At 57.8% G+C, this 134422-nt stretch overlaps 10 protein-coding genes across 18 annotated transcripts; 5 read left to right on the top strand and 5 right to left on the bottom strand.

The window, feature by feature from the left end:
- Positions 1-3551: 3551 nt before the first annotated feature.
- On the top strand, positions 3552-8872 carry THY1 (Thy-1 cell surface antigen). 2 transcript variants are annotated; one of them, XR_010030898.1, is made up of 5 exons: positions 3552-3657; positions 5857-5938; positions 6043-6378; positions 6904-7407; positions 7797-8872. XR_010030898.1 is itself a non-coding variant. In XM_063178547.1 (4 exons), the coding sequence occupies exons 2-4, from the start codon at positions 5902-5904 to the stop codon at positions 7014-7016; spliced, it is 486 nt and encodes a 161-aa protein (XP_063034617.1). In that variant the 5' UTR covers positions 3552-3657; positions 5857-5901; the 3' UTR covers positions 7017-8872. The 2 variants fall into 2 exon arrangements, 1 of the variants encoding a protein (XP_063034617.1); XM_063178547.1 differs by having other exon boundaries at positions 6904-8872.
- A 4022-nt stretch (positions 8873-12894) lies between these two features.
- On the top strand, positions 12895-23901 carry USP2 (ubiquitin specific peptidase 2). 2 transcript variants are annotated; one of them, XM_063178543.1, is made up of 13 exons: positions 12895-12997; positions 13843-14588; positions 21252-21302; positions 21499-21622; positions 21850-21961; positions 22042-22152; positions 22303-22367; positions 22457-22560; positions 22648-22728; positions 22842-22920; positions 23025-23132; positions 23454-23574; positions 23667-23901. In XM_063178543.1, exons 2-13 carry the CDS (start codon positions 13884-13886, stop codon positions 23752-23754), a joined length of 1749 nt encoding a protein of 582 aa, XP_063034613.1. In that variant the 5' UTR covers positions 12895-12997; positions 13843-13883; the 3' UTR covers positions 23755-23901. The 2 variants fall into 2 exon arrangements, with proteins under 2 accessions (XP_063034613.1, XP_063034616.1); XM_063178546.1 differs by lacking the exons at positions 12895-12997; positions 13843-14588 and adding an exon at positions 18662-18817.
- Positions 23902-25988: 2087 nt separating this feature from the next.
- Positions 25989-29902, top strand: MFRP (membrane frizzled-related protein). The gene is made up of 13 exons (XM_063178471.1): positions 25989-26042; positions 26183-26294; positions 26531-26659; positions 26958-27119; positions 27197-27440; positions 27516-27646; positions 27755-27880; positions 28013-28089; positions 28233-28381; positions 28533-28663; positions 29068-29202; positions 29313-29440; positions 29546-29902. Exons 1-13 carry the CDS (start codon positions 25989-25991, stop codon positions 29768-29770), a joined length of 1803 nt encoding a protein of 600 aa, XP_063034541.1. The 3' UTR covers positions 29771-29902.
- Positions 29903-31500: 1598 nt separating this feature from the next.
- Positions 31501-34812, top strand: C1QTNF5 (C1q and TNF related 5). Its single transcript, XM_063178359.1, has 3 exons — positions 31501-31582; positions 32955-33180; positions 34102-34812. The coding sequence occupies exons 2-3, from the start codon at positions 32961-32963 to the stop codon at positions 34617-34619; spliced, it is 738 nt and encodes a 245-aa protein (XP_063034429.1). The 5' UTR covers positions 31501-31582; positions 32955-32960; the 3' UTR covers positions 34620-34812.
- A 3794-nt stretch (positions 34813-38606) lies between these two features.
- On the bottom strand, positions 38607-42123 carry RNF26 (ring finger protein 26). Its single transcript, XM_063178405.1, has one exon. It carries the CDS (start codon positions 42065-42067, stop codon positions 40712-40714), a length of 1356 nt encoding a protein of 451 aa, XP_063034475.1. The 5' UTR covers positions 42068-42123; the 3' UTR covers positions 38607-40711.
- Positions 42124-51652: 9529 nt separating this feature from the next.
- On the top strand, positions 51653-63187 carry MCAM (melanoma cell adhesion molecule). 2 transcript variants are annotated; one of them, XM_063178361.1, is made up of 15 exons: positions 51654-51749; positions 55254-55381; positions 55491-55704; positions 56023-56093; positions 56170-56257; positions 57351-57530; positions 57611-57738; positions 58244-58403; positions 58494-58615; positions 58872-59010; positions 59568-59689; positions 59769-59907; positions 60535-60679; positions 61309-61426; positions 62017-63187. In XM_063178361.1, exons 1-15 carry the CDS (start codon positions 51683-51685, stop codon positions 62044-62046), a joined length of 1851 nt encoding a protein of 616 aa, XP_063034431.1. In that variant the 5' UTR covers positions 51654-51682; the 3' UTR covers positions 62047-63187. The 2 variants fall into 2 exon arrangements, with proteins under 2 accessions (XP_063034432.1, XP_063034431.1); XM_063178362.1 differs by lacking the exon at positions 61309-61426 and having other exon boundaries at positions 51653-51749.
- Positions 63188-65175: 1988 nt separating this feature from the next.
- CBL (Cbl proto-oncogene) lies at positions 65176-101872 on the bottom strand. Of its 2 annotated transcripts, XM_063178587.1 has the most exons (17): positions 101688-101811; positions 96930-97002; positions 95529-95776; positions 85106-85252; positions 83734-83890; positions 82171-82292; positions 81583-81720; positions 81068-81155; positions 80539-80670; positions 79907-80110; positions 78070-78201; positions 76498-76836; positions 74551-74645; positions 73972-74127; positions 73342-73445; positions 72302-72484; positions 65176-69774 (listed from the first exon to the last, which is right to left on the bottom strand). In XM_063178587.1, the coding sequence occupies exons 3-17, from the start codon at positions 95654-95656 to the stop codon at positions 69494-69496; spliced, it is 2406 nt and encodes an 801-aa protein (XP_063034657.1). In that variant the 5' UTR covers positions 95657-95776; positions 96930-97002; positions 101688-101811; the 3' UTR covers positions 65176-69493. The 2 variants fall into 2 exon arrangements, with proteins under 2 accessions (XP_063034657.1, XP_063034656.1); XM_063178586.1 differs by lacking the exon at positions 96930-97002 and having other exon boundaries at positions 101688-101872.
- Positions 101873-104411: 2539 nt separating this feature from the next.
- NHERF4 (NHERF family PDZ scaffold protein 4) lies at positions 104412-110203 on the bottom strand. The gene is made up of 10 exons (XM_063178333.1): positions 109963-110203; positions 109371-109398; positions 109090-109154; positions 107889-108100; positions 106577-106763; positions 106358-106494; positions 106076-106280; positions 105418-105614; positions 105128-105298; positions 104412-104957 (listed from the first exon to the last, which is right to left on the bottom strand). Exons 1-10 carry the CDS (start codon positions 109976-109978, stop codon positions 104913-104915), a joined length of 1263 nt encoding a protein of 420 aa, XP_063034403.1. The 5' UTR covers positions 109979-110203; the 3' UTR covers positions 104412-104912.
- Positions 108018-116944, bottom strand: NLRX1 (NLR family member X1). Of its 4 annotated transcripts, XM_063178331.1 has the most exons (13): positions 116847-116944; positions 116178-116309; positions 115952-116079; positions 115769-115832; positions 115332-115429; positions 114524-115140; positions 112293-113707; positions 111417-111503; positions 111081-111332; positions 110695-110971; positions 109371-109398; positions 109090-109154; positions 108024-108100 (listed from the first exon to the last, which is right to left on the bottom strand). In XM_063178331.1, coding segments are annotated over exons 3-12 (2949 nt in total). In that variant the 5' UTR covers positions 116061-116079; positions 116178-116309; positions 116847-116944; the 3' UTR covers positions 108024-108100; positions 109090-109152. The 4 variants fall into 4 exon arrangements, with proteins under 4 accessions (XP_063034402.1, XP_063034401.1, XP_063034398.1 ...); XM_063178332.1 differs by lacking the exon at positions 109371-109398 and having other exon boundaries at positions 108018-108100; XM_063178328.1 differs by lacking the exons at positions 108024-108100; positions 109090-109154; positions 109371-109398 and having other exon boundaries at positions 110334-110971.
- A 1106-nt stretch (positions 116945-118050) lies between these two features.
- ABCG4 (ATP binding cassette subfamily G member 4) lies at positions 118051-131466 on the bottom strand. Of its 2 annotated transcripts, none has more exons than XM_063178249.1 (15): positions 131265-131466; positions 129634-129871; positions 126960-127077; positions 126755-126887; positions 126432-126482; positions 126169-126314; positions 125796-125919; positions 125516-125630; positions 125260-125396; positions 125088-125186; positions 124806-124974; positions 124221-124321; positions 123410-123568; positions 123175-123293; positions 118051-123093 (listed from the first exon to the last, which is right to left on the bottom strand). In XM_063178249.1, exons 2-15 carry the CDS (start codon positions 129860-129862, stop codon positions 122868-122870), a joined length of 1926 nt encoding a protein of 641 aa, XP_063034319.1. In that variant the 5' UTR covers positions 129863-129871; positions 131265-131466; the 3' UTR covers positions 118051-122867. The 2 variants fall into 2 exon arrangements, with proteins under 2 accessions (XP_063034319.1, XP_063034320.1); XM_063178250.1 differs by lacking the exon at positions 131265-131466 and adding an exon at positions 131064-131160.
- Positions 131467-134422: the final 2956 nt, after the last annotated feature.

The following is a 134422-nucleotide window of genomic DNA, read 5'->3' as shown; positions in this document are numbered from 1 at the left end:
CTGTACCTCAGTCAACCTCCTCTTCCAGGCTGAGCTGGCTCCTCGTGCGCTGGCTGGCTCCCACAAGGATTCCTAAGGCTTGCAAAGAGATTTCAGTGGCCTTGGGCTGGAGGCAGACTGCAATAGTCACACCCTGCTCCAGATGGATATCAGGCTGCAGGGACAGCGCTCTGCTCTGGTGGATCGCAGTGGGCTGGGAAGGCAGCAGTGCAGGTGATGCAGGATTTGCTGGGGAGGATCCTACACTGCAGCGAGTGCTCAGTGCTGGCAGCCTCCCAGAGAAGCCCCTTGACAACATTCCCACTTTGGGGCACTCGTGTGACCGGTTGTGAGCGCAGAGGCAGCTCCAGGATACAGTGTGCAGCAAACAGGGAGGGAAGGGGAGGGATGTTCCTGCTGGCAAGTGTGTCAGTGCAGGGCTGGAGCTGATCGCTCACAGGCACTCCCTAGCCCTGATCACTGCTAGAGATCTTCACTCTCTGGGGCTTCTCTTTATGCAGGACACAGGCACGAAGCAGGCACAGGCCACCAAGGCTGGGGCTCTGTGCCAGCCATCGCCTTGGCCAGGCTGGTGTGACCCCAAGCAGTGCTGCGGCAGGAGTGCTGCTTGCCCCTGTTTTCCCTGGCTCTGGGCTGCCTGCAGCAAGCAGGGGAGCACAGTCTCCTCCACCCCTGCTCTGTGCAGCACTGCCACAAAGCCCAGGGGCTTCATATCTGGGCCGTGCTACATTTAGCATCTGTGGGGCCTCGCTGGGCTCCCGAGGGCCATTCTGTCCCTCCGATCAAGGGCACAGCTCTTCTGCAGCCTCCCTTCCTTGTCCCACACAGATGGGGTGGAATGGGGCTGGGTTTGGCTTGGTGCAGTGAGGAGCAAACCTTTTGCAGCCCTCCTGTCTCTGGGGCAGGGGCTGAGCTGTGAGGCAGGTGAGCATCAGTCACTCCTTGGGCTGTGATCTCTGCAGCTCCACCACTGATTCCCAGATGCCCTCCCTTACTCCTCCATGTTGCAGCTCCCCAGCTCTAACAGCCTTGGGGAGGGTGTCGGGGGTATCTCCACAGCACAGCTGCCCCCAGCTCCTGTTGTCCACGTCCTTACATCACCTCTCCCCAGCAAGTGGCAGTGTGGGAGCAAATGGTTGCTGCGTGGGCACTGTTTTGAGCAGGACCCGGGGTGTGCTGCTGTGCTGTGATTCATGAGCAGGAGGAAAAGGGAGAGACTCTCCAATTCCTGTGTTTGGGATAGGCTGAGGGCAGGGCAGAGATGCTCCTCTTGGGAAGGATGTGCATCCACCTTTCTCCTAGAAGGGTGTCTGCTGCAGCAGGATGTCCTTGGGCAAGGCCAGGTTTTAATTGCTGCAGCATCACCAGACACCCGAGTCATGGTGCCCCTCACAGCCTCTGCTCCCAGCCTGCCTCCTGCAGCTACTGAGCTGTTGGGAGCAGTGAATTTTCCCCCAGGGACCCCCACATGCCCTGCCTTTCTCTCCAGAGAGGATCCAGGGGCAGTTTGGCTGCTCTGAGCTCCCAGGGGAGCTGTGTGTGCCCTGCTTCTGCCTGCTGCTCTGTCTGTCCTGCCGCATCCCCTCGCTCCTGCCGGTGTCTGCACTGCTGTGCTGCACTGTGCCTGTTTGGCTGCCTCCTTGTCCCTCTCGCTGTCTGTCTCCCTGACTGACACCTGCCACTGCAAACACTGCCTGCCCCCCTCTCCGTTCGGTTTTCTCCTCCCCACCCCTTTCCTCTGGCTGCTATCCAGAGGCCTCTGCATTAGGTGTGATTTAGATGCTTTTCTCTGGTTTAGGGACAGCAGCCAGGCTGAAATCTGCAGCAAAAGGGACAACCTCTGCAAGGAGCCTCCTGCAAATACCTAGGCAGGGCAGTGGCTGCCAGCACTGCCCAGATACTGCACACTCACGCCTGCCTCCATAGCCAGAGACTGAAAGGAAGCCCAAATCTCTCACAGGGAGATTTAGGCCCCTGCATGCCTCTAGAAGCCAGTCCTTGGAGCTTGAATTCCCTGGTTCGCTGTGCAATAGCTGCAGTTGAGGGTGGGGATGTGGAGGGGACACAGCTTGTGGAGATGTGAGGATAAACGTGAAAAGGACCCACGTGTGTGTGTGTGGTTGCGTGTGCTGCCCCACATCACAGCTGTGTTTGCGTGTAGACCTTGTGCTTGCGATTATTCCCTCCGACAACATTGCAGCATGCCTTGTGTCTGTCTCTTTGCCTTGCATCCATCTGCTCCCAGTCTCGGTATCCCTCCCTGTTGTTTTGCCATGCCTCTCCTCCCATCCATAGCCAGCCCTGCCAGCCTGCGTGTGGCGTGTCATGCTGCCACAGCGCCTTCAATACCCCACTGCCACCAGGGTCAGCCCTCTGCCCTCCTCATGGCAGCACACTGGGACCCTGCTGAACACTCCCAGGGCACCACAGGCCCCCTGGCAGCTTGGGGGGCTGTCCCTGTTTGGGCCAGCACACCTGCAGCCCATGTGGTGAGTGAGCAGCCAGGGCCAAGCTTCTGTAGAATTAGCAAAACCCCCTGCACAGACAGCTTGCAAAACCTCAGCATTCGAGTGTCACCTGGGATCAGGTTCTGCTGGAGGAGAAAATGACTCTTATATCAACTTTCCCAGTGTCAGCCCTTTCAGCAGGGCCCAGCCAGGGCTGTGGGAGGGGGTGAGACCATCCTGTGTGTCTGTGCCTTCCTGGGATAGCTCTGGACCCAAACTCCCAGGGAAAACAGCTCCCTGCTGCTGCCTTCCTCTGCTGTCATGACCTTGCCAAAGAGCAGGGAGGAGGGCTTGTCCCAGGCTGCTTTCTGGTTCCAAAGCCATTTTGCCTGGGCAGAAGCAGCTCTGCTTATCCCCTTCCCAAACATGCTGATGGGAGCCTGTGGGGAGCAAAACCTTGTTGTGTCCTCATTGTCACCAGACCCGGGCCAAGAACTGAAGGTCTGTGTCCAGGGCCATCACAGAGAGAGGCTGTAGATGTGACACTTGGGGCCACGGCTTAGCAGTGGATTTGGCAGTATTGGGTTAGCAGTCAGACTCGATGGTGTTAAAGATCCTTCCCAAATTAAATGATTGTGTGATTCTTTGATTCAGCATTGTGAATCATTGATTCACAGTGATTTCCCACATGGAGGAGACCTGTGGTGACCTGGTGCAGAGAGGCCTCTTGGAGCACCTGAGCTGCACTCATTTGGTGGCAGAAGATGGTACGTGCCCCCTCCTCAGCAAAGCCCACACCAAGCTCCTTTTCCCCTTCCCAACCATCCTCCTTTCCCAGCAAAACATCTCCCACGCCGCCGGGGAAGATGAGGGCTGGCAGCTCTTCCGCAAAATGATGTTCCCATGGCGATGGGGATGCGTCGCCCTTCCCGGGGAACATAAAGGGGGCGAGCCGCACCTTCCGCATCAGTGCGCGCCCCTTGTCCGGGGCGGGGGCGTCCGAGTCCCGCAGAGGCAGGGCCCCCCCGCACCGCCCCCCGCCGCAGGGCCGGGGGCCGAGCCTCAGTGACGCCTCCCGGTCCCCATTCGCTGGGTCCGCCCGCCCAGCCCTGCCCAGACTGCGGGAGCGCCGCGCCCACAGCCCGCCGGGCAGCCCCGGACAGCGCCGGCAGCCCCGCAGGCAGCGGGCAGCACCGGACAGCGCCCGCAGGTAGGCACCGAGCGCCCCGCACGCTGCGGGGCCGGGAGCGGCCGCCGGGCTCGGGGCACGGCGCGGGGCTGCGGGCGGGGGAGGCTCCGCGGGGCGCGGGGCGCGGCGGTGGCACCGGGGGCAGCTCGCCCCTCGCCCGGGGGATGCTCGGCCGGACGGGCGGCGCTGGAGGAGGGCACGGGCTCAGCTTCTCGCCCCCCACCGGTGCCGGTGCCCCCCACCCTCGGCTCGGGACTGCGGCATTCCCGGTGGGCGCGCCCCCGCGCACGCCCGCACCGCAGCCGCGCTCCCGCTCCGCGCTGCTGCAGGGGGGGGGGCTCGCCCAGCCCGAGCCCTCCTGCCCCTCTCGAGGGTCGCCCCATCGCTTTTCCCTGCGCGCCGCGTCCCCGTGCGCCCCCTTTGCTGGCAGCCACCCCCCGGCACGGCCAGGCTCCTGCGGCTCTGCGTTCCCGCAGCCCACCAGCCCGGCTCTGCACGTCCCCATCCCCATCCCCATCCCCGCAGCTCGTTTGTCACCCTGAGCCTGTGACGCTGGTGGGCACAGGGGGTAGGTACCTCCATGGTGTGACCCTGAGCAGGTTGGGACTTTGCCCTCTCAGAGTGAAGCCCCTCGAATGCCGCTGTCCCTACGCCAAACCCCTGGGATCACGCAGGAGCGAGCGTTACCTGGCTTGCTCTGCTCCCAGCGCTGCTGGCAGGAGAACAGGGGTCCAAGGGCTATCCACCCAGAGCCTGGAAAATCTGAGTGTTTGGGCACATAGATGGGAGGAAAACCTGCTCTCTGGGAGCTTCTTTGCATGGATTTCCTGGAGGAAAGCCAGGCTATGACCTAGATAGTGTCCCAGGACATTTAAAAGGGAGCAGATTGGTGCTGGGAAATGACAAAGCAAGGGACAGAGGGACAGTTCCTAGGAATGCAGAGGTTCAAGCATTTACCCCATTGGCAACCTCTCGATTGTCAAGATCAGAGAGAAGGGAATTTTTCTTCCTGGCCCAGCGTTAGGGTTCTGGATAAAGAGATTTTTTAGAGCTTCAGGGTGAGCAAATGGGTTTGGTATTTCCTTTCAGAACGTTATATGAAACACACAAAAATTGCGAAATAGAAAAATGCAGCTGGCTGTGGTACAGGCAATTCCCAGCTCTTCCCTGGATGCTTTGCCAGGCGCAGAGGGAGCAAACTGAGGGTCTGTTGTCCCCTCTGCCAGCCTGGAGTCACGAAGGGCTGGTTAGTCAGCTCCCCCTCTTGGACCTGGCCCTACATGGCCAGCCTGAGGGCTGACTGCAGGATGCTCGGTGTGTCCTTCAGCCCGGCTGCTGCCTCGCTGCTGCCCCACGCTGTCCCTCCATTCCGCATGTCTGCGGCTGGATTCCCCACGCGGCCGCTTGGCCAGGCTGCAAAGCTTTAATAGATTCCTTGTGGCTGCGTTGGGCCGACTGGAATCAGCAGCCCTGCTGTTTGGATGGCACATCACGGGCCCCTTACCCACACACACAGCCTGGAGAAAGGCAGGCACTGGGCAGGGACCCAGACAGCGCATGGTGCCACCCAAACCCTTTCCATCCCGTGGCCAGGCAGGCTGAGTTCAGCTCCTGGAGGCTTCATGCCATCCTTCAGCGGGCTTGGCTCGCTGTCCAGCTGCTGTGTCCCTCTTCCTCGCTGCTCTTGGCCCCTTTCCCTCACTGCATCGCAATGACTCATCCTTGCTGAGCTCACCCGCTGGAGCTGCTGGAGGACTGGCAGGGCAGGCGCCCGCTGGCCCCCAGAGAGGGTCCCTCAGCTGGCAGCCCCCTCACAGTGAGCCACAGACCTCTGGTCAAGGTGTGCAGGCGCTGGGGTGCAGCCTGGTTTCACCTGTCCAAACCTTGGCTGGCCATGGGGCAGAAGGGGGAGGAGGCTGGACATGCAGGCCTTGCTGCAGGTCTGGCCATGCTCGTTTAATGTCTGCTGGGGGGATCTGGGCAGGGAAAACAACGTGTGGATGGGGCATTGCCTGGGGATGTGCAAGGTGATGCTGGGCAGACACACAGTGCCTGATTCCCCAGCGGGCTGCAGCGCCAGCTCTGTGCAGTGAATCAGACACTGGTGAGGAGGAGAAGACGCTGGAGCATCGTCTGTGCAGGAAGGGCAGCCTGCACCACCGAGTGCCCACACCCATGGGGCAGTGGCCTGGCTGACTGCCTCTCTCTCCCCCTGCCCAGGTTCCCCTCTCAGAGACAGCCCCCACCGGGCACCTCAGCAGCAAGATGAACCCCACCGTGGGCATCGCTGTCATCCTGACAGGTACATCCCTCCCTGCTCCCTGCTCGGCCCGGAGCAGCCTGGAGGCTGCGTGGGCCTCCCCGGAGCACACTGTTCCCTGCCCAACCCCCTCGTGCCTCTCCCAGTCCTCCAGGCTGCCCACTGCCAGATGATCAAGGACCTGAGTGCCTGCCTGCTGGGCCAGAACCTGCGCGTGGACTGTCGCTACGAGAACAAAACCGACAACCCCCTGACCTACGAGTTCAGCATCACCAAGGACAACAGGAAGCACGTCATCCACAGCACCATCAGCGTCTCCGAGAACATCTACCGGAGCCGAGCCAACGTCACCATGCACAAGAACCTGGTGTGCCTCCACCTGCAGAGCTTCACCACCAGCGATGAGGGCATCTACATGTGCGAGCTGAGGGCCACCAACGACTACACTGGCAATCAGATAAAGAACATCACTGTTATCAAAGGTGAGACAGGCAGGGGCACCTGGCCTCAGCCCTTCCCACCCGCTCATTGGCTTGGCAGGGCCAGCAGAGAGCACCACAACTCCCTGAGCTCCATAAATATGTCCTGACCCTTACATGCCCTTCAGGTGGGACTCACTCTAGCCCATCTCACAGCACTTTTCCTGCCTCTCTTGGGTCCCACCTCAGGCACATTGCCTAGGTATCCTCCCATAGAGAGGACAGTGGGGATCCTTCACACTACAGCACACAGGAGCAGTCCTCTATATGCAGAACTTTGTCTCACCTGGTGCCCATCCACTTGTCACCTCAGTCAGGCACAGGCAGGGTTATGCTTCTCAGGGTCCCAAAAAATATTTGCTACTACACATTGGGAGGGAAACAGGCCAGGATGGGGCGTGCTGCATTTCTGGGACAGAGCAAAGGCAAGAAGCTGTGTTGCAGTACCATTCGAACTCCCAGCCTGAGCCCCATTCCTGAGGGATTTCATTGCCTCTCTTCTCTCCCTCCCATTCCTCCTCCTCACAGACAAACTGGAGAAATGCGCCGGCTTCAGCCTCCTGATCCAGAACACCTCGTGGCTCCTGCTGCTGCTCCTTTCCCTGCCTCTCCTGCAAGCCGTGGACTTCGTGTCCCTGTGAAAGGCGAAGCACACACACACTCCCAGCGCTCGCACACACACGCACGCACACACCGATCACCCCAGCCACCCCGCCTTCCTCGCAGCCCCTGGAAAAGAGAAGCTGAAGCGTCTGGAAGCCGTGAAACCTCTCAGTGTTATCTCTATTTAGCCGTATATTAACGCTAACCACCGTCCCGTGCCGAGGCTCACCATCCCACGCACACGCGCCCCGCTCCGAAGCATGGTGGCTCTGCTAGGCAGCGTTGCTTCTCCCATGGCGCCTCCCCGCTCCGCAGGCTGGCTGGTTTGCTTGTGCTGGGAGCACTGGAGGCCTCAGCCTCGCTTGTCCCATCCCTTTAACTCTTGGGGTTTGCCTGTTCCCAAGTGGGGAAAGACAGCTGGATTGGCAGGTAAGAGAGAGGGGTGATGTGAGAGCATGCGGAGGGTGCCCGTGGTGGGTGCTGTGCCCGTGGTGGGTGCTGTGCCCATGGCCCCTGGAGGTGACAGGGCTCCTGGTGTCCCCACCCTGCCTGCCTGCCACCCAGGTGACTGATTCCTCACCCTGCTCCTCTCAACCTGAGCTGCCACAGCTGGGAGAGGGCAATAAATTACTCCTGTCTCAGTGAGCAGGGGAGCCATGGGATACTGCTGGGCCTGGCAGGATGGGGGGAGAGAGGGGAACAGATCTAGGAGACACCATGAACCCCCTCTGCCTCCTTAGGGCTCCTCTGGGGCCCTGGGGACGGGCTCAGTGCAAATGTGCTTTGGCAACAAGTTTTTCCTGATCTGTTTCTTACAGCTGAGCTGGAAGTGAGGCCTCCTCCAGACAGCACCTGGTACCTTTGGGCTGCCCGAGCCAGACAGCACTCGCTCTCCCTGGGGACCAGCCCTTAGCTGTGACGAGAGAATTGCTGCCAGCACCAGTGGAGGCAAGCAGAGCCTCTCTGAGCTAGCCACAGCCCCACTGCCCTCCCCAGGACCCTCAGAGCTGCACCCAGGATGGCTGGTGGGGAGGGGGTTCCCCTCTGGGAGTGTGACCCCATAGGGGCTTCCCTGCACCGGCACCTTGTCTTCCCTAAGGGAACATCTGGGGACCCCAGTCCTTCCTCATGGAGAGGCAGAGCAGTCTTCCTCCAATCCCACCGTGCTCCTGGGAGGAGCCCGTGTTCCCCCTCCCTTCTCCCTCCTCCCTTCCAGCATTTCCCTGTCTCCCTTTAAGAGCAGCAAAGGACAGAAGGGCAGCCCACAACCTCGGTAAGGCCGGGATGGTGCCAGGGGTTGGCGAGAGCGGGGACAGGGATGGCCAGCACAGCTCAGATCTGCCAGCCCAGGGCTGCCCAGATGCCCACGGGACCCCGAGGAGCCTCACCCAGGGGAGGGCACAGGGAAAGGAAGAGGCAGGCAGGAGCATCCAGGTGCATGGGGTGAACCCCAGCTGTGCCACCCGTGCAGCCACGGCTGAGAGCAATACACAGCAGCTGCTCCCCACTCCTTGCTCCTCTCCAGAGCTGCTTCCGACCCCCGTGCCCATCCCCTGCCCATCCCTGCCTGCTTGCTTGCTGTCTAGTGCTGCTGAGGCCGTGCCCAGCTGAGGCCTGGCTGTGCCCAGCGCCCTGGGCGTGCTGGTGAGCGCCGGGGCAGGCGCGGAGCCCAGCGGCAGAGCGCGGACGCGGCTCGAGTCTCATTTTTTTGTGAACATTTGTAGTTGTTTCCACAGCTTGTCGTCAAAGAAATTCTGTTAAGGGAAAAGGAAAAAAAGTGGGAAAAAAGAACCTTATGAAAAGCAACAACAACAACAAAAAAAAAAAACACCTTACCATCCAGGAGTGTTCCTCTGTCTGTACAATAAAAACCCTACCTAGGTTGTGTGTTGGAGCCACGGGCGCCCGTGTGTGCGGCGGTGGGGAGGGGGGGCTGTGTGGGGCTGGGCACCAGGACCTGCTGAGGGGTGCAGCCCTCCAGGCATCCCCCCTGTGCCTCCAGCACCCCACTACCTGCGGGAGAGAAGCAGGCAGAGGGGCAAGACTCGACTTTCCTGGGCAGGGCAACTCCCTGGAGTGTGGCACCCTGCACCCAGACCCTTTGTCCCCATCCCTGTCCCTAAACCCCCAGTCCATCCTAGAGGCCACCTACTGCCCACGGTGGTGGCAGGAGACCAGGTCTGGTCCTGGCCCATCCATCCTCTGGGGAGAGAATTGCCAGGGATGGAAGTGGCCATGGGAGGGGGCCACTTGTCCCAAAGCTCCTGTGCCCGTCACACCAGGGTCCTGCTGGAGCCCCCGTGCCCACACTCTGCCTGGGGGGCTGCCAAGGGCTCCCGTGTCCTCTGGAGCGGCCACACACTGCCCTGCCCAGGGTCAGGATGCTGCCCTGGCACCAGGAGTCACGAGCAGCAGCCTGTCACCACCCCCTAACACCATTGGTGACCCTGCGCCACCTCCCAGAGCAACGCCCCGACGCGTCCCTCCCTGTTTAAGGGCTGGAGCCAGACGGGAGGGAGGGAGGAAGATGCCACCCTAATTACATCCCTCCCATTATCCCCGGCAGGTGCTCGCTGAGTCACGGCCACGCAGGTGCCGTAGCCTGGGCGGGTCAGGCGTCCCCATGGATCCACGAGGGGTGGTCACGCCGTGCCAGCTGCCCCATGCCCAGCTTTGCTGAAGGTTTAGGGGGCTCTTCTCCCTACATTTCACTCCAAGGGGGGGCAAAACCCAATCCGGCTCCTCCTCTCACCCTGATTCTCTACTCCAGACCTTGCTGGCAGCCACGACCACCCCTTTTTGTGCCTCCCTTACCCTCCGCACACCAAGTCGTGTCCCCCCCGCCGGCTCCCTCCCTTAACCCTCCCTCCATCCTTTCCCTCCTGGACCTCGATCTCCCTCCCCAAATCTCTCCCTTCCTCACGCTTACCCTCAGTCCTCCTCCTCCATCGCCAGAGCCCCCGCTGCCCCCGCAGCCTCCCCTCGGGCCACCCCTTTGCCATGGGCCACCAGCCCCCCCAGGTTCGCGTCCCCTTTAAGCCTCCCCAAGCTGGAATGCGAGAGGAGCATTTCAGCGCCCTGTGAGGTCAGATAAAGACACTATATTTATCTGGCTGGTAACCTGAGCCCTGAATTTCTGCCGTGGTGTTTTTACGCGGCCCCACAGCCCTCGGGCTCGGCCCCCTCCGGCCACTGCGCTCCCTCCCCGGGTGGAGGGGCTGAGCCGGGGGTCTCCTGTCCCCTGCGAAGGGCTCGGCTGCTGCCCATCTCCGCATCGCCCGTCTCTGAAGCTCCCCAAGGAGGCAGGATCAGCCCAAGGGCATCACCAAATGCCTGGCTGGTCGCCCCTCGCCGTGCCCTGAGCAGCCATCGGCCCCCCGCGCCACATGCAGGTGAGTGCAGGTGGGGACAGCGCCCCGGGGAGGGGGACACGGAGACAGACAAAGGTGTCCCCCTCTTCCTTCGGGGGAGAGGTTTCTCTCCAGGGAGAAGGTTCCGAGTTCACACACCAAATCCTGGCTTTGCACCCTCCTCGGCACCCTCCTCGTCCCCCGGCGTGGGCAGGGCACCTGCCCGAGGGTCCCTTCTTTTTTTTGCCACCCACAGACCTCAAAGCAGTAACTCATGCCCCGGGTCTTACGTCAGGGTCCCCGGTGGGTTCGGGTTTTGCTGCCCGGGAACAGCAGGTTCTGCAGCAGGGTGGGGATGTGTCAGCAGCACAGAGCGGGGCCGGGGCGGTGACTCTTGGCCATGTGGGGTGAGCTGGGGGGTTCTCAGGCCCAGGGAAGGGCCCTGGCCAGGCTGGTCCCTGCTGGGTGAGTCACCTTGGGCAGGGCCTGTCACTTTGGGGGGTGGGAATGGTGGGGGGCAACGCAGGAGCTGGGCTGTGACAGAGGCACTGCAGTCCCCATCTGTCAACAAGGGTCACTCCAGTCCCTTCCAGGGAGCAAATATTTTGTGGCACATTCCCCCCAGGGCTGCTTGGGGTCACCCTTCTTAGAAGGAATTGGACACCGGGAGGATTCTGTGCCTCGTTTCCCTTGGGGAATGGGCAGGAGGCTGTCCCACCCCACTCAGCTGGACACAGAGCCCCTCAACCCCAAAGCACTCGTACCCTGAAGCGTGCAAAGTGCCTCACACAGGGTCTCCTCTGTGCCTCCACCACGGCAGAGTCCTGGGAGCTCCCACGTAACCTCCAGGCTGGGACATTGTGTCTCAGGGGACAGGGGACACAGCTCCGAGCCTGCGTAAGCGAGAAGCAGCTGTGCTGTGACACCTCGGATGGTGCCAGCGCTGTGTAAGCTGAGCTGAGCCCGCTCTGGGGCTCCGTGGCCACCGAGGGGGACAGCTGGCACCAGGCACGGGCAGGACAGAGGGGACACCTGCCACTGGGTACGGGCAGGACAGCAGCTGGGGACAGAGCAGGGCTCTGCTTCTCTGCCTTCAGAGTGAAGGGTTTGCCGCCTCACTTTGAGCAGAGATTCCCAGGGAAGTGCCAGGGCAGGACTCCCCAGTGCCCCGAGGAGCCCCTAGGTGTCCCTCTCCCATGCGGTGGCGCCTCTCCTGCCCGGCCCCGTGAGCGCAGACCGGACATTCCTGTGCCTCAGCTTCCCCTGACAGCCCGGGAGGATGATGAGGGTGCAGGAGGCCTGACTCAGCCGTGCCGGCCCCAGGGCTTTGCCAGGCAGCAGGAAAGCTCAGCACAATGACGGGCAGGGAGGGGCCAGGCAGCCCAGGAAGCGCTGGGAGGAACCGGGGTTTTCTCACACCCCCTCAGCTCCTCTGGCTCCTGGCACGCTCCGCTCTCCCGCCGCCCTGGGGTCCGCTCGGATGTGACACGGGGACCTGGAAGCACAGGCAAGCCTGGCAGATGTGACATTCCTCCATGGTAAGGCCTCTCTTCCCAAGGAATGGGACAGCTCCCGTGTCTGGGGCCGGTGCTGGCTCCTGACCCTGCATCCCTCCATCGGCTGCTCCGCATCCCCAGGGCAGGTGCTGCCCTTGGAGACCTGTCCTGCTGCCAGGAGCTCCTGCTGCCCTCCTCTCCCCAACCTGGCGCTCTCCTGATGCTGCTGGTGCCAGGAGAGAGCGTGGGCACCTGGCAGGGGACGATGGCGTGGGGCTGTCCTGGCACTGTCCCAAACCAAGATCATCTCTGCTGGCGAGGAGGATGGAGAGCAGGGGCAGTCGCTGTGCCAGGCTGCTCCGTGCCCCAGCAGGGCAGGCAGCCAGGCATGTGCTGCTCCCTGGGAGCCCAGGGGCTCCGTCATTCCCATCCTGGCACTCGAGTGCCAGTCTCTTGGCTGGGGTCCCACTCCCTGTGAGCGAAATTCCCCACTGTCCATGTCAAATCCTGACTGGCAGAGCCCCGCTCCTGGTGAGGGCGTCCTTGGCCAGGCTGGGGAGAGCCGAGCCGGGTGTTTCGTAGCTCCCTTGCCCAGGAGCAGATTATTCACCCTTCAGCCTCCGTCCCCAAACAGGTCTGTGTGCTCCACCTTGCTGCTGCTTGTAAATATTTCCTTCTGCAGGGTGGGATGGCTGTTCCCTGGGCAGTAACCTGGCTGTAAAGCCAGGCTGCCCGCCAGGAGCCCACGGGGGCTGGCTGCTGTCTCTCAACACCCCCTCCTAAAATCATTCCCGGGGCGTTTCCACGCTGAGCCTGCGGGGTTTTGAGCAGGAGGCTGTGCCCCCCAGGGCCAGGCTGGCAGTGACCCTCGTGCCACGATCAGTGCCCGTCCCCAAGCCTGGGTACACCCTCGGTGCTGCGAGGGATGGGCCAGGCACAGACTCTGGCACCTCCTGGCTTGGAGCTGGGCCAGAGCCCGCCCCGGCTGGGCTGGGAAAAGCCTCTGAATCAGGGTCATCTCCCGGGTGACTGGAGACTCTCGGAGCCACATGAGCCACTGTCCTGCCAGGGAAGGGACAGCAGTCAGCCCGGGAGCTGAGCAGCAGCAGCGCCAGGGCAGAGGAGCTCGGCTGGGTCCTGCCTGCCCCAGTGGCACCCACAGCCCCAGCACAGGTAGGGATCCAGCCATCGGCCTGCCAGCCGGGGTGCTGAGGGCACACTCTCCTCCAGCTCCCGGCAGCCCGTGTTTGGGGGCTGCTGGCTGCCACAGTGCCCTGTCCCTGCTCTGGCTTGGCTCTGGGGGCCTCTGTCCCTATCTCTGTGTGCTCCTCTCCTGCCCTGTGCGGGAGCCACCAGCTCTCTGTGGGCACCGAGTGCTGGCTGTGCCCGGCTGGCAGGGGCACGGCTGCCACCTCACCAGGAGGACTCTCAGTTTGAATTACTGATGGGGGCACAGGGGGCACGGCCATGGTGGGGAGACAGGAAAGCCGCTCAGATGCTGACCTTGCCTCAGTTTCCCTCTCACTGAAGTGCCAGCCCCTTGCCAAGCCCCAGCACTCCCTGTGAGTAACCAAGGGAAGGTGCTGACTGGATCAGCCCATCCCAGCTGCCTGTCTCAGCCAGAGCTGGGCCTGAGCATCATCCTGTGACCAGGCCACTGGGGATATCTCTCCAGGCCCAAGAGTGGGACAGTCACAGGATGGTGTGGCAGGGATGCCAGGGCTGGGGCAGAGGTGGCTGCTGACGGGGATGTTGGGTGATTCTGGCTGTGCCCTGGGTTCCCTCCTGTGGTTTGAGGTGCCCGGGGGCATGGGGGTGGCAGTGCCAGCCAGGTCCTGCTGTCTCAGGCTCTCCAGGAAGGCTGGCAGGTGGCAGGAGCCATGGCCACACTGTCACCAACAGCCCCTGGATGCCCTCAGTCTGCCAGAATCTCCAGGGGAGGCGGGAGCTGCTGGGTGGGAGCTGGTGTTGTGCTGACCAGGGCCTGTGGAATTGACCCCTGAGCTCTTCCCTTGCAGCCGATGCCTCCAGGACAGCGTGCCGAGCCCCAGCCTGCAGCATGTCCCAGCTCTCCTCCACCCTGAAGCGCTACGTGGACTCCTCGCGCTACGCCGAGAGCACCTACAGCAAAGCGCCCGGCGGCTACAGCTCCTACAGCTCCTATGGATCCACCCTGTCCACCGCCTACGCCGACAGCGACAAAATCGGCTTCAAAGCCAGCTACCTGCCCTCCCCCCGCTACCACCACGCTGGGGGGCTGTCCCCCACCTCTGGCTACGACAGCGGCCGGCTGTACCCCGACCCCAGCATCCGCCTGAGCCCCTCGTACCTGCGCACGCAGCCGCAGCGCGGGCTCAGCGGGGGCGCCTGCTACACCTTCAGCGGCGCCCCCGGCAGCCCCACGGGCTACCTGCCCTCCGCGGCGCCCCTCAGCCGCCACAAATCCGTCAGCCACTCGGACCTGGCACGGGAGTTCTCGGGGCTGCACACCTCAGACAGCGCCTACCTGCCCGCGGCCGGCGCGCTCAGCACCCGCGCCCGGCCGGAGCACGGCAACCTGCAGGGTCTCTACCAGGCTGCCATCCACTCTGACTACGTCTGTGGCTACCTGGAGAGCTACGGGAGGAAAAGCCACCATGGCAGCCTCTCCACCGGCCACCTCAGCCCCTCTCAGGCCACCCTGCCGCCGTCGGGCACCCGCTGTGCCAGCCAGCCCTGTGAGAGGAGCGATGAGCGCTGCGATGTGTCCGCGCAGGACCCCACGGTACGCGGGGCTGCCTGGGGTGGGGGACACAGCCGTGATGGGGAGGGATGTGGGATGTGCTTGTGGCGAGCTGAGGAGCCCCAGGCACTCAAACTCTGCCTGGGAACCTGGGTGTGCTGCTCCGTGCCTCGGTTTCCGTGTGTGACCCTCTGAGATGCCCTTGCTGGCACAGCAGTCCCTGCTGGAGCTGCTGAGGCAGCCGTGTGAGGGTGGGCGGGTGTCCTCTGAGGGGCACCTCCCCAAGGAGGCAGGATCAGCCTGTGCCCAGGATTGTGCCCGCTGCACTTTCTGCATGCATGTGACAGCAGGTGATGGCTCCCATGAGGGGCTGACGAGGATTTCCTGCTGCCTCATCCCAGATAGGGAAGGTGACATGAGCAGCCTGGGCACTCATCCTGCTGGGACAGCTGGTTTGGCTGGTGCTGGCTCTGCCACAGTGACTCGGTGCCCAGCGATGCCAGCTCCCTGGCACCATCCACTGCTGCCAGTTTGGGGCTCTGTGCCCCAGCCTGTGTGGCACCAGGGGTTCCCCATGGCAGTACCACCCACACGTGCTGGCAGGTACTCGGTGCCCCGTGTCCCCATCAGTGCTGCAGTGTCCCCAGAGCTCCAGCCTGGGCCGGGAGCAGGCACCGCACACTCAGCCCGTGCAGGGGAGCAGCCTGGTAATTTTCCACTCAGGTTTCCTTCCAAGATCTGGCCAGGCTCTGCCTGCATTGTCTCCCGCTGTCTTTCCAGTCACCCTCCATTCCCCCATGGTCTGACCTGCCCTTTGCTTCCCTGCCTCTCTGTCCCACCGCCCTCCGCCGAACCACGAGAAATCCTGTCCTGCTCGCAGGGAGGCAGAAAAGAATCCCCCAGCATTTTTTCCATTTGAAGCCAGTGTTCCCACATCCCTCTCTGTGCCCCTTCCCCAGTGCCTTCCCCCACAGAACCACCTTCAGCAGTGCCCTGCCGTGGTGTGGGACCCCCTGTGCCCACCTGCCTCATGCCTGGCCCCCAGTTCTGGGGTGAGGGAGCGGGTTGGGGAGTCAGGGCAGTGGAGGATCAGTGCTGTGGAAGGGAATTCCTGCCTCCCCCTCCCACACCAGGCCCTGCTGGGGGGCTCCAAGGGGGGATCCAGCAGCTGCTGCAGCCACTGGCGGCTCTCGCTAAAGCCAACACTGCCACTGCAGTGTTCCCACCCCATGTGCCCACACATTGCTGTGTGGGGTGCCAGCCTGCTCCTGTGGGGCAGCAGGGACTGTGCAAGTCCCAGCCCACAGTCTGCACATGAACCCAGCCTAGGCTGATGGGTGGCAAAGGTGGCAGAGGGCGCTGGGACAGACACCCATGCCAGGGCAGGCCAGGTCAGTGACACTGGCTTAGGTTTCCTCGGTGCTTTGATGGGCACACCTGCTATTTTCCATTGCTGTGGTTTATTCCCTCTCTTTCCCAAGCCGGGACACAAATGTCCCGGTCGTAAACCAGAGCTGGCTGCCTGTGGCCGTGCCAGGTGCCGGAAACAAGCGCAGGCTGCAGCCCCGGAGCTGCCATCCGTTCTGCCCCACTGCCCAGCCCCGAGGGCAGTGTCAGCAGCACCCGCTCCTGACGCAGCCAGGCCACAGCGGGGCTGGCCCCACGCCTCCTCCCGTCCCTTTTTCCATCGCTGCCTCCCGCCTCTGCACCAGGGAAACCGCCATGCAGAGGGGCTTGCAGCCAGCAGTGAGGGTGTCTCTGTGTGTCCCTACCCTCACCATCACTTTGTGCCTCAGTTTACCCTGTGGGCAAAGGGAAGTGTGTGAAGGTGTGATTTCAGCAGGGGGCTGTGCCTGCAGAGCTGCAGGGCCGTGCTGGCTCCTGGGAAGGGCAGTGTGGTGAGGGGCAGGACTGGAGCTGTGCCGGCCCATTAACCACCCTGGGTGTACATAGGGTCAGAAGGCCAGGGCCACCCACAAAACGCCGGCAGCTCTCCGCAGTCCCATCCTGAGCAGCTGACGTCCCTGGCCCGCAGCCAGTGCTGGCTGGCCCTGCCTGCTGCCGCGGTGCCAACCGGGCCTGTGGCAACCTCTGCCCGCGGCAGAAGGTCACCGCTGCAGAGGGGCCAGCTGAGGGCAGGGACCTGCTCTGGGTGATGCCATCCCACCGGGTGTCCCCTTCTCTCTCCCGCTCCAGCCTCGCCCTCAGAGCCTGCGCGCTGCTCTCTGGCTGGAGGGGAATTTGGTCCTTAGCCCAGGGCACTCGATGTCACTGGGACACGAGGTTGAACACGGGATGTGGCTGAACCGCCCTCTTGCCATGGAACCGGCTCAGCCAGCACGGTGCATCCTCATGGGGAGAGCTGCCCCAGCTCCCTGCACAGTGCTCAGGGCTGGCTGTGCCCATCCTGCCCGCGTGGTACCACCTGCACTGCCAGGCAGGATGGCAAGAGACCTGGATTTTGGGGAGCTGTGCCACAGCCTGGAGGCCCAGGGTTGGAGGATTTTGGGGAGCTGTGCCACAGCCTAGAAGCCCAGGCTGTGCCCCTGGGCACGGCAGGGCACCCAGGCAGGGCAGGAGGGCGTGTGCCCCGCCGTGCACACCGTGTCCCCATGTGTGTACGCCGTACACAGCGCGGGGTGTGTACATGTACACACGTGTGAGCACGCGCAGGCCGCGGTTACGACAGCCCTCCCGTTGTGATGCAAAAGAGCCCTGCAGATGAATAACGCTGCAAGATGCCTCCTCAGATATTTTTGCTGGTGCCAAAAATAGTCTCCCTGCCTTCCTCCCTCCCCTCCCTCCGTCCCCAGCCAGCCCCTCCGCTGCTTGACAGAGAGGCTGCATCTGCAGCCAGCAGGACCCAGCAGCCCCTGCCTCTGGATGAGGGTGTTTTGGGGGCTCCAGAGGAGGAAAGAAGGCTCTGTTAGAGCCCTCTCGGTGAGGTTGGAGGCTGTGGCTCTGTCAGAGCAGCCCAGCCCCACTCCCTGCCCTGGTTGCCCGTGGAAATTTCCCTGAGCAGGCAGAGAAACACCTGGGCACGCACAGCAGGCGCAGGGCTCCGGCGCTCGTCCTGCCGCGGTCAGAGGGGTGAAGCAGCGGGAGACGCAGGACGAGGACGCAGGACAGCCGGGCTCCCTGCCAGTCCCCGCATCTGCCCTTGCTGCAGGAGAAGAGCTGGAGCCCTGCCCGTGCCGTGCCTCAGTTTACCGAGGGGAGACGCCAGGTGGGGTCTTTGCTCCACGCAGGAATTGCGGGGAGTTTTTCCCCAGCTCAAGGCACTGAAATATCCCCTGAGCTCAGCGCTAATGCAGCCTCTAAAGAGGGGGGAAGCCCAAAATGTCACTGCCTGGGAACCTGGCATTGGCACTGCAGGAAAGGCACATGCCCAGAGCCCCACAGCCCGGCGTGACAGCCCGCAGCCCCTCTCTGACTACAGGCATCGCCTGCACCCACATGCTGTGGGGCTGTCCCACTTTTACCCCGGCAATTTTGGCGACTAACCCCCAGTTAGGGATCCCTGCTCCCTGCCCAGTGCCTGTCCGGAGCACGGCGTGCCCAGGGCCGGACAGCCGGTGCCACCAGCGCTGGGCACGCCGAGCTGCGAGCAGGGGGGAGCACTGGGGGGGCAGGCGCTGCTCCGGCTGCCGCCTCTCCCCATTGCCCATTGCCCCCGCGGTGCGCGCACGGTGCCGGTGTCGGGGTGCGGCAGCCCCGCAGACAGAGATGCCGAGAGGGCACCGCTGTCCCCCCGCAGCCCCCCGGCGCCGGGGCGGTGTCGCCGCCCCGTTCCGGAGCGTGTCCCCGGGGCAGAGCCGCCCCTCGCGGGCCCCCCTGGCTCCGGGCGCGCTGTACCACGCGGTGCGCGGGGGCTGGCCGTCACCGAGCCGTCACCGAGCCGTCACCGAGCCCGGCTGCCGCCTCTCCACCCATTTGATGTCAGAGGCGCTCAGGTGCCGTCAGCCCCGCAGCCGGCACCGGCTCCGGCCCCGCACGCCCAGCACGGGGGGCTCCGCGCCTGACCCCGCGCCCCCGCCTGCAGCCCGCCCCGGGCAGCCCGGCCGGTGCCCCCTGGCTCCCCGCTGCCCCCGGCTGCTCCCCGCCGTCCTGCGGTGCCCGCCGGGGCCACCATGAGGGACTCGTACACGGTGACGCTGCCCGAGGAGCCCCCCGCGCTCCCCGACCTTCACAAGGACCTGCGGCCCCGCGCCTCCATGCCAGGGTCCCTGCTGGTCTCCACCTTCGTCGGGCTCGTCCTCAACAAGACCAAGGTACGAGATGCCCGCAGCCCCCATGCCCCGGCTTGGGGGCAGAGAAGGGGCACGCCCTGGGGAGCGTGGAGTGCCCTGTGCCATGCCCCGTGCCCGAGGATGGGGTGGCAGGGGGTGGGTGCCCTCCCGGCTGCCCGTGGGGACGGCGTGTCCCCGTGTCCCACAGGGTGGCACGGAGCAGGTGGACTGCACGTGTCAGGACACCTGGGTTCCTCTCCCAGCCCTGTCCTTGCGGTGACCTTGGCCAGGTCCCCGTGTCCCACCACAAGGAAGGGTCTGCTGGCCACGCTGAGCCCCTTGGCAGTGCCATGGGAGTGAGCTTGGCTGTCCCCAGGGCCACAGCGCCGGGACAGATCTCTCCTGCAGGGATGGCAGAGCAAGGGGCAAGGAGGGCAAGGTCTGAGCACTTATGTAAGTCTGGCTGCTCTGGTTCTCCTGCTGCCCCAACAGGCTCCTGGCATGTGGACCAGGATGGGGCAGGACGGTGAGGATCTTGTCCCTTGTCCCCACCGCCTGTCCCTTGTCCCCGTCCTGCGGTGCAGCCTCGGGGAGTCCCCAGCCGAGCCGCGTGAGCCAGCTCTCCTTCAGCGCCTCTGAGCATGTCGTGTCCTAGATAAAGCCCTGTACGGGAGAGGGGGATTAGCTGGAGTTGAGTCACCCAGGGGAGGGAAATCCAGAGGGGGAAATAACACCTCGGTGCACACAGGGCTTGTGCCAGGCTAGGGGAGCACCTGACACCCCCTGCCCAGCCCCAGCCCTCCCCTGGGGTTGTTCCAGGCTCTGGGAGGACAGCCTGGGACCTGGCTGTGGGGGAATGCAGGATCTGTGGGGAGGTTTGCACCCACATGGGCAGGACTGGCCGGTCCCTCCTGGCACAGGGCAGGAGCTGCCCAACCAGGGCAACTGGACAAGCCCGTCCTGGTGGGGATGGCTGGGGCACACTGGGGCAGCTCCTGGGGGTTGCTGCTCACCCCTGGCACCGTGACCTTCCCTGGGGTAGTGGTGGGGACACGAGCAGGGCCCTGGGGCTCACATCCTCCAAGGGATGGATGTAGGCTGCTGGGACACCGGCCTGCCTCTCCTGCCGCCATCTGCGCAGGGACCAGAGCCAGCCCAGCTCCTCCAGCCGTGGCGTGGCACTGACCTGTCACATCCTGCTGGCACCCTGTGCCCAGCTGAGCCTGCCCCCGGCCCAAGAAGGCGCCTGGCACTTTTGGACAGCCCCCTGTCACTTGGGCAGCCACATCTGGGGACATCCCTGCGCTCTGGGCACTGCGGGGACACCCGATGGCACAGGGGGCAGCCGGTCAGAGCCACGCGTGCCCACGCAGGGCGGCCGGGTCCCCGCTGGTGCCGGTCCCTGCCGCGGTGGGTGATGCCTGCGCCGTCGCTAAGGAGCACATGTAACTGGATCTGGGTTATTTTGGGCTGCTGTCAGGGCTGGGTGCTCAGCACCTCCCACACACACACCAGCTGCTGCTATTTCGGAGCTGCTGGGCCCCCTCCCCTCCTCTCGCCTCCTCTCCTCCTCCTCAAGCCTCAGGTGGGCAGCTGGGGCGTTTGCCTAAGGATCCTTAAACCCTGGGCATCTGGAGAGCACCATCAGCAGCCTGGCCCTGTCAGACCCCCACCCTGCTCTGGGGAGGCTCATCCTGCTGCCCCCCAGTGCAGGGCTCGGAGCAGGACCCCTGGGCTCCCACCAGTGCCCCCCACCAGCATCCTGACACCCCTAAACCCCTCCGTGCTCTTGGTCTCTCCAGCAAAGAGTGATGGTGGTTCCCAGCCCCAGCATCCAGCTGCCCATGCCCATCTTTGCTTTTCCCGGCTCAGGGAGCACCTGGAGCACCTGGAATTGTCACCCCATGGCACAGGTGCAGCACAGCCAGGGCTGGGAAGGCACCACTGGGCACACAGCCCTGTTCCCTGGGCTGGGCTTGCACTTTCCCAGGTGGACTTTATCCTGCAAGACAGCTATGCCAAAGTCTGGGCTGCGCTCGTGCAGGGTGTCCTGGAGGGGATGGACACCTGGCACGAGGCAGGCACGCAGTGACAGGGCACTGTGCTCCTCCTGCAGCGTGGGACAGGCACAGGGCACTGCCATGCCCCGGTGTCCCCAGGGGAGGCAGCCTGGGTGCCAGCCTGACCTGCAATCCAGGGCATGGGGCAAAGGCATTGCCAGGCAGGGAGAACTTTGAGCCCTGAGCATAGTCCTGGGCCAGCAGGACGGGGCAGGCCAGCCGTGGTTTGTCACCAGGCTCTTGGCCCAGAGAGCTGCTCGGTGCCGGCTCTGCCCATGATGTCACAGCGGGATGGGGCCTCTCCTTGCGCCTGAGGGCCTGCTGCACAGGCAGCTCTGTGGCACCATGGCCTCGCTGGGCTGCCCACAGGCATGGCCAGCCCGCCACCCTCCCAGCACTGTTCCCTCTCTCTGCAGAGCTCCAAGGCCGTGCAGGGGCTGACCGGCCTGCGGAACCTCGGCAACACGGTGAGTGTGTCCCCGGGCCTGTGGCTCACACCTGTGGGGCAGGGGGAGCCCTGTGCCTTCACCTCACCCTGGCAGCTCCCTGCACCCCTCTCCCCACGGCGCTTCCCCTGTCCTGTGCCCAGCCCAGGTGTCCCCCTGCCATGGCCTGCCTCCCTCTGCTTCCCGTTGCCATGGTTTTCTCTTCTGCCTCCCCCAGTGCTTCATGAACTCCATCCTGCAGTGCCTGAGCAACACCAAGGAGCTGCGGGATTACTGCCTGCAGAACCAGTACCTGCGGGACCTCAACAACAACAGCCGCATGCGCACGGCGCTCATGTCAGGTAACTGCCCGGCCCCGGGGACTGCGGGGGCTTCCCTGCAGCAATCCCTGCAGCAATCCCTGCGGCACATCCCTGCCACACCCCACGTCCTGCGGGACCCCCACCCAGAGCTCCACGCTCCTCCTTGGGCTGCCCCAAGTGGAGGATCAGGCTGTGAGACCCCTGAGCTGTCCCCGTGGGGACGTGGCCGTGCCACCTCCTCTGCTGAGCCGCCTCTCTGCCTGCAGAGTTTGCAAAGCTGATTCAGCTGCTCTGGACCTCGTCCCCCAACGAGAGCGTGAGCCCCTCCGAGTTCAAGACACAGATCCAGAGATACGCCCCGCGCTTCGTCGGCTACAAGTAAGGGGGGGTGGCTGCAGGGTGGTGGGGGGAGCCGAGCCCCCTGCAGCCTCTCACTGGCCGTGCCCCGTGTCTTGCAGCCAGCAGGATGCACAGGAGTTCCTGCGGTTCCTGCTGGACGGGCTGCACAGCGAGGTGAACCGCGTGCTGGTGCGGCCCCGGGCCAGCACCGACACCCTGGATCACCTCCCGTAAGTGCTGGCACCGCACAAACCCCAGACGAGTTCACTGCCCGCAAGGCCAGCCCGGGGACAGTGACCCCACAGGTCCCTCTGGGCTGGGTGGCAGGGGTGGTGTCCCCCAGGCCATGCTCAGTGCCTGCTGTGTCCCCGTGCTTGCAGTGACGACGAGAAGAGCCGGCAGATGTGGAGGAGGTACCAGGAGAGGGAGGACAGCCGCATCAGCGGTGAGCAGGGCTGGGGACGGGAGGACAGGGCTGGGCTGGCAGCGAGGGGGGAACCAGGGCTCTCACCCTGCTCTGTCCCACCCCACCAGACCTCTTCGTTGGGCAGCTGAAGAGCTCCCTGACCTGCAGCGAGTGCGGCTACTGCTCCACAGCCTTCGACCCCTTCTGGGACCTGTCCCTGCCCATCCCCAAGGTGAGGGAGCCCCAGCGATCCCACACCCCCTGTCCTACACCCCCTGTCCCACTCTGCCTGTCCCTAACCAGCACTGCACTCCCACAGAAAGGCTACGGGGAGGTGACGCTCATGGATTGCCTCCGGCTCTTCACCAAAGAGGACGTGCTGGATGGAGACGAGAAACCGGTACTGGGCAGGGGGGCTCCCATGGCAGGCTGGGCCCCTTCCCCTCTGTGCCAGTGTTGGCAGCACTGTGGGCAGTGCCCTCACCCTCCTGCTTGTGCTGTTCTCTCCCACAGACGTGTTGTCGCTGCAAAGCCAGGACAAGGTGCACAAAAAAATTCAGCATCCAGAAGTTCCCCAAAATCCTGGTGCTTCGTATCCTTCGGGCAGAGGGATGGGCACAGGGGCTGTTGTGGGGGGCAGAGATGGGTTATTGCAGGCTCCCCTTTGTCCTTTGGCTCCTTGACGTGACCCTCCAGACCTGAAGCGCTTCTCCGAGTCCAGGATACGAAGCAGCAAACTCACCACGTTCGTCAACTTCCCGCTGAAGGACCTGGACCTGCGGGAATTCGCCTCGCAGAGCTGCAGTGAGTCCCCTGCATGCCTCTAACCCCAGCCCTGAGCTCCCGGGGACTCCTGGTGCCCCTCGTGTCCCCAGCTGGTGGGGGACAGAGGTGTGAGGGGTGGGGGGCACAGAATCCAGGATGCTGGAGCTGCTGGCATGATGGGGGGCACAGGGGTGAGTGGCACAGAATCCAGGATGCTGGTGCTGCTGGCATGGTGTGGGGCAGAGAGGTGAGGGGTGGGAGGCACAGAATCCGGGATGCTGGAGCTGCTGGCACGGTGGGGGGCTCTGTGCTGGCACTTTGAGGGGCAGCAGAGCTGAGCAGCCCCCCTGCTGCCCACAGACCACGCCGTTTACAACCTCTACGCCGTCTCCAACCACTCGGGCACCACCATGGGGGGACACTACACAGCCTACTGCAAGAGCCCTGTGTCCAGCGAGTGGCACACCTTCAACGACTCCCGGTGAGCCTGGGGCGGCACAAGCGGGCAGGGACCCCCCTGCTCGGGGCATCCCATCCCTGCTGCTCACGGCTGTCCCCTTGCCCTCTCTGCAGCGTCACCCCGATGTCCTCGAGCCACGTGCGCAGCAGCGATGCCTACCTGCTCTTCTACGAGCTGGCCAGCCCGTCCTCCCGCATGTAGCCAGCCCTGCCTCCCTGGGGGAGCCCTGGGCCACCCCTCAGAGCCGGCTCCACCGGGGTTCGGGCGTTTGGCACCCCCAGAGCGAGGGGGAGGCGAAGAGGAGACACCCCCGAGGTGGCTGCAGAGGGAGGCTGGGGACAGCCAGGAGCAGAGCCCGGGCAAGGACATCCCAGCTCCGAACAGAGGAGGGACTCGTGGCAGGGCAGGGCTCAGGCAGCTCCAGCTCAGGCACCTTCTGATTGCTGATTTGTTTTTTACCTCGGGGTTTTAGTTTCTTTTTTTTTTTTTCTTTTTTTTTTTTTCTCTTTTTTTCTTTTTTATCTTTTTTTGTTTCTTTATTTTTTTCTTTTTTTTTCTTTTTTTCTTTTTTATCTTTTTTTGTTTCTTTATTTTTTTTCTTTTTTTTTTTTTCTTTTTTTTTTTTTTTTTGTTGGTGTGTAATAAAAATCCTGAGCAAGGGACTCTACAGGAATAATGGGGCTACCTGTCCCATTGACTCAACCAGGACCTCCTCTCCCCTGGGAGAGCACCCAGGAGAGCCTCACACGTCCCTCCTGACCTCTTGCCACTCCTGTATCTGCTTGGCCGTCCCAGAGGATTCGTGAACTTCTCCCGATCTCCTCCCGGCACTTCCAAACCTCCTGGCAAAGGACTCCAGCAGCCCTCTGCTGGCCTCCGTCCCATCCCGGGCAGCACATCCCTGCAGCTGCCCCACTCACACTCCTCAAAGCAGCCAGACCCACGGACAGGAGGGAGGAAAACATTTTGTGGAATTTCTATGTATTTATAATGGACTTTGCTTCAACCTGGAGCCCCCCGCTGCTTCCTGCCTCTCCAGGGACTTGTGCCGGGGCTGCTCCGGGTGGGTTTTTACCTGCCTGCTCAAACGACGGTGCCTTAAACCATTTAGGGGAGCGGGGGGGCCGCGGGGGTCGCACGGAGAGAGGGGAGGACGGTGGCTTTGCGGGACCATCTGCAATCGGGGCTTTGTTCTCCCTGTGTCAGGAGCCCTCCTGGGTGCCCGGGCACCCGCCCTGCTGCTCTGCCCTCCAGCTAGCAAATGCCAGTGGCCTTTTTAGCCTTTAATTTATTCTCCTCCCCGTCCCGCCTTGCCTGAGGTGCAGCGGGAGGAGACACGGGCACCATCCCAGCCCTCGGGGCAGCTCCATCCAAGCCACCCCCGGCCCTGCGGGCACGGGCTGAGCGCTGGCACCAGCACCCTGCCCAGCCTGGGGCATCCCAGCGGGGCTCAGGGGGGCAGGATGGGAACGGGGGGCTGCCCGGGGCAGGAGCTGGGCTGGGGCAGCGATGCTGCTTGGCAGGTGGCTTGTTTACTGTGTAAGCAAGGCGGGTGGGAAGCGTCTCATACAAGGGAGACTCGTGCAGGAATAAATTTGAGCTTGAACAGGGCGTTGGGTGCGTGTGGTTTGTCTCCGGGTGGGCTGGCAGAGGGTGGGGAGCTGCCACCGGTGGAGCCCCACGGAGCAGAGCACTCTGGGCTCGCTGCAGCAAGGGAGATGTGGCTGCAGGTGGCAGAGGGAGCCTTTCCAACCCCACGGAGCTTCCCCCAAAACCCCTGAACAATGGCCCCTTTCTCCCCTGCTTAGGGATGGAGACGGGCATTAAGGGGCAGCAGGAATGCAGGTGGCAGTGCCCAGGCACCCAGCGAGGGCAGGGGGGACACGCTCAGCCCGGGGTCCCCAACACGGCCCCTTCAGGGCTGCCCTGAGCGGAGAGGAGCTGCTGGAAAGCCAAGGTGCCGTGTGGGGACCCCAGCAGCAGGGTCCCCGTGGGGAGCGCTCCCAGCAGGATGGGGGCGAGCACTCGTTCCCCTTTAAGACGCTGTTCCTCCGTGCCAGAGCCTGACCTCGGCATCCTCAGCTGAGCTGGATTAACGGGGCGAGGGGGAAGGGGCCTGCGGAGGGGACTGGGGCTGCCGCCGCCTCCCGGGGCTCCCCGCACTCCCGGCACGGCGGGCATGGCCCTCGGGTGGGCTCCGGAGCTGGGCTGCCACGGCTAGAGCTGGCACTGCCATCCCCTCGGGTGGGCACCGGCGCTGGGCTGCCACGGGTAGAGCTGGCACTGCCACCTCCTCACCCCACAGCGTGCAGCAGGGGTCCCCACGCCGCCTCGGGGCCCATGGGGACAGCTGGGGAGCAGCGGGCGGTGGGGCTGGGGGGCACAGGGCACTGGGCAGGATTTTAGCCCGGCCGCGCCGGGAACCGCCCGCTGCCATGAAAGACTTCACCGAAATCACGCTCTGCCCCGAGGCTCTGGACGGCAGCAAGGTAGGGCTGGGGGTGTGGGTGCTGCTGCTGATGGTCCCCAGGGTGCCACTGATGGTCCCCAGGGTGCCGCTGATGGTCCCCGAGTGTCCCCCCGTGGGTCCCCAGGGTGCCAGGGTGCCACCCGCTCTCGTGTCCCACAGACCGAGTTCTGCAACCCCGTTTTTGAGGGCGAGGAGCCCCGGGCGGCACCGAGCGCGGAGCACCCGCCGGACAAGGATGGGAGCGGCCCCGCAGCGCGCCGGGATGGCCTCGGTACCAGCCTGGGGGTTTGTACCTGGGGCTCTGGGGCTGCTTGGGGACACATCGGCACCGCGGGGATGTGCCCAGCGAGGGCTGGTACCGGCCTGGGGGTTTGTACACACCCCTGCCCGTGTAGGATCGGGGTGCTGGGGCTGTTTGGGGACACATCGGGGACGTGCCAGTGAGCCAGCCCTGCAGGGAGGTGGGCAATGGTTTAGCAGCGCTCTGCCCGCTGTCCTCGCCCCCAGGGCAGCAGCTCTGGGCACAGGTGGGCTGGAGGTACCGCGCCGACTGCAAGTTCACCTGGCTCTGCGTGGCTCTGATGAGCGCCATCCTGCTCTTCCTCGTCGCCCTCCTGCTCGGCATCCTCATCCACCGTGAGTCGGGAGGCGGCTGTGAGCGGGGTGGGGGGCACAGAACCGGCTCAGAGGGGGAGAGGGGCACCCAGAGCCCACCCCGGCTCTGCCCGCTGTGGGGGGAGGGTGACCCCATCATAGGAACAAGGGGGATCTCCGTGTCCCTGGGATGTGTCCCATCAGTGTGGGACCCCCGGGAGCCGCGCACCTGTGGGTGAGATGTGAGCACAGGGCTGGGAGGGCTCCCCGAGCCCCTTCCCTGCCCCGCAGCCATCCCTCCCCGCCGGGGCTGAGCAATCCCTGCTCCTCCCTGGCACAGAGCTGACATCCCCACCTCCACCCGGAGCCCCAGCCACGGCCCTGCCCGCCCGCGGCGCTGCCACCACGGCCACAGCGCCCATCCGCAGGGACCCCCCGGCCCCCAAAACCGCTGCCACCCCAACCGAGAGCTGGCTGCCCACGGCCCGCACGGCAGCGCCGGGTAAGCGCCGAGCGGGGCGGTGTTTTGGGATGGGGGTGCCCTGCTCCGGCTCATGCCCACGCTGTCGCCTCGCTCAGCCTGCGGAGGGACCCTGCGCGGCCCCGAGGGCTCCTTCAGCTCCCCCAACTACCCCAGCCCGTACCCCCCCAACGCCGTCTGCATCTGGCACATCGAGGTGGGCGCCGGCCTCGCCATCCAGCTGAGGATGGAGACGTTCAGCGTGGAGGGCACGGCCTCCTGCCTCTTCGACCGCCTGGAGCTCTACGAAGAGCTGGGCACCGCTGGCACTGCCCCCGCCCCAGCCCGGGGCAGCCCGACCAGGTGGGACTCCTCACACCTAGAGCGTGGCACTGTGGAGGGGGCAGAGAGCGGTGCCAGCCCTTGCTGTGCCCCCAGGTTTTGTGGCAACGTGTCCCCCCCGACCTTCAACACCAACTCGAACCGCCTGCGGGTCACCTTCGTGTCCGACAGCAGCGTGGGCGCCCAGGGCTTCAGCGCCCGCTACCGAGCCGTGGCCCCCGCCGAGAGTGAGTGCTCCCTCCCAGGGCACTGCCAGGGTCCCTCCAGGCTGGCAGGGAATGGGGAGGGTGCCCGGCAGAACCCCCCTCCATCCTGGGCGTCTGTGCTGCGTGCAGAGAGCTGCGCCTGGGACGAGCACCTGTGTGACCGGGGGCTGTGCCTCCAGCTGGGCTTCGTGTGCGACGGCTTCCACGACTGCTCGGACGGGAGCGACGAGGCCAACTGCAGCCTGAAACACAAAGGTGAGAGGGACGGACCCCTGCCCGCAGCCCCCAGACCCCCAACTGCAGCCCCCAGACCCTGGGGCACCGGGAATGGGTGGCAGAGGGAGATGGAGAGGGGGTAAATCTCTTTGTGCATGTGTGTCTCTCCAGAATGTGGGGGGCCGCTGACCGCCTTGGAGGGGCAGCTGTCCACCCCGAACCACCCGCAGCCATACCCGCACCAGCAGGTGAGAGAAGGAAGGGGTGCTGTGGGAGCGCGGTGAGGATGAGGCTGGGCAGGGAGGAAGGCAGCCCCGGCCCCGGGGAGAGCTGGGGGTGCCCCTGCCCAGCTTCACGGGTGTCGGGGGCTGCCCCCCACCCTGCCCCGCAGCTGTGCCTGTGGCAGATCTCGGTGCCCCTGGGCCACGTCATCGAGCTGCGCTTCCACAACTTCAGCCTGGAGTCGCACGAGGACTGCAGCTTCGACTTCGTGGAGGTGCACGACAGCGCGGGCACGGGCACTGCCAGCCTCATGGGCAGGTACCCGACAGCCCCAGGCCTGCTGTGCCACCCTGCTGACACAGGAGCCGTGCCTCACCTGGGGAAACTGAGGCACGGAGCAGCCAGAAGGCAGGGTTTGGAGGTGCTGGTCAGCCCCCCGAGCCCATCGCTTGTCCCGTGACCTCGGCAGATTCTGTGGCCACCAGGTGCCACCCGCCCTGACCTCCTCGCGGCACGTCATGACCGTGCTCTTCGTGGCAGACGAGGGAGTTGCAGATGAGGGGTTCTTTGCCACCTACCAAGCCCGCAATGCCACAGAGAGTAGGTAGCCAAGCAGGGGCACAGGGTGCCCAAGGTGGGTGGTGCCACCTCCATCTTTGAGGGGCTGCAAGGCCAGGCTGGATAAAAACCTGGGAAAAACAATTCTTGTTCCACGGCTGGCCCTGCTTGGAGCAAAAGGCCCCCAGGGCCCCTTCTCAGCTGGTTTCTCAGCTGGTTTCTCACCCGGTTTATCCTGTAACCTTTCAGCCCTGGGGATGGGACCTGGAAGGGCTCCCCTGCACAGAGGTGTGATCTGTGACCCCAGGGCTGCCCCCAAACACCCCAGGGAATTCGGGATCTCCCTAAACTGGATCTGCCGGGTCCCCTGGCCAGTGAGCGTGACAGGGGTGGTCAGCACGGGGCCACGCTGGCTCCCAGCCGTGCCCTGCCCTCTCCCCTTGCAGAGACCTGCAGCCCCGCGGAGTTCTCCTGTGGGAACGGCGAGTGCCGGGCGCTGGAGGCCGTGTGTGACGGCTGGCACGACTGCCCCGATGGCACTGACGAGCTGAACTGCACCGGGGTGTCCTACCCGGCCTTCGGTGAGTGCCACCACCCCCGGGTGCCCCTCGCAGCACCCAGCGCCCCCTGGGCCCAGCTGGCACGGCTGATGGGCAGCCCTGCCGCCGGCACAACCCCTCTCCCTGCGCAGGGTCTGTCTGCGAGCCCGTGGAGGTGGAGATGTGCCTGGGGCTGGGCTACAACGCCACCTCCTTCCCCAACATCTGGCTGGCCATCCCGGACCAGGCGGGAGCCGCCGAGGTGCTGCAGGACTACCAGGTGAGCTGGGCAGGGGCTGTGCCCGCACTGCCACACCCCACAGGTGCGAGGGGCTGCTCTTACCTGCCACAGCGGGCTCACGGCGCTGTCCCCTCTGTCCCGCAGACGCTGATGGAGCTGGCGTGCTACCAGCACCTCCGCCCGCTCATCTGCAGCCTCTTCGTGCCCAAGTGCACCCCGGACGGGGGCGTGCTGCAGCCCTGCCGCGCCGTGTGCCTGGCGGCCGAGCTGCGCTGCCGGCAGTCCCTCGGCCTCCTCGGCATCCTCTGGCCCATCAACTGCAACATCCTGCCCGACTCCAGCGACCCCGTGGAGTGCTTCCAGCCCTGAGCCGGCCAGAGCAGAGCAGCAGGGGCTGGAGCCACCCTCCCCACCCCAAATGTCCCTCCTGTGCTCTTCCTGAGTAAATACCCAGCTGTTGGGTGGCGCCTCAGCTGCCCTGGGGCCAGCCCCTGTGCCCAGTGCGTGGTTTGGTGCCTGGATGCCACGGGCTTGCCCACAGCTCCATTTCCCTAGGGAGCAGGTGATACATCCCGCAGGGAAAGGCTTGTGCTGGAGGGGCAGGAGGGAAAGGGTTAATGCTCCCCAAACGGGGCGAGGCTGGGCAGAGGGGAGCCAGGCTGCAGGGACAGGAGCCCAGGGCTGCCCGTGTCCCCAGAGCCAGCAGAATAAACAGCGTGAGCAGGTGACAAAGCCAAGGGAGCAGGTGACTCATTTGGGGTCTGTGTGTGAGAAACTGAGGAATGGCTGGAGGGAGGGAGGGAAGCCAGGGATGGGCAGGGGATCTGAGCAGGGACAGAGTGGCACTGGGGACACTGCAGGGGAGAGTGGGCGGCTGGCTGTGCCCTCACTGGCCTGGGGGCTTGCAGGGTCCCAAGGAGATGGATGGATCTCAGAGGGGTCCAGTTGGTGGCCCCAGGGTGCAGGGAAGGGATCCTGTGCCACCAAGAGTGGTGGCCCTGCTGGCTGTGCTGGCTGAGCCGGCTGAAGGCCACACTGGTGGCCACGAGCCTGGCAACACCCATGGCCACAAACCAGCGTCCAGCTGGCCAAAAACAACACTCCCTTCACACCTTGGGAGAGAGGAGAGAGGCGGCTCCCTGCCACCACCCAGCCTGGCCACGGGTATCCAGCTCTGGAAGGAACATTTGGCAACGTCCCCAGCTCCACCACGGGCTCAGGCACGGGGAGGACAGAGCCAGCAGCGCCATCGTGTTTCCCACTGCCCTGAGCATGTGGAGAAATCCCCAGCCTGGCTGGGCTCACTGGGCTCAGGACCCACTCGTGCCAGCTCTGCCCCTGTGCCCAGCCTGGACCTGCAACTCCCACCCAGCTCCTTCTGTCCCCGCCTGTCCCAGCTGCTGCCGGGCACAGGGACATCCCCAGCCTCAGGCCCGCCCCTCTGGCCAGCGTGTGACCGTGTCCCTTGGCCGCACCCGGCGCTGGAACGAGTTAAAGGCAGGCTGGGAGCGCCTCGAAAGCTTCGCCGCGCGCCTGGCGTCCCCAGGGCCAGCCCTGCCTGCTGGCACGGGCACAGCCTGCCCTGCCCGCCCTCCCACCTGCCCTGCACGCTCAGCCCAACGTGCTGGGACTGCCCAGATGGATCCTGCGGCTTCCCCTGCGTGCTCCCAGGGCTGGCACTGCCGGGCACGGTGTGTTCTGCCACGCCTCGGCCTCAGCTCTGCTGCACCCGCACACCCTGAGAGCTCCCTCTTCTTTCTGCCACTCCATCTCTCTCTGCCTTGCTGGATTTCCCTCCCTTCAGCCTTTATCTTGTTTCCTTTCCCTCTGCTGCCTGTTGTCCCTGTTTTCCTCCCCTCCACCCTGCTGCCCAGCCGTGCCCAGCCTGTGCCTCCCGTCCCTCAGCCGGGCTGTTTGCAGCGCTCTCCCTTCCCCCTGCTGACAGCGCTTCCGACACCATGGGATTATTTTGCTTTTTCCCCTTGTCTTGTAGCTTTTGGCTCCCAAGGCCCTTGATTTCCTTTGGAGTTTGGGAGGAGAGACGTGGGGAGGAGGAGGAGGGGGGAGAGGCTGCCTCTCTGAGGGCCTCCGTCAGAGCCCAGGGGCCAGGCGGAGCCCCAGCCCTTGCACGGCAGCGGCGAGCAGCGAGGCGAGCCCCGGGACAGGAGCCGAGGGACCGCAGTGAGTGGGGACACCCAGCCGGGGCCAGCCGGGGCTCCCTGCCTTCCTGCTCCGGCGCCTGGGCGGAGGGGAGACGCTTCTCTCCTCCTTTTCTCCTCCTTTTCCTCTCTGTTGCCGTCGTGGAGGGGGAAGAGAGCCGCTTTTCTGGGTCACGGCCGCGGGGATGGGGCCAGCGCTGGCCCCGGGGCTCAGCCCTCGCTGTGGAAGGGCTGGGGGCAGCCCGGGCGCGGGGGTGGTCCCGGCACGGCCGGGGGTGGTCCCGGGGATGCTGCAGCCGGCCGGGGGTGGAGCGGAGCCGCCGGGATGCTGCCAAGGGCAGGGCCGGGCACAGCCCCGCGCTCCCCGAGCTGCCGCCGCAGAGGCAACAACCCCAGCCCAGCCCTGAATCCCCTGCCCGATCCTCTGTGGCTGGGCATCATGGGGCAGTGCCCGCCCCAAAGAGCCCCCAGCCACACACACAGAGCCACTGCCACAGCCCCTGGCCCTAAAGACACACCCCACACACGTCCCGAGCTGCCCCGGGCCTTGGGGATGCTGTGGTGGCACACGGGGATGCTGTGGTGGCACACGGGGATGCTGTGGTGGCACACATGGGGATGTTGTGGTGGCACACATGGGGATGTTGTGGTGGCACATGGGGATGCTGTGGTGGCACACGGGGATGCTGTGGTGGCACACGGGGAATGCTGTGGTGGCACACGGGGATGCTGTGGTGGCACACGTGGGAATGCTGTGGTGGCACACGGGGAATGCTGTGGGGGCACATGGGGATGCTGTGGCGGCACAGGGGGATGCTGTGGTGGCACATGGGGATGCTGTGGTGGTACATGGGGATGCTGTGGTGGCACACGTGGGGATGCTGTGGTGGCACATGGGGATGCTGTGGTGGCACATGGGGATGCTGTGGGGGCACATGGGGATGCTGTGGTGGCACACGGGGAATGCTGTGGTGGCACACGGGGATGCTGTGGTGGCACACGTGGGAATGCTGTGGTGGCACATGGGGATGCTGTGGTGGCACATGGGGATGCTGTGGTGGCACATGGGGATGCTGTGGTGGCACACGGGGATGCTGTGGTGGCACACGGGGATGCTGTGGGGGCACATGGGGATGCTGTGGTGGCACACGGGGATGCTGTGGTGGCACATGGGGATGCTGTGGTGGCACACGTGGGAATGGTGTGGTGGCACACGTGGGAATGCTGTGGCAGGTGCAGGCAGCTCCGGGGCCTCACTGAGGGGAGCAGCCCAAAAAATAAAGGGGAAAAAAGGGGGGAATGTCCTCTGCTGACCCCCCACACTCCCTGCCAAGCACTCCCAACCCTCCTCACTGTGTTACCCAGAGCTCTGATCCTTCTCTGCCCCCCTCCAGGACAAGATGAAGCAGCTCTTCCTCCTCCTCCTCCTCCTCCTGGGGCTCATCAGCAGGTCCTTGCAGATCGAAGACAACAAGATCCCTGGGCTGTGCTCGGGGCAGCCGGGCATCCCAGGGACCCCAGGCCTGCACGGGGGGCAGGGCTTGCCAGGCAGAGACGGACGGGACGGCCGGGATGGAGCCATGGGCATGCCAGGGGAGAAGGGCGACATGGGCCCTCCTGGTAAGAAAGGAGAGATGCCAGCTGGGAGGGGCATTTGCCATTCCCTACCCGTGGGGAGCACCCCGTGCCAGGGGGTGAGTGCTGCATGCTGGCACAATTGCCAAATGGAGAATGAATCCTGCAGAAGTGCCCTTCCCATGCCACCACCACCCCTTGGCCCTGCCTGTGGTGCCCCTGTAAAAGGCAGCAGCTCCTTGTCACTGGTGAAGCTGCATTTGTCCCCATCCCCGATGCCAACCCTTCTCTCCCAGCCCTGCTTTAGGAGGGACCACCAGGAATTGCATCATTCCTGCTTTCCCTCAGCCTGTGAGGGTTTCTCCAACAATTTGTGGATGCTGAGCTAAATTACCCACCCTCCCCACTGGTGCTGCTTCCCCACACAGTGCCTGGCTGTGGCAGGAATTGATGGAATTGGGATTGGGCAGGAGGGGTGGAGGAGCCCTGTGGTGACTCACAGGTGACCCTGTCCCCTCTGCCTGCCCCAATGCCACCCCTCTCTTCCAGCCCTGCTTTAGGAGGGACCGCTAGGAATCACATAATTGCTGCCCTGGCTCCTGAGCTGGGCTTCCCCCCAACCTGTGAGGGTTCCTCCAACGATTTGCGGATGCTGAACTAAATTAACACACCCCCCCATGCAGTGCCCGGCTGAGGCAGGGAATTGGTGGAATGGGACTGGGCAGGAGGGGTGGAGGAGCTCTGTGGTGACTCAGAGGTGACCCTGTCCCCTTTGCCTGCCCCAGGATTGCCAGGTCCCCGCGGGGAGATGGACGGGCTGCATGGTGACAAGGGAACTTGGGGCCAGTGCCCCGTGGCTCCTTGCTCCCGGCTGTGGCGGGGAATTGATGGAATGGGACTGGGCAGGAGGGGTGGAGGAGCTCTGTGGTGACTCAGAGGTGACCCTGTCCCCTCTGCCCGTCCCAGGAGTGCCAGGTCCCCGCGGGGAGATGGGCAGCCCCGGCGTGGACGGGCTGCACGGCGAGAAGGGAGCCCAGGGCGAGTGCGCTGTCGCTCCTCGCTCCGCCTTCAGCGCCAAGCGCTCCGAGTCCCGCAGCCCTCCCCTGGCCGACCAGCCCATCCTCTTCGACGTGGTGCTCATCAACGAGCAGGGCCACTACGACCCCGGCACGGGCAAGTTCACCTGCGAGGTGCCCGGCCTCTATTACTTCGCCGTGCACGCCACCGTGTACCGCACCAGCCTGCAGTTCGACATCATGAAGAACGGGCGCTCCATCGCCTCCTTCTTCCAGTACTACGGCAACTGGCCCAAGCCCACCTCGCTCTCGGGGGGCACCCTGGTCCGCCTGGAGCCCGAGGACGAGGTGTGGGTGCAGGTGGGCGTGGGGGACTACATCGGCTTCTACGCCAGCGTCAAGACGGACAGCACCTTCACCGGCTTCCTCGTCTACTCCTACTGGCAAAACTCGGCCGTGTTCGCCTGAGCTCGCCCTCGGCGCCCTTCCCCCAGAGCGGCACTCCTGCCCTGCTCGGGGCGCAGAAACGGCCCCTGTGCCGTGGCGGGGGTGGTGGAACACCCCTGGGGCAGCTCGCCCTTGTTTCGGGCACCCCCAGGGCAGGGCAAGCCGGGCTGGGTGGCCGGGAGCCGGCGCCGGGGGTCGTGCCCCATCCCTCCCCTCAATAAAGGATGCTCAGCTCCGCGTGTGCCGCCTGCCTCCTGCGCCCCGAGGGGGCTGCGCAGCCCTGCCGGGGCTCCGGGCCGGGGCCGCCGTGCCGGGATGTCCCCGCAGGGCCAGCGAGAGCCGCTAGATGGTGGCATCGGCGTCCTGGAGCCGTGAGCGCAGCGCTGCGACCGCCCCCGGCACCTCCCCGAGGCTCGGGAGCGCCCCCGGGGGTCCCCGAGCACCGAGCCCCGGAGGATGGGAGGGTCCCCAAGCTGCCAGGGCCACCCCGGGGGGAGCGCATTGTCCGGGGGCAGCCCTCGGTCCCCGAACGGGGCTGGCCGAGCCCCCCGCCCCGGTGTGAAAGCGGTGACCCGCCGCTGGGAAAGGTCGCTATTTTTAGCAGGGGAACCAAGAGCTTCCTCATTCCTTGCCCAAAATAGGTCCCTGAGGGGACCAAGCCGGGGAGGGGGCTCTTGGCCAGCAGCCGAACCCCTTAATGGGCTTGGGACGCTGCCCTGCCCGGCTGTGGGGTGCCAGCTGGGACCGGCTCCTCTCCTGGCCGTGCCCAGCCCAGGAACGCGAACACAGCGGGACAGCCACCCCTGCCCTGCCCCGGATCCCCCACTGCCCCCCATGTGTGCCAGACGGACCCTCAGGAGTGCAGCTGTGCCCATCGGGATGGGCAAAGCCCTGTCCCTGCCCACCAGGGGCTGCAGAGCTGGCACCAGCCGTGGGGACGCCGAGTGCCACCCAGTGCCACCCCTACTCCGGCAACGAGGACCGTGGGCACAGCACTGCAGCCTGCCCGGGCCACCCCCAGCCCATGGGGACCTGGGTGTCCCTTTTGGGGGGCAGGGGGGGCTCTGCTGCAGGGGTCGGGTTGCAGCAGAAGTCCCTGTTTGGGTTGGAAATGGATTTTTGTGCAAGCAGAGCCGCTCAGGGGGCAAACAGCGCCGCAGAGCAGATCGATGGCTGTTCTGGGAGGAGGAAAGGGAATTTTCTGCACGAGGTGGGTGGGGGCTGGGAGCATTCCCTGGTCCCTGTCACGATGTGGGGGAGCAGGATCAGCGCAGGCAGCCTCGGCAGCTCCGGGGCTCTGCTGCCTTTGGGTGCTCTTGGCTGTGTGGGCACTTTGGGATCAGGGGGAGCCCTGTGAGAACGTGAGGGTGTCTGCTGCTGCCTAGGGAGGATGAGGAGAAGGAAAAGGAAAAGGGAAAGGAAAAGGAAAAGGAAAAGGAAAAGGAAAAGGAAAAGGAAAAGGAAAAGGAAAAGGAAAAGGAAAAGGAAAGCCACGGGAGACTTTGACAAGTTCCTAGTCAGCTCCAGGTGCTTTTGATGAGCTCTGCCAGCTTCCCCCAGTTAGGAGAGCTTGGAGACCCTGCCCCAGCAGAGCCCAGGCCAGGGAGGGGCCAGCATCCCTCAGCCAGGCTGAGACAGGAGCTATATAAGAGCCAGGCTGAGCTCTCAGGTGCTGAGTGCAGCTGACAGAGGCAGCAGTTGGGTTGTTTTGTTGTTTATTTTGAGGGTTTTGTGGTTGCTTTGTGGGTTTTTAGGAACAGAAATAAATGTCAGCACCTCCTTTCAGAGCAGCACTCGTGTCCTTGGCACTGCAAGGTCACCTGAGGGGGTCAGCAGGCACCAGAATTAAAGAAATCACTGGATCATGTTTGCGATCCTACAGCCACACAGGGTGTCAGGGCATGGAAGGGCGGCCTGGTGGCTCCTGGAGGGCTCCTGCTCCACCCAAATTTTGGTTATGGCCCAGGTTCAGAGGCCCCATCACTGCCGAGGTGCAGGGAACACTCCCAGACATCTCCAGGACTGCTGAGCTGGTAAGGACGCCCTTAACCTGGGAATGGCAGGGGAGGGACAATCCTGCTCACATGGGGGTGGGCTGGGCAAGAAAACGACCCAAAAAAAAAGGCTCAAAAAAAGGAGAGCAGACACCGGCTCCTTCAGGATGTCCTTGGGATAACCCCACGTCCTGGAGAGGCATCCAGGAGGACGAAGGATCACACCCATCCCTGTGAGCAGGGGTGGGAGGTGCTGATCAAATCCTGCTGCTCGGAGGGGCAGGAGGGTCTCATCTCACTGAGCCCTGGGGAGCTCTGCTGTCCCCAGAGCCGAGCTCGCTGCCCTGGCCCGGGTGCCCTCGGTGTCCCTGAGGCGCGGGGGTCGCTGCTGAGCCCGGGCAGCTGATGATGCTCCCCGTGCTGCCTCACTAACGAGAGCCCAGGCTGGTTCCCGCAGCGTCCCAAAGGCTCCCCGCGGTTCTGCCGCTGCTGCTCAGCTGCTCCCTCCCTCCCTGCGGGCCGGGGATCATCGCCGCTCCCGCTGTGCCCATCTGCGCTCCCGGCCGCGCCTCCGCTCCCTCCTGTCCCCGGGCTGTGCCGAGCCGCTCATTGCGGACCGGGAGGTGCAGCTGGGATGACAAAAGGATTTTCCCAGCGCCCGGAGGCTCCTGCTTTCAGCGGGCTGCCAGAGCCGACCGCGCCAGCGCTCCTGAACCGGGGGCACCCGGCAGCATCACCTCCTCCCTCCCTGGGGAAGGGTCTGGGCCCTCTGATGAGCTGAGAGCAGCCTGCTGGGCTGTGTGGGAGCGTCCCAAGCATGTTCAGGAGCAGGGAATACCCCGAGGACTCCAAATTTTCTATCCTGGAGTGGCCCAGACCCCAACTGCCAGGGCAGGCAGGGCTCAGGGAGTTTATCCATTAGCACAGAGCTGGTTGGATTATTTTCCTCCTGCAATCGCTGACTGCTCGAGCAGAGATGGAGCCAAGCGTGTGCAGGATGGCTCCCGGGGGAGGGCCGTGTCCTGCACATCCTGTCCTCGCTGGGAAAGCTGCGCTGCGGTGGCCCGAGGGGGCCGAGCAGCCTCCCCATCCCCTGCCGGGGCTGCTGGGCAGGGCAGGGCACGTTCCCTGTGCCATCCCCCTGCTGATCCCACCCTCCTGCCCCCTCTGCAGCCTCCCCAGGTGCCCAGGCAGCCTCGGGTCACACCCTAGGGGCAGGAGAAGTGCATCAGTTTGCTTAGTTATCAGGAATCTGCCAGCACTGCCCTGCTCCCTGTGCCTGAGCAGATATCTGCCTCTTCCTGGCCTCCCAGCGGCTCCCATCTCCCCTCTCTTGGTTCCCATCCTGGTTGAAATGAGCCACTCTGCCAGGGCAGGGCAAGCCAGGACTCCTGCAGCCTCTGCCCATCAGGGTCCTGAGCCGTTTTTCCAAACAATTTATGAGGATGCTGGGGAAGCAGAGAGTGCTTAAAAGCACAAAGCAACCTGCCAGGAGCTCAGACCCGAGCCAGGGAGCGGCTCCTCGTGCAGCAAATGCATCAGGGTAACCCTGAGCCTGCCACAGCCTTCCTGCAAGGCAAGACCCAGCCCTGCCTCCATCCCAGGGACAGTCTGAGGCAGCAGAATTGTGCAGGAACAGGAAGGAACATGTCCCAGCACGTTCCTGCCAGCCTGGAACACACTGGGAGCCCCCAGCCCCTCCTCCCTGTCCCCTGGTGTGGTGTATCCACAACCATCTCCTCTCACCTGGGTTGGCAGAGCAGGAGCTGGGGGCTGCCAGCTCTGAGGAGCTGGGTTTGGGTGTGAATTCATCACCTGGGTGCTGGGTTTTCCCTGGCTCCAGGGCATCCCACAGCACTGCGTTTCTGGTGGCAAACACCCCTGAGGCTGCAGGTGATGTCGGCCCTTTGTAGGGAGGGATGGACTTTCCATGGAGCCCAGGGGTGGATCAAGGAGACACAAACACACAATTCCCCAAAAAATCTATTCCCAAGAATGAGGCAGCAGCCAGCTCTTGGTAAAGGAGATTTTAATCTGCTCAGTATCTAGTCCATAGTGCAAAGAGTTAAACTTAAGGCAAAGCCTTCTCTTATAAACAGCAAACAGGCCCTAAACAAACAAGCGTGACTGCTATAATAATAATAATATAAAAAAAAAGGGGTTAAGGGAACAAACTGCACGTTTGGGGAGGTGTCCTTTCCCCCCCAGCCTGTAACTCATGTAGGGAACGTTGCACCCCCTGATCCACGAGCTGGTCCCAAGGGAATGCCACTCCTGAGTGGCTCCAGATGGAGCTCCCTGAGCCCCCTGCAGGTGCCTGGGACAGGCAGAGCCTGGGCTCACACTCCTCTGGTGAGGGTTTGGCTGCTGCCAAGTGTTGGTGGCAGCTGAACGAGGGAGGTGTGTGGGGAGGCACAGGGACAAGAGCCGGAGCAATTGGGAGCTCTGCATCTCCTTGAAGTGGAGTGGAGGCAGCTGAGAGCCCTTCTGACACCCATCAGTGCTCAGGAGCCTGGCTGGGCCAGGAATCCTTCCAGCTCCCAGGAAATGTGGGAGCAACCATGGCTGGCAGGGCCTTTCTGAGCAAAGCCACTCAACAAGAGGATAGCTCCTTGCTAGAGCTCAGCCTTGCAGCTCAGAGGCATCTCCCAGCCCAGCCTGGCCTCTCTGCTGCCTCTGTTTTGGCTTAAGTTGCTAATCAAGAAGGAAAACAGAAGGAGAAGCATGCCAGCTGCCCTCAGGCTCTTGGCTTGCAGTCCAGAGTCAAGGCTCTCTCTGCTCTGGCTCCAGCCAAAATTGGCTGTGGCGTGTGGCTGACCTCGGGCAAGCAGCTGGGAAAGGAAAAGCTTTTAAGTGCAAGGCCCTCCTGCAGCCCAGCGATTTCTTGGAATGGTGCTGGTTGCCCAAGCTGGGATGAGCCACCTCGGGATGGGATGGACGCCTTGGATTTCAGGGGACACCTCTGAATGGAAGTAACTACGTTGGCGACAGACAACACGACAAAACAAAGGTACAGCCCCACCCCAATCCCAGCTGTCCATGGTCCTGGTACTGCTCCACACACAGCTGCAGATCCACAGCGGGGATGTGCAGAAACTGTGCCTGGAGCTGGAATGTCTGTGAGCTCCCAAGAGCTTTGGGGTGCTCCCTCTTCTCGTAAAGAGTTCCCCCCTCTAGCCAGCCCAGCCTGGGAAGGAGCCAGCGAGCTCTGGAGTGACCCTCCCTGCTCCATGGCACTCTCAGCCTGCAGATGTGTGGGGTTTGGAGAGCATTCTCCAGCCTTGGCTCAAAGCTGGGCTGCTGCTGCTGCCAGGGCTGGGAGCACTGCCTGGGGGCCTCTCCTCAGCTCCCCAGGCAGCAGCAGCAGCCCTGCAGGAGGAGCAGTGATCCCTGCAGCCCCCGTGCAGGTAACCTGCTGTGTGCTTGCTAGTCTTGCATAGGTGATGCGTGGAAGCAGCAGCAGCACTGAGCTCTGCAGGGTCCATCACAGCTCCACGCTGTCCTGGCAAGAGAGGTCCCTCAAAAAGCAAAGCCCTGGGGGGATGAAGTACCCCAAAACCCCTGTTCTCCAGCTGAGAGCCAGGTTCAGCAAACACTAAACAACTCAAGTGTGCTCCTGGCTCTCCCTGGGCCTTGCAAACAGGGCACTCCTCCCTTTTCCCATGGAGCTCCTCCAGGCCTGGATGCAGCCTGCCAGGTAATTTTCTAGTGAAACCCTGGGAAAAAAACCCTCCCTTGCCTTGCACCAGCCCCTGTGACTGCCAGGAGGGCACAGCCTGTAACCTTCCATCAGCTTTGGCTAGGAGGGACCAGAGCATTTCTCTGCGCTCCGCTTCGGAACTCAGGCTGCAGGCTCGAGGCAACAGGCCCTGAAACAGCAAAAGTTGTCAACAAAAAACCAGGTAACTCTTCCAGCCCGCTGCAGAGATCAGTATTGTGCTTGCTAGCAAGAGCTACAACCTAGTTAGGCAGCAAATGTGACCAGCAGACACCCCACAGCGTTCTGCCCTTCCAGCACCATCCACAGTTCTTTGGAAGCTGCTCAAGGCAGCCCTGGGAAGTGCAGACAGGGGTGCTCTTGACCTCCTGGGAAAAACAGCCCAAGCCCCCGCTGTGGGCTCACAGGTAGACGTTGAGGGTCTGCAGGATCACCTGGCGGCACAGGGGGCAGTTGCGCTGGTAGATGTCCTGCTGCAGGAGCACCTCTGTGCACTCCTGGCACAGGCACAGGTGCCTGCAGGGCAGCAGCAGGACTGTCTTGGTCTGGTCCTGGCAGATGACACATTTCTTACGCTCCTCCTGCTCCTTCAGCAGCACCCAGGGGTCGTTGTTGGGGTCTCCCTCGGCGCTCCCGGCTGTGGCGTTCGGCCGCTGCTTCCTCGGGGATCTCCACCAGGACGTGCCTGGCTCCTCCCTGGCTGTCTGGGGACGCTGCCCTGCCCCAGCACGGCTCAGAGCAGGCCGTGGCTGCGGCCCCTGCTCGGCATCCAGCTGCTCCTCCAGCCCGGCCAGCAGCTGGCCCAGCGTCACCCTGTCGGCGGCCGGGGCTCTGGGGGCAGCCACGGCGCGTCGCTGCTCGCTGCCCCGGTCGCCCGTCCTGCCCCCCTGGCTCCAGTTGGTCACCTGCTGGATCCAGTCCACCAGCCTGCGCCAGGGCTGCGAGGTGACGGCCACTCCCAGGGTGAGCGCGGCCACCTGGTAGAGGCGCCAGACGTCCCTGTGCAGGCGGCGCAGCGAGGGCAGCGTGTGCAGGTGGCCCAGCAGGTACCCCGTCAGCGTCCACAGCAGCCCGGGGTTGAAGGCGAAGGCGCTGACCAGCACGATGAGCAGCAGCAAGCCCAGGCCGTAGACGTTGACGAAGAAGACGCTGATGAAGAGCTCGGTGGCGGAGCAGAGCAGCTCGAAGGCCATCTGGCAGGGCGACCACAGCAGGATGGACACGGCGATGGCGCCGCTGGACACGTGCGCCAGGAAGGCGGCCAGCAGCTCGGCCAGCCTGACCACGGGCCCGGCCAGCGAGTCCCAGAGCGCGGCGAGCAGCGTGAAGAGGTTCTGCGTGCCGATGAGACACACGTTCACCAGGCTGTTGGCCAGGTACATCAGCAGGCTGGAGCCGATGGCCAGCGCCTCGCACAGCTGCCGGCACAGCGCCTGCCCGCAGCCCAGCACGGCGCCCAGCCCGCGCTGCGCCAGCTCCCGGCCCCGCAGCGCCAGGTGCGACGCCAGGTGCGACACCAGGTGCCCGGCCGCCCGCATGCCCTCCATGGCCCCGCAGCAGCCGCGCACCAGCACCAGCGCATCCCAGCACGCCACCGCCGCGGCGGCCGCGGCCGCGGGCAGGCTGGAGGCCGCGGCCAGCAGCCAGAGCAGCGCGGACACCAGCGAGGACACCAGGAAGAAGTTGAGGTCGAGCACCAGCAGCAGCAGGTCGAGCAGCAGGCGCAGCCCGCGGAGCAGCGCGAACAGCACGTCCATGGTCCCCGCGGGGCCGTACGGCGGCTCAGCCGCGGGGCCCCTCCGCCATGGGCGCAGCCATCTTGGCAGCCGCCGCCGTGCGGGGCGCGGCCAATCAGCGCCGGGGGCTCCGCCCGGGCTCGCCGCTGATTGGTCGGTTCGCAGGATGCGGCGGGGGAGCGGCGGGGGCGTGGCTGCCAGCAGAGGCCACGCCCACTGAGGTGGTTTAAAGGGCCAGTAGCGCCCGTTAGCCCGGCGCGTTCACCGCGAGCCAGATCCGTTTTTGCAGTTTTAACTGCGAAATGAAGACTGTTCATGCAATTCATGATCTCTTTGTGGATCTGCCCGACCATTACACAAAGAGGAAAAGCTCATGGTGCAGGAACACTTTTCAGCATCCCGGATTGATCCAAGCCCAGTCTGACCTGGCCTCGGACACTCCCAGGGATGGGGCAGGCACAGCTTCCCTGGGCACCCTGTGCCAGGGCCTGCCCACCCTCACAGGGAGGAATTTCTTCCCAATATCCCACATAGTCCTGCCCCCTGTTAGTGGGAAGCTGTTCCCCCTGGTCCCACCAGTACCAGAGGAGGGCACAGGGATGCTCAGGAGATGCAGCAGCTCTGCTCTGGAGACAGCCTGGGAGAGCTGGGAGTGTCCAGCTTGGAGAAGGGAAGCAGGAGGAGACCTTGGAGCCCCTGGCAGTGCCTAGAGGAGCTCCAGGAGAGCTGGAGAGGGAGTTTGCGCAAGGGATGGGGTTCAGGAGCCAGGACAGAGCAGGCACAGTGCAGGGATGGGCAGGGCTTGGTACCAGCCCCCCACAGCTGGTTCCAAACAGCACAGGGGGATCCCATCAGCCCACAGTGGCCATGCATGAGTGGGGTTTGTGCCAGCCTGAGCCCTGGCACAGGGAAGCTCTGCCCGTGCCAGCAGGATCCCCTGGGCCTGCTGGGGACAGAGTCAGCCCAGGGTCACCCGGCCGAGCAGTTTCCTGCAGGTGGTTTGAACACAAAGCCGTGGCCGTGGCTCACAGCGAGGTTCCAGCCCTGGAGCAGGTCCCGCCCGATCTACTGGACCCCAGCCAGGGCGTGGGGCTGTCAGAACCTTGGCTCTGCCGTGCCCCAGGGGACGGCCCTGCCCTGCTGCCCTGACGGCGATGACAAGCTCAGGAAAGCGCAGCCCTGAAGACCAAGGCTTTTTAAGGAAGGAGAGCGGGCAGAATGAGCCACGGGGGAGCCACGAGCAGCCCGGGAGGCTCCGGCCAGCGTGGGGCCGAGGGGGGAGGCACCAACCCCGAGGGAGCCCCGGCCGCCTTCCTGCAGGTGGCTCCCCGAGCGGCGCAGGGGCCGGGGTGGCACAGCCGTGTCTGTCTGTCTGTCTGTCCGTGCCCGGGCTCCGTCGCGCTGTCTGGCGCTGCGGCTCCGAGGCAGCGCTGCCGCATCCCCAGGGAGCGCCCGCCAGTGACGGAGTCAGGATGCTTTCAGCATTTATGGTAATGTTTGGGCTTCTCATCGCTTTCCCAAACAGGAGAAGGGAAAGGAGAGCCGAGCCAAGGGCTGGGCGTGCTCCGCTCGTTCCCTGCCCCCGGCTGTGCACCTGCCTCGCCCTCCCCGCTCCCGCCGTGCCCGGGGCACCCCGGTGGGCACCCACCAGGGCCGGGGGCTGCAGCGCTCAGGGCTCGTGGCTCCACGGCAGGGCTGGTCCGAGGGGCGCAGGGGAGCTCTGCCCGCTCCCATCCCGGTGGGATGTCCAGACCTGCAGGAGAGAGGCACAGGGGGCTGGGACACCTGGTGGCAGCGCAGGCTGGGACAGCGACTCGGCTGGAGCAGAGTGGGGAAACTTTGGGATGGAAACCCTTCACGGGGCTCTGCGGGGACACAGAGCTGCCACCGAGGTGCCCGGCAGCCAGGCTGCGGTGGGACCCCTCCTCACAAGGACAGTCCCCGGCTGTTGATGCGCTCGCTGGAGGTCTGGGGTGCACTCCCAGCTGTGGAACTGCGGGCAGCGCACGTGTGTACCCCCCTTGTGAGTCCCCTCCCCTCCTCATCCTCACTGGCACGGGCTTTGCTGCCATCGGGGACCCCCCGAGCCCACCCTGAGGGGGCAGAGCCCGGCACGAGTGCGGCTCCCGCAGCCCTGCCCTGGGGCTGGCACCGATCCCTGCCCCGGGGCTGGCACCGAGCCGGGCCCCAGGCCTGCTGCATCACGGCTCCATCACCGAGCTGAGCTCACCCCGCATTCCAGAAAATCTGCAGCCAGGGGACGCCTCAGCCCTCACCCGGAGCCCTTCTGGATTAATCTGGAAGCAGAGGGAGGCAGGGAGCAGCTCCAGGGCTGCGGGTGCCAGGGCTGAGGGGTTCTCTGGAGCCTGGGGGGATTCCCCAGCCCCCGTGTCTCGCTCTGCCTCCCTTGGTCCTTGGGCACATCCCGAGGGGATTTCTGGAGTGTGGGTCCTGCTGGTGTCACACCAGTGCTGCCAGTGCTCCCACAGTTCCCAGTGTGCTCCCAGTGTGCTCCCAGTGTGTTCCCAGTGTGTTCCCCGTGTGCTCCCAGCACTCCCAGTGTGCTCTCAGTGTGTTCCCAGTGTGCTCCCAGTGTGTTCCCAGTGCTCCCACAGTTCCCAGTGTGCTCCCAGTGTGCTCCCAGTGTGTTCCCAGTGCTCCCAGTGTGCTCCCAGTGTGTTCCCAGTGTGTTCCCAGTGCTCCCAGTGTGCTCCCAGTGTTCTCCCAGTGTGCTCCCAGTGTGCTCCCAGTGTTCTCCCAGTGTGCTCCCAGTGTTCTCCCAGTGTGCTCCCAGTGTGCTCCCAGTGTTCTCCCGGTGTGTTCCCAGTGCTCCCAGTGTTCTCCCGGTGTGTTCCCAGTGTGTTCCCGGTGTGTTCCCGGTGTGCTCCCAGTGTGCTCCCAGTGTTGTCCCAGTGTGTTCCCAGTGTTCCCAGTGTGTTCCCAGTGTGTTCTCCCGGTGTGTTCCCAGTGTGCTCCCAGTGTGTTCCCAGTGTGCTCCCAGTGTGCTCCCAGCTGCCTGAGCAGCGGGCACCATGCCCAGGGTGCCCTGCCCTGCAGATCTCAGGGCGTGTGGCAGCCCCCAGTGCCCGGGGCGGGCAGCACGGTCCTGCCGGGCCCTGCCTCACCCCGGCTGCCCCCAGGCCGGCCCTGCCCAGCCCTGCCCAGCCCGGGCAGGAACAATGGCTCATTGCGCCGCATCCGCTCCGGAAAATCCCCCGGCCCCGCTCGGGCTGCGCTCCAGCACGCTGTGGCTCGCTCTTCCTCCGGCCTTGGAGGGGCAGCTGAAGGATCCTCCGCACCCTGCGGGCAGGGAACACCCGGGGCTGCTGGGGACAGCCCTCAGGAAGGAGCTGGAGCCGCAGGGAGGGAGCCCAGCCCTGTGCCCAGCAGCCACAGCTGCCATCGTGCTGCTCACCCTGAGCGGGATCTCGCCGTGTTCCTGGAGGGCTCTGGATGGGAGCTGGGACATCTATCTCCTCCTGGAGCCCGGCCAGACAGCCCTGGGAAAGACAAGTCCTCTTCCATGGGAAAGTCGTGCAAGAAGGAATTCCTCCCTGGCCAGCCCAGCCCCACGGCTCCCCAGGGCCCTGGTGGGGCTGTGCCCTGCGTGCTGCCCCCAGCTTCCCCCACCCCTCTGCACAGGGAACCTTCCCAAAGGCCTCCAAAGGGATCCCCTGCGAGAGGGGCTCCCCAAAGCTGGGCCTTTAGCCCGGGGCTAATCTCTCTAATTAGAGAGAAATGATCTTTTTTTTTCTTTCAGATGATCCTAATGAACCATCCCGGGGGAGCCAGAGGAAGAGATCCCTGCAGGCAGGCCCAGGGAGCGATGCTGCGTCCCCATCCCGGCTGCTCCTCCCTTCCTCGGCAGCAGGGAGCCGGGAAAGCCGGGTGAGAGGGAGCACAGGGCAGGGCTGCTCCTCCTGCCCGCTCCCCTGGGCAGCCGAGGCTTGGCAAGGGCTGGATGAGCGTGGAGAGGACCACTCGTTGTGCCCTGGGCAGCCCAGGCCAGACCCCACAGCCCGACCCATCATCTGCCCCATTGTGTGGGCAGTGCCCAGCCCTGGGCCCATCATCTGCCCCATTGTGTGGGCAAATTTCCAGCACTGGACCCATTATCTGCTCCAGTTTGTGCCCAGCCCTGGACCCATCTCTGCCCCATTGTGTGAGTTCCCAACCCTGGACCCATCTCTGCTCCATTGTGTGCCCAGCTCTGGACCCATCTCTGCCCCATTGTGTGGGCAGTGCCAAGCCCCAGGTGAGTGCCCATCCCTGGACCCATCTCTGCCCCATTGTGTGGGTGAGTGACCACCCATCCCTGGACCCATCTCTGCCCCATTGTGTGCCCAGCTCTGGACCCATCTCTGCCCCATTGTGTGGGCAGTGCCAAGCCCCGGGTGAGTGCCCATCCCTGTACCCATCTCAGCCCCATTGTGTGGGCAGTGCCCACCCATCCCTGTGCCCATCTTAGCCCCATTGTGTGGGCAGTGCCCACCCATCCCTGTGCCCATCTCTGCCCCATTGTGTGGGCAGTGCCCAGCCCCGGGTGGGTGCCCAGCCCTGTCCCGCCGGCGCCAGCACAATGGGGCCATTTTCCGGCCGCCGCTGGGGGAGATGCACTCGGAAGTGCTCCCAAGGCAAAGAACGGGTTATAAATAACTCCTGGCTTCCCCCGGCCGCCCCATCCGAGCCCATCCCCAAATCCTGCCCCTTTCTCCGTGCCTGCAGCGCTCCCAGGCTGGGACAGGGACGTGACCAGCCCGGGTGTGAGGCGGGGCGGGACGCGGCTGTCACACCCTGTGCCAGGGCTGCACCTGCTCCGTGCCCGGGGCTCCTGCAGCCCCGGGATGTCCGTCCAGTGACAGCCCTGGGAGGAGCAGAGCGCTCCTTCTCCCCGTGCCTTCCTTGGCGTGGCTCTCAGCTGGATAAGGTTCTGCCGGGCGTGCTCCAGCTGTCCTTGTCCATCCACCCTGCACGCAGCTCCAGGGCAGGGAGGGAGGGAGCTGCGTGCAGGGAGGGACACGTTCCCCCTGGTCCCACCAGTCCCAGGGGAGGGCACGGGGATGCTCAGGAGATGCAGCAGCTCTGCCCTGCAGACAGCCTGGGAGAGCTGGGGGTGTCCAGCTTGGAGAAGAGAAGCAGGAGGAGACCTTGGAGCCCCTTGCAGTGCCTAGAGGAGCTCCGGGAGAGCTGGAGAGGGAGTTTGCACAAGGGATGGAGTGATGGGATGGGGCTCAGGAGCCAGGACACAGCCTTCCCTGCCACCCCTGTGAGCCACAAACCACAGCCCTGGAGCCCTGGGGTGCTGCCTGTGTCCTCTGCCAGCGGCAGCACCGTCCCCAGGGCAGGATTTTGAGCTCTGTGCGCTGGCCTGGCTGACCCTTGCCAGCCCAGCTCCTTTTTGGGGCTTTGCCACCGCTCTGCATCCGCTGGGCCCCGGCCACCCCCGCACAGCTGCTCCAAAAGCCGCTCTCCTTTGTGACAGACATCCAGATGTCACCTTCCTTTCCCCCCCCTTCCCCACCCCACCTTCCTTCCCCCCTTCCGCTCCTGTCCTTCCTCTCTCCACCCTCCCGGCTCCTCCAGGCTCCCCTCCAGCCCCTCCTGAACAAAGGCCCCGTAGCCATGGTTAATAATCCCCTCAGAAAGGCCCTGCACAAGAGAGAGGAAGGAGAGAGGAGACACAAAGGAGCCGCCGGGAGCCAAGCCCAGGAGGAAGGGGCTGGAAGGAGGCGTTTTCCTTCAGCTGAGGAGGACACACAACTCCAAGAGGGCTCTGAGGTGAACACAGACAGGGCAGGGGTACCCCAAAGTGACCTCAGGGAGCAGAGAACCAAAGGCTGGGCAGCCCAGGAGGGTTCCTGTACTCACCCCAGAGTGCAAAGCCCTGTGTAAGCCCCAGAGCCCCCCAAAAGGCAGCAGCAGGGACTGGCAGGAGGTGCCCCGAGGGCGAGGGGAGCAGCTGGAGCTGCTGGGTGGTGTGGGAACACTCAGAGCTGGCCTGAATCCCATCCCTTCCCCGGGGACAGGGCCCCTGGCGGCTCTGACGGTGTTGTGTGAGGAGGTGCAGGCCTGGCTGGACACAGCCAGAGGCTTCCACTCTGCACAGCTGCCCTGCATCCACCCCAGAGACCTGCAGGCAGCTGGGACAGCCCCCAGCCCATGGGTGCCAGAGTGAGCTCATGGGCAGCAGAGCCCCCAACCCATGGGCACCAGAACAAGCCCCCAGCCCATTGGCACCAGGGCCAGCTCATGGGCACCAGAGTGAGCTCATGGGCACCAGGGCCAGCTCATGGGCACCAGAGCCACCCCAAGACCATGGGCATCAGAGCTGGGCCAGCCCCCAGGCCAAGGGCACTGCTGAGAGTTCACTGGGGCAGCTGGCACAGAGCACCCCAAGCACCCCCCAGAGCCCACCCCAGCCCCTCTGGGCTTGGCTGCAGGGCTCAGGGAAGGCTCAGGGCCCCCGTCCCACCTGGGACACACGAGCTGCAGGTCAGGACAGGCACGGGCACAGCCCACGCTGGGCCAGCTCCCTCTGGCAGCGTCCCAAAGTCCCCACAGCAGCAGGGATCTGTCTGGGAGGGCAGGAGAAGGTGGTGGAAGAGCTGCGGTGTGTGTGGGATGCACAGCCCCAGCCTGGCTCTGTGCTGGCCACCTCTCCCCTCTGGCTGCAGAGATCCAGGCCCAGCAGCAGCCAGAGGAGGGAGGCAAATGCAATCGCACGCTCGCAGATCATTGCCGCAACCTGCGATGCTCAGATAAGGCTGGGAAATCAGCCCTGCCCTGGGCAGGGTCCTGGGCATCCCACATTCCCAGCAGCTGTGCCAGGGCCTGGCACAGCCTCGCCTCTGCCAGGGGCAGAACTGCCTGCCTGGGCACAGCCTCATGTGAGGGGTGGCAGGAGGGATGGAGGGGGGAGAGTGCTGGGAGCTGTGGGGGCACCAAAATCCCCGCAGTGCCAGGGAGTGGGAGCTGTGGGAGCTGCTCTGTGCCTCGGGTGGGGCCAGAGCTCTGCTCCCGGGCTCTGTGCATGGCACTGCCACACGGGAGCCTCCCGCACGGTGTGTGTGCGTCGCTGGGAGCGGGGACTGCAGCCAAATCCATTAAGGCAGCAGATAAACAAGGAGGCGTGAGATCAGGCAGCAGGGAGGGGAGCGGAGGTGGCCAGCCTGCCACGCTCCCCACGCAGCGTCCCCGAGCCCGCCGGGTGCCACACACAGCGTGGCAGGCTGATTTCATGCCATCTGTGCATGCCTTGGTTTCCAATCCTGCCCCTCTTCCCCGGAATTATTTATTTATTAGGGGGAAAAAGCTCGAGTTTCCTTCAAAGTGGAAAGGACTTTCCACTTTCTGGAGGCAGGGCCGTGCAGCAGAACAGGGGGCTCCCTGCCTGCTTTGGGTGGCACTCTCCCCAGCCTGTTGTCCCCAGGGAGTGGCAGTGCCCTTTCCAGCTGCTGGGAATTTTCTGCAGAGGTTTTCTTAGCAACGTTCTGCTTTATTTTTAACGCGGAATAAAAGTTATACCCAGAACAAAATGCACCAGGGGCGTGTCGGCCGAGCTCTCCCGCTTTGTTTGTTTGACTTTGGTGGATGATTTCCCGTGGGCCTCCTTCCTTCATTTGAGGGGTGGCATTTCAGGGGTGTTTTGTGCCAAGTGGAAAATCCCTTTCCCTGCTCCAAGGAGAGCAGAGCCCGAGGCTCCTCCGGTGCTGCATCCTGCCCTTTGGAGGGAGGGAGAGAGTCAGAACACTGTCAGGGAGTCCCTGAGCTTGGGGCACACACTCAGGGTGGATTTCCCCACCACAGACAGGGAGCTCCTGCCATGAGGAGCGTCAGCATCCCAAAATTGAGGCTGTGAGGTGGGAGAGCAGCTCCTGAGCATCCTGTGGATGATGGCACAGCTGCCTTGCACTTGTTCTTCCCAGCAAAGGGAGGAGGCCTCCCCTGTCCAGCAGCAGCTCGAGGGCTCTCAGCCTTATCGCTGCCCAGCATTGCCATTTTAAGCAACTGATCTCCTGGGGGAAAAAACTTAATCATTTCCGATGAATCACTGAGTGTGTTTGGCTGGGAAAACCTTGGCGGGGGGGCGTGCTGGTCAGCCATGCAGAGGAGGAGGAGGAGGAGGAGGAGGAGGAGGGCATGGGAAGGGCCGCTGCATGGCACCAGGGGCCAGCACAGGGGGCTCAGGGCAGTGGGAGAGGTGCCTGGGCATTCCCAGGAGGAATTCTGTGCCTCGAGGGAATCTGCAGCCCAGCTGTGCCTCAAGGGAACCTGCAGCCCAGCCCCGGAGAGGCTCAGGGAGGGTCGGAGGGATGCAGCCCCTGCTGCAGGGGGACAGGGATGCTGCAGGGACGGCAAATGGAGGAGAGAAAAGGATGTGCAAAAGTTTTCAGAGCGTCCGGGCTGGGAGCGGGAGGAGGGCACTGTCACTGCCCTGGGTCTGTCCCCATGTGTGAGGAATCTGAATGAGCGAGTTTTGGCTGTCCTGTGAATGGCGAAGCGAAACGGCCTTGAGGGTGAAGAAAATCTTTGTGCTCCAATAGCCAGCCCTCTGGCTCTGATTGACCCGGGGAAACTGAGGCACGGGGCCAGGCTGTGACAGCACAGGGGCGCCGGGGCCGGGCGCGCTGTGTCGCTGCCTGCGGGCAACTCGCAGCACCTGGCGGGGTTTGTTGTGCTCCTCCCGCTCTGCCGCGGGGCCGGGCAGGGTGATTACCCCCGGATAATGGGAGCCTTGTGCAGCTCGGCGAGTCCCCCGCCCCCGGGCCGGCCCCAGGCCAGGCTGCTGCCCCGGGCACGGCGGGAGCAGCCTCTGCACAGCCGCCCCATTCAGCAGCAGCTGCGCGGGGGCTCGGATGGCTGCGGTGCCCGGGGGCCCCGCCTCGGGGACAGCGCGGGGCTCCCGGCGGGGCTGGGGGACACCGAGGCCCAGCAGGGCTGGGGTGACGACCCTGCAGACCCTGGGGACCCGCTGGACACGAGCGTGCTCCGCCCCAGCCCGAACTGCCCCAGGTGTCCTTTGCAGCCCGCACAATGACAAAGAGCGTTCTGCCGGCCTGTTTTGAGTCTGTGCTTGTTTGGCGTGGGTTCAAAGGCGATCCCCCGGCTGTGCCGGGCTCTAGGGCACTGTGGGGCTGGGCAGGGCAGTAGGTCACTTGTGATTATCGCCACTGCTACCTGCACATTGCACTCAGGGACTGCCGCGCCGCCGGCATTCCCCAAACACTCTGAACAACACATCCCACGCCTCGGCCCCCTTCTCTGGGTCTGTGAGCGATTCCTCCTCCAGCGCCCGGCTGTCTGCCTGCCTCAGCCCGTGCACGCCCGGACAGGCAGGAGCTGGCAGCTCTGCGAGCCCCTCGGGCGGAGCTGGGGCGGGGGCCGTGCCGGGCCGGGCCGGGCCGTGCCGGGGGCCGGACTGAGCTCTGCCCGCGGCCGTGCGGGGCCGGACACCGCTCTGCGGGGCTGGGCGGCGACGGCGCCCTCCCGGCTGCTGCTGGGGGTGATAAGTGGCTGCGGGCGGTGGGCAGGCACCGCTCCTTCCTCCTCCTCCTCCTCCTCCTCCTCTCCACCTCCTCCTCCTCCGCCTGACGTCAGCCCGCGGCCCCGCTCAGTCTCGGGCTGCCGGCGGCGGGCATGGCTGGGGGGCGGCGGCCGGCGGGGCTCGCCCTGGGCTGGGGCTGCTGCCTCCTGCTCTGCTGCGGTGAGTGGCTGCGGGAAGGGCCGGGCGCTGCGGGGCCGGCTGCGGGGCGGGCGGGGCGCGCACCTGCGGAGCGCCCCGGGGTCCCGCGGAGCGCTGGCGGGGCTGTCCCCCGCCCCGCGGGACACGGGGCTGCGGCGGGGCTGCGTTTGCCGCTGTGCAGCTCCCGAGGTGGCGGCCGGAGCGGGGTCCCCGCGGAGCCGCGGCGGGGCCGGCGCCGGGAGCGCTGCGCCCCTCGGGCGGTGCCTGGCGCGGCTCCGGGAATGCTCGGATCGCGGGGTCGGGGCAGCCCAGGTGGGATCGGCCCTTGCCAGCGTGTGTCCCGCCCGGACGGCCCCGCGATCCGCGGTGGGGCGGGTCCGCGTGCCCCGTCCCGCTTTGGGGGCCCCTCTGCAGCCCCCCCGTGGCAGCGCAGGTTGAGGGGTGACCCACGTGCGTTCAGCGCGCACCGGGGGGAGCTGCTTGTTGTTAGGAAGCATCCACCCCTTTCCTTCTAAGGAGTTTTCCCCTGAGCGCTGTGTTTCTCTTGGCTTTTTTCGCGCTTTCTTTTTTTATCCACTTTCCAGTCCATTTTCACCCTCGGGGGGTGTCTGCGCTTCCTGCCCTGCCCCGCTCCGCGCATCCCGCCCTCTCCTCGCCGGGAGCGCTCCCGGTGCGCTGGGGCTCCCGGCCCGGCTAAGCGGAGGTGGCCCCGGCGCTGGGAACCTGCCCAGGCCGAGGTGTTGGACCCGAATCAGGCTCAGAGCGGGGTCTGGAGCGGGCTGCTCCCACCCCCGTCCCGTGCCGGGATCCCCTTCCCACAGCCCGTGCGCCGAGCCAGGAGTCTCTCAATGCTTGGCGGCCTCGGTGCGTTTGGAAGCCCAGACACGTGAAAGGCTTGATGCTTCCCAGAAGCACAAGGGGCCACGGCCAAGACATTCCCAGGCCAGCCTGCGCTGCTGGATCGGGGGGCTGAGCCCACCCCGGGGCTGCCTGGGCCGCCCCATCCCTTTGTGCCCCGCGGTGTGGCTGTTAGAGAGGTGTCTGTGTGCTGTCACCCCTCTGCGGGGTGGCGTTGAGAGTTTTGCCTCTCCTGCTGCACATGACAGGTCCTGACAGGGTGGTGGGGTTGGTTTGGGGTGCCAGGCGCTGGTCCCGGCCGCAGCAGAGCCCTGGTTCTTCCCCATCCCGGGCTGGGCGGAGGCTGCTGTGTCAGGAGGTGTCGGGCACTGCTGGTGGTGCTGCTTCCTGCGGGGCTGGGGCTCTGCACCCTCTTTCTTCTCTCTGTGAAGAGCACAGGGCGCGGGTGATGCTGTTTTGGGGCAGCCCGGCTGGTGGATCTGTGCAGAATAGGAGGGGTAGCATGTGTGGCTGTGCCGGCAGCAGGCGGGATCTGGCCGCAGCTGGTTTCCCTGAGAGGGGAACGCAAACCCACGGGAAGCTCAGGCGTGCCATGTGCGGCTCCAGAGCCCTGCGGTGCCTCTGCTCCGGGCCGGGGGCTCTGTGCAGCCGCGCTTCTCGCCTTCTCGCCGCACACCTCGGCTCTGCAGGAGGCTGGCGAGGGACTCTGCTGCTCCCCACCCCCTTCCCCTGCTCTAAAAGCAAATCTTTGTTCTTGCGGAGCCCTGGCTGCCGGCCGGCTGTCCGCCAGCCAGATGGAAAAGGCACGGGGGCTCTCCTTCCTCCTTCCCCGCTCGCTCCCTGCAGACGCCGCTCCACATCCCGAGGTCTCCGGCTGGAGCCGTGCCAGGCACTTGGGCTGGATGGGGCTCGGTGCTGCAGCTGGGCTGCTCCACGCGTGGCTGATGGATGTGCCCAGGTTCCAGCGCCGAACCTGCAGCTGTGCCGGGCACAAGGGAGGATGGCCAAGTCCTCAGAGCCTGCTGTGCCAGGCCGGCTGTGCCCAGCGCCTCTTTAGCCTGCCCACGCACATAGCAAAAGGTCTTGGAGCGAGCCTTGTGTCGCCAGGCTTGTGGGGGACCTTGTGAGTGTCCCCTTGTGTCCCTCTTCCAGCCTGTCCCGGAGGAGGTGGGGAGCAGTGAGCCCTCTCTCCATGCGGGGTGGGGGCTGCAGAGCCCGTGTCAGCCTCCTCAAGGGCAGTGGGTGGCTGGGAGGGCTGCGATCCTCATGCCAGCCCCGGATGCCAGCCATTCTCCAGCTGTGAGCTCATGGTTTCGGTTGCTCGCTGCCTGGTTGAGGGCTCTCATGCCGAGCGGGTCAGGGGGAGGGCCGGCTGCTCTCCAGGGGCTGCCTCTGCCTGGGGCCCTTGCCCGAGCTCTGAACATGATGGAGGGGCAAAGTCTGGCCTGGCTGCCGGCAATCCCGAGTGCCAGGGCTCAGGGGAGGGCACACCCCAGCCCCAGGCTTGCCAGTTGTGCAGGTGCCCTCCTGCAGCACGCAGCCAGGTCGGGGCTGTGCAGGCGGGCAGTTCCTCCTGTGCAAAGTTGTCTTTTCTTTGTACTCTCAGCCAGTTTCCTGTCCCTGCTGCGTGCTTATCTCTGGGACTTTCACCTGTTTTTCCAGCACCTTCTTTGCCGTGCTGTGATTTGCCCATGTCCCTGTGCCAACTGTGCTACACTGAGGGGATGGGCGAGGGCCAAGCCCTGGCTGTTGGGAGTCCTGAGGGGCTGGTCCTGCGTGTCGGGGCCTTTGCTGTGGCAGGAGGGCTCCTGGCTGTGTTTTGGCTTTGTGCCACCACGTACCCACTGCAAACAAAGAGCATTTTGTGGGCACAGCGCTGCCCTTTGAAGTCTCCCCATGGTGGTTGTTGCAGAGCGGGCGATATCAAGGGACATGTTGACACAGCTGCTTCCTCCAAGCCACTTGTCCCCAGCTCCCGTACCTGGGCTGGCTCTGTTGCTTGGGGACAGGCTGTTGTCCCCTCTGCAGGGCCGTGTGCCAGCCCAGGGCGTGCAGAGCCCCCTTTGCTTTGGCAGGGATGGTGGCAGTGACTCTCCCAGCCTTGCTGTGGTGCCGCCCTGGTCTCTGCTGTGCCCAACCCCTTGGGCAGCTGCTCCGTGCCCTGTCCTGGATCAATAGCCATTACCTTCCCATCCTCCCTGGAGCAGGGCCAGCAGCTCCATTACCGCTGTGGGCGGCTGGGCAGGGAGGAAGGTGGGCTGCAGGGATGGGGCCCGTGCCGTGGGTGGGCAGAGCAGCAGCCAGGGGAAGCCTTGGATGCTTTCACTGCTGGGGCAGCAGGGTCCGAGCTTGTGGAGGGACATGGGAGTGCCAAGGCCGTGGTGGCTGGGGACGTGCTGCCTCCCAACGGTGCCCTGGGGACACAGCTGGTGGGGGCACGACATGCCATGTCCCCCCTTTGGGTACAGGATCGCTGGCCTGAGCACAAGGGCTCCCTGTGGATGCTGAAGGCAGTGAGCTCCTGGCTGTCACTCCTGCTGGGCAGGGACACAATGTGCAGAGCACAAGGCACAGATATTTTGGGGGATGGAGATGGGGACAGGCTGTGCTTGGACAGCCCATTATTCCCCATTATTCCTGCCCCTAAGAGCGAATTCTGTCCCACAGCTGCAGCCAGCAAGCTGGAGATCTCCATGCCGCCTGAGGTGGAAGTGGAGCTGGGGGGCACAGCCAGGATCGAGTGCAACTTCTACATCCCTGAGAATGCCTCCTACACCTACATCGACTGGTTCTATGTGAGTGCTGGCCTAGGACAGCAACTCTGGCTGCCGGGCTGGGGGGCAACCAGCCCAGGGCTTCCTGCAGGGCCCCCAGCCCAGCCCAGCCCTGCCCCTCACCTTGCAGGTGGATCGCAGCAACAGGCAGGTGAGGCTGTACCACATCACGGCCAACGGCATCCTGGAGGATGACACCGACTACAGGAAGCGTCTGTCACTGGGGGAGGACAAGGCCCTGTCCCTCAGCGAGGTGACCCTGCAGGACCCCAAGGTCTTCATGTGCCAGGTTGGAGCTGGCAGCTACGGCATGGGCGAGAACAGCACCGAGCTCAGCGTCTACAGTGAGTGACTCGCCCTGGGCAGCTGCTCTGGGGGCTGGCAGGGATCCCAACCCTAACCCAACCCAACCCATCCCAACCCTAACCCAACCCATCCCAACCCTAACCCAACCCAACCCCAAACCTAACCCAACCCTAACCCAACCCTAACCCAACCCATCCCGACCCTAACCCAACCCAACCCCAACCCTAACCCAACCCATCCCAACCCTAACCCAACCCAACCCCAACCCTAACCCAACCCAACCCCAACCCTAACCCAACCCATCCCGACTCTAACCCAACCCATCCCTCCTAACGTGCATGGGGTTCTCTTTCCAGAGCTCCCCACGACCCCCGAGATTAAGCCCTATGCAGGAGGCATCTCTGTGCACAGCAGTGACATCCCAGAGGTGAGGACACACGCAGGGGACGGCGAGGCTGCCTGCCAGCCCTGCCCTGGGCTCACGGCCGTCTCTGCCGCCACAGATTGCCAGGTGTGTGAGCAAAAACAGCCTGCCAGCTCCCAACATCACGTGGCACAAGAACGGGGAGCAGCTGCACGCCGGGGAGAACAGTGAGTGGGGATGGGGATGGGGATGGGGATGGGGATGGGGACGGGCAGCCAGGCCAGCAGAGGGGCTGGGGGCTGCCTGGCAGCCAGGGAACCCCAGGGAGCCAATGGGGGGGTGGTGGTCCTAGGAGGAGGGAGGAGATGAGAATCTTGACTCTATGATTTATTATTTTGTGATATATAAAGATATTTTAAATCTCTTTTAATATATATATGTATTTAAAATCACAATTATATATATAATTATATATAAAAATATATAATACAATTATATATAATAATATATATAATAATATATAATAATATATAATTATATATATAATATATACATATATATTATTAAAAATCACCATTTGTATTGTGATATATATAGATTAAAAGACATATTAAAAGAAAATGATCTGTTACAACTATACTAAAAGATATAGTATGTCTTTTGGTATATATACTATATATATTATATATATATATTTTATATATATGTAATATATATTTATATATATATTTTATCTATATATATCTTATATAGATTAGAAGATATATATAGATAAAATATATATTAAAAGAAAATGATCGATTAAGACTATACTAAAGGAATAAAAGAAAATATTTCATTAGAAAGTTAGCAAGGAAAAGAAAATAATAAATATAAGAATAATATAATATAATATAATATAGTATAATATAATATAGTATAATATAATATATAAAATATAATAAATATAAACATAAACATAACCATAAATATAAATATAAATATAAATATAAATATAAATATAAATATAATAATAATAATAATAATAATAATAATAATAATAATAATAATAATAATAATAATAATAATAATAATAATAATAAATATAATAATAATAAAATCTTGTGACTGCTCACAGCCTCGACACAAGTGGCTGTCATTGCTCATCAAGTAAAAACAATTTCACGTGCTGGGTAAACAATTCTCCAAATCACATTCCAAAGCAACAAAACGCGGAGAAGCCGAAGCTCCTCAGCTTCCCAAGAGAAAAAAAACCCTAACAAAAAAATGATTTTTCATGAAACGCATCTATGACAAGCCCTCGTCCCGTGTCACCCGCAGAGGTGTCGATGCCGTTGACGGTGACCCGCGAGTCCAGCGGGCTGTACACGGTGAGCAGCGCGCTGCTGGCGCCCGTCACGCGCGAGGACCGCCACTCCCGCTACCACTGCTCCGTGCACTACGTGCTGCGGGGCCAGCCGCGCGCCCTGGACTCGCCGCCCGTCCAGGTCAACGTCTTCTGTGAGTCCGGGGCCGGGGGGCCGCGCTGGGGCCCTGCGCTGGGGCTGCCGGGCACTGACCCTGCCCGTCCCTGCGCCCAGACCCCTCCGAGAACCTGAATCTGAAGGTGATGCCGTCCTCGACGCTGGTGAAGGAAGGGGACAATGTGACGCTGGTCTGCGAGGCTGATGGGAACCCACCACCTGTCTTCAGCTTCTTTAAGAAAAACGTGAGGCTGGAGGGGCAGCAGGGCACCAAACATCTCCTGGTTGCTCCTTGTGCCCTGCCCAGAGGGTCCTGGGGAGGGGATGCAGTGGCTGGGTTGGGAGGGGACTCTGCTGCGACCGTGTTCACAGGGGTCTGAGGATGAGGGAAGAGACTAGGATCTGACTCCATGTTTCAGATTTATTATTTTATGATATATATTATATTAAAACTATACTGAAAGAATAGAAGATTTCATCAGAAGGCTGGCTAAGAATAGAAAAAGAATGAATAACAAAGGCTTGTGTCTTGGACAGACAGTCTGAGCCAGCTGACTGTGATTGGCCATTAATTAGAAACAACCACATGAGACCAATCACAGATGCACCTGTTGCATTCCACAGCAGCAGATAATCAATATTTACATTTTGTTCCTGAGGCCTCTCAGCTTCTCATGAGGAAAACTCCTAAAGAAAAGATTTTTCATGAAAGATGTCTGTGACACTCTGCTTTGTGCCCGCTGTCTGCAGCTGGATGTGTGGCAGGACGTGACCTCGCTGGCAGAGCCCGACAGCGGCGTCCTGAGGCTGCACGATGTGAATAAAACCAGCAATGGCACGTACAGGTGCCAGTCCCTGGACCTGGATGACATGTCACAGATAGAGGAGGACGTGGATCTCGTTGTGAACTGTAAGAGAGGGGGGAATGGACCCTGTGCACCTCGTGGTGGGTGCTCTGCCCCTCCTGCTCACCCTGCCCTGCTCTCCATCTCTCTCGCAGACATTGAAGGGGTCCATGTGAAGATGGAGCCGTCCTCCACCCTTCGTGAAGGGGACAGTGTGATGCTGAGCTGTGATGCCTACAGCCCCGTGGGCCTGAAATACCAGTGGAGGGACGACAAGGTGAGTTGACATCCCAGTCCTGTCGGGCTCAGGCTCAGCCCGGGCTTTGCAGCTAATCAGGCAGAGTCAGGATCTTGCTCTGTCTCTCCTGAGAGGCCAGGGGGAGGATTCCCTCTTTCATGGACCTGCATTGTCCACCCCAACATTGTCACCTCCTGGCCAGGACTGCAGGGAGCTCCTGTGCTTGCAGGCTCCCTCACTGTGCTTTGGGACATGGGCACAGAGGGTCATTGCTGGGGACATTCCCTCCCAACAGGGCAAGAAGCTGGTGGAAGGGAACCAGCTCCTGGTGAAGAACGTCACCTTTGAAAAGTCCAACACCTTCAGCTGCAAGGTGATGGCCCCGAGCGTGCCAGGGCTGGAGCAGAGCAAGAAAGTGTCTGTGGCTGTCGAGGGTAAGATGTGGCCTGGGTGCAGAGTGACCCCTGGGTGCCCAGCATCCATTCCATTGAGAGCTGTGGGTGCAGGGTGACCCCTGGGTACCCTGTACCCTTTCCCTGAGAGCTGTGGGTGCTGATGTCCCCTGGGTGCCCAGCACCCATTTTCCTGTGAGCTGTGGGTGCAGAGTGACCCCTACCCACCCTATACCCATCCCCTGGGAGTTGTGGGTGCAGAGTGACCCCTGGGTACCCAGTACCCTTTCCACTGAGAGCTGTGGGTGCAGAGTGACCCCTGCCCACCCTATAACCCATTCCCTGGGAGCTGTGGGTGCGGAGTGACCCCCTGGGTGCCCAGAACCCATTTTCCTATGAGCTGTGGGTGCAGGGTGACCCCTGGGTGCAGAGTGACCCCTGGGTGCCCAGCACCCATTCCATTGAGAGCTGTGGGTGCAGAGTGACCCCTGGGTGCCCAGCACCCATCCCCAGGGAGCTGTGGGTGCAGGGTGACCCCTGCCCACCCTGTACCCGTCCCCTGGGGGCTGTGGGTGCTGATGTCCCCTGCCTGCCCCCAGACAAGCCGCGCATCGTGGCCATCAGCTCCCCGCTGTACGTGCGCCAGGACCAGGTGATCAACCTGACGTGCAAGGCCATCGCCTTCCCCCGGCCCACCATCCAGTGGAGCATCAACGGCACGGTGAGAGCCGGGAGGGGCCAGCCTGGCGTGCCCCAGGGGCTGCCCAGGCACTGAGCCCTGCCCTGCCTGCCCTGCCCAGGCCCACGAGTACGTGGACAACCGGCACGTCGCCAGCAACCTGACGGTGCGGGTGAGCCGCGAGCTGCTGCGGGCAGGAGCCATGTGCCACGTGTCCAACAGGCTGGGCTCCAGCGAGGAGCACATCCAGCTGCTGGTGGGTGAGTGTCAGGCCCTGCTCTCTGTCCCGGAGCCCCCCCAGCAGTGTCAGCCCCCCCTGGTCCAGGCACCGGCTGTGCCGTCTGAGCTCGGTGTCTTTCCCTCCCTTCCTGCTCTTCCAGACGGTTCCATCAGGAAAGGTCAGTCTGCTGCTGGTGTCCATCAGGACATGGGTTATGCTCACCTCTAGGCTGAGGAGGGAGCTTGGCTGCTGGCTCTGCACTGCTTCTCTTGCTGCTTGTCTCCCTGCCAAGCCAGGCGGGAGGCTGAGGCTCTGTCCCCAGCAGGGAAAGCTCCTGCTTGTCCTCAGCGAGGCCACCAAGTGCAGCTTCTTGCAGCCCAAACCTGCTGGGCAAGGAAGCAGAGTGGATTGGCCTGATGCCTCGCAGGAATTCCTGTTATCCACCCTCCTGTGGCACATGGGGCATGTGAGCTCAGAGCAGAATTTCTGCATTCCTACAGAAACTGCCCCAGCGGAGCATTTCTGTACTGAAATCTGCATCCCGCAGGCAGCTGGGGAAGCACTGGAGCTTCTTTGGGAGGAGGAGCCTTTTCCTAACACAGAAGGGAACCTGGAGGGTGTCATGGTGGAACAGGCATTAATTTCTTCCTCTCCCTGTTGTGTTTAGACCAAAAGTCAACAGCAGAGAGCCAAGGGGTGATCATCGTGGCCATCATCGTGGCCATCCTCGTGGTGGCTGTGCTGGGCGCTGTCATCTACTTCCTGCACAAGAAAGGCAAGATCCCGTGTGGCCGTGCCGGGAAGCAGGACATGTAAGCACTGCCACCTGTCCCCAGGGGCCTGTGGGGCTGGGGGTGCCTGATATCACTCATGCTTCCCATCCCATCCCATCCCATCCCATCTCACCGCTCCAGCTCTCCCTGCCCGGGCGGGAGCGCGGCCTCGGGGGCTCTGCAGCTTTTCCAGCTTCCCACAGGGAGGAGACAGCAGAGTGGTAGAGCAGCCAAGGGCCCCCTTTGGGGCAGCCCAAAGCTTTCTGTGAGCTGGACTGACTCTCTTTGGGACAGCCCAAAGCTTTCTGTGAGCTGGACTGACTCTCTTTGGGACAGCCCAAAGCTTTCTGTGAGCTGGACTGACTCTCTTTGGGACAGCCCAAAGCTTTCTGTGGGCTGGAGTCTCTTTGGGACAGCCCAAAGCTTTCTGTGAGCTGGACTCTCTTTGGGACAGCCCAAAGCTTTCTGTGAGCTGGACTCTCTTTGGGACAGCCCAAAGCTTTCTGTGAGCTGGACTCTCTTTGGGACAGCCCAAAGCTTTCTGTCAGCTGGAGTCTCTTTGACCCCAGCGCTGTGGTCCCCTGAGATGGAGCCCCGGGGCTCGGCCAGCCACGCGCCCTCCTGGGTATCGCCAACGCGTCTCAAAAATTGTCACCTCCCTCCCCTAGCACAAAGCCAGAGGCCCGTAAAGACAAGATTGTAGTTGAAGTTAAGTCAGATAAACTTCCCGAAGAGGCGGGGCTCCTGCAGGGCGCCAACGGCGAGAGGAGAGCTGCAGCTGACCAGGTAGGACCGAGCTCGGCACCGCCCCAGGGCTGCACCGGGTAAAGCTTTGCTGCCCTCCCTGGCACTGCCCACCCTGCACGGGCTCCATCATCCATCAGCAGCACTCGGGGGGGCTGTGGGAGGGAGGGGAGGGGACGATTCTGGGCGGTGACAAAGCCGTGCCCTGCTTGGCTCTGCCCCCTCGGTGCAGCAGCAGCCAGGCTGCGCAGGGGAGAAGGAGCTAAAATAGAAAGATGTCTGGCAGAGGCTGCAGGAGTGATTCCTCTGAGCCAGAGATCTTGGGATGAGTCTTTTGGGACATGTGAGTGCCCCTCACCTGGGATGGAGCAGCTTTTCAGTGTCACTGCTGGGCACCACAAGATGCAGCCGCTGAGCCCACTGCGGCTTTATTGCCTCGGGCCGGGAGGGAGCCCCTGCCTGGCTCTGCACAGCTCACACTCCCCTCCCCTGGGGCTGGGTGCCACCCTGGGGTGCCCCAGCTGTCCCCACCCTCTGTGTGTGTCACTGCCCCCCTGCAGCAGAGGGTTGGCTTTGTGTTCCTCCCTAACTTTGTGTTTTCCCCTCTCCCTTTCTCTTCTGGCGGAATGAAGAGCGAGAAATACATCGATCTGAGAAACTAGAGAGGAAACCTCCCAAGTGCTTTCTTCCTTCCAACCTTTCCTGCTCTTGGATTGCCTTCTCCCACCCCTGCTCCAGCCCCTGGGGAGCACGGCCAGAGAGCAGCGAGTGTCACCGTGCTGGGGACACCTCCCTGAGCCGCCTGGCCTCTACCTCAGCCCTGGGCTCACAGGTGTTGCCTTAGCAGCAAAGCTGGACTCGCTTTACTACTCCAGAGAAGCCACAGCAATATTAGGAAGAATTCTATCCCATTAATCCCTACTTGGTGGAAGGATTTGAGGCTCTTTCAGGTAATCTGTTCTGTACATGTTGTGGGAAGGTTTTGACACATTCTTTTTACCCTGACCTTGCTCAGAGAGGCTGGTGAAATTCAGTTTTTTGGGATGTCTGAGGCACCTTGGCTGTAGGGGGTGCAGGTGGGAGAGGGGAGTGGAAGGGGGGAGTGTTGGAGAGGTGTTTGCAGCTTCTGAGAGGGTTTGAGTGCTTGGCTTTGTCTTTGAAGCGTTCCTGGGTCAGTTTATCCCAGCGGTGCTGTGATCCCACAGGAGGAGAGGCCCTGGCAGAGCAAGGAAGGGGTGCCCATCTCCAGAAAGGTTTGGGGGTGTCTGTTTGGAGCCGTGCTGACCCGAGGGCAGGGCTCTCTCTCCCCTCTGGGTTTGGTTCATTGTAGGAGCCAGAGCTCCCGCAGGTTTCAGTTCAATATTGGCCAGGGCCAGCCAGCGACGTCTCAGGGTTTTTTGTGCTCAGCCATTGCCAGCCCCAGGTCAAACTCCTCTCTGTGCCTCACTGCCACCTCTGGCTCCACGAGGAGAAGGGCAAGAACCTTCCATGAGCTTCTGTGGCACCTGCCCTGCCTCACCCCAGCGGGCTCAGCCCCTCCTGCCCCTCAGTGCCCTCCCCTGAGCTCTGCTGCCCACACGGCTTCGTCCCCTGCCCCGCACAGGGGCCCTGTGCCCGCCTGCTCCACGTGGTGTCCGAGCAAAAGCTTTGGTTTATATATATTTCTGTTGGATTGTGTGTACATTTCCAGGAGTTTTATTTCTCTTTTTTTTTTTTTTTTTTTTTTTATTATTTTGGTTGTCCGATACTTGTAAGGTTTTTTTTTTTTTATATATATATGTGAAAATAAAGTACGGATTCAAAGCTGAGTGGTGGAGTTTGTTCCCACAGGCAGAAGGGTGGGAAGGGCATTCCACACTCCCATGGAGGTTCCAATAGGATTCATTTATGCCCCTCTGGCTGCTAATAATACACTAATTACTATTAATGCTAATAAATCTCTCCATTCTATTAATAATAAAAATATATTTATATTCATAACATAATAAAATAATAAATTTAAAAATAAAAATTATAATAATAAAATATATTTATATTTATAATATAATAAAATAACAATAAATTTAAAAATAAAAATATTATAATGATAAAAATATATTTATATTTATAATATAATAATAAATTTTAAAATAAAAAATTATAATAATTATAAAAATATATTTATATTTATAATATAATAAAATAACAATAAATTTAAATATAACAACAAAAATTATAACAATAAAAATAAAGGAATAATAAATATACAGTAATAAAAATTTTAAAATTACATAGTTTTAGGCTGCAATAGGTGATTATACCACTAGATCTTAAAAAATAATATTGTCAATAAGATTTACTGTTAGAATTTATTGATCGTTTAATTAACAGCTGATACCAATACTGTAGATGTTAATGCATACAGGAGATGGTAATAAACACTAATAAACTAACACTGGTAATTAATAAAAAACTTTAATAAAGCTAATAACTACCCTGAGAGGACAGAGGGCACATGAGGGTGACACCAAACTCTCCCTTCTCCTTTGAATTAATAATAATTAATTTCTGTGTCCTCATCTGAGCCCTTGATAATTATTGGGGACTCAAATGACCTAAAGTAACCCCTATGACCTAAAGTAACCCCAATGAAGACCTCAAATGACCTCGAACGACCACAATGACCTCAAGTAACCCCGATCATGACCTCAAATGACCCCAATGACCTCAAGTAACCCCAATCATGACCTCAAATGACCCCAGTGACCTCAAGTAACCCCGATCGGGGCCTCAAATGACCTAAAGTAACCCCGAGTAGGGTCTGAAATGACCTAAAGTAACCCCTGGAAAACCAAAAAATTCTCAAATGACCTAAAGTAACCCCTGTGACCTCAAATGACCCCTATGACCTGAAGTAACCCCAAATTTGACCTCAATTGACCCCAATGACCTAAAGTAACCCCAAATTTGACCTCAATTGACCCCAATGACCTAAAGTAACCCCAAATTTGACCTCAATTGACCCCAATGACCACAAGTAACCCCAAATATAGACTCAAATTAGTCCAAGTAACCTCAGATCTTCATTTCAGCCCAACTGCCCTCATTTCAGCCCTCAGTGCCTTCTGTGAGAGGTTTTTTTTTCCAAGCTTTTCCAGGTCACCCTCCCTGACCCCCCTGAGGGTTCCCCTGTGACCTCAGTGTCCCCCTTTGTCCCCTGGTGTCCCCTGGCCCAGTGGGTCCCTGTTTGTTCCATGTCTGGGCCCCTCTGGAATGTTGGAGTGTGGCAGAACCCGGATTTCTTACATCAATTTTGTATGTAAAATATTCATATATTGATAGATATGAATAGATATCAAAGGGTATTCAATTAATGGATTCAAATATATATAATTATTTTCCTATTTTCATTAATAATATACTCTAATAACCCTATTCTAGGATTGTAATTCATATATATATATATTTCTAGAACTGTGTGAGATATCAATTTTTTTATTTCTATAATTTCCATGCAATAACTTGAAAATCTGCAGAATATTCCCTTGGATTCTCTTCCTGGGTGGTAACTTCATGTTCTTCTTCATCCTGATGGTTAGAGCCTTTATTCATTGAATCTCTCAGAATATATTTAATTATTATAATCTTTATATAAATCTTTCCTGGCCAGAATATAAATTTGAATTTACCAGATAATTGTGGTGATAATGATAAAATAACTCCAGAGTCAGTCTGCAAAGGATCCAGGAGATTGAAATCCTAAAATTTTCTTTTTCCAGCATTTACAGAAGCACCACAACACACACACACCATCTGCTACAACAAAGGAAATTTTATTTAAAAATAAAACTTTGTTTTGTTTTCTTTCTTACTGACACAGGTGAATGAAATCCCAAACAAAGAAGCTCTTAGTGGGCAGCATACAAGGATGGAAACAATTAATAAATAACATTAGTATAACCTCTAAACATTAACAATGCATCTGCAAACAAAATGAGGACTTTAAACCAAGTGAACCTTAAAGCTCAGCTACTCTCTGTAAGAATATTTACCTTCTGTTTTTCCTTATTCTTTACAGATCTGAAAGGATTAAATACTGCTATTATAATTTTATATTAATGACACTATTATACTTTTTTTTTTTAAAATATCTCGTGAAAATCTCAACATTTTTTAACACTGATATTTTACAAATTGGTATTTGTCATCCATGAGGAAGAACAACAGTAACAGCAGTTCTTCCTCCACTGGGAATTTCAAACAAAAAAGATTTCTAGGAGGAACTTTAAAAATAAATGTCCTTATTCCCCACTAATCTTTAAAGTGGCACCTCTGAGAAGGTGCCCTGGGAGTTGCATTTTTTCTTGCTCAACTGAAAAAAAAAATAAAATAAAACGAACAAAAACCCCAACAAACCAATCAATCAAACCACATTTACAGCAAGGAGCCTGCCTCAGGATGAGCTCCAGAAATGTCACCAGTCTGGTGCAGGAGCCACATGCTGGGCCCTGGGAGGGCTGGGGGTAAGGACATGCACAAAAAATGGGGGAAATTTGGGATTCCTGATGGGCTCTGGATGCAGGAAATCACCTGGGAACTGCTCAGGGGGCACCTCCAGCTTCTCACAGCTCCTGCTGGGGGTGTCCCCACTCCTCTGGGAGTGTTCTCTGCTCCTTTTGGGAGTGTCCCCACTCCTCTGGGAGTGTTCTCTGCTCCTTTTGGGAGTGTCCCCACTCCTTTGGGAGTGCTCTCTGCTCCTTTTGGGAGAGTTCTCTACTTCTCTGAGAGTGTTTCCCACTCCTTTGGGAGAGTTCTCTACTCCTCTGAGAACGTTTCCCACTCCTTTGGGAGTGTTCCCCACTCTTTTGGGAGAGTTCATTCCTTTGGGAGTGTTCCCCACGCTTCTGGGAGTGTTCCTCACTCTTTTTGAGAGTGTTTCCCACTCTTTTTGGGAGTGTTCCTCACTCTTTTTTGAGAGTGTTTCCCCCTCCTTTTGGGAGTGTTCCCCACTCTTGATGGGAGTGTTCCCCACTCTTTTTGAGAATATTTCCCACTCTTTTTGGGAGAGTTCCCCACTCTTTTTGAGAATATTTCCCACTCTTTTTGGGAGAGTTCCCCACTCTTTTTGAGAGTGCTCCCCACTCCTTTTAGGGACAGCTGCAGGACACCCCCAGCATTTTTGACCCCACCCCATGATCCTGACCTGGCCCCGAGCTCGGCACAGCACCAGTCCAGACACGGAAGCTCCACGGCTGAAATGCTACAAAACACAGTGTCAGAGTCCAAGTGAGCATTGCCCATCCCTCCTGCTCCTCTCTGCACCCTTCCCAAAGCAGTTTGGTGCTGCTTGCCCAGCTCTGCTCGTTTCCCCTCAGGGGTGGATCCTCAGATCCAGCCTGGCCACGCAGCATCCCCTTAAGAAAGGCACTAGACATTTGGGTTGGTTTTCCTTTTTAAAGTAGCATCAGAAAAGTAATTTTCTTAAGAATAAAGAATGGGGAGGTGAAAGGAAAGAAGAGCAATCAATCTTGGGCTTAGAAAGAACAAGAGAAATCCACTGGGCAGTGCCTGGATCAAGCTGGCAGAGCACAGCCACAAGACATGGCCAGTGCTGCCCTCAGTGGAATCAGCAAATTCTTAACGTGTCTAAGGAAGAAAAGGCAAGACTTAAGTTTCTTAAATCAGTTTGAGACATAAACAAGTGCACAGAAAGGACACATGCAGAGAAAAGAGCACTACATGCCACAAAGATTGCTCTCTCTAATCTCTAACACCCAGAACAACACCCACAGGAACATCTCTTGGCACATAGACCCCAAAGACAGGCCTGGATCAGCTCTGCCAAGCAGGATTTCATGGAAATTACAGCCAGCCTGCCCTGAGGGGCTGGGAGGGCACAGGGAATCACTGGTGCCACACACGCTGGGCAGGGCAGGAGTTAAGGCTTTGGAGCTGGCTGGGTCAGCCTGGCTCAGCCACGGCAGGAGTCACACTGAGCTCACACAGCAGGACAGACACCCAACGGCTCCCAACCAACACAGAGCCCAGCGGGAGTGTGGAAAAGAGGGAAATAAACCCCTCACCAAAGGGTTTGCACCTGGATCTGCAGGACAAGGGACTGTGTGGCTGCTCAGGCTGCCCAGTGTGACACAACAGCCATGGCTGTCCCCTGTTGTCCCCTCTCCAGCACCAGGGCTGGCCTTGCCCTGCACACACATCCCACAGGGAGCAGGGCTGGCAGCCCTGGCAGCTGCACTGGGGGCACAGGAGGAAGAGCAGCTCTTCCTCCCCTCCTTCCTCCCCCAGGCACTGAGCCCAGGGCTGTGCCCGAGCCCTGCAGGGCACCCTGCCCATGCCAGACCTGGCAAGTGCCAGCCCTGAGCCCAAACCAGCCAAAGGTGGGGACAGGGAGCATGGAAGGAGATCTCCCCACGCTGTCTGAGTGTTTTCTCCTCTACAGAGAGGAGAGGAGTAAAGAGAGACACCTCAGCCTGCCTGGAGGCCCCTGCAGCAATTCAGAAAGCTTTAGGTCTAGAGAGAAACCTCAGCTTGATTCAAAATCCACTTTCTGCTCTGCTAACACCGCTCATGAAGGCCTCCCTGCCACTGCAGCCATCTGGCCCAGCCCCTGGATTCCTCAAAAGGCCAGACTGCACCCCAGTGCCAGAATCACTCCAGCAATATTCCACTGCAGCCCTTAGCCCAGTGGCCTCTGCTGACCTCAGGGAGGTGCAGATAATGCTGGACATGCTCCAAAGGCCAAGAGCCTCTCAGGCTGACAGGCTGTGATCTGTCCGTGCCTCCTGGATCTAAATCTTCTCCAAAGGAACCATCCACTCCTCTAATAAGAACAGAGTTAAGTAGCTGAGTAGGCAAGTCAGGTTTTTCCAATGCAACAGCTGAGTTCTGACCTTTAAAACCATGTGATCACTTCACAAATACAGAATTTTTTCCCCAGGTCTGCTTTAACACCAGACCTGGCAATACTTTAGAGAAATGGAAATGGAAAGGAGAGCCCCCATGCTGTTTGGACAGCCATGCAGAGAACTGCTGCACTTCTGGGACTGCAAAGCAGGTGAAATTCCAACAAACACATCAGCTGCATCTACCAATTCCACAAAACACCCCGGCACGACGATGGCTCCTGCAAAAGCTCTCTGGAAGAATGTGTGTGAAGGCCACTGGTCTGCAACAGCCACCATGCAATGAAGATAAATAAAACATCCTATTCACCAGGTGCAACATTCCTAGGGAAGAGCAATGGGAGTGTCCAGTGATGGCTGCTCCAGCCCAGCAGGGCCACAAATCAAATTTGAGCACTGAAGCACAAAATGCTCAAGGCTAAGAGAGGAGAAGCAGCAGCCCCAGTTCTTTGCTCTTGCTCAAATTCTTTCTCCCCTCTCCCACCCCTCAAAACCACACCAAGTTCCTCCAGCTGCTGGAATCTGGTGCTGCCAGTGCAAGAGCACACACACGAGAGAGAAATCAACTGGATCAAAATCCCTGACAGAAATTCATCCTGCTATCTCCAGGCAGCAAGGGAGGACTGGAGTCAGAAGCAATAACTGCTATTGTTACAGGCAAGAGGGACACACCACGGCCAACAGGAAGCAATCAAAGGATCCTTCCAAGGTCTCCTATAAATTCCCAGCAGAAAGTGACCTCTCAGCTTCTCTAAAAAGCCTGAGCCAGACACACAGCAGCGAACAGATCCAAACCTAGTACCATGAACCACAGGACACACCACACCGACCTCGAGACTTTGTTTCTCTGAGCATCCACTTAAAATTCACAGCACAAAACAACTCCCCCAGCCTCCAGGACATGGGCTCGGGGATCCCTTGTCACGACACCTTTCTCTAGCAACACCCTGGAAATAAATCTGCTCTCTCAGACAAGAGGTAGGGGTAAAGGACTCCAAGATATACACTGTATAAAACACCGCTCCGCTCCATCGCACTGCTTTGAAATCTGGAACCACGAAAACCTGATAACTGATTCTCTTCAAGAGGCAGGACTGACCTCAGCACGAAGTCTCTAAAGGAACCCCCTTCCCCTTTGGTGCACAGCTGGGCAGCAGCTGCCCAGGCAGTTGGTCCACAGCAGCTCAGGTGTGGAGGTGCCCGTGTGCTATGTGGCCACGTGCGCCGGGGAGGAGATGGACACGAACTCCCGCAGAATATTCTTGGCCATCTCAATATTGTTATGTGCAATGACCAGAGCTTTCTGAATGTCCTGATATGAGTAGCCTTGGCTCATGAGGTTCTCGATCTCGCTGGAGAGGTGCAGGGAGGAGCTGGCCCCGCTGCTGGCTCCTCCTGCCTGGCAGCTCCCGGCCTTGCGCTCCGAGTTTATCCGCCGGGGCAGCGGCTTCGGCGGCCGCTCGGGGACCTGGGAGCCGTCTGAGAAACCTGGCAGGAGAAACAAGTGCATCACTTCAACGGAGACATGTGGAAAGTTTGCTTGGAACGAAGCTGAGATGACAGCAGGGAGATAAATGGCACTTCAAAAAGCTGTTACTGAGCTCTGCTGCTTTCTCCAGCCCTTTTATCTCCTTCCCAAGCTGCTCAGCTTCCCCACCTGGGTGCAAAAACAGCTGGGGAGGTTTTGCTTAATTAGCAAGGCTCATCAGGCTCATTTAGTAAGATAAAACCACATAAAAAATGGCATAGGATCTATGTGTGTAAGCAGAGCTCAGATATCAGCCTTGGAATCAGAAAAAATGACACAGTGAATATTCAATGCACCAGACATCTCATTTCCTTCCAGAATCAGACAGAACTCCCGGTTTAACTGTCCAGAGGCTGCTCCCTCATCTCTGTGTGCACAAACCCAGCCCCAACTCAGCCACCACAATTGCTTCAGCAACTGAATTATGGTCTCTGAAGGGTCAGCAACTGAATTATGTTCTCCTCTTCCTCTGCTGAAGCTCTGCCTGCCTAATGGCAGATCAATAAAGCTCAGCCCGTTCTGCTTTTCCCTGAGTCACTCTGATGTGACACTGCCCTGCAGCCACATCATGCACTGCTGGGAAGAGGAAACAACAGCCAATAAACCAAACAAGTCACCAAACTCTCCAAGGAAAAAACACATTGTTTAATGTGCTCACCCAGCATCTGACTATTTCTGAGTTTTAACCTCCTGTATCATTGCAGAAAGCATTTTCTGCCAATCACAGGAAACTTTTCTACATGGATGTTTGACATCACCTTAAAGAAAGATTTATTTGTCTCCTGGAAAAAGTCCTCAGGGCACTGCACAGAATTTTCTGGCAGAGAACTGGAGTACAACAGACAAATCACGTCCACACAATTCCTTTCTAAGAGTGAGCACTGCAGCTTGCTCAGAGCAGCAGCATTGTGGGGTCTTTCTGAAAAACTTGCCCCAAAAGCCCTGAGACAGAGAAGGCTCTTTGGGAACCAGATTCCCTGAAGCTTCCTCACCAACCACAGCTCAGTCCAGCTCCCTCATCTTCAGAATTGAAGTTTCTCACACATAAAAAGCTTTTTGTACATGTGAGAAGAAGGTCTGCCCCCTCCCCTGCCCCAGACTGCCTCTGGAATTGCTGTTTCAGCTTGAGCTGGATCAAGTTTCAGAGACCATGGGTCAGTCTGAAAGGACAACTGCTAAGACAGTTATTTTGGTAAATCATTAATTAAAACTGCAGGGTCCAGCTCCTGAGAGCATAAATCTGCCAAGATGAATCCCACAGCAGTCAGGCTTGCCTGCACCACTGCCTTGCTTCCCACAGCAGAAACAATCAGCATTTTCCACATTTTCCATTTTCCTAGCCCTAAAGCAGGACAACAGCAGTGTTATTTCAGGGCTGTAGAAACAGAGTGTCAATGATTAAACTCAGTACTTCATCTGGGAGGGGGGTGGGACTTGCTCTGTTTCTTTTTTATCCCTTTCAGCCAAATTCTACAGACACAGGGACAGATTTAAAAAGTGAAAAGGGGAGGTGGGGCAAAACTAACGAACTTTTCTGCACTAGGAAACTCTTCTCTGTGCTAAAGAAGGTCAGGGAAGTGGAATGGGGAAGAGGAAAAGAGAAGACTCACTGGGGGAAGGGGCTCTGGGTACAGGAGGTTCTGCTTCCAGAAGGAACAAGAAACTCATGCCTCCTCCTTGGCAAATCACCAGCACATTCAGACTGAAAACCCCCAACAAAAAGAGTTTCAGAGCTTCCTTAAGAGCTGCTGAGCAGGGAATAAGTCAATCATTATTCAGAAAGGCTCTGGGAGACACGAGGCTTTAGTTTTTCCCTCAGAGAATGTGCCTTGCAGCCAGAAGGACACCATGTCCTCTATTCCCCAGGGACAAAAAGCTGACCTTGCTGAGCCACTGGTCCCTGCTCAGAGGAGCTGAGAGCATCAGGAGCTGTGTGCAAAACTCTTGTGCCATCTGCAGGCACTGGCAGTGCCACAAACCCTGCCAGGCCAGCCCTGCATCTTCTTCCACTTGGGACACAATCCCTGAATGGTCTGGGTTGGAAGGGACCTCAAAGGTCCTTCCACCCCCTGCCATGGGCAGGGACACCTTCCACTATCTCAGGGTGCTCCAACCCCAAATCCAACCTGACCTTGGGCACTTCCAGGGGTGGGAAATCCTGTCTCACACCCCAGTACACCATGGTACAAAACCAGTCTATGCTCTGCAGGAAACAGTGGTTTAGGAATATGCTTTAAGCTGAAAAAACCTTTTCCTAACTGAGATTTCGGTGTGATTCGCAAGCTTGGGGATTAAATCACCAAGGCAGCACATTCCAAGCTATAAATCGAACACAAGTTAAATAAATCAAACAAAATACCTACGAACCAATTCTGCCTCATAAACCTGATTTTACACCTTACATCCAAAATCTTTAATGAATAACACAAGTTTCAAAGATGCAGAGGCAGGCAGCAGCAGCAGGAAGAGGGAGGAGAGCTCTCTGACCTGTGACAGGGTCGTTTTCCAAGGACATTCGGCTGAAGGCAGGAGTGGCATTGGAGATATCAGACAGTGTGCGGCGAGCGATGGCCACGGGCAGCGGCGCCTTGGGGACATCGTAGCCATCCTCCTCATTCTCTGACTCCTCAGGGCCATTGCTGGCAGTGGCTGCTGCCAGGTTCCCTTCATCTGCAAGAGGAGGCACCTTCTGAGCTCTGGGGCTGAGCTGTCCCTCAAGGCAGACTCCACTCCCCCATTTTCCAAACACTGACAGGACACCAAACTAAAGTTTTGCTGTCAAAACCTCACAATTAATGGCAGCTCTTTCCAGATGGAAAAATTAAAGCACTGGAATGCTCTTCCTAGGGAGGTGGTAGAACACCATCTCTGGATGTGTTTACAAACAGACTGGACATGGCACTTGGTGCTACAGTCTGGTTGAGGTGTCAGGGCATAGGTTGGACTCGATGATCCTAGAGGTCTCTTCCAACTTCATTATTCTGTAATTCTGTGACTCTGTGATTCTGTGACTCTGTGACTCTGTGATTCAGTGATTCTGTGACTCTGTGATTCTGCAATTCTGTGATTCCGTGACTGTGATTCTGCAATTCTGTGATTCTGTGACTCCGTGATTCTGTAATTCTGTAATTCTGTGACTCTGTGATTCTGCAGTTCTGTGATTCTGTGACTGTGATTCTGCAGTTCTGTGATTCTGTGACTGTGATTCTGCAATTCCGTGATTCTGTGACTTGTGATTCTGTGACTCTGTGATTCTGTAATTCTGTGATTCTGTGACTCTGTAATTCTGTGATTCTGTCTCTCTCTGACTGCGATTCTGCAATTCAGTGATTCTAGGACTCTGTGATTAGGTTAAAAATACTTGATAGATTCAATGTGCATGCCCAGACTCATATCTCCACATACATCCCAGCTATTTTAACAACAAAACCAAATGTAATTCCTTTAATTCAGCCTAAAATGCTGCTCCACTGGGAGCAATTCATTGTAGGCCAGTTCCTCAGCTGTTCTTTAGCACACCCACTCACCAGAAGTGCTGACAGCCTCGAAAGCAGAGGATGCTGCTTGGGAGTGAATGTTGTACATTGCTTCATACATGGAGCCCTCGGGCTGCTGGTCACAGTCCAGAACTCTGAGGGAGAGAAGACATTCCCCATCACACAGGTGACAGTGGCCACCACCTCCTCCCTGCCTCTGTGACAGAGTTTGTGCACAGCTTCTTGTTTCAAGGTGAAATCACCAGTGCTCTGTGAAATATTTGTTCTAGAAAATGCTCTGTTAATGTTTATTGCAATAGAGTACCTCAGCTTAAAAGAGTTAAAATGATACCACCAAAACTGATACCACTGAAAATTACATTTTAGTAAGAGTTTTGAATTTCAGTAAAATTACATTTTAGTAAGAGTTTTGAATTTCTGCTCCCAAAAGGTTCTTGGCAGAGAGAGTGGGGAGGAAGGGGATATCTGAGTCCTTTAATACTGTGCAAGGACTCTGCAAAGAGCAGTGGTCACATTTCCTTTATTGCTATTTTAGTCAAGATCTGGTGAATATCACTGGGGGAATTCAGAAATCTGAGCAAGCAAAATTCCCACCCTGATGTCCCAAATGTGCTGCTCCAGAGCTGGGAGGGGGAAGTGCAAAACCAGCCAGAATCTCACCGTAAACTCTGAGTCATTTCCAAAGGCATTTTGAGCTCTGGTTTTTGCACAGCAGGACCTGGAGGCACCACAGGCAGAGAGGATGGTGACATGTATTCAGTGTCCTCATCGCTCTCAGACTGCTCCCCAGGAGGCAGTTTTGGTACAGGCAGTGGTCTGGAGGCAGGAGAAACAAGATATAAAACATTTACACCAAATCTAATTAATACCAAGGTGCCCTTTAAATCCACAGTCACCTCACAGCAAGTCTGTCTGAAGAAATAATTTGGTTTTCAGGATGCAACCCACAAGGTCACACCAGCACAAGGTCATGATGCAAAAGTAAGTGACAATATCATGCACATTTATATCACACAAAGCCCCACTCAAAAGTGAATTTATTAAAGAGCTGATGGCAACTGCCACAGTCCAGGGGAACTCCCACCACTCCCCACAGCTCTGATTTCAGCTGCTTTCTCTAAATTGCGTTTTGAATCTGTCAGAGTTTAAAATGAAGACTGGAAGAGTTGTGCCAGTTCTGTTCCTGGCACCAGCACCCTGCAATTCCCACCCTGGAAGGTATAAAAAATCCCAACAGACCTGGCAGCTAAGGAGTAGATGGCATTGGCAGATGAGGAGGGTTTGATTTTGGGGTGCTCACACTCTGAGGTTGCTGCTGGACCACTGGTGGAGCTCTGGAAGACAAAATTCCAAACCAGGAATCAGAAATCAGAAACAATTCATGGCCCAGTGTAGCTGCAAAGCCACTCCTTCAACAGCCTCTGTGGGAATGGAGCATCCTCATTTCTTCCACAGAATTTACTGACACCTCAGAAATCCAGGAATTCTCTGACAGCTTTCCCTCACTGCAGGGACTTTCCTGCAGGAAGAATTTCACTTTTTGAGGTTCCAGTGGCCTTGGCAAATTCAGCTGAAACAGGCTGAAATGGGAGCCAAGAGGAAAAGGATGCAGACAAACATACACAACTGGAGACAGGATGAAAACTGTGCACGTGCCATTTTCTTAGAAAATCTGGCTAAAAATGTGCTTGCTTTCAATTTAAGAAAGCTGGAAGCATTAGAAGGAAAAATTAAGGAAATGGAATCGAGGAAAACAAAACTTCCTGTAATTTTTTTAGACAACAAAATATTGGACTAATCAGTTCACTGCTAACAGTGTCCTGCAGGTGAACAGACCCAAACTGAACTCAGGTTTTATCCAGTAAAACTCCTCACAGATGATGTGGTAGTTTTCTCAGGGCTGAAAAGCCAGCAGAGTAAATCAGAATTTTTCAGAGAATGTGGTGGTGTTTGCAGGGGTCTCAGGATGAGGGAAGAGATGAGAATCTTGATTCTATGTTTCAGAAGGTTGATTTATTATTTTATTATATATATATTATATTTAAAAATGATTAAAACTATAAATGATTAAAACTATACTAAAGAATAGAAAAAAATTTCATCAGAAAGCTAGCAAAGAAAAGAATAAAATGATAATAAAATCTTGTGACTGACTAGAGAGCCTGAGACAGCTAGACTGTGATTAGCTATTAATTAAAGACAACCACATGAGACTAATCAAAGATATACCTCTGCATTCCACAGCACCAGATAATTATTGTTTACATTTCATTTTTGAGGCCTCTCAGCTTCTCAAGAGAAAAGATCTTAGCAAAAAGATTTTTCATAAAATATGTCTGTGACAAGAGAACAACAGAAAACATTCTCAGCTTTTCAGCACTGGAAGGTGAACAATAATCAGGCAATTGGGATTTCAACCTTGTTCCCAAAAGGAACGAAAGCATCTTCCTTTCCTGGAACACACCAATTTCTATCCATCTCTCCCATGACGAAATCCCACTCCTCAGCATGACAAGAAGGTGCCTTTTCTCCCAGATTTCCTCCCCAGGTTCCCTGCAGGGTTACTCACCGTGGGGCTGTCCAGGCTGAGCGTGCTGCTGAGAGCACGTTCAGAGAACACGTGAATACCACAATCAGGCAATTGGGATTTCAACTTTGATCCCAAAAGGAATGAAAGCATCTCCTTTGCTTGGAACACACCAATTTCTTTCCATTTCCCCCATGACAAAATCCCACTCCTCAGTGTGAGAAGAAGGTGCCTTTTATCCCACATTACCTCTCCCAGATCACCTCCAGAGCTACTCACCGCAGGGATTTCAACTTTGTTCCCAAAAGGAACAAAAGCATCTTCCTTTCCTGGAACACACCAATTTCTATCCATCTCTCCCATGACAAAATCCCACTCCTCAGCATGACAAGAAGGTGCCTTTTCTCCCAGATTTCCTCTCCCAGATCACCTCCAGAGTTACTCACTGTGGGGCTGTCCAGGCTGAGCGTGCTGCTGAGAGCACGTTCAGAGGACATCAGGCAATGGGGATTTCAACTTTGTTCCGAAAAGGAACGAAAGCATCTCCTTTGCTTGGAACACACCAATTTCTTTCCATCTCTCCCATGACAAAACCCCACTCCTCAGCATGACAAGAAGGTGCCTGTTACATGTCCCGGGTTCCCCCCAGGGTCACTCACCGCGGGGCTGTCCAGGCTGAGCGTGCTGCCCAGCGCTCTGGATTCCAGCTGCGAGGGCAGCGAGAAGGGCAGCGAGTGCCGGTTGGACAGCTCCCTGCCGGCCCAGGGCTCTGCCGGGGCTTTGGGCATGGGCCTGCCTGGCCAGGGCTCGCCCTGGCGGTTGGAGGGCAGCGGGGGTGGCTTGTCCCTGTCGCCGGGGGTGCAGGGCAGGGGCCGGCGCTGCGGGCGGCTCTCGGGGCCCAGCGGGTGCGGGCGGTCCGGGGGTGGCGGCGGGGGCAGGTCCCGGAGCGTGGGGGGGATTGGCAGAGGTTTGTCCTTGTGCAGAGCGCCTGGAGCAGCCTGGGAGGAGGAGGGAGAGAAATAGTGCTTAGCACAGGCAGCCCAAGCAGAAGAGATAAACAGGAGGGAGAGTTTTATCTGTTGATATTAGTACATCATCGCCAAGAATGTGGAGATATCTCTGCACCTTCTGCACAGGCTTGAGGAGATAACACAGGAACTACGTGCACTCCAGCCAGGCTCTGAACACCCTGGATTGTCACCCTGATTTTTTAAGATTTTCTAAGCTTTCTGATGTTGACATTCTTGTAGCAAACTTTCTCACACACTTTTTGTAAATAACTCATTGTTCTGCATTCCTTTATGAAAGAAGAGAAAGTTGACGGGCTGTTGGTTTGTCCAGTGTCTTTGGAGAGATGGCACTGTCACCCTCCAATCTACTGTCACTCTTAGAAAACTATAAATGTTGGAGTCAAAAAATAAACTTCCCTTTTTTCTTCACCTTGAGAACAGCCATGTGTGCTTGTGTTCTTTCATGTCCTACAGCAACACCCAGATTCCTCTTCTTGAGGGAAAGCATGAGCTTACAGCAGCCTTGGATTGGAATCCAAATGGAGCCTCCCCATTATTTTAAAAAATTATTCAGTTGTGGGTAATTTGTACAAGTTAACATTCATTGGTCAGTGATGAGTATTTCCCTCTTCTTGAGGGAGAACATGAGCTTAAAGCAGCCTTGGATTGGAATCCAAACAGAGCTTCCCCATTATTTTTAAAAATGATTCAATTGTGGGTTATTTGTACAAGTTAACATTCATCAGTCAGTGATAAGTATTCACAGAAATAGGAATTTTCTTCTGCCTGAACTTTCCTAATTTCATGATTTCATCTGAACCAGATGAAGAACCACTAACTTAATGCCACCAAGATCACCCTCCTGCCTTCTGCTGATCAATCAGAGAGCCAGCTCATTTCTCCCAGTCACGTACATTGAATTCCCTCCTTCATTTTCTATGTAAAAAAATGCTTGATGGAGAAATGAGTGCAGAAAAGCTGGGGGAGAGAAATATGATACCTCCTGTATCAGCTAGAACAAAATATGAGGAAAATGCAAAGGGTGCAGGGAGCAGGGATTGAGGAGGAAAACAGAGAATGTGATAGCAGTAATAATAATTTGGTAGTTCAGGATGCTGGACGGAAAAAGAGGAAAGATGTCAGAGAGAACATGTTGGCGTCCCCAGATTGTTCTGCCCCACTCAAATCCCACTGAAGGGGACAGAAAGAGCTGGGTCTGACCTTGGAAGTGGTGCCAGGGCTGGAGGCTCCGGGGGGGTTGGCCACTCTCTGCTGCAGCAGGTCCAGCCGGGGCGGCACAGGGGGCAGGGCGGCCTGAGGAGCCACTGAGAACGGAGAGGGAGGGCGTTCCACCTGGGAGAGAGAGAGGGGACATCAGCTCAGGGCTCAGCACAGGAATTCCTGTCCTCTGCAGAGCCCCTCCAGCTACAAATAATTCTGTGAGCAACAGCTGTGCTCCAGGAATGGAGCAATGCAAGCTCAGCAGTGAGACACTGCTGAAATGCACACTTAGAAACAAAGCAAAGTGTCCTGATGGAGTAATGAAAATGCAACTTAGAAACACAAACCAAGCTGCTCTCGTGGAGTAACAAAAATGCAACTTAGAAACATGAATCAAGCTGCTCTCATGGAGTAACAAAAATGCAACTTAGAAACACAAACCAAGGTGTCCTGATGGAGTAACAAAAATGCAACTTAGAAACATGAAACAAGCTGCTCTCATGGAATAACAAAAATGCAACTTAGAAACACAAACCAAGGTGTCCTGATGGAGTAACAAAAATATAACTTAGAAACCCAAATCAAGCTGCTGTCATGGAGTAACAAAGATGCAATTTAGAAACACAAACCAAGGTGTCTGGATGGAGTAACAAAAGTGCAATTTAGAAACCCAAACCAAGCTGCTCTCATGGAGTAACAAAGCTGCCTCGGCGGCCTCTGAGCAAGGACAAGCTGCTTTTCAACACCAGAGGGCACGATCTGCTGCAAAGCTCCTGTCCCTGTGCAAACTGCTTTCACTACAGAGCACTGGTGTGCACCAAACCAAAACTCCATTTTTGTCTCTGGAAAGCTGGTTTTCCACTTAACAAAGCAGCACAGTGCCTGTTATTCTCTTTATCTTCTCTTTTTTTTACAATCAAAGTTAGTGCTGTTGAATTTTGAAAAGCTTCACGTATGTTTGAGCTCAGTAAAATCAACAAAATTCCAACACTGACAGGATGTCACACCAAGAAAATTGCTTTGATTCCCCAAAATATGTAAAAAAAGCCCTCCAGAAATAGTGTTTACTGATTATTACATTATTTCACAGAATGAAAGATAAACGGAAAAAAGAGTCCAGGTAAACCAGAGGTGAAGATTTTTTCTGACTAGGAAATGCAGCTTATTTTAGTTGATTCAGCTATTAAAAATTAACCAAATTCAAACCCACTTCCCTATGCAGTAAAAAAAAAAAAAATGCAAAAGCAGCAATGAGATTTTGAAATGAGAAATGAAAATGGAATGAAAAAGCCATGCAGGGATCCACAAAGAATGCCTGCACACAGCTCCTGGAGGGAAGCAGAGTTATCACACCTTTATTGGACAGATTTATCAGCCACCATATAAAAAGATGACAGCCAAACTGAGTTCCTGAGCAGAACAGCCTGCCCTCCACCCTGTTATTTATCAGGACCTTGGGAAGGCTGTATCCATCACTGGGGAAAAATGGATTAATTTCTGCTGATCTGGGTGAATTCTGGCTAGGAAATCAAAATCTAACACACAGAGGAGCGTTCCAAACCCAGACCTTCCCTTCCAACAGGTCAGTCCAGCTTTTGCACCCCTCTGGGGATTCCTCCAAGACAACACACAAATATCAAAGGCTTCAAAGTGTGATCCCAAAGTGGCAGTGTGAAATGAGCTCACAAAGCTGGAGCTAAACCCCTGTTTTCCATAGGAAGCAGGATGTTTGCTGCTACACAGTCTGACAAACCTCACAGGCACAAATCACCGAGAGAGAGAAAACTGCTGCAGAAAAGGCATTACCACATTTATCATTTATCATTTATGAGCTTACTTTGGTACCAGCGAGTTCTTTCATCATGAAGAGGGAATCATCAGCTTTGTCATCGTCATCATCATCATAATTGGGAGAGGGGGTTCCTTCTGCCCCTTGCCTGGACAATCCTCCTCCTCCTCTGGGATCAAAGGGATCCACCACGATGGGCTCTGTGCCTTTGATCTCACAGCGACAGAAGGGACAGCCCTGGCCCTCAGATTCCTGCAGGGGACACGAGAGATCTGTCACAGCAGCCTCTGGGGGGCACAGTTATCACCTGCTCCACAAACAAGCAGCTTGTAACCTGCTTTTTGGCAGGGAGCTTTCAGCTGAGAGGAACACAAAGGCAAACTGGGTTAGAAATATGGAATATTTTCTCCTTGAAGTAGAAAAACAGCACTTTAGGAAGTATTCACAGTTTTTTCTTATTCCATATCAAGAGATGAGGCATCTAAACAGCTTCTGATGCTGTGACATAATGAGAAAATGTTTCTGCTATGTTCTCTCCACACCTGAACAGTTCTGAGAATATCTGTAAAAGATACTCTGTATAAGACTCTGTAAGATATCTGTACAAGAATACCTGTAAAAGATCAAGCAGCTGCCCTCAGAGAGATAAAGAAGAGACAGATAAAGAGGCCAAGGCTCACCTGCCAGGCTGTGAGACACGAGGTGCACATCAGGTGCCCACAAGGTTCAATCTTCACGTCCTTGTCGTTCTCAGCACAGATTTTACACAGCTGGAACGTGGAGCCCATCTCACAGTACAGCTCATATTGTTCCTGAGGGAAAGCCAGCATAAATCACAGCATAAATGCAAAGATTTCAGCATCATTTTACATGCTAGATACATCTATCAAGTCCTGAAAAAAGTGGAATTCAAATTATCCAATAATTTTCATTTAAGCATCCCAAGAAAAGCAGGGCTCAAGACATGTTGATGTTGAATGGCACAAAAGCATCAATGTTGGCAGAACATTCTAAAAATAAATGCTTAAAATCTGTTTTTGCAATCTCATCTGCCCATCCCTATCACACAGAGATTTCTGAATTTTGTAAAATACCGCAGCACTAAAAACAAGTCTGACAGAACTGGGTGAATAGCTAAGGAGGGTGGAAATCAAGGAGAAAGGCTGAGAGTTGCATGGAATGGAATATTTTATAGAATATTTTACTGACCTGTGTAACTTTAATGTGGTCCTGAGGTGTGGGCTCACACAAGCCAGTCAAGTCAGGATTCTGATTCCGGCCATCAGGAAATAAATAACTGGAAGAAGTTGGGAGAAAAAATATCTCTAAATGCCTGTACACACATGTACACACCCACAGATCTAAGGTTTCTTTTAGAGGTGGGAAGGGAAGAAAGAATGAAGGTGAGAAGCAAGGGGTGGGAAGTCAAGGTATTCTGAATTCTAAAGTTTTGGAGGAATTTTATGATTGGACCAAAATTAAACATGTTATTCTTAAAAGTATTGGTTCAAATTAAGGGTTTGACCAAAAAAAGGAGGGATTTATGAGAAGGGAAACACTGGTGCACATTTATCATCTGCTCCTGCACAGCTCCGCAGTGCAAAGACAGCTGTCAGTAATTCCTGAGTGCCAAAACAGTTCAGCAATGACTGATTCCACTGACAGCAATGGTGTTATTCAACTTTTAACTGCTTTGTTGTCCTAATTTTTATGAAGTTACTTACAAGCCTTCCCTGAAGCCATCAATGAGTGCTTGGAAAAGAGGTTTGTTGTGGGGGATTGTCTGGAGAATGTTCCCATCTGCAGTGACGTAGCCGATGGCCCACTGACCCAGGCGGGTACAGCTCAGTCGGAAAATGTAACTAAAAACACACAAAGGAAAAGAAAGCTCAGCTTGGAACTGACTGAAAACATTCAATGACAAGTAGGCAGCCTTTGTCTGGCCATATCAAGACAGCAAATAAAATTAGTAGGAATAACTTGATGATTTGTAGCAGCTTTCCTCAAGTGAGGCCCAGGCAGTTCAAAGGGGAACTTTGCAATATGATACAAAATGAGAAAAGAATCCAACTGGCCTCCAGGTGAAATTAAACCCAGAATCCAAAGCAAGAGAAGTTAACATCCTCAAAACCATTTGTTTCAAATCAACTTTGAAAAAGCCAACAAGCAAACACACTCTAGGAGGTTTCCATGTTTCAAAGCAGCCCAGAAGTGACCACACAGGCTGCAGAAAGGAGCACAGAGAATCTGTCAGCCCTGCTGCCATCAGTGGTGGCAGGCAGACCCTCCCTGCTGGCTGAGCCCTCTCTCACCTGCCAGGTTTGTGAATGAATTTCTGCAGTCTGGCCTTCACCTCGTCATAGGTGAGGAATGCCATATAGCCAGGGTGAGTCACTGCCAGGCTGTTCCAGTTCCTCAGCAAAGATGACCAGGGCTGGGGAAGCACCAAAGAAACCAATTAACCACACACTTCTGGAAAGGGTTAATATTCCTGAATCAAAGGGTTCTGCAGTTAGAGAAACATGGTTCTGTTCCACCACAAATCCAGCACAGAAACCAAAACATTTATTCCTGTGCACAACTTGGCATTTGAATTTGTTGCTTGTTGGGGATAAAATTATCACCTAAGACAGACCTTAATCAAAACTCCTTTAATAAATATAAAAGGAGAAGTCACTGAGGTCAGAGCTTAAGAATAGCCATCAATTGTGCTGCTTCTGCAGAGAGAATGAGTCATTCCCCAGACAGGGATAAAGGCAGGAGTTTAATGAGATTATGCAGAACCCAGGAACCATGACTGCTCCCTCTCCAACACCGACTTCCTGCATGGCCTGGGGACAGTGACCTCCCCTCTGTGTCTCAGTTTCACTGTCTGTAACTTGTGACTGTTCCTCACCACCCCAACCTCACCAGGGTGTGGCAAGGACTGTGGCTGGTCTCAGATCTGAATGAAGAAACCAGCACACACATCTCAAATATTGCTTAAAATGATGCCCCAAAAGTCACAACAACCACCTGAAATCTCTAATCCTGAGAAAGGCTTGGCTGTGTAAATCTCACCTGGTTTTTCCAAGTTTTTTAATTTCTCTACAGGAAGGTATCAGCACTCCCTAAGAACTCTGCAACCTCTGGAATTTGCAGCAGCTCTTGACTTGTTCTTTATGTACAACACTTGGAAAAAGTGCTGAATGAGATCAGCTACATTGCAACACCAAACATGGAAATTTTTCATCTAGACATATCTTAATTACAACCCACCCCATCACATGGGAAAAGGCAAGGCAGAGCCAAAGAAGTAAGTGATTGTTCTTGTAAATACCCAATTGTACCATCAGAAGCTGTGTTTTTGAATTTAGCACTATTAGAGACTGTGGGGAAGAATTTTACCTACTGTTAATGTCCCTTCAGTGATACAGAGATTTCTCACACACACAGACACGTTCACAACATCCTGGCTGGGGCAGTTCAAAAGATAGGAAACCCAAATTTCCATGCTTGGAAACAACCCCCTCCATGGAAAATAAATCTGACAATAAAGAAAGGGATGAGGGAAGAGTGATGAACTAAGCTTCACATTTCCTGCCTTGCAGAAGCTGTGTCAGAGCTCCAGTCTCCAAGTGACCTTTGAAAGAGAAATCCTGATTCATGGCAGGATGCTGAATGTGCCTGGGAGTTGCAGTGTATATTTAGGGATTTTTTTTTATTCTACAGCCAGAAATATTACTCACATTTACTGCAACATGGGGCCTTAAGTAATACTCTTTAAGGGACGGAGGGCAAGACGAGCAAATCCCATACAGCACAAATAATGAGTGCAAAATATTGGATAAAGAAGAGGGAAACACTTGAAGTGATTCCCACAGCTCAGTTCCCACCTGGAAGAGGCGTGTGAAGATGTCAAACTCAAACACTGAGATGTAATCATTGCAGGTCAGGTCAATGGTTGATTTGAGGGCCATGGCCTCCAGGCCAGAGCTGATGGGATGCACCTCGTGCAGGGCCTGCCGAAAACTCTTCCAAGGAACAATGGTCCTGGGGAAAGCAGGGAAAGGCAAAGGGCTGAGCACCAGCACCATGAACACAGCCACACCTTATCTGTGTCAGCATCCATGTTGTGATAATAGAGGGAAATCAAAAACAGCCACACGAGATTTATTCATGTCACACAAAAAACAGATTTCTTGGTACTGCAGGAAATCAGCAACCAAATGAAATGATGGCAATTTTCTCTGCACATGCAAAATTTTGGAATTAGAAGCCCCCCTCTGGTTTCTCTTTTCCCTTTTTCTGCAGTCCTACCACAGCATCATTATTGATAATGATTTCAAAATGTTGCAGCTGGCAGGGAAGAAGTTAAATTTAGATGATTAAAAAAAAAGCTGCAACCAACTCTAAAGAAGGATTAACTGGAGAAGGAAGATAATCAGAAGCCAAAACACAGGCTCCTGTTTAAAGGAATATTTTCCTTTTTTTAATAAATCAAGTGGCATAGAAACACAGGAAGAAAATGCCTCACTTCAGACAACTGTGCTATTCATGAGTAAATACATTATGGCTTTTTGTTCTGACAGCTACTAATTAAACTCTTTAGGTGAAGTACCTCAGCTCCCTCAGTTTGAAAGCAGTACCCAATCCATTAACTTTAATCCCCAAACATTGCTGTGAACACCTCCATGGTTCATTTAGCCAGTGTTTCATTAGATACAGAAATTAAACCTGACATTTCAGCAGTCTGCACACAAAGAACTGCTGCATTTCCCTTTCCCCTTCACTCTTAGCAAAGACATTTTGCAAACAGAAATTCAGAGGAGAGGTGAGTAAATGATTGGAAAGACTAATTGGAGGGAAGATGAAAAGAATATAATATTATGGCTTAGTTAAAGAACAACCCATGTTGGGGGCAAGGTAACCTTTGGAAGAAGAAAGGATTATTTTGCATAGCTTGTAGAGCTTACTTAAAAATTAAAGAATTAAATCAAGGAGAGGAAAATTTAGGTTGAATAATCAAGGAAAACACTGTGACAATACAAGAGTCTCCTGGGGAAACTGAAGAAAGATTCATCACTTGAAACATTTAAAACCAGACAGGACAAAAACTGGGAAATTTAATGTAGGAATGACCAGTAGGTCTCTCCCATCATTTATTTGAACCTGACAAAGCCCTTCCTGAAGGGCCAAACAGAATTCTTAAAAACATTGGGTGCTATTTGCTCCCACACCTGTTTTTAAGCACAATTAGAAACTTACTTTTCACCAAAAGCCTTTCTCCAAAATTCTGCAGCATCTGCCTTGGTGATCCGGAATGTGTCCCCCTGGAAGAGGCCACTGGGGAAAATCCCTTTGAGTTCTGCCAGCATGTGGCTGAATATCAGGGACAGCTTGGTCAGGTTCCTCCTGCAAAGGACCACAAAAATTGTTTATTTTAATAAAAAAAAAGAGTTTAGTATTCCAAGTAAAGCAGAATCAGCACTTATCGCAATTTAAGAATGATCCCAGCATGCAAAACTCTGATTTGGGGCTCTCTTTCAAGTGTTTCCCCAGCACTTAGAACATCCAAAACATGGGAACTACCAGCAAGATCTGTTGTCTTCAAGACATTTTCCACAACGCCAAACTCTGTATAATCTCTTTAAGGTGAGCAGGCAAAAATCCTCCCATGGAAAAACACGTTCACAGAAAATGAGCAAAACCAACACTCAGACCTCACCTACTGAGTATTGAAGGCAAAAAAACTCACCAGGTTTGAGTCTGAAAATTCCTTTTGAGAGCACATAAAGCTGCTCCTGCCCCAGACAATGGGAGCTGAATGTCTCTGCAGGTCTCCAGAGGCTCCCAACACAATAGATTTGCTCAGGGAATCTCTAACTGATCCTAACAGGCCCAAGCTCCCAAGGGAATGCAAAAACACCTGCAGGTTCTTCCTAAAATGGTCACAACTTACACACAAAAGCTCTCCAACGGTTGTGTTTAATTATCCAATTTGAATTACAGCTGGGACCTCAAGTCCCTTCTCTGCCTGGTGCCACTGAGACATCAGGAGTGCTCCATCCCACAGGAAATGCCCTTTTTTAAGCTGGAAAAAATATATTTATTTTCTGCTATTCTATTCACCAGAGACACCTCTCTCTCAAAATAAATATTCCAAATATTCTCCTCCACTCCACTAGGAATAGTTCCTGAAAAGTCACAGGGATATTTCTAGGCCAGAGGGGTTTTTTTCACCCCCACATCATGTGCTGGGAGGTAAAAGAAGGAACTGGCAAGAACAACTTGTGAGCAGTGCCCAACACACCAGAGCTGCTCAGAAACCACCCAGACATGGCACAGACTCACTTGTGGCACTGATTATTTAAATATCGAACCACACAGGGAGGGAACATCCCCAACACATTGGATTTTCTTCTTTTCCCATCTCTCTCCCTGAGTTTGCAGAACATTGGTGTTTGGCAGCAAACTCCACTGCCCCAGGCTCCAGCCTTTCACCAATTTCTGGTGTTCTGGTTGGAGTGGTTCCTTTTCCCTTTATCTTGGGTGTTTTTCAGACACCACTTGCTCCAAACATGATATTGCCACTTGAAGGACTCATCCTGTAAATGTGCCTGATTGCAGAACTGACCTCCAGCCTTCCCACCAAAATTCCCTGGACATTTGGGACATTTCCCACATTTTCACAGGGTCTAGACTCAACTGGAAGTGACCGCATTGCTTGACACATATTCCAGTATTCCCTCAGCCCCTCATGAGCCCTTCCTCCATACCCTGACAGTCTGGGTAGATTAACAGAGCCCAAAACTCTGAATTTTCTCTGACAGCAGTTCTTTCCTACTCTTCTTTATCCAGCTACATTTCCATTAGTGTGCAGCAATGAAAGCTGCTCAAAGTGTTTATGGAAAACACCAGCTACACAAAGAATTCTGGTTTTTCTCATTTCAAACATGTCCAACCACAGCAGGTGCTTGGGATTAACTCAAGGAAAAGCCCCCAGCTGCTCCTCCCCGAGCTGTCCCATTCCCCAGCTGTCTCTGGATGTGTCACACACTCACACTGGGTATTCTGAAGCAGTTCTACAGTCTGGGTTTGGCAGGGTAAGTAATTCAAAGCTGTGTATTTCTCTTTGCATTTTGGGGAAGGCTCAGATTCTGAGCTCATGGTACAGGGAAAATGATTTAATTATAAATTCCCACCCCATGGAGACTCCCACCATGTCTCTGCAATGCCTTTTTATGATAAACACTAGAAAAATTGTAAATCAGAGGTGTGGAATTCTGAAAGCACTCACTCATAAAAAGGCCAAATAAAATGAGGACAGTGTGATTTAGTGCAAGAAGAAAAAGCAAACACCAGGCTGTTATCAATCATTTAATCTACAACCCAAGCAAAAAATGATGGGCTTTTTATAACTGAGTTTATAAAAATAGGAGCTTTAATAAACACACTAATGATTGTGTACTCTCCTTTTGCTGCCCAGCACAATGTGGGGAAATTTGTGTATGACAGAAAAGCACTCTGATGAATTTCTGACCCTGAACAAGTGCATGGTTTAAACAAAACACTGCAAGAAGCCAGAGAATATTCCTGGGCCCAGCTGTTTATCTCTTGTGCCTCAGCTGAGCTCCAGGAAGTGCCTGCACTCAGCTGAGCACATCAGTTAATGAGAGAAATAAGAACTTCCTCAGGCTTAAGGATGGATAAACAAATGGTTGTACACACACACATTGAAGGACTTGGTTTCCAAAACCAGCTGAACGTTTTAAATTCTCAAGGTTATAATATTTTTTTATAAAAATCCAGCTATATTGTGAGTAAATAACAGGAAAAACCACAGGAAGTGAACATAAAGAGCAGCAAATTGCAAAATAGTTTGTGTTACTGGCTCTTACATACAGCAGTTACCAATCCTGTGCTAAAAGGACAAAATATTTCCTTTATTTTAACAATTTACATATTTGTAAATTTACACAGACCAAATAAACACTTGCAATTCTAGAGAATATTTTTATTAGCATGTCACAGCTTACTGACGATTGTGCTTTATTTTTAGTAACATCAGAACTGTCCTTATTGCTATTGCTTCAACTAAGCAGATGTGAATGTACTCTCAGAAAAAGGGACAACATTAAAAAAAAAATATGGGTTTAGACTGGAGATTCTCACACAGTTTTGACCACAGACCTCCAGCAATGTCCCATTTTTTAAAATTTAACCTAAACACAGTAATGCACACAAAACTGTCACCAAGGGCTCCACCAGAGACAAGTTATGAGTTAAAGAACTAAATCTTACGAGTTCAAATTAAATCTTACAAGAATTAATTAAAATGAAATCTCCCAAGCCCAGTTTGGGAAGAGCTGAGTGCAGCACCTAAATCCTGTGGAATTTAAACACCTGCCAGTGTTTAAACGCTGAAAACGTTACCCAGGGAGCTCAGGCCACATCAGAGCTGTCCCCAGAGTGTGCAGGCAGCTGCAGGAACACCTGGGCCAGCTTCAAAGAGCCAGAGCTGACTGTTCTGTGCTCACAGCACCAGCTGAGGTGGGATTTCACAGCCCTGAGGGTTTTCACACGTACGTGCAAAGCTCTCCGTTTATTATGGTTGGAAATAACGAATCAACATGTGAAAACGTCAAAAGATAAATATTTTGTTTTTCGCTGTGTACAGTAGCCAAGTGTTTCACACATGGTGAGGAACACCTGCAGCTGGAGCGTGGAGGGATCAGTGCTTGTGCACTGGGAGTGAGTGAGAATTGGTTGTGGGACCAGCCAGGCACAGCTCCAGAGCCTGCCCAGCTCAGCCCCTGCATCCATCAAGCTCTGAATTTGGGGAACCAAAACCAGCATGAAGCAAGAGGGTTCCTTCAGTTACCCCCTCCTTCCTGCCCTGAGCCCCCTCTGCTGTGGTTCTGCTCTTCCTTCCTGCCCAGGATGGGTTTGGGTTTGCTCCACACCTTTCTGTGAGCAGACACTTCCAGCTGCAGCCCCAGCTGGGGGCTCTGCTGGTGTTGTCTCCCTCCCCCAGACCCTCAGCAGATCTTTCCTTCCCTGTTTCCTGTATGGGCTCCATCTTGGAAAGCCATTAAAGGTCTGGTTTAATCAGGGACGTGTCTCTCAGCCACGTTGACACAATTAGTTAAATTAATGTGCTTTGTGACTAAATGCCTTTTCCCCTCAAGGCAAGGTTAGTGTGGCACAACCATTTCTGCCACTGCCAGCTACGATTTTTTCATTTTCTTCCAGTATTTCTCCCCTCCCTCAGAAGCACCCAGCTGACACAATATAATTTAGTTCCTCACACGTAGCAAGGATCAGCTCCACAGGCTGATTTAGTCACAATATTGTGCTCACATGCCATCATTTGACGTGCACACAGTGTCTGTAAAGCTCATTCTACTGAAGACATGTTACAAACACAGAGGAATTATAAAGAAACCAACCTCAAAATGCTTCACTCTCTGTAATTATTGTCCTCATTTCTTATTCTTACACTCTTACCACCAGATTCTGTTTAGGTGACACAGTTAGCATCCACAGGATAAAGTGCAAGCTCCACTACTTATGAAAACACCAACCACAAACCCACAGGTTTTTTTCCTATAACTGCACCTTACAATTTTATACTTGAAGAGCTAAAAAAAAAAAATAAAGAAAAAGAAACCCAAACAGTCTTTTAACGACTCCAACAAGTAAAATGCACTTTCAGAAACCACAAAGATGTGAGGTTCTCATGTCACAGGGGCTTCCAGATGCACCAGGCATGAGCAGATTGATTTCAGCAGAGAGTTTGATATGCCTGGCTTCAAAAAGAAGAATTTCAGGAGTTTTCTGTGTGCTGGTGTTCACAGAAGCAGCGAGTGGAAATGCTCGAGGTGATCCCAAGCTGTCTTTTGTAACCCTGAGGCAGCTCAGGCTCCTCTGATCAGGATAAAAATAGAAACAGCGGAACTACTTTCAACAAAACTTGCAACACAGGAAGTGAATGAAATTCCACTTAACTATTGCTGGCTCAACAGAAGGCACCTTACACAGCCAGGCTCTGTAGCACTCACAGGATTTCCTCAGAGTAACTGAAAGAATGGATTAATATTACATGTATTGCTTGTTCCACAGAATTTTTCACCATCAGCTCCTCCTTTTTCAGTGCTTTAGGTATTACAGAGCAGTTTCCTTATGCTCTGCTGAACCCTGGCACTTTTCAGGTCACATAAACATATTTTAACACCTTTAATTCTGTGAGCAGAGCCTGCCCATCACTTCAAAAGGTAACACAAAACACATTAACCACCCAAAGTCATTACATATTCCTATCAGTATGCAAATGGCTGTGACTGATGGGAAGCAGAAAGGACACCAGGCCACTGTGCTGACCACAAGGACCAAACCCACTGACCTTTAAAGCATCTGGAATTATTATTTTTGGCACAAGTGTTGGTATTACATTATTTTTTCTCTGTTAAGAAGCTAGAAATCCACTTCTAACATTTAAACTTTAGAGATTATGCTTTCAAGAGAGGAATACATTTGGTATTATTAATGGTCTTTAAAGAGCTCAGCACATATTCAGAGGACTGACAAGGTAAAGGATAAAACTCTCACTTAGGTAACAGATTCATTTATTTTACCAAATTCAGGGGATTATACAACAAATGTACTGCTCAGGACACGTCTCATTATACCTAATTTTGGGCTCTGTGCACTGGAATAAAAAATTGTCTTTCAGGGGCTATTTGCAGGAGTTAAAGAGAAAAACAAAGCACAAAAGCCCTGACTCCAAATCGTGGAACATCCCATATTTCATGATTCATCTTCATAATCTCAAAACTGGATACCTAGTGGGATTGACAAGGAGCTGGGGCAGCTTCAGAGTAGATATTAACAATATCTTTATTCTAAGGAAAAATATTCTTTATTTTAGTTTGGGCAGGCCCTGGCACAGCTGCTACCCCTGGGAGTGCCCAAAGAACAACCTGGGACAGTGGGAGGTGCCCCTGCCCATGGCGAGGGGTGGGATGGGCTAAAATCCAACCCCAGAAATCCCAAATGTGGCATCCCAGCCCTGAACACCCCAGAGACACGATAAAGTTGCCAAGTAGCAGCAGCGGCAGATTTTTGCCAGCACGGAGAAATCCATCACACTCCCAACGATAATTACTACAAATGAACCAATGCTTGTAATTCCACCCACAACAGCAAGTCCACAGCCTCCCATAAAACTCTACAGTTTTATAGGCTCTGAGAGGAAAGAAGAATGAAAATCTTCCTTCCTTATTATGCAATCATCTGAAATCTTGCATTTGTCCACAAATTGATTTTCAAGACGGTTGGTCCAATTTTAGACAGAAAGAAAAAGAGAATGAATGCAAGCTTAAGCCAATTATGCTAAGTGTTACTTAAGTTCCAAAACTATCACCTAAACTGCAATTTAAAACCAAATTAGAAAGAAATAATTCACATTCCTCCCCTCCAACAACATTTGCATGATAATGAATTTCTTCTTGGGTAATAAGCAGTTAGTTAGTGTTCATATGCTGGAGCCTGGCAAGGAAACCTTTCTTGTGGGCAGCTTTGGAGCCTGTTCTTTTCTTTAAGATGTTCTAATTTAAATGCAGATGTAGACTTCACACTAGTGGGTTTTGTTTAAAAAAAAAAAAAAAAAGTGCTGTGCTGCTGTATTAGAAGGAAGTGCCAGAAAGAGGACTCACACACACCATTTTGAGCTCCACATTTTGCACTATCTCCTTTTCCCTGGGCAGGAATGTGTGCAAGAGGTCTCAAAGATGAGATTAGAGAATCAACCCCCCTCATCCCAGAGGGTTTTCTGGTTCAGGGTTTAACACAAATGTTTTCCGACTTTTTCCTCTTTAAATTCCAACCTTTTTCTTTTTCATTTTTTTTTCTCCAAGTCATTCTTCACGCACTTCCTTCCCCTTCAGAGATATGCATGGTCATTTCCAGGAGACATTAAACACTGGGAGCTTTTTCCTGTGTAAATTAGTGAGTCCTAACATTGGAGAAGAATATGAAATCCTGCTGAGCCAGCATCCCCTAAGCTCTTGTCAGAAGAACAATTAAACATGGAGCAGCTTCCCAAAGCTTTTTTTCACCTATGGAAAAAAGTTTATTGTATTCCCTGCCTAACCCCATTTTCTTTATAGATATTTTCTATTTTAACTGGCTTTGTTAGGAATTTGTTTCCCACAGCTGAACTAGAAAAATATCTTGTGCCACTCCTTAAACATCCAGTCCACATCCTGAAAAATTATTTCTCCTCACTCACCCTGCAGCTTCCATAGCTGTGCTCTAATGTGGAAACATTTGCAGTGCTCTGATTTTATTTAGAAAATAACCTCTCTGAATTTTCCCTCCTTATAGACTGGTTTAACATAATTAGTAAATTTGATTCTTTGGTGAAAAATGGACTCTTCAGCCTAATTAATCCCTTCCCAAGGAACAGACAATTCCTCTACCTGTCTCCTGACCAACAAGCTATTTTTCACTCCTGCCATGTCAAGTATAATCTATTTACACAACTGCAAAACCACTGCTGCAAGAAGTAATTGATGTAGTGTGGAAAGCTGACAAATTGCAGCTCTTCTGTGCAGGCAAGAGGGCTGAGAAGTAAAAGCTTCCTGCAATGGAAACAGAAAAAAAAATAGTCCAGCAAAACCACCAAGCCTCTAAATGAAACTGAAATCGAGACCTGAGGCAGGTTCAGCATGTTCAGAGTAAGAGTGGCACTGCCAAGCAATGCAGCCATCACATTGCAGGGAAAATATGTTTATTTCATCTTTTTGTTGTTGTTAAAAAGGAAACTGAAAAAGTTCACAATGGAAAAGTCGCTTATTTACCCCTGGATCTATAAATAAAAGGAAGCAGCACCTCGGGAAATGTGCTCAGCCTTCAGAATTTCGAATTACTGACACAGCCAACACATCATTAGATCTTTTCCCTTTACCTTATTACAAGCACACAACAAAATATCCAAAATTATTAACTAGAAACACTACTTGTTTCCAAGCCTGCAGATGTTACTTTTAGCTATCAAAACTCAGAGGAGCAACACAGTATCTCTAATAAAATCCCCAAAGTTACCAAGTTGCATTTGATCTACTGGCTAAAATTCAGTTTTAAACAGTAGCCAGAAGTTACTGCTCCTACCTATCAGTCAGGAAATGCACCCAGAGCTTTAAAAGCACCCTCAGCAGCATGAATTTTTAAACAGACATGGAAGTGAGCTAAAGCAGAATTTAAATAGCATCTTGAAAGCTCTCCTAACAAAACAAGTGAGCTCTCCTCACAAAAATCACAGCATGAGTTTACGGCAGGAGAGGTACAACCATGGTTAATTTATATATTTATAGTCTGAAGCACTGTACACCAAAACCACAGAGCTACAGAGACCTCCCAATGTCTGAGGGGAAGTACACAGAGAGCAAGTTGGAAATAACAGGAATAGAGGGTGATGCTCAAGTGATCAGGGCAGTTCTGATCCCACCTCAGGCATTTTTCATGGGCTGGAGGAGCAAACTACACCTGTTCATGCAAATGTCAAAATTGTGCCTTCTGCTCTACACCAGGAGCCATTTGGGGGAGAAAATAAGGGTATACACAACAGGCAGCAAGATGAATGCAAAGTCTGCAGGAGAGGAGGAAAAATGCTGCAAGAACAGGGACAAAAAAGTCAGAAAAGTCAAAACAACACATCTATTAAAATTTTACAGTCCTGTTCTCAAAACACTGCAGAATAATGGCCACAAGCATGCATGAGATCAAGAGCAAAATAATGGCCACAAGCATGCATGAGATCAAGAGCAAATTAGATTTTATATATATATATATATATTTATACACACATATACAAACTGCCATGAGTACATTCCCAGTGAACACCAGATTCAGTTTCTATTTGTTTGCTTTAGAGACTGCTGACCATCTTCCATAAAGCCTCTCGCACGCTTGGGAGTATTTGAATTTATTAATGTATTAATAAATTATTATTGATTTTGAATTTATTAATTCTTACTTTAAAAGATTCGTGGTTTTCTTCAGCTCCTAGCAAGGTGAGAAAATTTCAGTTTCTTCACTTTAGATTAGCATATATATATATATATACATATACATAGATATATATAGATATAGATATATAGATATATATACTAATATATAGATATATATATAAAATATAATACATATTTTATATATAAAATATATTATTATATATATATGATATATATATAGGTATAGGTATAAATTTCTGCATTTATAGTATACATATTTTATATCTATGGCTGAATTTATAGCATAAATTCATTTAATTTAATTAACATATAGCACTGAAGTATTGGGTTCCAAGAGCTCCCACAACCATGGAATCTGGCACTGGCAGTGCAGCATTTAACAAATCCCCAAAACCAAAATCCTCATTCTTTGTGTAGGTATCTCTTGAACTGGTACACAAATCACAGGCACTGGCTGCTCTGCTCTTGTCCTTTTTTGTGACAAATGAAAGAATTGAGAATGTTCCCAAGCCCAGCAGCAGCACAAGGAAAGGCTCTCTGTGTTACCCCTCCAGGAACAAACAGCCACTGCTGCTTCCTGGGCTGTGCAGCAGCAGAGGAAGATGCCATGAGAGTGGCCAAGATGTGATGCTGTTTTAATGCTCGTGTTTAACACAAGTCTCCCCACAGTTCCTTCCCTGCTAAAGCTGTTTATTCATAAATGGGACAATTAGCAATTCCCCCAGGACTCCTGTGCCTGCTGTGAGAACAGCAGCCTCTGCTGCAGCCCTGACATTGCCATCTATCAATCTGGATTTCCCCTGCTCCCTCTAGTCAATTAGTTGGATTACAAACCAACTAGGATGATTAACCCCCTGGAATTACTTCTCTCTGCTCCTCTCTGAAAAACCAAGGCACTGGAGGTGGGATTTTGGATTCACGACTGGCACAGCCACCACTTACCCATCAGATGCTCCAGATTTATGACAGATCACAATACACACACAGTTAACAGCACTCCAGAAAGAAATTTCCATTTTTTAAACCATTCTTCAACACAGGCAGTAGCAATCGAAGCAGCACCAGCAATGCCTTCTGGAGCCACTGTCAGCCTTTGGTTGGAGCTCAATATCATGGAATATGCTACACAGAGTTCAATATTAAACCAGAAACATGTGCCAACACTTTTCCCCCTCCAGTACTTCCAAGCTGTTGCCAGGCCGTTAACCACATTCTCCCCAGGGCAATTATGTTCAGCCACTGGGTGGTTTTCACATTTTTTCCACCTTTTTTTTTTTTAATTCAACGTCTACTCCAAAAACCTGAAATGAGTTTAGTGTTACAAATGTATGCCTTGTATATCTCTGCACAAATGTGTAAGATGGATCTTTTCCAGAGTTTTACTCCACTCTTCATTCATTTTGTCTTTTCTGAAAGCTGGACGAGGAAACACCTTCTCAGGTACACTAAGTTAATATTATTTTGTTCAAGAGAGCCTTATGGAGGTTTCTACCTCCACCTATCCCTTTTTTAATGCTGTTCAACCTGAGGGTGCCCCTTGACCTCAGCTATGCCTTTGTACAAAATGAAAGGAGCTGACACCAGATCTACCTTAAACACAAAGCTTCCAACGCATTTAATTCCTCCAACAAACACCTAAACCCATTTCTCTCCATTACCTAGGCTGGGAGTTCTCCTCGTACATCCTCTCCTTCCCCTCCTTGAAGAGGCTGATGGTCTGCTTGGTTTTCTTCATCAGGTTCTCCATGAAGACCCTGAAGTACTCGTTGTCGCCCAGGGTCTCCATCTTGCCCTCGTAGCGGGACAGGATGGTGCGCAGGTGCTGGTAGGTGTCAGGCAGCAGGTCCAGGATGTAGGGAGGGCTGTTCTTCAGGGCCAGCTTGGGGTTTTGGCACAGACGTACCACCTGCGGGATTGGAGAAAGCAGCTCTGTGAAAACTCCAGGAGAGGAGCACGAGCAGGGGTTAAACACAAGTCACACATTTGTCGTAATTTGCTGGGCAAGCCCAGATGGAATCACAGAATCCCAGAATCCCCGAGGCTGGAAAAGACCTCTGAGACTGAGTCCAACCTGGTCCCCACCTCACCAATTAGACTAGAGCATTCCTTGGATACCTCCACCACCTCCCCTTCCGAAGCCTGACCATCCTTTCCATGGAGAAACTCCTCCTGATGTCCCACCAGCACCTTCCCTGGTGCAGCTTGAGGTCCTTTCCTCTTGTCCTGGGAGCAGAGCCCAACCCCAGCTCACTACAACTTTCAGGGAGTTTTAGAGTGATCAGGTCTCCCCTGAGCCTCATTTTCTCCAGATACTGAGCCCAGCCACCATAAAAGAATGCAATTTGTGGGCTGAAGTGCATGTGGACTGATGAAACTCATGATAATAAATTGATGTGACAGGGGAGGGGAAAGGAAGCCACTTCACCATCCGCCATAGCCAAATGTTTCCATTATCTAAACTCAGAGAATTAAAGGGAAAGTTGATGGCAAAGCAACTTTTGAAAAAATTAAGTATAAACTTTCAGTTCTAGAAAGGGCTGGAGTTAGAGTTGTGAAGTCAGTTTTGGATCAAGTTGACAAGGTAAGAAGCAGCAGTCTGACACTTCTATATTCTGTGATTTCCAGCAAACCTGAGCACAAAATGTAGCCACACTTTGCTAAAGTTCTTCCCTATAATGAACATTATGTGGCTGCTTAACACCCTGCATATAAATGAGGTCTAAACTCAGGACACTGAGGGAATTACAGATATCAAACAGTGCAGAATGCAAAGCTTCAGTAAAGTGGATAAGACAAAGCAAAAGAACAGTTTAACATCCTTCTGCAGCATCTCATTCCCACAAACCCTTGTGAAACCTTCAAGAGGAATTGAGCAGTTCCCTACAGTGCAGGCTTAAATACCTACTTCCTTTAAATATAGCTGGTAAACAGAGTCATTCCTCCTGAAACACTGCTTTAGCTTTTCACTTTGCCATTTAGGGTATGTGCAAAAAGCAACCTTGTGAAGTGACACCTCCGATTTTATCTGACTTACAGCAGTGTCTGTACCAAGAGCTGACCTGAGAAAGGTTCAATTCCAGCCAAGAGAAAGGCACACAGTGTATCCAAACTCCAACCAGAAAAATCAGACTGCTGGCAAAAAAAAAAAAAAAATAAAAAAATAAACATCTAAAAAAGCCTCGGCAAGAATACATGGGAAAAACAAACGACTAAAACTTTCCCTCCATTTTGAAGAGGCTGCCAAGGCCTTGAGATAAAGAGATGGATGGCCAGACAGCTGATTTAGTCAATTGATGCTGATGCCTCAACTGCTGCTTCCTTGGAGCCTGTGAACATTGTACACTGAACCATATCAACAAATTGAGTCAACACATTTGTCCCCTGAAAAAAAAAAAAAATAGTTTCACTATGAGCATGGAGAGGTTCTAAATCTGCTCCTCAGACCCAGCTGAGCTGTGCTCTGGGCAGCAAAAGCTTTTCAGCAGAAATTGTTTATTATACAGTGGGTTGAAAACGTTAACAAACACAGTCAGCTCTGAGGAGGAAGCACATGAAGCAAGCAGAGCCTGCACTTCCCTCATCTTGCTGGAAATAGAGAACAATTTGGCCGCTACATTCTGAAATTACCCAGCTATGGGAGCAGCAGACCTGCTGCATTTCAGACTTTGATATCAATTAAAACAATTCCCCCACAGCAGCAGAGAGTTCTGCAAACTGCTCATTCTCAGAGCCCCTGTAAAATGCTTCCCAAGAAGCAGATTCCTCAAACAGTTAACAGAAAGGTCAAAACTTGCTGGTATTTTATTATCAAATCAGCTTCTTTATTTACCAAGCAAACCAAAATTAGCTAGGATGAGCAGTTAAACAAAACTGCATAACTAAGAACTGCTGCCTCATGAGCAAACTTGGGGTTTTCGCAACACGGCAGCAACAAAAGCATTTTGTGGCATTTTCCTCGTTTCTCTACGTGTGCACTTGCAGCATCATGACAACATCCAAAGGAATGTTCCCAGCCCTGGGAACAGCTGCCCCTCAGCAGCCTTCCACAGGGACCAGCAATGTGGAAGGAAATTGAGCAAAAAAGCAGAAAAATATTTTTTTTGTTTAGGTGTGATGGCAACGAACAGAAGCAATCCACGGGTTTAAATTATCATCCAAAATTTGCCTGGCTCATGTTGTGTTCTCTGAGGAACAAACCATTTAGGGAGATGTTTTTGGGTTTTCAGACACACCAATAAAGCTCAGCATGAAGAGAGGTAGGCCTGTGAAGGACCTGAAAATTGACTTCACCCATTTCCATTTTCCAAATGCAAGTCAAAAACCAGTCTTCCCAACTGAGTTTTGAGGAAAGAATCTAGGAAAAATAATCTCATCTACATCTTCAAGGCCTGGAATTGAATCCTTGCCCTCAACAATCTGCAGCTTGCCTTGACTAATTCTGGATTTAAGAGTCCCAGGCCTGATGAGCATCCAGGGGCTACTCCCAGGTAAGATTTTCCCTCTCAGGCAGTTCTGAAAATTCATTTTTTCCTTCCTTTACTGCACTGAGACCACTCCTCATTCCAGTGCAACAAAACAAAACCTACTCAAACATCTCTTATCTCTTGCTAGATTTGCGTTTGGCCTTTCTTCTCCTCACAATGAAGGTGACCTGCAGTGGCACTTCTCTATATCAGTTCTAGGAACTGAATGGTATCAGGAAACCCTTTAGGGAAGTTTTATCTCAAAGCTCCTCTTCCTCCTCTGTTCCTTCCCACATTTATTGCACTCTGCTCCAGCCCAAGCAGCTCATGACTAACCCACCTATTCCTCAAATACCACCCACAGCAGGGAACTCCAGGGGGCTGCATTTCATCTCTGCTCTGCAGAGGAACGCAGAAATGTCACCTCATTCAGCTGAAGGGGAACATCCAGCAGGGATGGGAAGGGATATTTTATGTCCATGCTCTGTGTGACCACGTGTAGCTGTGGGAGGAATGGCACTGACAAAAAATTAGGGCTTCAAATGAAAGAATCTGAAAGACATAAATATGTCAGGCAGCTTATGGAGAGCATTACAGGGAAAATATTTGGACAAGAATCAACTTGCATAGGAAATTCATCAGTCACATCCCAAAGCAGAGATGCACGAATGCTTTGACAACAGCAGCTAATTATGCAGGCTAACAAATGAGGTCGTGAGTGTGGTGTACCCACACAGACACAGCACGCAGCTCTGAGAGGCAAAAACATCATCTATTAAACATGCACACAGGCAGGTTTTTATCTGCACCTGGAATTTCATTTTCCTGGCCCAGAAATCTCACCCATTCTCAACACCTTCCATTCATTTAGCATTCCTCGCCGTGAGCTTCGCTGGGTTTTTGCTACACCACGAAAGAGATTCTAATTCAGATGTGTTCTTTGAGTGTGCACAAGTACAGCTGAAATCTAACTGAAATCTGAAAGGCTTTTCAGAGCCAGAACTCTCCTTTTGTACCAATCAGACTGAGCAAGACTTCAAGCCTGAGAGCTTCTGGATGCTGCCTGTGAGTAAACCTGGAGTAAAAGAGGTTGATGTAACTTGTGACAAACACAGCAGCAGCCCTGGCTTTTCTGTCACTGGAGAGAGAACACACCCAACCTGCTATAAAGACCTAAAGCTGTGAAATTTCACTCCAAAAAACACCCTGCTGCATTTTAAAATGCCACAATAATCAGCTTTTTATTCAGGCTAATCTTTTCCTTCGAGCAGAGCAGGTCATGAGCTCAAACACAAGTTGCCATCTATAGCCACACATTCTGCAGAAGAATATGTGCATTCTTACAGGTTACACTTATTTAGGGTCCTGTCTCCATGCCCAAGCTGCCTCTCCTACATCAGCACTTGGCCCTCAGAGTGTGTAACAGAGCCAATGGCACCTCTGAAAGGGGTTTTTTGCTCTGCCCCAGTCTCTGTAGGTGATCAAAGCTCATCACAGGCACAGCAAGGCACAACCATAAACCCTGCCTTTTGTGGGGCCAGCCAACACAGAGTGATTTCTTGGCAGGAACGGGATTTAATACTCCTTTAAAGAAGTCATTTGCTCTGCCTGCTCTTAGCACTTACTGCAGGAGGCTCAGCCACTGCATGGATAAACAATGCAGGGGAAAGCCAAGGGAAATGCACAAGCCTGAGGGGCAGTTGGATGAGGGATGGCCAAAATCCCTGCCTGCTCTGCTCCCAGAGGGGAGGGAGGTGGCCAGGTGACAGTCCCCAAGGCCTGGGGGCAACTTGGGTGATGCTCTCACTCTACACCACTTGTAGGGCCCTAAACTCAGTGCCATAAACTGCGCTGCACATTTCAGACTGCAGCATGCCAAGCCTAGCCTTGATTTCAGGGCTGAATAGCAATTATCAATGAAAACTCCACCAAAATTCCATTTTTATTTTGTGCCTATTTCTGTGTGCCTGCTTTCACTCACTTGGTCATTCCCTGACAACCCCCCCAGCATTTCTGGAAACCCTGGGCCGAGCAGCACACCTAGCCAGGCCAGTAAATCAAATATCCCATCACACCAACAGGCCAAAAGGTCTGGTGTCCTGCCCCCGGCAAGAGCCATTTCCTGGCATTTGAAAAGGAGGAGGAGGAGGAGTGGAGTCTTAATGACCCCAGAGAGCCCCTCCTGAAGGTGTGGGGCTGGAAGAAGGCCTTTCCAGCTCCCACGCCACAAGTTTTTCTCGTTAAACATCACTTGATGCTTTATCTTCCTCTAACTACTGATTGCACAAGGGTTTATTCAGGCTTTTACAGTTTTCCCTCAGTTTTAAGGAAAAGGTTTTGTCCTGAGTGCAGCAACACATTCCTGTTCATTCCAAAAGGAATAACCTGGCCTGCCACAAAGCTGCACCATCCATTACCCACACACCAGGCTCTATTTGCTTCCAAGGAGCAAATCCTGGATTTCTCCCTTGTCCTGCTGCTGTCACCACCTGCAGCTCCCCATCCCATTCCCAGCACCACCAGTGCCCACCCCAGCACCTACAGGACTGGAATTATCTATACATGTATATAATTAATACAGATATTATTCTACAGGCTTGGAAGGGACCCACAAGGACCATCCAGTGCAGCTCCTGGCCTTGCACAGGACACCCCAACAATCCACTCTGCGCCCAAATGCTGAGCTCTGGCAGCCTTAGGGCTGTGACCACTGCCCTTAGGAAGCATCCCAGATCTTCTCAGGCACTTCCAAATCCTCCATTCCAAACCGTCCCCTCTTCCTCCACCTTGTTCCTTGCAGAGCTGCTGATCTCCCTTCATGCTGCCATCCCATCCTGGTGCTGCCTCCCCGCCATGGCTCACCTCCCCACCGAGTTCCACATGGAATCACAGCAGGGTCGGGGTTGGAAGGACCTTAAATCCCATCTTGTCCCTGGCAGGGACACCTTCCACCACCCCAGGCTGCTCCAGCCCTGTCCAGCCTGGCCTTGGGCACATCCAGGGGCAGCCACAGCTTCTCTGGCACCTTGTGCCAGGCTTGCCCATCCTGCCAGGGCACAATTCCTCACTCCCAATACCCCACCAGTGCCAAGCCATTCCCCCTTGTGCTGTCACTCCAGGCTCACCACATCCTCCCCCCACAGCGCTGCCCCCCATTCTGTGTCCACACATCCCTGAACCCCCCAAATATCCCCCCTGGAGCCCCCGATATCCCCCTGGAGCCCCAGCCCCTTCTCTCCCAGCCACCTCCACAATTCCAGGCTCATCCCAGATCCCCCCTGACCCCAGAGCCCCGAACCCCCCAGGCCAGCCCCGTGCCACAGCCACCCCTCCCCACCCCAGCGCCCTCCCCACCTTGTCCATGAGCTTCCAGCACTTCTCCACCATCTTCTTGTCCACGGCGCCGGGCTGGTGCGGCCCGAGGTGGTGGTGGTGCGGCTGGAACGCGTCCTTCATCAGCCCGATGAGCCCGCCGGGGCCCTTCTTCAGCGGCGCCGACATGGGGGCGCCCACAGCCGGCCCGTGGGGCCCGTCCGGCACCGGGGCCGCGGCCCTGGAGGGGACCGGGCTGAGGGCGCTCCGGGCCGGGCCGGGCCGGGCAGGGCGGCGGCGGCGGCCGTGGGCGGTGGCGGCGGCGGCGGCGCCCGGTTCCAGCGAGGCCCCGCCCTCCTCGCCGGCGCTGATTGGCCGCTCGCCCCCCCGCGCGCCCGGACACGCCCCCTCCCCCGGGGTGGAGCCGGCGCTGATTGGTCGCGGAGAGAAGCGCATGCGCGGTGTGGCGGCGTGAGGGCGGAGCGGCGGCCATGCTTGGTGCGGGCGGGGCGGGGCGGGGCGCGGTCGCCATGGGAACGCGGGGGCCGCGCTGGCCCCGCCGCCCCCGGGACGGACCCGCGGCCTTGGCGGCCCTTCCCGTGGCCGCCTTGCGAAACCGCGGCGCTTCCGCTTTCCCGGACACGCGTTCCCTTTTCTAAGAACGGCCCCGACGCGGGGAAGCGGCGCTGCACGCACCCCTCTCCCGCAGAGGGATGTGCCCGAGGCTGGAGCGGCACCGGCAGCGGCAGGGAGGGGATGGGAACGGGAGAGCGTCCGGTGCACCTGGCAGGTACCTGAGGCCTGTCCCCGCAAAGCAGGGGAGGCAGAGGCCACCGGGGCTGAGTCCCCGTGCCCGGCATCCCGGCTCCAACCGGAGAAGGAGCGGGAACCGGGCAGTGAGAGCAACAGGGAGAGAAAAGGGGAGAGAAAAGCGGAGCAGGGAGAGAAAATGGGACTGGGCAGTGAAAAGGGGACCAGGGAGAGAAAAGGAACCAGGGGGTCAAAAGGAGGCAAGGGAAAGAAAAGGGAACCAGGGGGAGAAAAGGGACCAGGGGGGACAGAAAAAGGGATCAGGGGGAGAGAGGAGAACCAGGGGGTCAAAAGGAGACAAAGGAGAGAAAAGGGAACCAGGGAGAGAAAAGAGAACCAGGGGTCAAAAGAAGGCAAGGGAGAAAAAAGGGAACCAGGGAGTGAAAAGGGACCGGGGAGAGAAGAGGGGAGCAGGGAATCTAAAGGGAGCCACAGAGTGAGTTCAGCGCTGACGCCACTAAACCTTTAAAAAAATTACAACATGGGCTTGAGAGTGAGTTGAGTTCTGTTTCTTTGCTGCCTTCAGATCCTCTTTTCATCTCCTCTCCAGGCAGAAGAACACATCCTTTTGCAAAAAGCAGCTGTGGCTGCTGCCACAGGGGCTGTAAGAGGAAGCCAGGCAAAGGCAAACTGTGGGTTTGCCCACATCAGTCTGGGGAACACGAGCACCCCAAACTCGGGCCTGGAGGTTGGACAGCACAGCCCCAGCCCCTAGGTCCAGCCTCCTGCAGGGAGCTTTGTGGCACCCACTTGCTGAGGAGCCAAATGGACAGCACGGCAGGAAGCAGCACTAAACACAACAAGGGAGCCCAGCATGGATTGGTTATAAAACTGCCTGCCTTCATTTTATTGCCTTTGGTAAAGCTTGGTAAATATTTCTGGGACAGGCAACTCCTTGTCTGGCTTTAATTACCTGGGCAAATTTTCCTAAGGATTATATTGACCTCAAATATGTCACGGTTTATTGAGGCCGTGTTCCTGAGGCTTTTCCCATTAGGTGCTAATGGATTCTGGCTAATAGTCAAGCAGGATTGACCACCAGCAGGTGCCCTGGCCAGCTCCACGCTACCACAACTACCTGGGGAGAGAACTGGGGAGGGCAACACCGCCTTTGTGAGAGCCAAGTACAAAAATCACCGTGGCTCTGATCCAAAGAGATCAGGGAACACGCTTGAGTAATTGCATTCCTGACTATCTGCTTCTCTGGGCATGATTCACCCCGAGCTGGGGCTGGGAGACTTCAAGCAAAGGTTGATTTTGCTGGGGACTGTTGTGACTGGCTCACTTGGGACTTTTGGGAGGGTTTCACTTGGGATTATTGGGACTGGTGCAGGGACCCCACACCTTGGTGCTGCTGGGGGCTCCCAGCCACGCTTTTCCCTTGACTGTTCACCCCCAGACAAGCCTGCAGCTGCCAGCTCTGCTCCCTCCCAAGCTGTCAGCTCCCAGAATTTCTGGACAAGGACTTTTTGCCCCCCAGCTGCCTGCACTGAGCCCAGAGGACACGAGGCAGGGACTCCAGTGTGGCGCTTCCGTTCACGCTCGAGAAGGGGCCGAGGTAAAACCTCAGCCAGAGGTTTGTGGTTCTTGGCCACATGCAAAACTCTGTGCTCGTTTTCACTCTCCCACACTCGGCAGAGAGGTGAAATTTCCCCTCTGGGATCCCCCCCCGGGCCCCCTCCCCCAGCATTGTCACCACCCTGGTGACAATGGGCAGGAACGGATGTGTCACCTGCAAGGGAACCCTCAGGAACAGCCCTTGCTGTGGAGCACAATGGATGCCTGCAGGAGTTTGCTGTCAGTTCCTGCAGGTGCAGTGCCCAGGGGCTCTCAGCCCCCACCCTCCCAGCAGCACACCTGGAGAGCTCCCCACATCCACTGCCCAGCTCCAGGCTTGGGAAGAGAGGATGGATCTGGCCCTGGGATGTGCTGCCCACAACATCACCCACACAAACAGCAGTGGATTTGTCCTTTAATCACCCCAAAAGGGTGGTGCAGGAGCAGGGTGGTGCTGGCTGCTGGACACTCAGTGCCCACAGGTTCAGGGAGAGGAGCAGCACAGGAGAGATGTCCATGCACGTGCAGATCCGAGCCAACCCTCGAGTGCCCTGGGTCACAGTGCAGAGGGCAGCACTCCAGCTCTTCTGGGAACTCCCAGAGCCTGGAGCTGGGCAAGGGCTTCATTGCAATGTCCTGAGCAATCCCTGGAGGTAGCTGGGCAGGCAAAGACACAGCTCTGTGGTCAGGGCAGGAGGAGCTGCCAATGTGGTTGGTACAAGCTCTGAGGCAGCCTGGGTGGGCAGAGACGAGTCCCTGGGAGGGTCATGCTGTGAGCCAGGCATGGGGACACAGGAGCTGCTGTGCAGGGTCCATGCTGAGCAGTGCTGAGCCCGAGGGCTGCCCGTGGCCTGGGTGGAGGTGCTGTGTGGGAGAGCCTGTCCAGAGGCTCCCAGGCTGTTAGAATGCCTGGCACAGCTTTGTGTGCTCCTCCTGGCGCTGGCTCTGCAGGGACACAGGTTGGAGGGGTCATTCTGCCTGGCCCTGTGGCCAGGGGAGCGCACAGCCTCCTCCTGGCAGCACCACAGGTGCCAGGAAATGTTGGGATGGGTGGAATAGGAAGGTGGCAGCACTCAGAGCCCTGCCAGGCTGTGAGCACTGCCCTGAGCAGTTACCTGTATGATCTCTATGCTGTTGGCAGCAGCCATCAGCCAGGACACAGGTCCCTTGGGTGCCACCTCAACGTCGCAGGGTGCAGGGGAGCCACTGCGAGAGGGCAGGGAGGGCGTGCAGGAGCCCGAGGCGGGGTCGCTGTCCTCAAAGAACTGCAGGGGGGACAGCCCGATCTGGAAGAGCAGAAGAGGGATGGACACACAGCCCCTGTGGGGGACACCCATCCCATTGTGCAGCCCCACAGCACCCCAGGGCTCCCCAGCCAGAGCAGGAGCGTGTCCCCAGGACCCACCGAGTGGTAGAACTCGTCCCCAGCGGGGTCGATGACCAGCAGCGTCACCTGATCCTCCCGGGCGCGGATCCTGCGCACCGTCTGCTCGTGGTCCAGCCCCTCGATGCTCTCCCCGTTCACGGCCAGCACTCGGTCCCCTTCCCTCATCCCCGCCTGCTCTGCTGGCAGCCCCACATCCACATCCCACAGGAACTGGCCTGCCACAGCACAGGGAGGGCCAGAGGCTCACAGAGAGGAACTGGCTCTGCTGACCCCCGTGTGCAGGTGGGGACAGGGTATAGAGCTGTCAGCTCTTCCCAACCCTCAGAAATGCCTTTCTCACATACAAACTGCCCCTCTCAGGGTGGGGACAGGGTATAGAGCTGTCAGCTCTTCCCAACCCTCAGAAATGCCTTTCTCACATACAAACTGCCCCTCTCAGGGTGGGGACAGGGTATAGAGCTGTCAGCTCTTCCCAACCCTCAGAAATGCCTTTCTCACATACAAACTGCCCCTCTCAGGGTGGGGACAGGGTATAGAGCTGTCAGCTCTTCCCAACCCTCAGAAATGCCTTTCTCACATACAAACTGCCCCTCTCAGGGTGGGGACAGGGTATAGAGCTGTCAGCTCTTCCCAACCCTCAGAAACGCCTTGCTCAGGTAAAAACTGCCCCTCTCACCTACTCCTCCCGAGCTGCAGTCATCCTCCTTGAGCAGGAAGCCGTAGCCAGCAGGACCCTTCACCAGGTGCAGCTCCCGGACCTTGAAGGGCAGCCTGGAGGTGTCAGCCAGGGCAGCCGTGACCCGCAGGCCCCGCAGGCGGTAGAACTCCTCCACGGCGCTGGATGCCACCAGCAGCGTCACCTTGTTGCCGCTCTGCTTGAGCTGCGTGGGAAGCACAGGTGACATTCTCAGTGACATTCTCAGCCCCAGCCCTCGCCCCCCATGGCGGGAGCAGGCACCTTTCTGGTGAGCTGGGTGTGGGAGTAGCTCTTGACGCTGTCCCCGTTGAGCTCCAGCAGCCAGCAGCCCGGTGGCACCCCTGCTCTGTCCGCTGGCCCGTCCTGCAGCACCGACAGCTGGAAGGTGCCCTTGGTGCCTGCAGGAGGAGCAGAAGGGGCACCTTGGGATGAGTGAGGTGCTACAACAGGGAGGCTCGGGGTGGCAGCATCTCCTTTTACCTTCTGGACACGACACGCTGAAGCCAAAGCCGCTTTTGTCCCTGGTGACGTGGCAGAGGCGCGGGCGGATGTCCTCGGGCAGCATCTGGGACAGGTCCCTGCCCAGGGCTTTGGCTGCTTCGTAGGAGTCACCATCCAGCACCGCCAGCAGGACCTGGTTCCCACTGGCCTTGATCTTCTGCACCACCTGGAAGGACCCAGGAACCCTGAGCAGGCACCCTGTGATGGGGTGGGGTCCCTGGGGTCAGCAGGGCTCGTGCATGTGGTGGTGTTGGCAGGGGTCCCAGGGTGAGGGGAGAGAGGAGACTCCATGTTTCAGAAGGCTTGATTTATTATTTTATTATATATATTATATTAAAACTTTACTAAAAGAATAGAAGAAAGGATTTCATCAGAAGGCTAGCAAGCAAGAAGAAGAATGAAATGAATAACAAAAGCTTGTGTCTGACTGAGAGTCTGAGACAGCTGTCTGTGATTGGCCATTAATTAGAAACAACCACATGAGACCAATCCCAGATGCACCTGTTGCATTCCACAGCAGCAGATAACCATTGTTTGCATTTTGTTCCTGAGGCCTCCCAGCTTCTCAGGAGAAAAAATCCTAAGGAAAGAATTTTTTAAAACATATCTGTGACATATCACCACATATCACCTTTTTTATTTTAATTAAATTTAAAAGTGTATGTAATTTCATCTGCTGGGCCCATGCAGAGGAAAGAACAAACATTTGAGAGGTTATCTGTTGCCAATCAAAACCTCAATCAAGTGCTGATGTGGAATGATCAGGGAAATTCTTCACCTGTAGAACATCAAATTCTGTCATATCACTAAAACAATCTTACAATATAAGAAAATGCTAAAACAATGCAAAGAAAGTGAAATGCTTCAAGCGCAAACAGCTGAGTCAGGCATCCTCTGTGCCCCTGGCTGGGCAGGACCCAGGGATTCCCATGGGAATCAGGGATCCCAGGTGTTCCCATGGGAATCAGGAATCAGGGATCCCAAGGATGCAGGTATTCCCATGGGAATCAGGGATCAGGGATCAGGAATCCCAGGCATTCCCATGGGAATCAGGGATCAGGAATCAGGCATTCCCAGGCATTCCCATGGGAATTAGGAATCCAGGGATTCCCATGGGAATCAGGAATCAGGGACCCAGGTGTTCCCATGGGAATCAGGGATCAGGAATCAGGCGTTCCCATGGGAACCGGGGATCAGGAATCAGGGATCCCGGGGACCCAGGGGTTCCCATGGGGATCAGGAATCAGGGATCCCGGGGACCCAGCGTTGCCATGGCACGCTCCCAGCTTACCCTGAGGTGGTCCATGTGGTCCACGAAGTGGCCATTGACCTGGAGCAGGCGGTCCCCGTCCTGCAGCCCCCTGCGCTGGGCCACCCCCCCCAGCTCGATCTGCCGGATGACGTGGCCCCGGCAGCCCAGCTCCTCGTGCAGGCAGAAGCCGAAGGTCTCGGTGCTCTCCTTGGTCAGCAGGTAGAAGCGGGGCTCCCCCACGCCCTCGCCGTCTGTGGGGGGGCACAGCCCGTGAGCAGGGCCCTGCGGGGATCCTCACACAGGCTCTGCACCCCATCCTGGGCTGGGGAGCTGCTCATCCCTCCTGTGGTCACCTCCCACAGGTCCCCAGTGGGACAGAGAGCTCAGGACCCCAGCAGTGCCCAGGTGCCACAGCCCTGTGCAGGGACAGGGACACTCAGGTGTCACATCCCTGTGCACAGACAGGGACACACAGGTGCCACAGCCCTGTGCAGGGACAGGGACACACAGGTGCCACAGCCCTGTGCAGAGACAGGGACACACAGGTGCCACCTCCCTGTGCACAGACAGGGACACCCAGGTGCCACAGCCCTGTGCAGGGACAGGGACACACAGGTGTCACAGCCCCCTACACAGACACAGGGACACCCAGGTGTCACAGCCCTGTGCAGATACAAGGACACCCAGGTGTCACAGCCCTGTGCAGAGACAGGGACACCCAGGTGCCACAGCCCTGTGCAGTCACAGGGACACCCAGGTGTCACAGCCCCGTGCACAGACAGGGACACACAGGTGTCACATCCCTGTGCACAGACACAGGGACACCCAGGTGTCACAGCCCTGTGCACAGACAGGGACACACAGGTGTCACAGCCCTGTGCACAGACACAAGGACACCCAGGTGCCACATCCCTGTGCACAGACAGGGACACCCAGGTGTCACAGCCCCTGCAGAGACAAGGACACCCAGGTGTCACAGCCCTGTGCACAGACACAGGGACACACAGGTGTCACAGCCCCCTACACAGACACAGAGACACCCAGGTGTCACAGCCCTGTGCAGTCACAGGGACACCCAGGTGTCACAGCCCTGTGCACAGACAGGGACACCCAGGTGCCACATCCCTGTGCAGATACAAGGACACCCAGGTGTCACAGCCCTGTGCAGTCACAGGGACACCCAGGTGTCACAGCCCCTGCAGACACAGGGACACCCTGGGAGATGAGGGCATGTATTTACCCGTGTCCTCAGTCAGGGTCAAGGCTGGGTTGTCGATCCCAACTTTGGGGTTAAATTCAAATTTTCTGAAATGATAAAGGGCAGGAGAGGCCACGTTAGTGCAGGGTGGCCTTGCCCCTGCCTCCCCCAGCTTTGGGGAGCCTGTTCCTCCATAAAGGGCCAACTGGGGCCCGTGCCTCCTTTTCCTTGGGGAAAGCCAGAGGGGATTTTCCTCTTGGATCATTCCCCACGTCTCTCCTGAGCCCCAGAAAGCCCCTGGCCAAGGGGAGATCAGCACTTACATGATGGACATCTTGTCTCCCTCGAGCCCTGCAGGGGGAGAGGAGAGGTCAGCACAGGAGGGGGTGGGCTGGGAGCAGACCCCACGCTCCAGCTGAGCCTGCCATCCATGTGAGGGGGTGTGCCAAGCCCACACAGCCCCCAGGCCCCTCTGTCTCTCAGCACAGGTTGTTCCTTGGCCCTGTCACATTGTCCCCTCCTGCCTTCCCAACAGCAGGATGAGCTGCTCGGGTCCCATGGGCAAAGCAGGGCCCAACAGATGGGGCCAGTCCTGGGGGTTAAAGGGCTCTTCAGCGAGGGCTGAGAAGGTTCACCAGGACCCCAGGGAGCTGCTGGAGCCAGGAGAAAGAAACAGAGACCTTCCCTGGCACACACCCCCCCGTAAAACCCCTCCACACCTCTTTGGGCACAAGGACCCCCAAAAACCCGGGGAGAGGGGATGCCTCCCCAGCATCCCCACAAGGTGACATCTCCCTGCACGCCTCTGGCTCCTTCCACAGGCTGCCTGGGCTCTGACAGTGCCTTGCTCCACCTGGCAGCAGGGCCTGTGTGTGTGGGGAAGGGTCTGCAGAGGATTCCCCGGCAGGCACATACCTTTTGTTTGCTTCATGGCTGCAGGGATTGCCAGAGGGAGCAAGGTACAGGGTGAAGTGGCAGGGAAGTGTCCCCGCCTCTCCCAAGACGCCCCAGGTTTAATGGTTAAACCGCCCTGAGCTTCCCCTGCCCTCCCAGCCAGAGCTGGGAGCAGGGACCAGCACCCCGGGACACCCAGCTTGGGGACAGCTCCTGGTGGCTCCCAGGGGACACACAGTGAGGGGAGAATGACCGGCTCAGCACTGGAGCAGAGGTGGGCTGCTCCACGCCAGTGCTGGGAGATGGGCAAAGGCAGAACCCTCCACTCCAGCTGCTCCAATTCCTCCCCAGGAAGGGCCCCAAGAGGAGATCAAGTCTTGGTACTAGTGTGCTTCAGTGGAAATAGAGAGGTGCACTTTAATGCTCCCAAAAGCTTCACAGACAAGCCCCAATCCTGCTCCCCGCCAGCACTCTGGCCAGGCTGCAGGGGCTGGCTTTCCACAGGCCCAGAAGAACAAGTCCCATTTGCTCCTGACCTGGTTTCTGTGCCATTCCCACACTCGAGCCTCGCCTGCAGATGAGGCTGAGCCCCACACACCCCGCACCCTTGACAGCACCATCCACCCAGCACCTCCAGGTGGGTGAGGGCGCAGGGAACGTGCTGCTGGGCACACTCCACTGCCCCACCCTGGCTGGTGGATGGGCAGCAGGTCAGAGGCTCCCATCCTGCAGTTCCCCCAGCATTTTCTTGACCTCGCTCTCGACTCGCAGGAATTTGGCTTTCCTCCAGGGGTTGGCAGTCTGGCTGCGGCTGCTCTCCAGGTCCTGCAGGAGGAGGGCGAGGTGCTGCCGGACCCGCTCGCGGTCCCAGAAGGGCAGGTTCCTCTGCACCACGTTCAGGATGTGGGACCAGTAATCGGAGACGTCGGTGCCCGCCGTGAGGAAAACCAGAGCCCTGACGCCGTCCCGGTCCATGCGCAGGGAGTCAAGGGCCCTCTTGCCATCCTCGCTGATGTCGTTGAAGTAGAGGCTGGGAAAGCAGCAGGAGGCACTGGTGAGGGCTGAGGGGAAGGACGGGGGCACACGGGACAGGGATGCTGGGTGGGTAAAGGGGCAGGGATGCAGCAGAGCGGACTCACTGCACTTTGTCCAGCGTCTCGTGCCTCTTGGCCACCTCCACCACGCGCAGCGCCGCCGCGTCCGTCAGGGAGTTGTAGCCCAGGTTGAGCTCCTGCAGGTGCTGGTTCTGGGCCAGGTGTTGGGCGATGGCCTCGGCGCCGGGGTCCCCCAGCGAGGTGTGCAGCAGGGACAGCTGGGTCAGAGAGCGGTTGCCGGCCAGCGCCTCGGCCAGGTAGCGAGCGCCCTGCTCACCCACGGGGTTGTTGGCCAGCCTGCGGGACACGGAGCTCAGGGGGTGCCCAGGCACGTCGGGGGACAGCAGCGGCAGTGTCATGCAGGGCGGGGGCCGTACTCACCGCAGGCTGCTCACCGCACACTTGTCATGCAGGAGCAGGTCACGGATCTCCTTGCAGGCGTCGGAGCCCAGGCTGTTGAGCTGCAGACTGGTGCAGAGCAAGGCACGGGGGTGACGGGAACAAAATGGCTGTTACCTGGCAGCCTGGCAGCCCTGCCCGCTCCGTTTGGCCCATCACCATCCTCCCTGGGCTCCCCAAACTAGGCCACTCCAGGTTTCCTCTCCCAAAGGGAGCGCGGTGACACCGCACCCGAGCATGAGCCAGCAGAGCCAGTGCCAGCAGGAGCGGGGCAAGGGGAAGGGGATGGCGGAGTCTTCAGGAGGTGGTTGAAGGTCAGAGGAGGGATCAGGGCTCCATCAAGCCCTCCTGAGCATCTGGAGGCAGGAAGTGCGGCACAGCCCAGCTGCACAGCCCGATCCATCTGTGCTGAGCACGTCTCGCCACCACCTGGGCGGCAGGAAGACCTGCAGCTCCACAAACGTTCTGGAACGTCTGTGGGAACATCTGCACAGCCCAGACTCCCACCTCTGGGACTGCAAACTCCTCACAGGGCGAACGACACGGGGATGCCGGGTAACTTCCCGTAGGGACTCGGGTCTGCCAGGACAGCTGGCAGCCCGCCCAGCCCGTACCAGCTGCAGGGAACTTCCCAAAAATTCCTGCGGGAGTGCGAGCTGGGACTGCAAATCCCAGCATGCAGTGCCCTAGAAAGGCTGCTCAAGGAGTGTTGCATGTTGGAAGCTGTAGTTCCCTAGGAATACACTGGGATAAACGTGCCCTTGCCTCAGTTTTCCATACTTGGGCTCCTAAAGCATCCCTGTGATGGGCAGAGGTGAGAAAAAACCCGATTTTTGAGCAGGAGGAGGTGGTACTCACTGGAGAGCTTTGCATCGCAGCAGGACGGGGAAGAGGGTCCTCAAGCTGCCGCTGTCCAGGTTGCACGAGGTCAGGTTCAGCTCCTCCACCTCGTGACTCGTGGTGCTCATGACAGACGCCAGCACGGAGCACTTGAGAGGGGTCATCTTGACGGACGAGAGGTTGACGGCACGCAGGGAGAGGATGGCCTCGGCCGTGAAGCGCTCGTTCTGGAACTCGTGCAGGAAGAACAGGTAGTCCATGAGCTCCGAGGGGGGCAGGCCCCGGCGGCCCTTCCTGATCACCGTCTTCTTCATGGCCTTGGCGATCTCGAAGGCTGCCAGGTTCTTGATGGAGCAGCCCAGCTGCTCCAGGATGGCGCGGTTGCGGCGGGACAGGATCCCGCCCATGAAAATGGGGAAGAGCTCAAAGACCTCGTCATCCGGGGCCTCGTCGGGGTGGCGCATGGGGCCCTCCACGCCCAGGATGCTGGAGTTGATCTGGTCCAGGACATCGTCGTTGTAGTAATCCTCCTCTTTGAACAGCTCCTCGGCCATGGTGTGGGCAATGGTGTCCCTGTCCTTGCCGCCCACCCGGGAGAAGTAGCGAGGGAAGATCTTGAGCAGGTTGAAGAGCACGGGGAGGAAGCGCAGCGGCAGCACCTTGGAGATGATGTTCACAACCACGGCAACATCTTCGCTCACCTTTCCCAGGACCTCTGACAGCTCCTTCCCCACTCTCTGCACCAGGGTCTTCTTCTCGCCCAGCACCACGTACAGGGCTGCCAGGTACTCCTGCATGGCGGGGATGGTGAAGACAAAGGTGTGCTCCTTGCCCGGCTGCACGCACGGGCTCAGGAAGAAACGGAACACGTCGCTGCGGAAAACCTCCAGGAGGTTGAGCTCGCTTTCAGTCTTCATCTCCACCTCGAAGCACTGCCGCAGGTCCTCCTCTGAGAAGCAGGTCTTGCGGGACATCACCCCCTCGTAGGCCAGCTTGCCCACTGTCTTGGCCGCGTACTTCATCATGGAGATGTGCGTGGGGTCGCTGCTGTCCAGCACCTCCCCGCTGAAGTTGAGCCTCAGGAAGCTGGTGTAGATACCAGTGAGGGTCTGGCTGGGAGGAACCGTCCTGGTGAAGTAGAGGAAGTGCAGGGTGGTGCACACCAGCCAGCAGTAGGACGGCAAGAAGCAGGCAGCCGTTATTTGGTTGTGGCGCTCCAAGTTCCTCGACAGCATCTCCACCAGGTTCTCCTGCTCCGCTGAGCGGCGCTCCTGGCTCTCCTCCCCGGAGCAGCCGGGCTGGCTGAGGCGCATCTGGAAGTAGAGCTTCTGCAGGTTGGTGTCGGAGAAGCCGCAGATCTCGGCGTAGCGCCCCACGTACTTGCCGGGGATGCGGCGCACGGCTGAGGGGCGCGTGGTGACGATGATGCTGGCCTGGGGACACAGGGCTGGATGAGCCTGGGGCCCCTCAGCACCACTGAGGGGTGCACAAGGGTCACCCTGTCCACATGGTGGGGTTCACAAAGGCGCTGGATCAAACCTGGCCCAGGCAGAGGAGAGAGAAGAACTTTCCCCATTCCCTCCTAGACATAAAGTCTGGAAGATCACAGCCTTCATTACCTTACCAGGCTGTCACAGATGTGGTTTATGAAAAATCCTTTCCTTAGGATTTTTTCTCCTGAGAAACTGAGAGGCCTCAGGAACAAAATGTAAACAATGGTTATCTGCTGCTGTGGAATGCAACAGGTGCATCTGGGATTGGTCTCGTGGGGTTGTTTCTAATTAATGGCCAATCACAGCCTAGCTGGCTCGGACTCTCTGCCTGAGCCACAAACCTTTGTTATCATTCTTTTTTTTTTCTATTCTTAGCTAGCCTTCTGATGAAATCCTTTCTTCTATTCTTTTAGTATAGTTTTAATATAATATATATCATAAAATAATAAATCAAGTCTTCTGAAACATGGAGTCAGATCCTCGTCTCTTCCCTCATCCTCAGACCCCTGTGAACACCACCACACAAGGCCTCAAAGACATAAATAAAATCTGGAAGATCACAGCCTTCATTACCTTACCAGCCCCTCCCAAAGATCCCACCAGTGACACGAGCCCACCTTAGCAAGTCCCTCCAGGAGCAGAGGCTGCCTGCTTGTCCCCAGCCAAGCTGGACAGCAACTAATGACCACAACAGCCCTGTGACACCTCAGGGCTCACCCCCAACCTGCCCCCAGCACAGAGCAGGGCAGCACCCACCTCGGGCAGGAGGTATTTCCGCAGCAGGTTGACCACGATGGCAGAGGGAGGCACGGGCTCGTTGGGGTCACAGCACAGCTCCGTGCCAGCCAGGCGGAAGTCCAGGTTGAGGCGCTCCAGGCCGTTGAGGATGAAGAGCACGCTGAGGTTGGAAGCCTCCAGCACGGGCACCACGTCCCGGAGGTGCTGGTACTTCTTGGTGACGAGGCGCCGCAGGGACACGTGGGCATGGCTGTGGGACAGGTCCTCGCAGGAGAAGGGGATGACCAGCTGGAAGCGGGGCAGGCGGCCGTGGCACCAGTCCACCACCATCTTCTTGATGAGGGTGCTCTTGCCCGTGCCCACGGTGCCGTAGAGCACCACGTTCTTCACCTGCCGCCCGCAGGCGTCCACGTCAAACAGGCTGTGCAGGCTGATAACCTTCCTGGAGGGCTGCTGGAGCTGGTTCTGGATGGTTAAACCAGGGGAGGGCTTCAGAATCTCCTCCAGGGAGCTCTCCCGGATCACTGGGTCCACGTGGACGGCATCCAGAGAGAAGGAAGGGCCAAACTGCCTCTCCTCATTGGGCTGGTGGCTGAACCACGCAGACAGGCTCTTCTGGTGCTTCTTGATGGCACCTGCAGAGAGGAAGGTGCTGGACATGACAAGGGTTGTGCAATGGCAGGGCACTGGGGAGGTTGCCTGCCCCAAGACACTGCAGAGAGGGGACAGCACCCAGTTATGGGAACCCTACCACACTGCCCAGGACAGCAGCTGCCCCCACCCTGCTGTGTAGGGCCCTCCCTCCAAACCAGAGCTGCAAACTCACCAGAAAAGGCCACTTTCCTCAGCTGGGACTGAGCATGGTGAGAGGAGCTGGGCTGGGCAGAGTTCTCCTGGGAGTCTCCCTGGTAGCGAACACAGCCCCTGCAGGAGGAGGGAGAGTCACAGGGAGCAGCTCCAAACCCCACCTGGGGCGGGGTGGGCAGAACACCAGCCAGGCTGTGGGAAGTGCTGCGAGGAGCCAGCTCAGCCCTTCCTTCCCCCACACCATGGCAGAGCACAGGGCCAGGGCAGGGGCACGGCTGGGAGGTGAAGGCAGGTCAGACTGTGCATTCCCAAAAAACCTGTGCAGAGGCAGGGGAGGTGGGCTGGAGTCAGAGGGTCTGGGTGTTTGTTTGGCAGCAAAGCAGCGTGCAAGGTGCCCGAGCAGCCAGCTCGGCCAGCTGTGCTGTGACAAAGAGCCCCAGCCGTGTGACGCTGTACCTGGGCAAGGAGATGCTGCTTGTGCCAAGGACCCTCCTGAGGAAATTCCTGCCGGCACCACCTGCTGGGGAGGAGGAATGCACATGGTGAGGGACGGACCCCTCCATCCCAGCAGGGTAACCCCACACCCCTGCCCAGCCAGGGGACACGGGGCTGAGTGCCCGAGCACGGAGCCCAGCTCACCTGGCACGGCAGCAGCGCACACGGACACGCTGCGGGTCCCCCTTGTCCCTGCCAGGCACCAAGGCAGCCGTGCCCACCTGCCCCAGGGCAGGCAGCCCTGGCACTGCATGGCCCGGGACAACCTGCACCTGAAACACAGGGGGTGGGAGGCGGGTGAGGGGCTCCGGGGGCTCAGCAGAGCGCGGGGGCTGCGGGATGGGGCGCGCAGAGCCCTGCCCAGCCTTACCTGCCCCAGCGTGGTCCAGCCCGGCAGAACCGGCTGTGCTGGCGCTGACTCAGGCTCCCGCCCCAGCAGGGCTCAGCAGGGCGATCCTTCAGGAGCCCGGGCGGTGCTCACAGCCCCCAGCATCCCGGGAAACTGAGGCACGGGGGGGGGGGGGGGGGGGGAAGACATAATCAAACCCCAGCCGAGAGGACGGGACGAACAGAGTGACAACTCCACTCACTCACTCACTCACTCACTCACTCACTCACTCACTCACTCACTCACTCACTCACTCACTCACTCACTCACTCACTCACTCACACCTCGCACAACCCACGCTGTTTACAGCCCCTTTTTATGTGATCCAGGTGGAGAAACTGAGGCACAGGGGCGGGGGCAGAGGGGCTGACCTTGAGCACAGGTGTCCCGACCTCGGTGCCCCTGCAGAAAACAGCCCCGGGCTGTCCCATGCCCGGCTCCCAGCCCCTGGGCCGAGCGGAGGGCCCCGAGCTTCCCTCCTGCTGCTGAGCCCTTCAGGGACCCCCCTCGGGACCCCCGTGTCCTGGTGGCCCCCGTGTCCGGGCGGCCCCCGTGCCCTCCTCGCCGCACGGCGAGGCCGTGGCCGGGCAGGACCGGAGCCCGGGGCTGGCACCGGAGCCCGGGGCTGGCCCCGAGCGAGCCAGGGGTTACCTCGTCCTGCAGGGTTCCGGCCGGGATCGGCCCGTGCTCGATCAGCCGGGCTCACGGAGCGCAGCCCCGAGCTGCCCATCCGCCTGTCCCGGGCACGGCTCCGCTGCGGAGGCGGCAGCTCCGCAGGCAGAACTTCCTGCAACGCCATCCTGTCCTGTCTGTCCCGCCCCGCTCCGCCGCTGCCAGCTCCGGAGCACCATTGGAGAGCGGCTGGAGGCTGGCAGGAACCCTCACCCATCACTGCCAGCTCCCCGAGCACGATTGGAGCCTGGCAGGAACCTGCACCCATCACTGCCAGCTCCAGAGCACGATTGGAGCCTGGCAGGAACACCCGCACCCAGCACTGCCAGCTCCGGAGCATGATTGGAGCCTGGCAGGAACACCGGCACCCAGCACTGGCAGCTCCAGAGCACGATTGGAGCCTGGCAGGAACACCGGCACCCATCACTGCCAGCTCCAGAGCACGATTGGAGAGCGGCTGGAGGCTGGCAGGAACCCTCACCCATCACTGCCAGCTCCAGAGCACGATTGGAGAGCGGCTGGAGCCTGGCAGGAACCCTCACCCATCACTGGCAGCTCCAGAGCACGACTGGAGAGAGGCTGGAGCCTGGCAGGAACACCCGCACCCATCACTGCCAGCTCCAGAGCACGATTGGAGCCTGGCAGGAACCTGCACCGGGCACTGCCAGCCCCCCGAGAAGGATGAGACGGTGCCAGGAGGCTGCAGGATCACCCGCACTCCCCACGGCCTCCCAAACACGGGCGGGACTGCGGGAGCCGCGCTCTTACCAGATGTGCAGCCAGGCGGGGATGTCCTCCGGACACATCTGGCGGCTCTGCATCCCCAGCTGCTGCCCGGCCGTGCAACCCGAGCCTGCGGGACGCGTTCTGCTGCGGAGAGGATCCCTCCCCGGCGGGGGAAGGAGCTGGGGGAGGCTGTGCCTGGTGAACGCCACAAACACGCACACCTGTAAGCTGTACCTGCCCTCTGGCTGCCGGCAGAGCCGCTCTGGCCACCCAGCGAGTGACAGCCGTGTCACCGAGGCCACACACAGCCCCTGGATGCCGTCCTGAGAGATGCCAGCCCACCCAGGGGTGCTGAGACTGAGGGGGTCCCACCTGTGTATTTATTTACACCCCAAATTCAATGCTCTCCGTCACCCGTGTGCCCTCGAGGCTCTCAGGAAAGGAGACGCGCGGGCAGTACACTATAAATATAAGTTTTATTGATGTGTGAAATCCAACAAGTACAGCTGGCATCTCGGAAACGCCGACACAAAGCAGAACATCTCCTCCTGCCCAACAGCTCCCGGCACCCTCTGGGTGAGCAGCAAGCTGGCACCTGGCACCCCGGCCCTGCGGGGCACTTACCTGCGTGTGCAGCCCAGCCTGGAGAGCCCAGGGCCTCGCTCCACCCTGCCTGGTTCCTGCCAGGCTGCAGCTGTGGGCAGCAGTGCCCTGCTCCTGCCCCACAGCCCCCTCCCAGCAAGGCAGAACCGCCTGGGCAAATGCCCCCGGAGCAGCTGGCACAACAGAGCTGTGCCAGGAGACTCCCTCGGTCTCTGAGCTGGTACCTGCCCCTTATTTTGGTAGGAAGGCAGCTCACACCTGTGGCTGTGTGGAAATGTGAGTTCCAATGCCTGCGCTTCTCTGCGTGGTGCCCCCCTGGATCACACGTGCCCACACTGTCCAGCCTGGTGTCCTGACACAGCAAAATCTGGAAAATCACAGGGCCCAGCGTGGCAGGGACACACGCAGAGCCCAGGGCAGGGGGACAGGACAAACGGTGTCCACACACACACAGTGAGAAGGAAACACTGTTTTATTGCCTGATTTGGGAGAGGGGTGACACCCTGGCAGAAGCCCCATCCCCTCCCTGTTCTAGCCCAGCCTCCCCTCCAGCAGACCCCAGCCAGGTGATGAAGCGTTTGCTCTTCTTGTGCGTGTGACAGAGGTGGCCTGGACATGCATGGAGGTGAGGGGCCATGTCCCTGCCTGCCTGCCTGCCGGCAGAGCCCCCGTGAGAGGCAGAGCCTGACACAGCCATGGGCCAAAGGGGCTGGAGCAGTTTGTGGTGGGTTGAGGCTCAGCTGGCGTTCCCAGGGAGCCAGAGCCGCAGGTTGAATCCCACCCTCGTCCACTCAAAGTGCATCACAAGGGAGGGCAGGGGCAGAAGAGGAGCTGTGGGGGAAGAAGCCTGCTCTCCTCCATCACACTCCTCCTGATTATCCGGACGCGTTCCCTCGTGGCATTCCTGCAGCCAGGAGCACCCACGGCTCTGCTCCCTGCTCTGGTAAAGTGCATCCTTGCTGCTTCCCTCAGGGCCCCTTGGGGCAGGATGGCTGCACCCCCATCCCTCTGCCATGCCTGGGCAGAGAAAACCCCAGGAGCAGGGCAGGGAGCACCCAGGCCATGAACCCGGGGTGCTCGGCCCAGCCCTGCCAGCCTGGGGGCTCAGTGCAAACGTGCTTCTCCTCCTGGCCTTTCCCTGCACCTTCCACACCTCTGGGGCTGTCCTTGAACACAGGGAAAGCACAGCGACACCTTGGCTCAGCTCCTCAGGCAGCACTGAGGGCGCCTTTGCCCTGCGCCACATCCCTCACTCATCAGCCCCTTCGTACCCACACATTCACTGTGTCCTGCTGCCCTGGGGTCTGCCCCACCACCCCCACCTCAGGGACTGCCGTCCTGCAGCTCCAGGCTTTGTCCTGGCCCTCTGCCCTGCAGTGGCCACGTACCTGATGGGCACAGGGGGCACAGGCTGTGCTGAGCCCTCCTGGACACCCCAGGGTGCTGCCCCATCCCAGGCAGGCTGGGCCCGGCAGTGGGAGCCACCTGCCCTGGCGGTGCCCGTTCCATGGGGTTTCACTGCAAACTGCAGAGCCTGCTCAGCAAATCCTTCCCTGGGCATGGGGACACAGCCAGTGGCTGTCCCTGGTGCCTGCTGGTGGCCCCTTTGCTCCAACACCAGTCCATCTTGTCCTGGTCCTCCTGGGACAGTGGTGGCCCTGGCTGTGATGGCACAGGGCTGTCCAGGTGTGCTGGGGACAGCACTGGGGACAGCAGCACCCCCAGGGTGCAGAAGACAGGAGCCACCAGGAGAGCCCCAAATGCCAGGGGGGAAGCAGGAGCTGTGCAGGGCTGCCCCACTGACACCTCCTGCAGCTCAGGATCCACCCAGGGAAAAGCCTCAGCCCAGCAGAGCAGGGACTGGTCCCAGCCCAAAAGCGGGACAGAAGCAGAACCAGCTGCAGAGAAGCAGAACCATCATCCCACCAGCTCCAGGGACCAGGAGAAGGACAAGGGTGACAGCCCCACACCCCCAGCTCCCTGCCCACCTGTGCACATGGTGACAGAGCAGTCACAGGGGCTGCCCCCCGCTCCGTGCCCCCCTGGCTGTGGCTGGCAGCCCCGCAGCTGGCACGGCTCCACTGCAGGGCACAGCACTGCAGGAAGGCCCAGGAGCAGAGGGGAATTTTGTGAGGGCAGTGAAAAGCCAGAGAGCAGCCCCTGGGGATAACCCCAGGCTCAGCGTGGAAAGGGCAGCAGGGAGGGTCCTGCTTCCAGACCCTCGGTGCAGGAGAGCCCCAAACATTCCTCGATGCCCTCCAGCAGGGGAAGCTCAGCCTTGCTGAGTGCCAGCATCGGTGCCAGGCCAGCCAGACTCTGCTGTGCAGCCCCAGCCCGAGCCAGCAAAGCCAAAGATCATTCCCCAGGACTCTGCTGGAACCTGGCATCTGCCCTGCCATCCCTGGCTGCTCAGAGTGCCAGGACAGGATCCCCAGGCTGAGCTGAACCAGGGCCAGCCTGCCAGGGTGGGGCAGGGCTCTGCCTCCCCCACGTCCATGCTTGCCAAAATCCTGCAGGTTTCCCACGTCCGTGGGTGCCACGTGCAGCCCAGTGCCAGCCCATGGAGCTGTGCTGGGCAGGGGAGCAGGGTGCTGTGTTCCCAGCAGTGCCAGGATGCCCGCATAGCTGTGCTGGGCAGAAGAGCAGGGTGCTCTGTTCCCAGCAGTGCCAGCAGTGCCAGCATGCCCACAGAGCTGAGCTGGGCAGGACAGCAGGGTGCTGTGTTCCCAGCAGTGCCAGGATGCCCACAGAGCTGTGCTGGGCAGGGGAGCAGGGTGCTCTGTTCCCAGCAGTGCCAGCATGCCCACGGAGCTGTGCTGGGCAGGGCAGCAGGGTGCTGTGTTCCCAGCAGTGCCAGCAGTGCCAGCATGCCCACGGAGCTGTGCTGGGCAGGGCAGCAGGGTGCTCTGTTCCCAGCAGTGCCAGCATGCCCACGGAGCTGAGCTGGGCAGGGGAGCAGGGTGCTGTGTTCCCAGCAGTGCCAGCATGCCCACAGAGCTGAGCTGGGCAGGGCAGCAGGGTGCTGTGTTCCCAGCAGTGCCAGCATGCCCACAGAGCTGTGCTGGGCAGGGCAGCAGGGTGCTCTGTCCCAGCAGTGCCAGGATGCCCACAGAGCTGCGCTGGGCAGGGGAGCAGGGTGCTCTGTTCCCAGCAGTGCCAGCAGTGCCAGGATGCCCACAGAGCTGTGCTGGGCAGGGCAGCAGGGTGCTGTGTTCCCAGCAGTGCCAGGATGCCCACAGAGCTGTGCTGGGCAGGGGAGCAGGGTGCTCTGTTCCCTGCAGTGCCAGCATGCCCACGGAGCTGTGCTGGGCAGGGCAGCAGGGTGCTCTGTTCCCAGCACAGCAGCACCTGCAGATGGCCCTGGTTCAGCAGCTCTGGGCTCAGCTCAGCTCCTCTGGAGAGCCAGCACGGTGCTGAATTGCCTTCCCTCTCTCTGCAAGGTGTGCGAGTTTGGAGCAGCCACCAAAGCCACCAAAGGTTCCTTCTGGTGCCATCACTAAGAGCAAAGGCCTTCCCAGAGTCCGTGTCACCTGCTGCAAACAAACCAGCCGGGGATCTCACCTGGTTTCCAGCGCAGGCACTGCTCTGCAGAGGGACCCCCTGTGCCCAGTGTCACCCTGGGCGCTGGCGCTGTGCCAGGCTGGGTGTCCTTGGTGTCCCCTCCTGCAGTCGGTGCTGAGCGAGGCTCGTGTGCTGAGGCAGCCCCGGGGGAGCCAGGGCACAGAGGCTGCAGGGGAGGGCTCAGGGCCAGCTCTGCTCCTGCAGCACGGCCTCCAGTGATGACACAGCCGAGCCCAGCCCTGCTTTCCATCCTCCTGCCACGGGCAGGGTGTGGGAACCCAAATCCTCCAGTCACTTCTTCCATGTTGGTTAAATTGCTTCAGATCCTCCCGTCTCAGACCCCAGGGACAACAGGGACTGAATGAGAGACTCCCTAAGGTCTGAGAACACTGTCCTGCTCCCACAGACCCTGCTTTGGAGATCCCATCTCTGAGCATGATGTCCCAGCAGGAGTCTGAGACAGCCCCAAGTCCTTCTCTGCCTGTTCGCTCCTTTGCTGAAGATGCAGTGGGGCTTGTGGGGGGAAAAAAATAAAGAAAAAAGAAAAAAAGGAGGAGGATTTGCACAGAAAGGAAAGGGGGACGCAGCAATCTCTGCGGCTACAGCGACAGGAAACTCTAAAGCCTTGTGCAGCTCCACCATGGCATCTTTGACTCCCACGCTGCTGGCCAGGACGAGGAACGGGCCCATGGCTGCACCTCCAGCTCTGCAGCTCCCTCCTGCCAGCCCAGCCCAGCCCCAGCTGCTGCTCCTCTGCTCAGGGCAGGCTCCTCCCAGCCGTGCTGGGCACAAACACCTGGGCTGGGCTGTCCCTGCTGTCCCCAGGGCACAGGCAGGGACAGCCAAAGGGGAGCCAAGCTCTGTCAGTCCTGGGGGAGACAGTGGCACGTGCCAGGGCTGTACAAAACGTTTCGCAATGAAGAGTGTGTGTGTGGAAAGGTTAAAACAGTTCCGAGATGTCTCAAAACCCTTCTCGACTGAGCCAGGCCTGGCTGGCGCCTCCCAGTGCCTCCACCACGCTCTGGGACCTGCAGGAGCACCGTGTCCATCTGCAGAACATCTCTCACAGCAGGCCAGGCCCGGGGACGGCACCGGGGCCCCACGGCCCTCTTATCTCTCAGATTTGACCTTGTACCTGAGCACCAGGTAAGCCAGGAGCCGCAGGATGACGAAGAAGATGCCCAGGATGAGGAAGTCCAGGTAGAGCTTGGCCTCCTCCACGTCCAGCTCCTGCAGGATCTTGATGGGCTTTTGGAAAGGGCAGAAGTCCTCGAGGCACTCCAGGTCCTCGCGCTCCATGGCGTAGATGGTGAGGATGACCCCCTCGAAGCCATACCTGGGGCAGAGCACACCTGAGGGTCACCAGGGGACCAGGGGAGCCCAGGACAGGGAGCTCTGGCCAGAGCCGGGGCCCCACCTGACGTAGGAGACGTAGGAGCTCCACTGCAGGTAGGTGGGGATGGTCTTGAAGCTGACGAAGAAGCCCGAGAAGAGCAGCACGGGGATGGCAGTGACAGGTCCCACAAAGGTGGCCACCTGGGGAACACAGGCCACTGGGTGTCACATCCCTGCCCACCCACAGGCAGCACTTCGCCCCAAACCCTCACAGGGACCCTTGCAACTCTCCATGGCAGAGGCAAAGCCTGCCAGACCTGCAGGGAAGTGGAAGCAGCTCCGATGAGCAGCCCCAGGGACTGGGCCACCAGGGCGGTGGCGGTGGCCAGGGCGGAGAAGAGCAGGAAGCGCGTGGCCTCGGGGGGCTGGCCCGTCATCCAGTACACGATGCTGCAGTAGGCGATGGGGCAGATCACCTGCAGGGGACAGACAGACAGCCCTGCTGGGTGCCACGGCCGTGCCCACCCCACTGACCCCACAGACACCACCCATGGCCATCCCCACCCCACTGACCCCACAGACACCACCCATGGCCATCCCCACCCCACAGACACCACCCTGCTGGGCTTCACGGCCATCCCCACCCCAGAGGTGCCACCCTGCTGGACCCCATGGCCATCTCCACCCCACTGACCCCACAGACACACAGCCCTGCTGGGCCCCACGGCCATCCCCACCCCACTGACTCCACAGACACCACCCATGGCCATCTCCACCCCACTGACCCCACAGAAACACAGCCCTGCTGGGCCCCACGGCCATCCCCACCCCAGACACACAGCCCTGCTGTACCCCATGGCCATGCCCACCCCACTGACCCCACAGACACCACTCACGGCCATGCCCACCCCACTGACCCCACAGACACCACTCACGGCCATCCCCACCCCACTGACCCCACAGACACCACCCATGGCCATCCCCACCCCACTGACCCCACAGACACCATCCATGGCCATCCCCACCCCACTGACCCCACAGTCACAGCCTGGGGCACTGGGCAGGGCCTGGCCGTGCCAAGGGCGGCGCAGCAGCCCCAGGGTGGTGCCCAAAGGCACCAAAGCTCACCTGGAAGGGCACGTCTGCCATGGTCTTTGCCAGGTAATAGGCTTTGAGGCTGTACCAGTAGTTGAGGTGCTCCCTCAGGAACACGGTCATCTCCTGGGGGACTGCGGGGACACAGGGTGTGAGCAGCCAGCCATTCCCTGCCCTGGGGGGCTCCAGCCCCTCTGACACCCGCCCTGCAGGTGGGGTGCACCAGGTAACCCCCAGCTGCATCATGAGAGGGTGCCCAAACCTTCCTTGGGGAAAAAGAATATCAGTGGCTGATACGGGGAACTTCCACGTGGAAAAGTCAGCTTGGGTGGGGCTTTTTGCACATTTACATTTTCACAGATCAAAATAATAAAATATTAAAATTCCAGCATTCTGCTTTGAGCCAACAGGGGTCAAATTATAGCCAAATAAAGGGCAAAACTGCAACACAGGCAAACAGATGGCTTTCCCCTGTTAAAGTTTTTCTCTCCTCTCTTATTTTCTCCCTTTTGCCTGATCCCTCTGGCTCCCCACGCCCTGCCCAGCACACCCACAGTTCCACACAGCTGGAGCACCCCTGGGAGCAGTGAGGGGATCTGGGGGCAGGGAGCTCCTTACAGGTGAGGATGGTGGGCATGAGGGCAGCGAACATGAGGAAGAGCATGGAGAAGAAGAGGAAGCCGGTGTTGTTGAAGACCTTGCCCGCGTCGTTGCCGATGTGCAGGTAGAGCAGCCCGATGAGCACCCCGATGCAGATGTGGGACATGAACCGCAGGTGGGTCAGCACCTGTGGGCACAGGGGGGGCTCAGCACCCCAGAAACACCCCAAGGGAGCCCAGGACAGCCCATGGAGCTCCCTGGTGCTGCCAGGCCCCAAAGAGCCCAGCCTTGAGCCCTCACCGTGTCCCGCAGGATGCAGATGAAGGTTCTCTTGAAGAGGATGCAGAACTGAGTTGTGGCGCTGGTGGCGAACGTGTGGCTCTCGATGTGATCCACGTCCTGCAGGAGCACAGGGACGTGGGTCAGCTTCTCACCCCTGCTGGCACAGGAGGCTCCTCTGAGCCCCACTCACCGTCCCACACGTGGGGCACGAGGAATCTGCCTTGTCAGGGCTGCTCTTCTTCTCGGCCATGGTGCACATCCCGTTCTGGACGGCGCGGAACAGGACGGGGTTGAGGTCCCCGTACTCCCCTGAGGCCACCTCGATGACTGTGGAGGGGGACAGGACCCCTGAGAGGTGCTGACCCGGCAGGAAGGGCACGGGCAGCTCCCTTGGGCATCCTGGGAGCTTTGGGCACGGGCTTTGGAGCTGGGCTGGGGGCACTCACTGAAGTCAGCGGGGTTGTGGTACGTGGGGCAGTGGAGGCCGAGGCCCTTCAGGTAGGGGATGAGGTTGGTCACGACGCCCTTGAAGATGCACTGGCCCTGGCTCAGGATGTAGAGCTGCAAGAGAAAGCCAGGATGTGGCAGGAGATGGGCAGCCAGGGCACTGCCACCCTCTCCTGACACAGGCCAGCCTTGCCACAAAAACCCAGCACAAATGACTGCAGCCCACCCCTCCCGCGGCCTCTCTGCTTGGGGCCAGAGGGAGCCTGTGCCGGGCCAGACCTTGTCGAACATCTCGAAGAGCTTGGCGCTGGGCTGGTGGATGGTGCAGATGATGGTGCGCCCGCCCTGAGCCAGGGAGCGCATCAGGGACACCACCTGGAAGCAGGAGGCGCTGTCCAGCCCGCTGTGGCCGTGCAGGAGGGGTGGAGAGCAGAGAGAGACAGCAGAGAGAGAAGGGGAGAGTTGAGAGAGGCACAAGAACATCCTAAGGATGCCCCACTTGTGGGCACCCTCCCCTCAGATCCACGCAGAACAGCACCAGCCCCAGGGGCACAGTCCCATCCTGTGCTCAGCTGGGCACCAGAGGGCACTGGCCAGGCCAGCAGGGGCAGCCCAGCTGGGCAGGCAGGGCTGGGAGCCCCTGTGGGCTCACCTGGTGGGCTCATCGAAGAACATGACGGGCGGGTTGTTGACCAGCTCCAGGGCGATGGCCAGGCGCTTGCGCTGTCCCCCCGACAGGGAGCTGGTGCGGGTGTAGGAGCACTCCAGCAGCCCCAGGGCCGTCAGGATCTCGTTCACCTGTCACACAGCCAAGGGTTTGGGCAGGCTTTCATCCCCCTCCCTTCACCCCTGCCATCCCCTGCTGCCCTTGTCCCCATCCTGGGGAGAGCTGAGGGGGTCTGGGCCCACCCTTACCAGCTCCTTCTTCACCTCCTGCTTCTCACTCAGCTTCAGGTTGGCAGAGACCTGCAGGGAGAGGATGGCCAGGGAGACAGGACTGTCAGATGTAGAGAACAGAGCTGGCTGCGCCATGATTCCACCCCTGACTGCTCAGCATGGAGGGAGCACAGACAGCAGGATTTTGTTCCTGAACCCCAGAGCCCTTGGAAATGCCCAGTGCTCGTGCGGGGTCAGTGCCCACCAGGAGCCAGCCCACAGCATGTCCCCAGAGGATGTCCCTCAGCCCACAGCATGTCCCCAGAGGATGTCCCTCACCTCAGGATGTCCCCAGAGCTCACCATCATGGCCTCGAGCACGGTGAGGTGTGGCAGCAGCATGTCATCCTGCATGATGTAGCAGGACATCTTGCGGAAGGTGCGCAGGTCCCGCGGCCGCCCGTTCACCAGGATCTGCCCCTTCATGCCAGTCTCCCTGCAGGAGGGAGGGCAGGGGGATGCAGCACAGCCCTGCACCCCCAGCCCCTCTGGAACCCCCCAGACCCACCTGTAGCCAGCCAGGATGTTCATGAGCGTGGATTTCCCAGCTCCTGAGGGGCCCATGATCCCAATGAGCTCCCGCTGGCAGAACTTCCCCGACAGGCATTTCAGGAGAGTCTTGTACCCTGCAGGGGGAGAGCAGCAGGGGTTTGGCACTGCCCCCCCAGCTCCTGGGGCACCTCAGGACCCCCGTGTGCCACGGAGGAGCTCTGTGTGCCCCATCAGCACCCCCAGGGCTTTGGCCACTGCAGCTGCCACCTCCAGCACGATCCCTGCCCCTGGTCCTCGGCTGATCCCGCTGATTCCCGGCGCTGAAGAAGCTCCTGACCTGGATCACAGCAAAGAGCGGGGAAATCCCCGGGTCAGGGCGCTGAGCCGCTGAGGGAGATTACCAGGCTGCTCCTGGGTTCGTCTTCAGACGCTGATCCCCAAGGCCAGGGGCAGGGCCAGCCGGAGCGGGGCAGGCAGAATTCCCGATCCGGCTGCTGCCTTCATTGGCATTCACGCTGTGGCACCCGGCAGCAGCCGCTGCTAGTCAGACCTGGAATTATCTCTGCTTTAAACGCGGCTGATTAGCATTTTCTGGCAGGAGGAACACGATGTGTCGGGAGCAAGGAACAAGCACAGCCTCGGGCTCTCAGGAGCCGCCCCTGCCATGGAGCCCCGGCTGGACAGGGATCGGTTTTGGGGGGTGATAACCCCATGGACCGAGCCTGAGCATCCCTCTAGCGGAACCGCGTCCCCTCTGTGCCCCACGGGGACAGCGCTGTGGGGCGAGGGCAGCCAAGCCAAGGTGGGGCAAGCGCAGGGACAGAGCAGGGACAGCCCCACCTCTCTGGGGAGCCCTGAGGCTTCTCCATCCCCAGGGAAGCGCATCCACCCCGCTCCTCCTTTGAGCCCCTCGGGGTCAGGACCCCCGTGTCAGGAGGGGTCCCGCGGGCAGGGGGCGGTCAGGGGGAGGCCGGGGGGGCTGCGCAGGGTGGGCAGGGGCGAGCAGGGCCGGCAGCCCCCCCCGGCTCCGCACCGCGCATGCTGCTCACGTCGGCGCCACTGCAGCTTGCGCAGCGGTTACTCACGTTCATTGACTGCCAGTAACCTCCCGCTCGGCACAGCGGGCCAGCGGGGCTGGGAGATGCGGGCAAAGCCACCGCCACCCCCCGAGAGCCCCGCCAGCCTCGTCTGAACCGGGGGAACGAGGGGAGAGAAGCCCCCCAGCCACCGCCACCCCAGGGACCCCCGGGTTTGCTCCCACCTGGCCCAGCTGCCCGAGCCTTCGCCCTCCCTCCCTCCCTCCCTGCAGGCCCTGGCCCGCTGGCAAGGAGCCGGTTCCTCCCGGGTGCTGGAGCACAACCCGCCCTGGCTGTGCCACGGATCCTTCTGGGATGCCTCCTCAGCATCCCGGGTAAACAGGGAGGCATCACCCCGGCAGATGTCAGGGATGCTCCCAGGGCGTTTCAGCGCCTCGGTTTCCCGAGCTTCGCACAGCCTGGGGATGGGGCAGAGCCCACCGGGCACTCCTGGCTGGCAGAGCCCCTCACTGAGCCCTGTGACCTCCCTGCTCGTCCCCTCCTGCCTTCAGCTTCTGCAGATCAGCTCACCCTCCATCTTACCGGGCTGCCTGATTGGCATCCCATTAACTGAAAGCGCTAATTAAAGCAGACTGCCACCCACCAGCCGCCATCTGCCTCCCCTCTCCCCTCCCTGAGCTCCCGGCCAGAGTCACACAGGGAAGGGGCCCCGGCCTGGGCTCACAGGGAGAGGAAATCCCCCACAAACCACACCCCACACCCGGCCAGGCTGGGAGCTGGGGCGTCCTGCTGCGTCCCACACAGACACCATACCCCAAACAGCACTGCTGGGGAACCCCATCCCATCCATCATACCCCAAACAGCACTGCCGGGGAACCCCATCCCATCCATCATACCCCAAACAGCACTGCTGGGGAACCCCATCCCATCCATCATACCCCAAACAGCACTGCTGGGGTGTCTCATCCCATCCCATCCCATCCCATCCCATCCCATCCCATCCCATCCCATCCCATCCCATCCCATCCCATCCCATCCCATCCCATCCCATCCCATCCCATCCCATCCTGTCCATCATACCCCAAACAGCACTGCTGGGGAAAACCATCCTGTCCATTACACCCCAAAACAACAGTGCTGGGGAACTCCATCTCATCCATCATACCCCAAACAGCAGTGCTGGGGTGTCCCATCCCATCCCATCCCATCCCATCATACCCCAAAACAACAGTGCTGGGGAACCCCATCTCATCCATCATACCCCAAACAGCACTGCTGGGGAAAACCATCCTGTCCATTACACCCCAAAACAACAGGGCTGGGGAACCCCATCCTATCCATCATACCCCAAAACAGCAGTGCTGGGGAACACATCCCATCCCCAAACAGCAGTTCTGGGGAAACCCACCCCATCCCATCCCAGGGTGTCTGCCCAGGCCAGAGGTCTCCCTGGAATTCTTTCTGCCTTCCCCTGGCATTGCCCAGCACAGGTTTCCCCCCCGCCCTCCCAAAGCACCCAGAACAAACACCCGGGCACAGAGAGCCCTGGCACCGGGAGCAGGGTGAGGTCACGGCGTGCAGAACAAGAACGGGCTGGGAGAGCCCCGCGGGTCCCCTCCCCTCCCTGCCCTTCCCCACCCGCCAGCTCCTACCTCTCTTCCTCCACCAGGATCCCTCCCGCACGGAGTAGGACAGGTCGATGAACTCGATGTTGACGGCCGAGCGCTTGGGGAGGTGGGAGAACCTCTGCGCCTCCGTGATGTGGTTCTCCACCTTCTTCAGGTGCGTGGTGAGCAGCGGCGCGTCGGGAGGGCCGGCGTGGCACACCGTGTCCTCCAGGGCGATGGAGACGCAGGCGGGGTCCATGCCCTTCTCGGCCATCCTGCCGCTCTGTGGGGAGCGCACGGGGCTCGGCGGCTCTGCCCGGCGCTGCAGGGACCGGCCCACAGCGAGTCCCGTCCCCTCCGCCCGGCTGGGGCCGGCACCCACACCCGGCTGCGAGGATGGAGCGGCCGAGCCTGCGCCCGGGGGCTCGGAGCAGCGGGGTTTGGTTCAGCTCCACGGTCAATAATTGAGGCACCTCCTGCAGCTCGGTCCGGCTCTGCTGCCGGGGCTGCTCAGCTCCCCCAGCCCCGGGGGCCCTGCCCCGGTCCCGTCCGTCCCGGTGGGTGCAGGATGGGAGGGGGGAGAGCTGATGTCCTGCCCTGTGCCTGGGGTCCCCAAGGACTCGCCGGGAACCAGCCCTGCGCTGGCCTTGGGGAACACAGCTATGAAACCCTAAACAAGCGAATGATTCCAGCTGGTTTCCTGGACAAAGCACGCCGTGCTCCTGGGGCAGAGCTGTCCTGGGCGCATCAGACCTCAGACAGTGCCTGGGGTCCCCCTGGGCTTGCCGGGAGAGCCTGAACACAACAGGGAGGGGGCCCTGCTGGTGCCATTCCTTCTCTGCCTTCCTCGGCTCATCATTTCGCCTTCCGGGCTCTTCCAGCACAGCCTCAGCGGCCAGGCCAGCACCGAGCCGGGGCCATGACGCTGATCCAGCTGCCCCAGCGCTGCCGTGCCCGCAGTGCTCCACAGCCGGCTGCAGCACGGCCGGCCCCGCTGGGCTCGGGGCTCTGCGGCGCCGGGGATGCTGAGCGGGCAGGGCGGGGAGCGCGGCGCTGCGAGGCCGCCGGGGGCTCGGGGATCCCCCCAGGAGCAGCAAAAGGAGCTCGGGCTGTGCCGGAGGGGCCGTGCCCTGCACCCAGCTCGCCTCCCAGCCTGGGGTCCCACCGCCGCCTCGCTAACCTACATTGGGCTGCGGGATGCGGGCGGCGCTCGCTGCGGCTGCAGCGCTCACAGCGGCCCCTGCGAGGGGCGCCGGCAGCTGCGGGAGATCCCCCAGCCCAGCCCAGCCCAGCCCAGCCCAGCCCTGCTGCAGGCAGACCCCGCTCAGGGCTGCAGTGAAGCCAGCCCAGCCCCGGGGAAGGAGGGGTGGGGGTTCCCATCCCGAGGGTCCCCTCCCGGCATCCGCGGGGTGCAGGAACGGGGGGTTCGGGGGTGCTGCTGGGGGGCAGCGGGCTCGGAGCGCCCTCGGGCTCACCTTGACTCCTCCGGCTGGGCGTTCGCGGAGCGCTAAATCCCGCAAGCGGCTCTCGGCGGCTTAGCCCAGCCCCGAGGCGCGGGGTGGGGACGGGAAGGCTTTGCTCGAGGATGCTCTTCCTTCATCCGCGCTCCCCGCCGGCCCCCTCCATCCCCAGCCCCCCCGGGCCCGGCTCCGCTGCCGGCTCTCCCGCAGGCTCACCTGGCAGGGTGCGGGGCGGCGGCTCCGCTCCTCAGCGCCCCCGCCTCGCCTCCTCCGTAGACAAAGGGGCGCTGCCCGGGGGACCCGGCCGGGCTCGGCTCGGTTCGGTTCCGCCCGGTTCAGTTCGGTTCGGTTGCGGCGCTCAGCGGCGGGAGCCGGGCTGGGCGCTGCCCCCGAGGGTGCCCGGCCCGGGTCTCCTCCCCATCCCTCCGCGGGGCTGGGTGGGCAGGGCGGGCGGGGGGCGCTCCGGCCCCGCGGTGTCCAGCGCTATCCCCGCAGTGTCAGCGGCTGCTCGGGGCTCCCCTCTCTCCCAGCCCCGTGGCCGGTGCTGCCGGGCGGGGAGCAGGATGGATGGATGGATGGATGGATGGATGGGCTCTGCCCGGGCGGGCAGCGCTGCCAGGCAGCGAAAAAAATCCTCTTAAAGGGACCGGCCCTATTTCCTCTCGCCGCCTGCCAGCAGGCCCTGAGCATCCCTGAGCGCACGGGCGGGTTTGGCAGCGCTGCCTCCGCACCCCCCTGCACCCCAGGGCCCGCATCGGGGCTCAGCCCCCGCAGCCCAAACCCCCCTGAGGGAGCCCCACACACCCCAAAGCTGCTCCTGCCCCCCAGACCCCTGTGCAGACCCCCCAGCACGGGCACAGTGGGCAGTCAGGGCTTGGGACAGCCAGGGGGTGACAGTTGGTCACAAAGGGGGTGGCAGGGGGTGTCCCTCCGGGGCTTTGCCCCCAGCACACCCTCCCTGGTGCAGCTCGTCCTGCAGGATCCCCCTGCACCTCCCAGTACCACGCCTGGCTCCCTCCTCGCTGTTACTCACACCTCGCACCCACCACAGCACTTAAACACCAGAGACATATGGAAATGAGTGGCACCAGCAAGAGTATTAATTAAAAAACCATCTGTTGAGCCAAGGAGAGCTTTCCCCACCCCCTGCCAGCTTAGGGCTGGGACAGATCTCAGGGCAGGATCCAGGCAGAGACTGGGGAGGGCACGAGGAGCAATCCATGGAGCCAAGCTCCTCGTGGAGGCCTTAAGTCATCTTGTTCTGGAGCAAAAGGCACCAGGTGGGGCTCACCCGGTTCTCTCTGTACCCAGCTGCCTCCCAGCCCTGGGGCACTCCCTGTGTGCAGGTGCCAGCCCAGCCCTGCTCTGGGCAGTGCCACAGCCTTTCCTCCCTGCAGGGAATGGCCTGGGAATGAAATCCCTAAATCCCTAACCCCTAAACCCCTTTCTGCTCAGCTGGGCCCAGGCTGGTGGCCATGAAACACCCAGCAGCCGTGGGGAGTCATTTCAAGGTGGGAGGAAGCAGGGATGGAGCCCAGTGCCACGGGGACCTTCACATCCCTCTAATCCCCAGCTGGGACCTTCCTAAAGTGGCCTTGTCCGCAGCTGTGTCCCCACCCAGGACAGTGGCAGGGGGAGCCTGTCCTGGTTCTGTCATCTGTGTTCAGGGCTGCAGGGACGGAGCAGGCAGCAGAACCTCTTGGCATGACAGGAGAACCTGTGGGATTCCCTGCAAATATATTTTTAATGACCCGTGGCTGGTCCTCCAGCGCCCTCAGCAGCGCCATCACTTGTGCTCCAGACCGCCCTCTCCTTCCCTGGACAATAAAACTGCTTCCATCGAGGAGCCAGAGGTGTCCCCAAGGCGCACAGAGCTGTTCCTGGCTGCGGCCACATCTCCCCCTTTGTGGCCCCAAGCTGCTGGGAGGAGAAGGCCCTGCAGGAAGGGGCTCTCAGGACAGGACCACAGAGCCCCTGGCAGGAGCAGCCCCAGCAGCCATGCAGCAGCCTGTAGGGCAGATTTTCCACCTGGGAGATGAGACCTTTCCCCTCTCTGCACTCCCAGGGAGGCTGCAGGCAGTTTGATTCCTCAGCACTGGGTGCTGCAGCCCTGGCCAGGCTGCTCTGTCCCTGCCATGGGGACAGGAGGCAGGTGCCACACTGGCCAGGCTGCTCTGTCCCTGCCGTGGGGACAGGAGGCAGGTGCCACACTGGCCAGGCTGCTCTGTCTCTGCCATGGGGACAGGAGGCAGGTGCCACACTCCTGCTGGCCCCAGCAAGCTCAGGGGGCAGCTCCAGCTCCCAGCTCGGGGCCTGGAATCCCTGACACAGAGGAATCTCAAGCTGCAGCACTGAAGGACAGGTATTTTGCACCAGGCACAGGTCCAGGCGCTGCCTCCCCGCTAAGAGGGGCTCTGAGCCCCCTCTGGGAAGCAGCCAGGGAAATGGGTGATGGCACCCCCAGATCCCAGCACCTGCTGCTCCCAGAGCATCCCCTGGCCCTGGAGAGTCTGGGGTGATCCCCCCTGCAAGAGTGAGTGCAGAACATCTCAGATGACATCCTCAGGACAGACAGAGCTTGTGGAAGGAGCACAATGGAGACACTGGTGAAGGGAAGGAGAACCCAGGCTTGAAGCCTCCCTCAGCACGGTGGTGACAGCCCTGGCTGGCCCAGCTCTACCTGGAAGAACCTGAGGAGAGCAAAGACAGAGGGGTTTGAGCTGTTGGCATCTCCCATCTCCCAGTGCCAGCCTTCCCCTCGCACCGGGCAGTGCCACCCAGGGCTCACCGCAGGGCACGTGGCAGTCGCACTCGCAGATGTCGCAGCGCTGGAACCAGCGGGGCCAGCCCGACAGCTTGGTGACACAGCCCGAGATCTTGATGCAGCCGCGGCTGGGGGAGGCTCCCAGGTGCTCCTGGCTGCCGCACGACGAGGAGCAGCGGCCCGTGAGGTCCCGCTCGCTGATCTGGATGCGGCCCCGCAGGCAGATCCCTGGGGGGCAGAGCCCATCACGGGGGGCTCACCTGGGGCGGGGAGGGTTCGGGGCCGGGCCTGCAGCCCCGGTACCCCCGGGATACTCACGGAGAGCTCACCTGGAGCCCACCAGGGCAATGAGGGTTCGGGGCCGGGCCTGCAGCCCCGGGACCCCCGCGATACTCACGGAGAGCTCCCCTGGAGCCCACCAGGGCAATGAGGGTTCGGGGCCGTGCCTGCAGCCCTGGTACCCCCGGGATACTCACGGAGGCAGGAGGGCTTGGGGCTCCATCGCCCGTCGGACTGGCAGGCGCTGGCGGGGTCCCCCAGCAGCACGAAGCCGGGCCGGCAGCTGTAGCGCACCACGGAGCCCACCCACCAATCATTGCCGTGAACCACC

The sequence above is a fragment of the Melospiza melodia genome, chromosome 29 (assembly GCF_035770615.1).
Source record: "Melospiza melodia melodia isolate bMelMel2 chromosome 29, bMelMel2.pri, whole genome shotgun sequence".
In the NCBI taxonomy this organism is placed as follows: Eukaryota; Metazoa; Chordata; class Aves; order Passeriformes; family Passerellidae; genus Melospiza; species Melospiza melodia.
The sequence above is the reverse complement of the archived record's forward strand: the minus strand, read 5'-3'. Positions and strand labels throughout refer to the sequence as shown.

Coding starts and splice junctions, on each gene's coding strand:
- THY1 (XM_063178547.1), top strand. CDS start 5,902: ATGAACCCCACCGTGGGCATCGCTGTCATCCTGACAG. Junction 5,939..6,042: donor CATCGCTGTCATCCTGACAG/GTACATCCCTCC, acceptor TGCCTCTCCCAG/TCCTCCAGGCTGCCCACTGC. Junction 6,379..6,903: donor GAACATCACTGTTATCAAAG/GTGAGACAGGCA, acceptor TCCTCCTCACAG/ACAAACTGGAGAAATGCGCC.
- USP2 (XM_063178543.1), top strand. CDS start 13,884: ATGTCCCAGCTCTCCTCCACCCTGAAGCGCTACGTGGACTCCTCGCGC. Junction 14,589..21,251: donor TGTCCGCGCAGGACCCCACG/GTACGCGGGGCT, acceptor CTCTCTCTGCAG/AGCTCCAAGGCCGTGCAGGG. Junction 21,962..22,041: donor CCGCGCTTCGTCGGCTACAA/GTAAGGGGGGGT, acceptor CGTGTCTTGCAG/CCAGCAGGATGCACAGGAGT.
- MFRP (XM_063178471.1), top strand. CDS start 25,989: ATGAAAGACTTCACCGAAATCACGCTCTGCCCCGAGGCTCTGGACGGC. Junction 27,441..27,515: donor GCCCGGGGCAGCCCGACCAG/GTGGGACTCCTC, acceptor CTGTGCCCCCAG/GTTTTGTGGCAACGTGTCCC. Junction 28,090..28,232: donor AGCCATACCCGCACCAGCAG/GTGAGAGAAGGA, acceptor CCTGCCCCGCAG/CTGTGCCTGTGGCAGATCTC.
- C1QTNF5 (XM_063178359.1), top strand. CDS start 32,961: ATGAAGCAGCTCTTCCTCCTCCTCCTCCTCCTCCTGGGGCTCATCAGC. Junction 33,181..34,101: donor GGGCGACATGGGCCCTCCTG/GTAAGAAAGGAG, acceptor TGCCCGTCCCAG/GAGTGCCAGGTCCCCGCGGG.
- RNF26 (XM_063178405.1), bottom strand. CDS start 42,067: ATGGACGTGCTGTTCGCGCTGCTCCGCGGGCTGCGCCTGCTGCTCGAC.
- MCAM (XM_063178361.1), top strand. CDS start 51,683: ATGGCTGGGGGGCGGCGGCCGGCGGGGCTCGCCCTGGGCTGGGGCTGC. Junction 55,382..55,490: donor CCTACATCGACTGGTTCTAT/GTGAGTGCTGGC, acceptor CTCACCTTGCAG/GTGGATCGCAGCAACAGGCA. Junction 58,404..58,493: donor CGTGGATCTCGTTGTGAACT/GTAAGAGAGGGG, acceptor TCTCTCTCGCAG/ACATTGAAGGGGTCCATGTG.
- CBL (XM_063178586.1), bottom strand. CDS start 101,834: ATGTCGGCGCCGCTGAAGAAGGGCCCCGGCGGGCTCATCGGGCTGATG. Junction 72,485..73,341: donor CGAGGCTGTCAGCACTTCTG/GTGAGTGGGTGT, acceptor CTCCTCTTGCAG/ATGAAGGGAACCTGGCAGCA. Junction 69,775..72,301: donor GGAAAACGACCCTGTCACAG/GTCAGAGAGCTC, acceptor TTCTCCTGCCAG/GTTTCTCAGACGGCTCCCAG.
- NHERF4 (XM_063178333.1), bottom strand. Junction 105,299..105,417: donor GGGACGAGTTCTACCACTCG/GTGGGTCCTGGG, acceptor CTGCTCTTCCAG/ATCGGGCTGTCCCCCCTGCA. Junction 104,958..105,127: donor ACAGCATAGAGATCATACAG/GTAACTGCTCAG, acceptor GTGTCCCTGCAG/AGCCAGCGCCAGGAGGAGCA.
- NLRX1 (XM_063178328.1), bottom strand. CDS start 116,060: ATGCAGTGCCAGGGCTGCCTGCCCTGGGGCAGGTGGGCACGGCTGCCT. Junction 115,833..115,951: donor GTGCGCTGCTGCCGTGCCAG/GTGAGCTGGGCT, acceptor CCTCCTCCCCAG/CAGGTGGTGCCGGCAGGAAT. Junction 111,333..111,416: donor TGTGCGGTGAGCAGCCTGCG/GTGAGTACGGCC, acceptor CGTGTCCCGCAG/GCTGGCCAACAACCCCGTGG.
- ABCG4 (XM_063178249.1), bottom strand. CDS start 129,862: ATGGCCGAGAAGGGCATGGACCCCGCCTGCGTCTCCATCGCCCTGGAG. Junction 125,187..125,259: donor CGTGCCCCACGTGTGGGACG/GTGAGTGGGGCT, acceptor GTGCTCCTGCAG/GACGTGGATCACATCGAGAG. Junction 123,569..124,220: donor TGGCAGACGTGCCCTTCCAG/GTGAGCTTTGGT, acceptor TGTCCCCTGCAG/GTGATCTGCCCCATCGCCTA.